Genomic DNA, 144,179 nt, shown 5'->3' with positions numbered 1-144,179 from the left:
CTACAAGATGCTACTGGGTCCAAAAAAACAATTAACAGTCCTTAATTGTCAGAGAAGGGCAGCTAGGTGTTGTTGTGGATAGAACGTTGTTCCTGGAATCAGAAAGCCTTGAGTACAAATGCTGCCTCAAATGTTGACTAGTTGTGTGACCCTGTGGGAACAGCATAAGAAGATTAGGGGCTTCCATTCCAGCAAGGCTGTGGAATGCCCAATGCACCCCAGTTTGCAAGGTCTCTGGGAAACCATAGCTTAGAAATTACCGAGCACATAGTCTGCTCCCCAGCATGAGAAAAACAAACTCCCCCCCCCTCCCCAAATACTAGATGTCCTGCCAAGAAAACTACTGAAACAGGTGTGCTGTGAGAAGAACACACAGTATTGGGTCATACATTGCTATATTGACATGTGATTTATTATCCTAGAGAAAACACTGCTTCGAGTCACTAAGGCAATCTACATCCATTGTTTCCATCTTGTAAATCATTATCAACCATTGTTCCTGCAAAAGGTTTACCTAATCCCGTAGCCTACATCATTTTCCCTATAAAATATGTACCCCAACTCAATAAACTTTGTCACCACCCAGCAAGAGGATGTCTGTGTGTCTGACCTGTCAGTCTGGTGACTGGCCCTCCTGTAATCCCCCAAATCATTTTTTCTCATCCTGGTTTGACAACCCATGAATAATTTGTCATCATCATCTTGACATGACCCTGGGCAAATCACTTAACCTTGTTGGCCTCAGTTTCTACATCTGTCAAATATACTAGAGAAGCCACTTTGGTATCTTTGCCAAGAAAATCCTAAATGGGGTTATGAAGAGTCAGACACGACTGAAATGACTGAACAATTGTCAGAGAAAGATGGTTACTAGCCTTATGGGGTGCTAACTTACTTTCTTTTTTTTTTAAACCCTTACCTTCCATCTTGGAGTCAATACTGTGTATTGGCTCCAAGGCAGAAGAGTGGTAAGGGCTAGGCAATGGGGGTCAAGTGACTTGCCCAGGGTCACACAGCTGGGAAGTGTCTGAGGCCAGATTTGAACCTAGGACCTCCCGTCTCTAGGGCTGACTCTCAATCCACTGAGCTACCCAGCTGCCCCCTGCTAACTTACTTTCTTTAAAATAAGCAATCATGTTGTTCCCCTCCCCATCTATCCTGTAACCAATCACATTATCTTCCCCATCTACCCAACTCTGTACTCCTCAAAGCTCTATTAATGCTGGCAAGCCCTACCTCAGAGTCTTTAGTCATTCAGAAAGGCCATTGACCCAATTTATTGATTACTACTAGATTAACTAATAAATTGATCATGCTCAGACCATCATCACTCAATTTACCTTAATTTTAAAATATATCAACTGGGCTGTATAATAGCATCTCAAATTTTACATGTTGAAGACCTGGTCATTTTTTCAATTATCCAGGTTCAGAACTTAGGAGTAGCCTCAACTCCTTGCTCTTCAACCCTCATGTACAATCCATTGACAAATCTCTTCCATTCTATCTTCTCAAAATCTCTCATATCCTTCTCTACCTCCTCTCTCCCATGGCCACTGTCCCATGAGGCCCTCACAGGGCTTCCTAATTCATCTTATTGTATTTGGACTTTCCCTGCTTTAAGTTATCTTCCACTTGGCTGCCAAATTGATATTCCCAAAGCTTAGCTATGACCCTATCACTACTCCAAATAAGAAGTTTTAGTAACTTCTCATTGTCTTTAGGATAAAATGTCCACTTCTCCAGCTTTTTAAGCCCCTTACAATCAAAGTCCAACTTATCTTTCCAGGACAAGCATACATTACTGTTCCTCACATGCTCAGCCTGCTTGCCATTACCCATACATGACATTACATCTTCTACCTTCCAGATTTAGTATGGGTTGTGCCCCATGTCTGAAACAATCTTCCTTCTCATCTCTACTTCTCGGAACCACTAGTACCCTTTAAGTCTCTTCTAAAATCTCACCTCCTGAACATGGAATAGAATACCTGTCAGAACTATGGAGAAGTGGAGACTTTAAGACCAAGCAAGAGATAGAGAACATTACAAGATGTAAAATGAATAATTTTAATTAAATTAAAAAGGTTTTGTACAAACAAAACCAATGCAACTAAAATTAGAAGGAAAACAACAAATTGGGGAAAATATTCATAACAAAAAACTCTGACAAAGGACTAATTACTCAAATTTATAAAGAGCTAAATCAATTATACAAAAAATCAAGCCATTTCCCAATTGATAAATGGGCAAGGGACATGAATAAGCAATTTTTCGGATACAGAAATCAAAACTATCAACAAACACATGAAAAAATGTTCTGAATCTCTTGTAATCAGAGAAATGCAAATCAAAACAACTCTGAGGTATCACCTCACACCTAGCAGATTGGCTAACATGACAGCAAAAGAAAGTAATAAATGTTGGAGGGGATGTGGCAAAATTGGTACATTAATGCATTGCTGGTGGAGTTGTGAATTGATCCATCCATTCTGGAGGGCAATTTGGAACTATACCCAAAGGGCGATAAAAGACTGTCTGCCCTTTGATCCAGTAATAGCACTGTTGGGTTTGTACCCCAAAGACATAATAAGGAAAAAGACTTGTACAACAACATTCATAGCTGTGCTCTTCGTGGTGGCAAAAAGTTGAAAAATGAGGGGATGCCCTCTGATTGGGGAATGGCTGAACAAATTGTGGTATATGTTGGTGATGGAATACTATTGTGCTCAAAGGAATAATGAACTGGAGGAATTCCATGTGCACTGGAATGACCTCCAGGAATTGATGCAGAGTGAAAGGATCAGAACCAGAACTTTGTACAGAGACTGATACACTGTGATATAATCGAACATAATGGACTTCTCTACTAGCAGCAATGCAATGATCCAGGACACTCTGAAGGACTTATAAGAAAGAATGCTATCCATATCCAGAGGAAAATCTGTGGGAGTAGAAACACAGAAGAAAAACAATTGCTTGATCATGTGTGTCAATGGGGATATGATTGGGGTTATAAACCCTAAATGATCACCCTAGTGCAAATATCAATAATATGGAAATAGGTCTTGACCAAAGACACATGTAAAACCCAGTGGAATTGTGCGTCAGATATGGGAGGGGGTTGGGGGGAAAGGAGGGAAAGAACATGATTTTTGTAATCCAGGAAAAATGCTCTAAATTAATCAATTAAATAAAATAAATAAAATGTTACCTCCTGAACATGGAATAGAATACCTGTCAGATCTATGGAGAAGGGGAGAATTTAAGACCAAGCAAGAGATAGAGAACTAGAGAACATTATAAGATCTAAAATGAATAATTTTGATTATATTAAATTAAAAAGGGTTTGTACAAACAAAACCAATGCGACTAAAATTAGAAGGAAACAACAAACTGGGGAAAATATTTTATAACAAAAATCTCTGACAAAGGTCTAATTTCTCAAATATACAAAGAACTAAGTAAAATTTACAAAAAATCAAATCATTCCCCAATTGACAAATGGTCAAGGGATATGAATAAGTAGTTCTCAGAGGAAGAAATCAAAACTATCAACAATCATATGGAAAAATGTTCTAAATACCTCCTGGTTGGAGAAATGCAAATCAAAACAACTCTGAGGTACCAATTTGCACCTAGCAGAGCAGCCAATATGATAGTAAAGGAAAATAATAAATGTTGGAGAGGGTGTGGCAAAATTGGGACACTAATGCCTTGCTGGTGGACTTGTGAATTGGTCCAACCATTCTGGAAGGCAATTTGGAATTATGCCCAAAGGACTTTAAAAGAATGCAGGCTCTTTGATCCAGCCATAGTACTAATAGGCTGAACAAATTGTGGTATATGATGGAGATGGAATACTATTATGCTATAAGGAATGATGAATTGATGGACTTCTCTAAGAACCCTCTATGAACTGATAGAGAGTGAAATAAGTAGAACCAGGAGAACATCTTATGTGGTAACTAAAACATTGTGGGAGGATCAAATGTAATTGACTTTGCTACTAATAGCAATGTAATGATCCAGGACAATCTCTAGAGATTTATGAGAAAGAATGCTAGCTACATCTAGAGAAAGAACTGTTGGAGTAAAAATCCAGAAGAAAACATATGATTTATCACTTGTTGATATGGGTACATGATTTGAGGGTCTGGTTTTAAAAGATTACTCTATTATAAAAATGAATAATATGGAAATAGGTTTTGAGTGATAATATATGTATAACCCAGTATAATTGTTTGTTAACTCTAGGAGGGGGAGGGAAGATGGAAGGAAGACAATAAGAATCATGTAATCAAGGGGAAAATGTTTTTAAAATTAAATTAAATTTAAAAAAATAATTAAAAAATAAAATATAACCTCCTCCAAGAAGCCTTTTTTGATTTCCCCACTTAGTGTTTCCATCACTATGTGTTTATTTTGTACATGTCCTATATTTATTTAATTGCCTTCCAGTATATCGTATATAGAAGATAAGCCCCTTCCTTGAAGTTAGGGGATTTTTTGTCTTTGTATCCTAACATAACTAACACAATACCTGGCACATAATATTGCTTGATTAAAGACAAGATTCAAGCTCTTTTGGGTTCTTCATCATTACAGCTAATCTACACCAATAACTAAACTTATCTTCAAAATTGTTAAAATAGTTGCTGATATCCTTTCCTCCATCAACTTCCCATTTTTTGTCATTAGCAATGTATCTGTCATGTTATTTTAATTCCTTCTTATATCTTTTTCTCATTGTTATTTCTCCTAATTTTGTATTCATTTTCATCTTTGCCTTAACAAGCCAGACTTGTTAAGATGACTAGACAACCTAATTCAGATATGACTCCATATCAGTTATGCCATTTTACATAATCATTTTAAAAAGTTTATTTGTGGCCCACCATGTTCAACACTTACTAATTCTTTTCTCAAAAGAATTTCCATGAAAATGAGGGGATGCCCTTCAATTGAGGAATGGTTGAACAAATTGTAGTATCTTTTGGTGATGGAATACTATTGTGCTCAAAGGAATAATGAACTGGAGGAATTCCATGTGAACTGGAATGACCTCCAGGAACTGATGCAGAGTGAGAGGAGCAGAACCAGGAGAACCTTATATACAGAGACGGATACACTGTGGCACAATTGAATGTCATGGACTTCTTTACTAGCAGCAATGCAATGATCCAGGACAATTCTGAGGGACTTATGAGAAAGAATGTGATCCACAACCATAGAAAGAACTGTGGGAGCAGAAATGCAGAAGAAAAATAATTGCTTGATCACATGGGTTGATGGGGATATGATTGGGGATATAGACTCTATAGGGATCAACCTACTGCAAATATCAATAATATGGAAATAGGTCTTGATCAATGACACATGTAAAACCCAGTGGAACTGCTTGTTGGCTATGGGAGGGGGGGTGCAGGGAAGGGAGGGAAAGAACATGAATCATGTAACCATGGAAAAATATCCTAAATTAATTTATTAATTAAATAAAATATTTTTAAAAAGAATTTCTATAATCTATGAGCATGAAGCATCTATCTTACATTTGGCCTCTCTCATTCCTTATATATGAATCATATTTTCCAATTAAATTTTTGCCATCTGGAATATAATATAGAATATTCATGTGCTATAAGAAACAAATAGTATGAATTCAAAGAAAAATAAGACTTATATAAAATAATGCAGGGTGAAATCAGAACCAAGAAAACAATATGCATAATGGCTATGGCTACAATAAATAAAGGTAGCTGAACTTAGATGGAGTTCAGTGAATGACCATGGTTCCAAAGAACAGAGAGTATAATAATATACACGCTTCCTCTCCACAGTGGGGTGAGAGACTAAAATAAACCATTTCAAAACTGGAAGAAAAAGATAAAAGCCAAGTTTTTAAAAAGGAAAAAAAAAGAGCCTTAGATTTGGACTGAGAAAGCACTGACTTCGAATCTTATCTCCAACACTTACAAAATTGAATAAATAACTTAACCTTTTTGATCCCCATCTGTAAAATAAGGATAATCACTATAATACCTTCCTCACTGGGTGACGAAGAGACTCAAAGGAGATAGTATAGGTTCAAACATTTGTTAGCTTTAAAATACTACATTATTATTTTCTATTTTTTTCTAATACATTGTAGACCCAGAAAAAAGTAAATAATTGCTTATATTTATGAAATATCATCTTCAAAACAATCTTATGAAAGAAGCAGGACAGGGACATTTAGCAGAAGGCTAAAACACAAATATAGTTAACTATAGTACATAATAAAGCAAAGTGCTGTATAAGTCCATGGGGAAGAGATAATAACCCTTATCCTGCCTCCCTTGGGTCTGTTATGAGGCTCCAATGAGATAATGGATTGCAAGTACACTGTAACCTATAAAGCACTCTATAGATGTGAGAGGTTTTTAAAAAAGAATTAAAAAAATTTTTATCTGCTTCCTATCACACTGGAAGAAACTTTCTGGTTTTTAATTCTTTAGTGTTTACCAGAATACTTTTATCTCTAATGATCATATATATATATATATAAAGGTCATGCTACTCATTGTTAATCTCATTTCCAGTTTCTTTTAGAGACTGGATCTGCTCATCTTGTCCATGCTGGAAGGTCAGTGGCCACTCACTGGCTGGTCCTACAGTTGATCAGAAGTGCAGAAGTTTTAGCCTGCTTTGTCTCTGCCTTGTAGCAGTTCTAACCTCTTTTGGCATCTCAGTGTCTCCCCACCTCAGGGAAGCTCATAAGATTCATTTCAGACACCTGGTTGGCTTTAGTTATACAACTCAAAACTCTGAGCTCAAGCAGTCCATCAGCATCCCTGATCCTTGGAGCAGGAATCATAATGGCTTGTCACTATGCCTCACCATTTCCGGTTTTCATGGCTGACCTCATTTTATCCCCAAAGTAGTGAGAAAGACTAAGATTCTGTGAAAGGGAATTCTTTATTCTCTTTGTCTATTTTGAGTTAACACTTACTTAACCCCTACTTAACATGTTATCATGCAAGAGAATTCACAAGTCACTTACTTGGAGAGCTCTACCCTTTTCATCCAATCAATCAGAAACGTGTGAATCCTATGATGAAAGTTGACACTTTCAGAGGCCTGTAAGAATTGATACCTTCAGAGGATGAGGTGTGGATCCCACAGACACTGCCCCCCGCCCCCGGGCAGGGCCAGGCAATTTGGAAGTTGTGATTGGCCCCTGTGAAGAGGGGAAGGGACAGGAAAGGACTATAAAAAGTCCTGAACTTCTTTGGCTGAGGTCATCTTCAACTTGAATCTTCAGCTTTGTAATAGGAAAAGGATAGAGATAGGATAAGATTTGAGAGAAGTGAAAGGCTGTCTTTAATGCACATGCTAGGAACTCAAGGGAAAGGATTTTAGCAGCCAGAAGGCAGAGGAGGAACAGTTTAGAAGTCACAACGGGTTTAGTGAGTGACTTTCTGTAGGAGGTTTGGCTCTTCCTTCCAGAAGGGGGGAGGAAAGGTGGGCTTGTCGGTGCTCATCTACCTGAGCCTGACTGTGGAGAAGGAGGTGCTCTGTTTGACTGGGAAAGATCTAGAAAATGATCTGATCATACCTGCTGTGCTTTCCAGAAAATTTTATCTAAAAAATCCCATCAGATTGGCTTTAAGGTTTTAAAATCTTAGTGGTCAGACCCCCTGGGGTGAACTTGGCCATCTGAGATCAATCATAATAGTTTTGGAGATAGCTGTTGAACTAGATCTAACCAACTACTGAGGTCATAGATAGATAGGCAGCTCAGTCAGTTTTGGGAAACACCTAGATAGAAATAGGGAGCTGGTAAGTTAGCCGGAAGACTAGAAGGCTCCCTCTTGCAAGGGATGTAGAGGATTGTGGGAAACTAGCTAGATCTCTTAGGGTTAGGGACCTCTTGTTCTGATCCTCAGTTTGTATCCCCTCTTATAATAAAAGAGATACTGTTTTTATATATCAATTGTCTCCAAGGCTTTTGTGCAACTGGCCCAGTGAGAGAAAGTGATTCTGTTTCACTCTCGCTAACTGGAGGTTAGAATATCTAGAGTTCATGACTGGATATTCAAGGGAATCCCTAAGTGGAAAGTACTCTATCCACTCTGTCCAGGTCTCCCCATAGTTTATCTTTATTTAGCTTGGAGGATCTTGGACTGGGACTGAGACTTGAAGCTATGACTGGTGACTTCCCCCTGGGTGAGTGAGTAGCTGGCCTTCCCTTCCCGGCTTCTGGAGAGATTGATTCTGGAGATTCCTGCCTTGGCTTTGGAGAAGGCTATACTGGTGAAATTTTTAGCTGAAGACACCATCAGACATGGGGAAGCCACTGTAGGCCTGAGTCTTACTTCACCTTCACCAGAGAAGGGCTAGTAGGCTGTTAATATCTGTCTCTTTAGCTACCCTTTGCATTTTCACTCTTTCTACTTCTTTGTAAATAAAGCTATTGAAAGTAATTTTTTGACTTGTTATAATATTTTTAATTGGTGACCACAAGATTAGCTTAGAATTCTCATATATTTAATTGAACCTTTAATTTCATTCCTTACAATTCAAAGAGAGAGGGTGATTTGAACCCATACATCCTGACCTTCCACCCCAGAGCCATACAGAGTGTTATGGTGAAAAAGAGCAAAGGATTTGGAATTAGTAGACTTAGATCTATATTCTGGCATTGCTGCTTACTATTTCTATGATCCTCAACAAGTGACTTTGCTGTTACTTTGCAGAATCTCTTCTTGGTTCTGCTTCATTCACTCTTCAGTTTTTCATGCAAATATTGCAGTGTTTTTCTAAAATGAATCTCCTTGTTATCGCTTATAGCCATTCTCCTTAATTCATCAAAGACCATTTACCCCTCAGGATATTGAGGGATTTAATCAGAGCACCCCTTCTTTTGAGGAGAAGCCCATAGCTGTTATCAAAAAGCTGAAAACCATATACTGATAATTTGATCCAACCTGGACCGATTTTGAGCATTTATTAAATGAATTGTTAACAAAAAGGAAAAAGGATAAGGTTATCAGGCTTACTAAAGAAGCTTGCGGAATGGGCAGAATTCATTGGCCTCTTCAGGACCCTCAGTGGGATTTTAACAATGAACAGAACTACACAAGATTGTGTCAAGCTAGGGAGGCAGTATTTAACTCATTGAGAGCATGTTCTGACAGACCGGGTATCTGGACAAAATTTGATAAATTAAAGCAAGAGATCAGAGAAAATCCTTCACAGCTCATGGACAAATTTATAGAACTAGGAGGAAGATATGTAGACCTAGATTTGACAAGAGAAAGGGATATTAGACAATTGCAGATACTGGAATAAAATATTCAATAATTTTAGAAATAATGGTGGGAACTTTAGGAATAACTATCCTAGGAAAAACAACTATTTTAGAAATAATAATAACAACAGAAACAATTTCAGAAATAATTATTATGGAAATTATGGGAATGATAGAACCAATAACCAAAATGAGACAAATCACATGTTACAATATATCCAAAATGGGGCACATCCACACAATAGCCAAATTTTAAATCCTCCTCAACAAGAGGAATCTTAAAGAGGTGCACATGGACCTTTATGAAGGGTTGAGAGGGGGAAAAAGGATGCTGGAATCAAAGACTGAAACATTTTACTTTTCTGATACTGATATGATGACACCAGTCATCCCAGTCCATTTCCCCCCAGATAGCAATGAACCACAGTTAACACTGAGAGTAGGAAATACATTATATGATTGTATTTTAGATACTGGAGCATCAAGATGTGTGCTGATTAGTACACCTGATTCTTATTGTAATTCTATTGGCTCTATTAATGTTGTTGGGGTTTCTGGACACCTTCAGAAGTCCAAAAGTTTTCACCTTGAATGGTATCTGTGTGACCTTTATCCATGGAACATTCATTCCTTCTAATGCCTAACTTCCCTATGAATTTATTGGGGAGAGATCTGTTGTGTAAATTAAGAGCCAACTCAAGATAGTGATGTTACATTAGAACTACCTGAAGAATCTCTGAATTTGTTCCCTGTACTCTTTCTAGATAGTCAGAATAATCTAACCTTTAAAATACTAATAGAAATACCCAAATCTTTTTGGGCTACATCCTCTACTGATGTAGGACTGCTTAAATCAGCTGTTCCAGTCCAAATTAGAATGAGAGGTGGCCTACCTCTGTCTATTCCACAATATCCACTATCAAAAGATGCAATCAAGGGAATTACCCCAGTGGTAAATTTTTAATTAAACAGAAAACAAGAATCCCATGCAAATCAGAATACAATACACCTATTTTGCCCATTAAAAAACCAAAATTAGATGAAAAATGGAAAACCTGTATATTGATTTGTTCAAGATTTAAGGGCTATTAATAATCACGTCATCAAAAAGACCCCCTGTTGTTCCAAGTCCACCAACTATTATTTCCTCTACTCCTAGCTCCACTAAGTATTTCACAGTAGTACATATGCATTCCACTTTTTTTTCAATACCCATCCATGAAGATTCCTGAAGTATATTTGCATTCAACTGGAAAGGGTCTCGATTATGTGGTGTCATTTACCTCAAGGTTACATAGAAAGTCCAACTTTATTTTCCCAAATTTTGACACAAGATTTGGCAAATAATGAGTTTAAGGAGAGCTGGTTAATATATTTTGTAGATGATTTTGTCTTGGCCTCGCCAAATGCCAAAGCATGCTAAGAAGATAGCAAACATCTCCTGTTAGAATTATATAAGAGAGGACACAAGATCTCAAAAACTACAGGTTCAGTGGTGTCTCCTAAAAGTGGAGTATTTTAGGATTTGCTGATTTGCTTTAGCTGAAGGTGCCTGTTTCATTTCTCCTAAGCATATTGAAGATATACAAAAATTGAGTGCCCTATCCATTAAAAGGCAACTGAGAGCAATTTTGGGAACAACAGAATTTTGCAGACAATGGATTCCTTGCTATGGGGAAATCACTAAACCCCTTATAGCACTAACAAAAGATGCAGTCACTGAACCACTTAAGTTGGATGCAGAACACCTAGCAGCACTTACTAAATTAAAACAGGCTATCCTATCTGCCCTTGTGCTAGGCATCCCAGATTACAAAAAAAAAAAATTCACTCTGCATGTACATGAATGGAGAGGAGTAGCTTCAGGTGTTTTAACATAAGCTTTAGGACATATCTAACTTCCAATTGTATATTATTCAGTTCAACTAGACCCAATAGCTTCAGGAGCACCACCATATCTTAGAGGCATAGCTGCAACAGCTTTGTTAGTAATAAAATCCATGGATTTAGTATTGGGATATTCACTAACAATAATGTGCCCTCATGAAAGAGAAGCATTACTACTAAGGCATAAAACATAGTTGTTCTCTGACCAAAGACTTACAATATATGAAATAACTTTATTAGGCAATGAAAATATCACTTTAAAATACGGCATAACACTCAACCCTTCTACCTTGCTTCCAGATTTACCAGTCACTGGAGAACCATTGCATAATTGCAAATCATTAGTGTTTATGGCAAGAAAACCTTGTGAAAATCTCCTGGACATTCCTTTAGAAAATGCAGGTCTAGTTTTGTTTATGGATGGTACTTCCTTTATGAAAGATGGTATACATTATACTGGGGCAGCTATAGTCACAGTATTTGCAACTCTGTGGTCAGCTTCAATTCCATCAAATATAAATGCACAAGGCGCAGAATTAAAACAAGTCTGTGTAATAGCAAGAGACAAGAAAGTAATAATATACACTGGTTCAAAATATGGCTTTGGAATATGTCATGCTATTGGTACATTTTGGCTTCAAAGAGATTTCTTAACATCAGCTGGCAAAATGATTGCAAATGCTAAAATTATAAATTAGGTTCTTTTAGTTCTCCAACTACCTGAAACCCTGGATGTAGTTTGCCCACACAGGTAGCACTGACCCTGTTTTAAGATGAAACCACCAAGCAGATGTTGTTGCAAAACTTGCTGCTGTAAAAGGCCCTGAATTGGTTTTAAATTTGGCAATTATCAATGAATCAGATTTATCCCTGGCATATAATGAAAAAGAGGTTTAAAAAATGTGCTGGGGGGGGGCAGCTGGGTAGCTCAGTGGATTGAGAGTCAGGCCTAGAGATGGGAGGTCCTAGGTTCAAATCTGGCCTCAGACACTTCCCAGCTGTGTGACCCTGGGCAAGTCACTTGACCCCCATTGCCTAGCCCTTACCACTCTTCTGCCTTGGAGCCAATACACAGTATTGACTCCAAGACGGAAGGTAAGGGTTTTAAAAAAAATGTGCTGGGGGCCATCAGGCCATGATGCCTTAACAGAGTCACATGTGGTAGCTGAGGAGACCACATAGTGGTCCTTGGCAAGATGTAATTACCTACCCAGTCCCCCTTTTACATGACCTCTTTCATCAATGCCCCTTACTTATGAATTGACAAGATTATTATTCCCCCTAATCTCAAAAGAGATGCAAGAGCAAAACACCTGTACCCTAATTCTCTAAAACATCACCAAAAAGATCAGTCCCTTAAACCTAATCCCAAAAAGACTATCATGGGTTAACTTTTACTTAGGTACATAATTCCCAGAAAAACCACAGTTACAAGCAAAACTCAAAACTTTCCCACTCACAGAAACCTATTCTCATGAAGCCAGCACACAAATCAATCATAGAGACCCATACAATAAGTACAAGTACATCAAGCTTCAATATGCCAAATCAGTAACTCAGGAACTCCCTAGTAAAAACCTTGAAAAATTATCAGTCCAATTTTGAATTATGTTCCCAGTACCCCTCAACCTCAATGATATGATTGTTGAATTGTCTTTTAAGAACTGTTGAGGGGGGGAGAGTGTGGCCTCGTGGTCCGACCCTTCCATTCCAGTTCCAGTGAGGCATATTCAGTTTAATCCAGGGAAAGCTCATAGAACAAACATCTGCCCAGGACTAAAGCCTCTGATCACCAGACAGAGATAAGGAAAGCTAATCCTCCACATTCAGAGATGACAAACTCCACAGAAGCACAGAAGCCCCAAAATACCAAGAAAAATAAGAAGAAAGGGGCAACTTTGGACACATTCTATGGAGCCAAAATACAAAATACAGAGCAGATAGAAGAAGATATACAAGAAAATTCTCCAAAATCTTCCAAAGGAAATAGAAACTCTCCACAAACCCATGAAGAATTTGAATCAGAAATGACCAAAAAGATGGAAGCCCTCTGGGAGGAAAAGTGGGAAATAATGCAAAAGAAATTCATGCATCTACAAAACCAGTTTGACCAAACTGTAAAAGAAAACCAGGCTTTAAAGCAAGAACTAATAAAGCAAAGCCAAAACACCAAGAAATTAGAAGAGAACATAAAATATCTCACCGACAAGGTGATAGATCTGGAAAATAGAGGGAGAACAGAAAATTTAAGAATAATTGGACTCCCAGAAAGGCCAGAAATAAACACCAAACTGGACATGGTGATACAAGATATAATCAAAGAAAATTGCCCAGAGATTCTAGAACAAAGGGGCAATACAGCCACTGACAGAGCTCACAGAACACCTTCTACACTAAACCCCCAAAAGACAACTCCCAGGAATGTAATTGCCAAATTCCAAAGCTATCAAACAAAAGAAAAAATCCTACAGGAAGCCAGAAAAAGACAATTTAGATATAAAGGAATACCAATCAGGGTCACACAAGACCTTGCAAGTTCTACTCTGAATGATCGTAAGGCATGGAACATGATCTTCAGAAAGGCAAGAGAGCTGGGTCTCCAACCAAGAATCAGCTACCCAGCAAAACTGACTATATACTTCCAAGGGAAAGTATGGGCATTCAACAAAATAGAAGACTTCCAACTTTTTGCAAAGAAAAGACCAGAGCTCTGTGGAAAGTTTGATACCGAAAATCAAAGAGCAAGGAATACCTGAAAAGGTAAATATTAAGGAAAGGGGAAAAATGTTATCTTCTTCTTTTACTCAAACTCTCTTCTATAAGAACTACATTTATATCAATCTATGTATACTAACATGTGGGGAAAATGTAATGTATAAATAGGGGGTAAAGAAAGACCAAATAGAATAATGGTTCTCACACAAAGATTCACATGGGAAGGGGAGGGGAAGAAAACTCCTATAAGAAGGAGAGGAAGAGAGGGGGGGGGTTACTTAAACCTCAATCTCAGGGAAATCAACTCTGAGAGGGAAAAACATCCAGATCCATTGGGATCTTGAATTCTATCTTACCCAACAAGGGTAAGGAGAAGGGAAAACCAAGGGGGGGAGGGGGAGAGGGAGAACAAAAAGGGAGGGAAAGAGAGGGGGGAGGGAGAGGGAAGAAAAAGGGAGGGACTAAAAAGGGAAACATCAAGGGAGGGGACAAGGGGCACTGATTCAAAGTAAATCACTGGACTAAAAGGTAGAGCCGAAGAAGAAAAGGTTAGAATTAGGGAAGGCAATCAAAATGCCAGGGAGTCCACAAATGACAATCATAACTTTGAACGTGAATGGGATGAACTCACCCATAAAACGTAGACGAATAGCAGAATGGATTAGAATCCAAAACCCTACCATATGTTGTCTTCAAGAAACACACATGAGGCGGGTTGACACCCACAAGGTCAGAATTAAAGGATGGAGTAAGACCTTCTGGGCCTCAACTGATAGAAAGAAGGCAGGAGTGGTAATCATGATATCTGATAAAGCCAATGCAAAAATAGACCTGATCAAAAGGGATAGGGAAGGTAATTATATTTTGTTAAAAGGGACTATAGACAACGAGGAAATATCATTAATCAACATGTATGCATCAAATAATATAGCACCCAAATTTCTAATGGAGAAACTAGGCGAATTGAAGGAAGAAATAGACAATAAAACCATACTAGTGGGAGACTTAAACCAACCATTATCAAATTTAGATAAATCAAATCAAAAAATAAATAAGAAAGAGGTAAAAGAAGTGAATGAAATCTTAGAAAAATTAGAATTAATAGACATATGGAGAAAAATAAATAGGGATAAAAAGGAATACACCTTCTTCTCAGCACCACATGGCACATTCACAAAAATTGACCATACATTAGGTCACAGAAACATAGCACACAAATGCAAAAAAGCAGAAATAATGAATGCAGCCTTCTCAGATCACAAGGCAATAAAAATAATGATTAGTAATGGTACATGGAAAACCAAATCTAAAACCAATTGGAAATTAAACAATATGATACTCCAAAACCGTTTAGTTAAAGAAGAAATCATAGAAACAATTAATAATTTCATCAAGGAAAATGACAATGGAGAAACATCCTTTCAAACCTTTTGGGATGCAGCCAAAGCGGTAATCAGAGGCAAATTCATATCCCTGAAAGCTTATATTAACAAACAAGGGAGAGCAGAGATCAATCAATTGGAAATGCAATTGAAAAAACTCGAAAGCGATCAAATTAAAAACCCCCAGGAGAAAACCAAATTAGAAATCCTAAAAATTAAGGGAGAAATTAATAAAATCGAAAGTGATAGAACTATTGATTTAATAAATAAGACAAGAAGCTGGTACTTTGAAAAAACAAACAAAATAGACAAAGTACTGGTCAATCTAATTAAAAAAAGGAAGGAAGAAAAGCAAATTCACAGCATTAAAGATGAAAAGGGGGACAGCACCTCCAATGAGGAGGAAATTAAGGCAATCATTAGAAATTACTTTGCCCAATTATATGGCAATAAATACACCAATTTAGGAGAAATGGATGAATATATACAAAAATACAAACTGCCTAGACTAACAGAAGAGGAAATAGAATTCTTAAATAATCCCACATCAGAAATTGAAATCCATCAAGCCATCAAAGAACTTCCTAAGAAAAAATCCCCAGGGCCTGATGGATTCACCTGTGAATTCTATCAAACATTCAGAGAACAGTTAATCCCAATACTATACAAACTATTTGACATAATAAGCAAAGAGGGAGTTCTACCAAACTCCTTTTACGACACAAACATGGTACTGATTCCAAAACCAGGCAGGTCAAAAACAGAGAAAGAAAACTATAGGCCAATCTCCCTAATGAATATAGATGCAAAAATCTTAAATAGGATACTAGCAAAAAGACTCCAGCAAGTGATCAGAAGGATCATTCACCATGATCAAGTAGGATTCATACCAGGGATGCAGGGCTGGTTCAACATTAGGAAAACTATCCACATAATTGACCACATCAACAAGCAAACTAGCAAGAACCACATGATTATCTCAATAGATGCAGAAAAAGCCTTTGATAAAATACAACACCCATTCCTATTAAAAACACTAGAAAGCATAGGAATAGAAGGGTCATTCCTAAAAATAATAAACAGTATATATCTAAAACCAACAGCTAATATCATCTGCAATGGGGATAAACTAGATGCATTCCCAATAAGATCAGGAGTGAAACAAGGATGCCCATTATCACCTCTACTATTTGACATTGTACTAGAAACACTAGCAGTAGCAATTAGAGAAGATAAAGGAATTGAAGGCATCAAAATAGGCAAGGAGGAGACCAAGTTATCACTCTTTGCGGATGACATGATGGTCTACTTAAAGAATCCTAGATATTCAACCAAAAAGCTAATTGAAATAATCAACAACTTTAGCAAAGTTGCAGGATACAAAATAAACCCACATAAATCATCAGCTTTTCTATATATCTCCAACACAGCTCAGCAGCAAGAATTAGAAAGAGAAATCCCATTCAAAATCACCTTAGACAAAATAAAATACCTAGGAATCTATCTCCCAAGACAAACACAGGAACTATATGAACACAACTACAAAACACTCGCCACACAACTAAAACTAGACCTGAACAAATGGAAAAACATTAACTGCTCATGGATAGGACGAGCCAATATAATAAAAATGACCATCCTACCCAAACTTATTTATCTATTTAGTGCCATACCCATTGAACTACCAAAATACTTCTTCACTGATTTAGAAAAAACCATAACAAAGTTCATTTGGAAGAACAAAAGATCAAGGATATCCAGGGAAATAATGAAAAAAAACACATACGATGGGGGCCTTGCAGTCCCTGACCTAAAACTATATTACAAAGCAGCAGTCATCAAAACAATTTGGTACTGGCTAAGAAACAGAAAGGAAGATCAGTGGAATAGACTGGGGGAAAGCGACCTCAGCAAGACAGTATACGATAAACCCAAAGATCCCAGCTTTTGGGACAAAAATCCACTATTCGATAAAAACTGCTGGGAAAATTGGAAGACAGTGTGGGAGAGACTAGGAATAGATCAACACCTCACACCCTACACCAAGATAAATTCAAAATGGGTGAGTGAATTAAACATAAAGAAGGAAACCATAAGTAAATTGGGTAAACACAGAATAGTATACATGTCAGACCTTTGGGAGGGGAAAGGCTTTAAAACCAAGCAAGATATAGAAAGAATCACAAAATGTAAAATAAATAATTTTGACTACATCAAACTAAAAAGCTTTTGTACAAACAAAACCAATATAACTAAAATCAGAAGGGAAACAACAAATTGGGAAAAAATCTTCATAGAAACCTCTGACAAAGGTTTAATTACTCATATTTATAATGAGCTAAATCAATTGTACAAAAAATCAAGCCATTCTCCAATTGATAAATGGGCAAGGGAAATGGATAGGCAGTTCTCAGATAAAGAAATCAAAACTATTAACAAGCACATGAAGAAGTGCTCTACATCTCTTATAATCAGAGAGATGCAAATCAAAACAACTCTGAGGTATCACCTCACACCTAGCAGATTGGCTAACATTACAGCAAAGGAAAGTAATGAATGCTGGAGGGGATGTGGCAAAGTAGGGACATTAATTCATTGCTGGTGGAGTTGTGAATTGATCCAACCATTCTGGAGGGCAATTTGGAACTATGCCCAAAGGGCGACAAAAGAATATCTACCCTTTGACCCAGCCATAGCACTGCTGGGTCTGTACCCCAAAGAGATAATGGACACAAAGACTTGTACAAAAATATTCATAGCTGCGCTCTTTGTGGTGGCCCAAAACTGGAAAACGAGGGGATGCCCATCAATTGGGGAATGGCTGAACAAACTGTGGTATATGTTGGTGATGGAGTACTATTGTGCTAAAAGGAATAATAAAGTGGAGAAGTTCCATGGAGACTGGAACAACCTCCAGGAAGTGATGCAGAGCGAGAGGAGCAGAACCAGGAGAACATTGTACACAGAGACTAATACACTGTGGTATAATCGAACGTAATGGACTTCTCCATTAGTGGCGGTGTAATGTCCCTGAACAACTTGCAGGGACCCAGGAGAAAAAAACACCATTCATAAGCAAAGGATAAACTATGGGAGTGGAAACACCGAGAAAAAGCAACTGCCTGAATACAGAGGTTGAGGGGACATGACAGAGGATAGACTCTAAATGAACACTCTAATGCAAATACTATCAACAAAGCAATGGGTTCAAATCAAGAAAACATCTAATGCCCAGTGGACTTACGCGTCGGCTATGGGGGGTGGGGGGGAGGAAAAGAAAATGATCTATGTCTTTAACGAATAATGCTTGGAAATGATCAAATAAAATATATTAATAAAAAAAAAGAACTGTTGATTAATTATTCCATTTTATTAAAAGCAATGAGTAATTTCCCTTGATTGTTTGTAAGCTCAAAACTTCTCACAGGGTAATGAGAAAATTAAGCCACCTGTGATAAAATCATCTATCTTGTGTGCAACCTTTATTTTTTCTGTAATACAATACAAAAATATAGAATGTTAATCAAGTGATTTTTTAAAAGTTAATGTATCACTTTTCCAATTATCTCTCTTTGAACATGTGTGTTAGGTAATGTATCTGTGTGCCAAGAAAATGGGTATAAAAATAAAAACCAAACCTGGGAATGGTGGAGCAGCTATCAAATGCAAAGCATTCCCATGGCCATAATGATTAAACTGTCTTACGTTTGTTATTTATTTTGACTGATCATTCATCACCTATTGGGAAACCCTGGAGTTGCAAGTGAGACTGGACCCCACCCATGGCAAAAATGGAAACAAAATTTTAAGCTAAATAGGCTAATGGTATATGGGTAGCATCTGAAGGAAAACCAATACTCCCTAGAACTTTTTATCAACAAATCTGCCAATCCATCCATTAAAATGGTCGTTTTGGAACCCAAGGCATTGTAGATTCTGTAAAAAAAAAGTATGGATAGCCCCTGGTATAATGAACATTGCCTCTAAAGTATGTGCAGCCTGTGCAACTTGCCAAGCATATAACCAGCATATCTTTCACAGAAAAGCCTTCGGAGGATGTCCTTTAGCCTATACACTGTTTGAACGTCTCCAAATTGATTTTATAACAATGCCAAAAGCTGGGCATTACAAATTTTGCTTAGTTATAGTAGACCAGTTAACAAGATGGCCAGAGGCCTTTCCAAGAAATAGAACTACAGCAGCATTTGTAGCAAAAATATTACTAAAAGAAATCATACCTTGTTTTGGTTTACTGGCAAGAATTGATCGGGAATGCATTATGCAGATTTGGTTTTTATCACAAATATACTCATGTTTAGGAATATCACCAAAATTTCATATACCATACCACCCCCAGAGCTCAGGGCAAGTAGAAAGAATGAACAGAGAGAATTGAAGACAATGATTGTGAAACTATTTACTGAGACTCATTTGAAATGGCCTGATGCTCTACCTTTAGCATTATTCTAAGCAGACCAAGGAGAGATCTACACATCTCACCATTTGAGATCCACCAATTCATGCAAAAACATTTAACCCTGTATATATATATCACTGCTGGGAGGAGATACTAATATTGCCACATATATATGAGATCTACAAATCAAGATAAAAGAACTTCAAGAATCAGGAGCCATGGTGCTAACTGGACCTATAGACTTTTCTCTACATGATTTAAATCCTGGAGATACAGTGTATGTAAAGAACTTCCAGTGCACTGGAACAACTCAGCTGGCTTAGGAAGGTCCATTCCAGGTACTTTTAACAACACATACAGAGATCAAAATAGGAGAAAAGACATTGTGGATTCATTGTTCTCATGTGAAAAGAGTACCTTCTGTCAAAAAAGGATTGACTGCATGTATCAAGGATAAGACAACACAGACAACTGGACTATTTTCAATGACATTGAACTCCTGAACTTATATTTTCCTTTTCAAGAAAATGGTTTGATTTACTTATTCTTAAAGGTTTGATTTTGAAATAGAATGAGTAATATCTAATAGGTAAGTGTATAATTTATGTTATGTTAAAGTGATTTCTATTTACAAATTAATATTAGTAATATACTTTTATAGGATTATAGAAAAAGTTATACTAAATGATAAATGATGAAGTGTTACAAACTGTTATAAGTGATCAACACCTGCCTCAGGGGGGATATTATATCCACCTCAGAGGGGGATATTATAAGTATATGATGTTCTTGTATATATTTTTATACATAGTAACTGTAAGGTGTATTTAGATTAATATCTTTAGGTTCTTATTTCTGTATAGTCAGAATTGTGTTACTCTGTAACTGTAAATATTTGTAATTGTAAAAAATTAGAAATGTTCATGTTGCAATATTTGCTTTGCTTTCTTTCTTTCTCTTCTCCCTGTTTCTAATTTAGAGTTAGATAGTTTTGTTTGTAAGATCTATTGGGGAGACTGGTCTCCCAAAGGATCTCAGGGGGATATGTTAAAGGGAGTTTCTTTTTCTCTCCCTCTGTCTCTTTAAGAGGCAGAAACACAGATTTTCTAAGTAAGAGTTAGCCAGAGCTGAAGATTCTATTACCTAGGAGATGAGGAAGAGGCATTTGAGAGTTCAGGGCTTCTGCCTTGGGATTCTATAGAGAGCAGGAGCTCTGTTAGTGTCTCTGTGACAGGCAGTTTCACCATTGACAGTTGGAATAGAGAAAAGGATTTAAGGAGGTTGTAGGTGATTAATGGTTATTGATTAGCTTAGATAGGTAGATGGTGAATATTGTTAGGTAGACAGTATAGATAAGTTAGGCTTGGGTATTGCCCAGGCAGAAGAACCTGTCTTTGAAGACAGTTAGATTGAGGGTTTTAGAAATCTTAGGTAGGATTAGGATTTTAGATATAGTCATAAAGTATTAGAATAATAATCCCACTTTCCTCCTTTCTGTTTCTATCTGAACTTCATCTAAATTAAACTCAGTGTTATTATCAAAATGCTCTCCTCACTTTTGTCAAACTCCTACCCAAAATTAACCCTTAACACAGTCTCTTTTTTAAATTGTATTTTTACTCCCAGCACAGTGCCTAGCACATAACAAGTGCTTAATAAATGTTTGTGACTATCTGTGCTATTTGAATTAAACCATACTATTCCTACTCTGACAGATTTTATTGTTGTTGAGTCATTTTCCATTCATGTCTCACCCTTCATGACCTCATTTGAGGTTTCTCTGTCAAGAGATACTTGGAATGTTTTGCCTTTTCCAGTTTTACAGATGAGGAAACTAAGGCTAACAGGGTTAAGTGGCTTGCCACACAGTTAGGAAATGTCTGAGGTCAGATTCAAACTCAGAAAGATGCAACTTCCTGACTCCTGTTCTGCCACTCTATTTACTGCACCACCCTGAAGGAGCTTAGAATTGAGTTGGAGAGAGATGACCTATGAAACAATTGAACGATGATAAGCAGTCAATGAGGGATGTCAAGCTGTGGACACTAGGAGTTGTAGGAGTTTGTAAAGAAGTGGAGTTCTGGTTATAGCATTAGGAGGGAAATGAGCTTTTGATATGGGGAGGAAGGTGGGAGTATCACCATAAGTTGAGAGAGGGACAAGGACAGGACACCTTGTTCTGGGGGGACAGTGAAGCAAAAACTGTCTTCAATAGAGGCACTGGCTAGAGACAGCATGGAACAGTGGGGGAAAACTCTGGATCAGGAAGCAGAGAACCTGGGTTCTACATAGGTTTTAAAAAATCAAATACAAAAGTATAAGGGAGACACAGCTCAACAGCAGCTCCTATGGCAAAGATCTTGGGGAAGGGGTATTGTGTCTTAGTGGATTCCAAGGTTAATGAGGGTCAAAACTGAATGCCATGGCATCCAAAACAGCTACTTCCATCTTAAGCATGAATGGAAAATTTGCATCCAGAATGAAGGAATCAATAATATATATTATTATTATGTATAATAATAGTTCTGCTCTCTGACATGGCCAGACTTCATCTGGAGAATTGAGTTCAATTCCTTAGACCATGCTGTTGAAAGAATGTTGACAAACCTGTTGATGGAGGAGCACTCAGGATGGTGAAGGTATTGGAGACAGTACCAGTCGAGGAGTGGCTTAAGGAACTGGGGATGTTTAGCCTGGCTTATTTTAGAGACATGGTAAAATAAAAAGAGCATTTGATTTGGAATAAGAGGAACTCATTTGAATTCTGTCTTCCCTAACTGTATGATCTTGTCAAAATTATTTCACCTGTTTGATCTCAGTTTTATCATCTGTAAAATGAGGAAGAACATATCATCTTCAAGGTCCCATCTATTCTAAATCATAAGACTAAGTATGTGAAAGGCTTTTATGTGAAATAAGGATTAGGTTTGTTCTACTTGGTCCCAGAGAGCCCAACTAGCACCAATGAGAGGATGCATAGTTTATCTGAAAAAAAAAAAAGATCTGGAGGTTTTCATGGACTTCAAGCTGAATATGAAGCAACTGGACAATATAGTCAGGAACATAGGGAAACCCCCATGAGGCAGTGGAGAAGGATCTTGGTGGAGGAAGTGTGAGCTATTATTATTATTACTGTTGCTGCTGCTACTCCAGCTATTCTAACTACTCTTAGAAACCCAAAGTGCCCAGCAATGCCCTTACCAGATCCTCGAATCCTGAGTTGGATGGGCCCCCAAAGGCCAGCTAATTGAACCCTTACCTGATCAAGGATCCCCTTTACAATACTCCCTCCAAGAAGTCATCCAGCCTTGGGTTAAAGACCTCCAAAGAACCCCACCCCCCACTCGCATTGGAAACTTTCCACTTTGAGACAGTTCTAATTGTTAGAAAGCTTTTCCTGACATCAAGCCTACATTTGCCCTTTTGTAACTTCTACCCAGTGCCCCTGGTTCTGCCTTCTGGGGCCAAGCAGATGAAACCCCTTTTCAGATAACAGTCCTCCAAGTATTTGAGTACAGCTAGCATATCACCCTTGAGTCTTCTCTTCTCCAGGTCAAATAGCCCCAGGATCCACATCCTCTGATCCTTGACCCTCCTGGTTCATCATCCTGTGGATGTCTTACACCTTATCAATATCCTTATTAAGACGTGGCACTCAGAAGCAGATGAATGCCAAGGCAGAGGACAGTGGAATTCTCTTGAGTCCTGGGCATGAAGTGTCTCTCAATGCTGCCTCATATCAAAGGAGCTTCCCTGACACTTCAATAAATTAGAACCTCCAACACTCACAAAACACTTTACTTTTTGCAAAACGTGTCTACATGCATTATTTCACATGAACCTCCTAACCAGCTCGGAAAGGATGCAGGACCTGGCATCAGGAAGCCTTCAGTTCAAACCCTGTTTCTTACTATCAATGAGCAAGTCATAATTTTTCTGGGGGTCAGTTTCCTCATCTATTATATAAGAAAGCTGAGAATACCCATAGTACCTCTCCCACATGGGGCTTGTGAAGACAAATGGGATGAAGTATGTATAGCTGGGCAGCTAGGTGGTTCAGTAGATAGAGGGCTAGAGGGAGAGGCAGCATCAGATTCTGCCTCAGACACTTAACTTCTTATGCCCCTCCAGCTAAGTCATTTAAACTGTTTGTGCTTCAGTTTCTTCATCTTTAAAATGGGGACAACAGCACCTATCTCCCAGGGTTGTTCTGAAGATCAAATGATATCACATATACAAAGGGCTTTTGCAAAACCTTTAAGATCTCTAGAAATACCAGCTCTTATTACCATTATAACTGAAAGGCAACATGGCATAGTAATAGAGGACCAGCCTTGAAGCCAGGAAGCTGTGGGTTCAAGCCCTGCTTCTGATATATCGTAGCTGAGTGACCATGAACAAGCCACTTGGCTTCTGGGTAAACTAGACAATTCTCCTTCATAGTAAATTAGAAATGATTTGCAGATTCTGCATCAGTGGGCAATATGGAAGTCCTCCCATACTAATGAAAGCACAGGTCCAGACATATATACATATATTTGTACATGTATACACACATACACACGTATGTATATATGTATAATATATATACCACATATGTTATGTGTATATGTATAAAAGAGAGAGACAGAGACGGAGACAGGAAGGTACCTTAAGATATTCCTCCTCATTTAACTTTTGTTATTATTCTATTTTTTCCCAATTGCATACAGAAACAATTTTTAACATTTGTTTCCTGACATTTTATGATCCTAGTTCTTTCTCTCTCTCTCTCCCTCCCTCTCCTCTTCACTCCCCAAGGCATCCAGCAATATGATATAAGTTATACACCATTTTTTTTAATGTAGGAAGGAGCTGAGCCTTGAGAATTAAGTGATTTGTCTAAGATCTCGCAGGAAACCAAGGACAGAGCCAGGACACACACCTGGGGGTCTCAGACCTAAGCGACATCTTGCACAGCTCTTCTGACCACTCTCAGAAGAAGGTTGCCAAGCTGGCACTTGGCTTTTTATGGAAGGGCTGTTATTGAAGTGCCATTCACAGCATGAGTAATCTTGGAGCCTTGGGTTCTGGACCCCTATTAGTCATTGGCTCACAGTGTGACCTTGGACAAGACATAGCCTCCCTGACTTTAATTTCTCTAAAACAAAACAAAAAAAAATGGAGGGGAACAATCCCTGCCCTGCCCTTCCTGCTATCCCAGAGTCATCATGAAGATCAAATGAGATAATAAATATGAATGTGCTTTGGAGAGTGCAAAGCAAAGCTGGTCTGCTGCAGAATGGTACTTATTAGGCTAAGGAAGCTGAGAACAGAGTCCTGGCAGGGGTTCAGAATGCTGGAAGGCAGGAAGTCTTAATAGCTAGGGAGGGAATGGGCTCTGTTCAAACAACTCAGGGTAGGATGGATCAGATCCTGAAACCTGAGTCTGCAGACAGGCTCCCGGAAAATCTTAAATCAATACAGCAGGCACAGAGCCAGCAATAAGGCAGAGCAGGAGAGAGACCAGCTCTGCCCCAAGGCGCCCCCTCCCTTCTTCAGTTCCGACAAGAGGTAGAACAGAGAGGATTCAAAGGAGCATCTTAGCATTCGCTTCAAGTTCAGAAACCCAAAGTCTTAAGAGCAATTTGGGGAGGGGAGGCTCAGTCATCCCCTGGCAGCTTCTACTATCTTTGAGGAGGACCTCATGCCAAGTCACCTGACTGCCGAGGGCACTTCTGTCCAGGAAGAAACAGCAATGGCTGATGAAAAAACACTGGGTTTGCCAACATGGAATCTAAAAACCCCAGTCTTGGAGCCTAGTAAGATCTGATGAACCCCAAGTTTTAAGACTAGCTTCTAAGTTGGAGACCCCAAAGCTTGTCCTTGTTCCTTGTTAATCCACCCTGAAGGGAATCCCAGGCTAGCAGTTTCAGACTGAATAATGGACCCAGAGATAAAAGACAATCCCAGTTAGGTGGAGCCAAGCCCAAGCCAAGTGAGTCTTTACCACAGTAGGCATCGCATCAGTCTCCTAAGCTGAAGGTCCTGAGTTCAATCCTTGAAAGGAGGGTGTGATACAGTGGGAGAGGCTTCTGGAGACAAGAGTCACTTGGCTTGGGCTTGGTCCCACCTGAAGGGGATTGTTATTTACCTTGGGGTCCGTTATTCAGTTTGAAACTGCTAGCCTGGGATTCCTTTCAGGGTGGATTCTCACAGGAATGGGGAACAAGGACAAGCTTTGAGGTCTCCAACTTAAAATATAGTCCTAAAACTTGGAGTTCATCAGATCTTACTAGGCCACAAGTTTGGGTTTCTAGATTCCATGTTGACAGGTTGAAAATCAGAGAGGAGATTTGGTTTTGAATCCTGACTGCTACTAACTCACTGGATGACCTTTGGCAAATCTCTTGTTTGGGCCTCAGTTTCCTCATCATTAAACTAGGGGAACCTATCAATACCACTACTAAGTTTGTATCCCAGAGAGATCAATCAAAGATAGGAGGAAAAGACCGACTTGTACAGAAATATTTAGAGCAGCTCTTCTTTTGTGGTGGCAAAGAGTCGGAAACTGAAGGGATGTCTATCAATTGGGGAATGGCTGAATGAACAAGTTGTGCTATACGATTATAATGGAATACTGCTGTGTCATGAGAAATGATGAACAGGTGATTTCAGAAAAAACTGAAAAGACTCATATGAAGTGATACAAAGTGAATTGAGCAGAACCAGGAGAACATTGAATACAGTAACAGAAATAGTGTACAATGCTCAACTGTGAAGGACTTACGTGTTATCAACAATGAGAGGATCCAAGATAACCCCAAGAGACTCATGATGAAAAGGCTATCCATGGTCATAAAGGAACTGATGGAGTCAGAATGCAAATCAAAGAATACCACTCTTCGCTTTATTTCCTTTGTGAATTTTTTCTTGAATCGTGATATGTTTTTTTTTACAACATGAGAAATATGGAAATATGTATTACATGATAGCACACATAACTTTATATGGATTGCCACTTTGGGGAGGGGGAAGGAGAGAAAGGAAGAGAGAGAATTTGGATTGCAAAATTTCAGAAAATGAATGTTAAAAATTGTTTTGATATGCAATTGGGAAAAATGGAATTAAAACAAAAAAATGGTGGAGAATTGTACCTACCTTACCTCAAAGGACTATTTTGAGAGACAAAGAGCAAAGCCATGTTCTCAATCTCCTTAGACTAATAAGCAAAATCCAACTGTATGCTTGCCTAGCTTTGTACTTTTCAAAGCAGGCGGTTTTTGAACTGGGCTTTTGAGAATGAATAGGAACCCAGTAAGATGATAGGGGGAGGGCATCTCTGGGATAGGGAGCAAAGTGATCAAAGGCTCAGAATTTGGTTGCTCTGGCATAGTGGATGATAAGTAGGCCAATTGGACTGAAACCCAGAATGAGAAGCATGGCACTGGGAAAGGGAAACCAGGCAAGAAAGGTTAGAGTCAGATAGTGGAGGGCTATGAATACTAAACAAAAGAATTTGTCTTTGATTCAGGAAGTAATACAAACTTACAGAAGGGCATTAGGAAGGTTCATCTGGGAGCATTCCTGCACAAACTGGATTGGACCCATAGATTCCCACAGATGAAAATGTGTTCTTGAGTTATGTCTTTGGGGCACAGGAACCCAAGAACTGAACTAAGCTGGTAAAGGATTGGGGAGAAGGGAGATTGGGTCATTTGGTAGAGAGGAGAGTAAGGAGACAAGTCAGAATCTCTGTTGGGACACACGGTCTCATGACCTTGGGCAGCCCACTTGCCTTCCCTGAAGTTCAGCTTCTTGGTCTGTAAAATCAGAATAATTATTATATGAGCTCAGTTATGAGAAAAGCTCTTTAATGCTTAGAAAGCCCAGGGGAGTCTCTGGCTGGCTTTCTTCAAGATTCAGCTAAAATCCCACCTTTTGCAAGAAGCCATTTCCAGTATCCTTAGTCTTAGTGCATTTCCTCTGGAATAATCTCCAATTTATCCTTTTCCATATATTGTTTGTACAAAGTTGTTGGTGTGGTGGTTCCCCTAATAGAATGTGATCCCCCTGAGGGCAGGGACCAGTTTTTAAGTTTTATTTGGGGGGGGGTGCCTTTCTTTACATCCTTAGCACTTGACATTGAGAAATATTTAATATAAATTTGTTGACAATAGAAACACGAGTTTTTCCTATTATTAAGTCCTTTAACTGGCAACAGTCCTGGGCGAACCACCAAAAATCCGAGGGGTAGCCGCCTTCAAGGAGCCTTGGGAAATGGGGTACACCTCTGGGCCAGTGTCAGACCTAGAATTTGGTTGGGGCTAGCGACAGGTGGGGAGGAGGTCGAGCCTTGAATGGTTTCAAGGTCTACAATTCCTGTACTGTCCACCTGGGGGCAGCAAAGGGCAAGGCCAGAAACACCTGCCAGTTCCCCCTACCCGCGAGGTGCCAGCCCCGCTTCTGAACTAAAAGGGCCCCGGGGCCTCTGGGGGACACCCCCAACTAGTAGCCTAAAAAAGAAGGCGACGGTGTTTCCCACCAGACATTTATTTGCCCGGGGCCAAGGGGAGAGTGCATCCAAGGATGCCAAAGCTGAGCTGTTTAATGATCCCATACTGGAGGGATACAGCCTGTGGGAGGATTAAAACATCCTCGTGGAGACAGAGCCCTAGAAGAAGCACAAGAGCAAACCAGAGGGGCAAAGCCGGAGCTCGGACTCAGGTCTGGTTCCAAGGCCTCGATCTCTCCAGTGGTAAAATTAGGGGCGGAGAGAGGGGATTGTGGGCCAGCAAGTCTCTGAAGGTCGGAGGAGCTGTTTCTTTCTCTGCCGACGCAGGACCCTGGCTACGTTTCCCAGAGGTTTTTGTCCTAGGATGGGAGAATGGAGGACGGAGGGAAAGAGACATTTCAGAAAAACCAGAACTAGGAGATGGCCCCCATGGTTGCGAGAAGGACCCAGGGCGGCTCTGACGGGAGGGAAGCTCTTCAGGGAGGGGAGGAGTAGAGAAGACTATGCCAGGTGGCTGGGACTCCTGCCCAGAGATGCTCAGATCGTTCTCTCCCGAGATCGCACTTCTGCCCCTGGTTCTGTTCTGGCTTTATTTAGTTCGGGACACTCCGAGGTAATGACTGTAATTAGCCCCACCCCTCCCGTTGCACCCTCCCGTCTCCTCCCCCAACCCTGGGAGGGATGGCCGACTATGGGGACACAGGGATAGAGGAAATCTGGCTCTGGCTTCAGCCCCCTAGAAGACAACATCTCCAGTCCCAAGGGCTGCCTCGCCGGTCTTGCCCCGCCCAGCCCGGGAAGTGGCTGTGGCCTGGACTGGGCGGGCCACAGGTGGCTGAAAGTGGGGCCGGGGCTAGGGCTAGGGGAGTGCGTCCTAGAAGCGTCGCCAGCTCTGGTGAGTGATATGGGAAAGGGGTGGGGGGAGACGGGGGACATGGCGCCTCCTTGGGATATCTGGGAGTCTCCCTCCAGTACTATCCCCAGATTCCCAGGAGACAAGCCCTGAGCCCTAGTGGAAACTAGCAAGGAACTGTTTTGTTTATAAAACTCTTCGAGATCTTCCCTGGGAAATGAGGGGACTCGCGAAATCAGCTACTTTCTTCTTAAAGTACTGAGAGATCTCTCTGTCTCCAATTTGTGCCTGGAATGGTCCTCCCTCTTTCTCTCTTCTCATCATCTTCACCCTCTCCCAACCGGAGCAGAAGAGGAAGATGGCGAGAGTAGAAGGGGAAGAAAGGAGGTTGACCTATATACAAAACTAAGGATCCTAGGTTTTCAGGGGCTGCTCTAGCTTCTGGGAGAAGCCTGTTGACTCTGAGAGCTACCAGGCAAAGCTGAGAAATAGGAGCCTTGGTGTGGGTGGTGGCCCAGCTCAGCTTTCATGCCTAATTTAGATAGCTTCCCCCCCAGAGAAGGTACCCACTCACACCAGCAGGGGAGGGGATTGTGTGACCATTGGCTGTCTTCCTTCCCCAAGCTCCTGGGGCATTAGGGAAAGGAGGAAGCGTGGATTCATTTTCTAGGGGGATGCCTTTTAGCAAGGGCATCTGGAAGGTGAGGTAGGTTTAAGGGGTCCAAGCCCTGGTGGATGTCAGTTCTCAGGAGGCCAAAGGATAGGAGAGGGGACGAGCTGGCTGGTGTTATGTTAGGGAGAAGGTGACTCATTGAGAGCTGGTTTGGAATGAGTCCAATGGAGGAAGGGAGGGGCAAGAGATGGCACCATGACAGGATAGAAATGACCAAATCTATTTCTCCTCTGCACCTCCCCCCCCAATCAGGCTCCAGGTTTTTTCTAAACCCTGACCTTCCATCTTAGAATCAAGACTGTATTGGTTCCAAGGCAGAAGATCAATAAGGCTAGGCAATGGGAGTTAAGTGACTTGCCCAGGGTCACACAACATTGAACCCAGGACCTCCTGATTCCAGGCCTGGTGCTCTATCCACTGAACCCCCTAGCTGCCCCTTATAAATTCTATATTGATGTTGTTAGACTGTCAATTCTTGGAGAGCAAGCTTCTTGTCTTCTATGCCCTTTGGGTCTTTCTCAAGACAAGGACAAGTTCAAAGTGGGTATACTTAATAAATGATTGTTGAAATGAATTTGTTGATCCTAAAATTTTTTAACAGCTTGTACTAACCAGGTTTTAATTCCATCCATTGCTGACATGAGCTCCCATTTCTATCTGTAGCACTTCATTAACATATGGCGAGCACCCCATTTCCAGCAGTATTCAGGCTGGATGAACCCCTGTCAGATGCTCAGATGGTCCTCAGAACAACTCCAGGAGGCAGCCAGTATACACATCATTAATCCCATTTTGCACTCTGGGAAACCAAACAAGTGACTTGCCCGCCATCACAGAGCTGACCATTGGATCCAGCCAATAGAGCACTGCCTTTCAAATAACGCTTTCTTAAGCACCTGCTCTCTGCAAATTGCTGGGTGTGTTTGGAGGCTCTGTGAGCTTAGTTTGAGGGCAGGTTGGGAAGACTGCCACCATTAAGGTCTCCTCTGGCCACCCTGGGTTTGTGGGCTCAGCAGTAGATCTATTACCAGATCTGTTTTATCCTGTCCAGAGTAGATGACCCTCCCCTGTAATCTTCAGGTCCCCAATAATCCATCTTAGATGCAGGGTGCTGGCCCAGATAGCATCACTGGTTATCAGCTATTGGGAGAACTGATCATTCCCAGGAAAGCAAGCAGATCAGAGAGTTTCCCTTAAATTATAGGCCCTCCCTAGCATGGGTGAGGGCCACTACCACTGCCTTCTCCTCCATAAAAGCCTAAAGACTCCTCTTCTATCCCCCTGGGTCCAGTCACAAGCAGGTTAAACTCCCCCTCCCAACCCTGCTGTTACCTCTGCCAGCAGCCAATTAAGCTGTGATAATAAGGCCTGAGCTTCCTGGGGGAATGGACATGTGTAGCCAGAGAAAGCTCCAAGGGAGAGAGATGCTGGGGCCAGTGGGAGAGGAGAGTCCCCAGCCTGGGTACCCTGGGTCCAAAGGCCTTGGATTACTGGTCCAGATGTGGAGCTAGATTTTTCTGGCTCTGAAGAGGCCCAATCCTTGAAGGCTACTTCTCATCTCTCCCTCTCCTTCTACTTCTCAGCATTATAGACCAATTTCAGAAGTCAGCCTCATCCATCTGCTTTCACATCTTCAGCTAATTCTAGTTCTGCTACTGACTTACTGTAAGGCCTGGGGTAAGTCACTTCACTTGGCCTAAGATTCCTTATCTGCAACACCAGGAGGTTGGATTCATTTATTTCTAAGACTCTAATCAGCTTAGAAATCCTCTGTTTTAAGGACTCTTCCAGCTCTGATAGTATATTAAGGTTCCTTCCAACTCAAGTCTCTGTTCAAAGACCCCTCCCAGATCTGTGCTAGACTCTCTCCTCCATTCCATGTTCTGTATACCTAGAGACTCTTCCAGATCTAACATCCTGGATGAGTGGAGTTCTAAGGTCCTTCCCAGTTGAGTTTCTTAAATGGAAAAAAGTCTCTAGATCAGAGATGTACAGAAGGAAGAGGAAAGAATGGAAAGGGAGAAAGGAGCCTTTACCCAAACAAAGGGTCAAGGGAACTGGACCTACTTGCTATTGTCCCTATATGGCATTCCAACTCTTGCCTCCATTGGTTTTCTTTTTTTTTAACCCTTACTTTCTGCCTTAGTTACAACTCTGAGACAAAAGGGCAAGGGTTGGCAAATGGGGTTAAGTGACTTGTCCAGGGTCACACAGGTAGGAAATTTCTGAGATCAAATTTAAACCCAGGTCCTCCCAACTCCAGGCCTGGTGCTCTATCCACTGTGCCACCTCCTTTTCACAGTCTGTCTCCATTGTCTGTTGTGTCCTTTCTCCTCACCTCTGCCTCTTGGAACCCTCTAGCTACCTTTAAGTGTTCTCTCCTGAAATCTCCCTCTATTCTTTTGCTGGTGCTGACTTCCCTGGTCCATGGACTCCAGATTCAGGTTCACAGGGGGAAAATCAGAGCTGGCTCTGACTAGTACTTGGGATACCAGGGCAGACTAGAGGCTTCTGGAGGGATCCTGGATGTGGAGACAGCCTTCTCTGGACCCTCCAAGTATCCTCTAAGAGGGAGAAGGTGGTCACTCTGGTAGCATCATAGAATCTAGAATTTGGAAGGAACCTCCCAAAACACCACTAGTCCAACCCATACCTGAACAAGAAACTTCTCTGATAATAATAACTCCAATTTATGTAGAGCTTTAAGGTTTGCAAAATGATTTCTTCAGAACAGCCCTAGAGGTGGGTATGGCAAGTGATCATTAGACAAGCAAAAAAAATTTTTGAATAAGTGCCTACTATATGCCAGGCACTGTGCTAAGACACACAATTGGGGTGTAAAAACAAGCCAAAAGAAAGATAGCTGTGGGTAGTTAGGTGGCTCAGTGAATTGAGAGCTAGGCTTGGAGTTAGGATGGCCTGGGTTCAAATTTGACCTCAGAAATTCTAGCTGTGTGACCTTGAGTAAATCACTTAATCCCTATCACCTAGCCCTTACCTATTCTTCTGCCTTGGAACCAATACATAGTATTGATTCTAAGATGGAAGGTAGAGTTGTTGTTATTGTTTTTTTAATAAAAGAAAGATGGTCTCTTCCCTCTAAGAGTTTACATTTTAAAATAGGAAGACAATACACAAGAGGGAGCAGGAAGGGGAATGGGGAAGGGTAAAGCTGCTTGCAAGGGGGCATGGCAGCAAAGTCCTTAGAATCAAAAGCCTAGCCAGAAGAGGAATCAGCCAAGCTTTCTGCCTGAAGACTTCTAGGGACTGGCATTTCATTGTTCCTTGAGGCAGCCCATTCCACTGCTCATTAGCCCTGATTATTGGATGCTTTTCATTATAGTGAGCCAAAATCTTTCTCCTTGCAACTTCCATTTTTTGCTCCTGTAGGGCCATATTTAATCTCTTCCGAAGACTGGCCATGAGAACTCTTGGTTGTCCAGACCAAAGAGTTGAGGGCTCAGGCAGTCAGACCCTTGTTTTTCTCATTCCCTAGAAAAGCTCACTCCATCAGGACACCCAGTAGGGGCTTCAGGCTGGGCTTTCATCACTGGCTACACCCAAACCATTAAAGTTGGGTTGGTCAAAGGAGATGGATGTCTAGGAACTATTCAGTAGCATTGAGAACTACTAGCATCCTGCTGGAGCAAGAGTTCTTAGCATTTTTATGTCCTGAACCCCTTGGGTAATCTGGTGAAGACTATGGACTCCTCAGAATAATATTCTGTATTTAATTTTATCCCCTCCAAATTACATAAAAACAGTTTCCAACACTTAAAAATTTTTTTGAGTCTCGAATTCTCTCCCTCTCTCTACCCTACCCCCCAACTCTCCTGAGAAGGTAAGCAATCTGATATAGACTTTATAGTGCAATCAGAATAATATTCTTAAATAATTGGAGGAAACCCTGAATTTCACTTCATAAAATTTAATGAAAATAAGAGGAAATAGTGAAAATGAAGATAAATTTGTTCTAACTTGAGGGACCCCCTGAAATTTATCAGTGGGCTCCAGGATGTGTACCCCCAAGCTAGAGGAGGAATCTCTAATCTTGGAGGGTTCAGACTTGAGTCCTGCCCTAAGAATCATTGGGGACACCAAAGCCCAAGGGAATGGCAAAATAGGGACATAAAGGCCACCTTTCATAAAATAATAGTAATAGAGATCATTTACATTTATATAGGATTTTAAGGTTTACAAAGAAAGTCAGAACATGGAAGGACTATGGTAGAACATAGAATATCAGAGCTAGGAAAAAGACTCCAGACCTGGGCACTGGCTATCACACTATGGGGTGAGAGGGAAGCTCCCTTCCATCTGGCCTGGGAAAGCAGGAGTATGTGTGGATGGGGGGGGGGTGCAGTGGGGAGAAGATGGATAATAAGGATATCACTGCTAAAGGCTGTGGGCCCTTTAAGGAGGGAGACAAAAACAATTAGCTAGCCTGAGCATTGCATCAGCTGGAGCCAAGAGGGTCCCATGGGAAGGGTGGGGTTGGGAGGGGTGGGGAACTGGTGGTTTTATTTCATTAGCACCATGTGAGTGCTCTCACCTCAGCCTGGCCTGATTGTCCCATTCCTGCCCCTCCCCATCCTCTTTTTCCCCCTTTGCCAAGACTGGAGGGTCTCCCATCCCCCCTGGTCTGGCCTCAGTTTCCCCACCTATCAAAGGGGGGCTAACAAGCTCATTCTCTCTCTCTCTCTCTCTCTCTCTCTCTCTCTCTCTCTCTCTCTCTCTCTCTCTCTCTGTTGTAAGGAGTGAACAAAAGACTAAATGAGAAAAGGATTTGATGCACTCAGCTTTCAGGGTAGTGGCCAAAGCCATATACCAAGAATCAGAAAATCTGAGTTGGTATCCCTATTCTGCCATGGAATCTCTGTGTGAATTGGGGCCAGTCTCTTCCTCTCAACGAACCTCAGTTTCCTCATCTTTAAAATAAATGGATTGGATTCATTGATTTCTAAAGCCTTCTAGCTTTAAAGGTGTTCTATAGTTCCTTACTTCTGTGACATTCTATGTTGTGTTCCAGTGGAACACAAGCTCCTTGAGGACAGGGATGGTTTATTTTTGCCTTCATGCATCCAACACTTAGCACCATTCACCTAGGAGGTACTGAATGTTTGTAAAATAGAACTGAACTCTAAGATTCTTCCTAACTCCAACTCTGATTCTGTGAGCCTGCCTATAAAGTTTGGGTCACACACATGCTACGGCAGGGTTTATGATGGTGATTTAAGACGCAAAGGCAAGTCCTCTGTTCTTCCCTATGGATCTATGTATGGTCTCTGGTATTCCCAGCCTCCAACCCCTGGTCTCCCCTCCCTTCAAAGCTCTCCTAGGACAAAGGTAGAAAGCAACTGGTGCCCCTGGGAACAGCCTTGTTTACACACTGGTCTTACACAAGGGGCCCATTCCCAGAGGCCTCCTTCCTTCTCCAGCTTCTCTTCTAGGACAAGCTCCACCATTGCCTTGTTGACAAAGAGGGGGTCCTGGGAAAGAAAAGGCTAATTAAACCCCAGAGGGGTCTTATTGTTCTGAATCCCAGGCTAGTTCAGGAATGTTTGTCAAAATGTTCTCCATAACTCCCCACCATCAGATTTACAGGCTTGCCATTTTATTCCCTAGTGTTTTCATTGAAGGGATTTTTCAACCAGCTTCACCAGTGCCCTACCCCAGATTCTCCCACTTCCAGATAGCAAAGACTCCATAGAATTTAGCCCTGAAGAAAGCAATGTGGGGTGCCTCTCAAGACCTGAAGAGATAATTCCGAGAATATCTGGGCTGAAGGATTTCCCCATTGTTCTTGTTGCCTAATAATAATAATGATAATGATAATAATAGCCAGCATTTATATAATGTTCACTATATGCCAGGAACAGTTTTAAGCATTTTTAATTATTGTCTCATTTAATCTTTATAATAACTGGGAAGGAAGTACTATTATTTACCTCATTTTACAGATGAAGAAACTGAGGCAAGTCAGGTCAAGTGACTTGCCCAAGGTAACACAATGGTAAGTGTCTGAGATGGGGTTTGTTCTTAGTTCTTCTTGACTCTAGACCTAGTGCTGTAACTGCTACACTGCCAAGCCACTGGACTAGCCACTTGCAACTAAGACAGCTAAATGGGAAGGGAATAGAATTCTGGACCTGGAGTCAAGAAGACCCATCTTATTGAGTTCAAATTCAGGTTCAGACACTTACTGTATGACCCCAGGCAAGTCTCTTAACCCTGTTTGCCTCCGTTTCCTCATATGTAAAGTGAACTAGAGAAGGAAACATCAAACCACTTCAGTATCTTTGCCAAGAAAATGGCAAATGGGGTCATGAGGAGTCAGTTATGACTAAAAAGACTAACCAACTTCCTGGTTCACTTGGTCTTTAAAAAAAATACCGTCACCTTCTGTTCTAGGATTGATACCAAATATTGGTTTTAATGCAGAAGAGTGGTAAGGGCTAGGCAGTGGGGGTTAAGTGACTTGCCCAGAGTCACACAGCTAGGAAGTATCTGAGGTCAGATTTGAACCCACAACCTGGCACTCTATTCACTGAGCCACCAGCTGCCTTAACTTACTAAGTCTTTAATCAGTCTACTTTGGCTAGGTTCCAGACTAGTTTTCCTTTGTCTATCATTTACTGAGATCTCCTCTGGTCCATAGACAAGATGGCAAAGACCCAGACCCTTCCTTTAGGGAGCATATATTCCAGTAGGAAAGATAATAAGACAAAGTATCCCAAGAACTTACATGTAGAAGCTTATGCGTTATATATGTGTGAGTTATTGTAATTATCATAGTGGTGGTAGATGGAGTGAGAGTTCACTATGTACTGTTGTAGAAGTCAAGGTAGGCTTCCTGGAGGAAGAGAAGGAAGAGGAGTTCTAATTGGGCCTTAAAAAGGTTTGGACAGGAGGAGAAAGAAAGATAAATGACAGGAGCAACACTGGAGAAGAAACTCTGCTCTTCCCTCTGCCCTTCTGGCCTGTGATATTCTCAGCCTCCTACGCCAGGTCTCCTCCTCCCAGCTCCTTGGGAGGAAGGAGACAAAAGGACCACAGTACAGAACAACACAGGCACAGAACCCTTGATGAGGAGTCAGGACATGGGTTGTAGTCCTAGATTTGCCATCCAGAGATCCATTGTGTGACTTTGGGCAAGTCACTTACATCTCTGAGAGCCTCAGTAGCTGATACTTACAGGCTAGTCTTGCATCTGGTGATTTTTTTGCACATGTACCATTTGCAGCCGGTTGGCTTTGTTGTATTGGAGAAGACTTTGCATATGTTTAAATTAAAACAGTTCCATTCTCTTCTCTATATTTAAAATGAATGGTGTCTGAGGATGCAGAATTCTAGGATCTCAAAACACCTATCCCCACCATATCCTTGGGGATGAAAATGAACCTAATCTGGACCCTCTTTCCCTCAGCTCAGTCTCCAAACTTCACAATTGCTATCTCTGGGATGTAGTAGCTTAGCTAGTGGCAAGAGCACCAGGCTTGGAGTCAGAGGGTCTGGGTTCTGAAATGAGCAGGGTGACTTTGGGCAAGCTGATCCTTAAACCGGGGCCTCGATTTCCCTCTGTAAAGAGAAGGAATTGGACTAGATAACCTCTAAGAGCCCTTCCAGCTCAGACGTTCAGTGACTATCTCCCTATAGGATCTAGAGTGGGGAGAGGACCGATTCCCTCCCTGCTTCCTGCAGAGAAGCTGCCTGGGTGGTGGGGGAAGGGGAAAAAAGGTTGTAACAGGCTCTGCCCCTGAAGGAAGTTTCTTTTTGAAATATTGATGAGGCTGCAAGCTGTGATCACTTGCCTTGTGGGTGAGGGGAGGGGGGCAGGGCTTGGGGCCTGCTGGGAAGCCCCTTGGACCCCCTACCGGCTCCTCTTCCTCCTGCCTGCCAGCCTGCCTGGCGACCGCTGTCCATGGTGCTGCCCGGATTCCCAGTCCCTAGAGCCACATCCCTGTAACTGTCTTTCCTCTGACAATCCCTGGAGACCCTCTGAATCTTGCAGTTCCTGACCCCCCCCCCCTTGGATCCAACCCGTGGACCCATTAAGGGAGAGGGCTCCTCCACATTCAGCTCTTCCTTGATCCTTGGGCCCTAAAGAGCACTCTTCCACCTTCATTGGTCCCCCTTAAGCAGAGGGGGAAATCACAGTGTGTTAGAACACAGAATAGAGAATGCCAGAGCTGGGAGAAACCTTAGACAACATTTAACCTAAGCCCTCCCCCATTTTAGAGCTGAAGATACTAATACAGAAAAAAAGATCTACTTACCCAAGGTCAAACAGAGCCAGGACTAGAACCTGTTTTCTGGACTTAGGACTTAGGCTTAGGACTCTGAAACCTTATACTGCCCCTTGCCCTGGCTTGAGTCATGTGGAATTCTACACTAGCCTAAACCCTCGGGCACTTCGCCTGCTAGTTTACCCCACTGCTCCTCCTCCAAACCTCACCTCAGGGCCCAACTCAAAGGACTGTTTGAGTCAGAAGTCTCCTACACTCATTGTCAATTCCTTTGATTCCAACCAAGGTCTTTTTGTCATGGGGCAAAGAACAATGGTTCTAAGGAGGAGAAGATCTCCCCTTGTTCTCCTCCATCTCTGACCAATCTTTCCCTGTCTCTGCTGACCCCTTTTCACTCCCACATCTAAAACTCAAGTAGTCCACAAGGTTCTTTGCTCTATATATAATCTCTCACTTGGCAGTCTCATTCACTTCCATGGCATCATGCAAATAAACCCCCAAATCTTGATTATATAAAAATAAAGAACTCTTACACAATCAAATATCCAGTTTCAGCTCTGAACTCATCCACAACTCTAGTTACTTTCAGGACATATGCACCTGATTGTCTTTCTTCATATCTCAATCTCAATCTATTTAGACTAAGTTTATTTTTTATGTCTAAATCTGCTTCTCCTTCTGGCATTGCCATTTTCTGGCTATGGTTCTACCATTTACCTAGGCTCTCTTGTTTCTAACCTTGAGGTTATTTTTTACTCTTTCTCTTCTCTCACCTCTTATGTCCAATCAATTACCAGATCCTGGAAGTTTTTTCTTCCCTAAGAGTGCTTGAAGCTCTTCTCTCCTCTTGAGTCCTAGTTTAGGTCAATCCCTCATTACCACCTTTCTGCACTACTCAGTAATTTCCCAGCCAGTTTTGTCACTTCCTCTCTGGTCCTTATCTAATACATCCTTCACAGGCTGCCAGACTATCTTCCTGATGATTAGAATCAAAGAATTTCAGAGTTGGAATGAACTTTAGGAATCCTCCTCATGGGACCTGAGCTTGACAAAAAAAAAAATTTTAAGAACTAGAAGAGAGAGTAGAAATCATCTATTCTACCTTCTTTATTTTATAATATGGGAAAGTGAAGGCTTCAGGAGATTAAGTGATTTTGTCATCGATGACCTTCAAAATGCTACAAGCGCTCTGTGCCTCAGTTTCCTAATCTGTAAGATGTAGATGATGATAGCACCTACTTCACAGGGTTGTTGTGAAGATCATGTAAGTTAGTATATATAAAATATTTTATATATCTTAGGGTGCTACAGAAATCCTAGCTACTAATATTCAGAGGCAGAATTCAAATCCAAGACTTGATTCTCAAATACAGTCCTCTGTACACCATGGACTACTACTTTCCCTATAAATCCCTCTATAGCATTCCCAATAAGGAGTCATCATATCACCTTTTATACATTTTTCTTTTTGGCTAACAGGATTAAGTGATTAATGCCCAGGGTCACATAGCTAATTAAGTGTCTGAGGCCAGATTAACTCAGGAAGAAGATTCCTGATTCCAAGACTGATACTCTATCACTCTGATGCCCAGCTACTCCCACTTTCTTTTTTAAAATCTTCTACCTATTGCCAATAGATTAAAGTTCAAGCTTTGTTCCTTGTCATTTGAGTCCTTCCACAGCCTCATGCCACCCTGTGTTCAAGTTTGTGCTTGTACTTTTTTCTTTCTGCCTTAAATGCCTACTTCTCTTGGGTGAATTCATTCATTCTTTAAAACTTAATTCAGAGATCACTTCTTCCAGGAAGCCTTATCCTGACTTGCATAATGACCATCTTCCTCAGATGTCATATAGTACTTCATTTTGTAACACTCTGATGCACTTAGGTAATACCTTTGTGTTATTGTTATCTGTCCATGTCTTATCTTTCTGTTAGACTCATCTGCTTCATAGGGGGAGGGAGGGAGGAAGATAACTTGTGTTATCTAAAATGTGCTAATTCCCCAGCACCAGTCCACATTAGCTGAACTGAATAGAATAAATGCATCCCTAGCCCTAGCCCCTCCATCTAGGCATGTGCTACTTCCTATCCTGGAAACACCCCAAAGGAGAGGGCCTGAGATCTGGGAACTTGAGGGAAACAGAGGTGGGAAGAGAGAATCTATTGGCATTAGGAAGGGGAGATGCCAGCACTGTGACTTGGATACAGGATGGACTGGATGGATGCTATGCCCCACCTTTCCTGTCCAGCTCTTCAAGAAAGTTTTGTGGTCCTTTCTGTCCCTGGGCTCTACCAACCTGACTCCTGATTGAGTCACAATCAAGTCCCTTCATCCCAATGGGCCTTAGTTTACTCTTCTGTAAAACTGGAGTTGGAAAGAATTGTACTCTATCCATAACAAACTTCTTTGGGGCAGGGTTTGTTTCATTTGTGTATAGCAAAGTGTTTTGCACATAGCAGGTGTTTAATATATGTTTGTTGAATCAAATGTCTAAGAGCCCTTTCTACTGCATAGACCTAAAAAAGTCTATGATCTTAATCAAATCACCCTCCCTCTCTGAGGCCTCAGTTTTCTCTTTTGTAAAAAGATGAGAGGGTATATGGTGGTGAATGATCTCTGACGACCTTTTCAGCTCTCAGGGTTTGAGTCGCTATACCACCTTGTGGCCCAAGAAGAGAGAATGAGATCTCAAGGAACCCCAATCCAACTTGGGCCAAACCCCTCTCAGCACCCTCCCTCCCCACCTCTTCCCGGGTCGGCCTGGAGAATTGGGTCAGCATGGTTGCCATGGAGATGAGATCTGCTCCCGCCCCCACCCCCTCCCTCCGGAAACCTGCCTATGCTCCTCCTTTGTCGTCTCCCCTCCTGCCGCCAGGCTAGGCTCTCTGTGAGAGTGTGTGCTCGTGTGTGTGTGCTTGTGCGCTTACGTGTATGTCTGTGTGTGGAAGAGAGGGAGGGAGAGAGAGACACACACACACACACACACAGAGAGAGAGAGAGAGAGAGAGAGAGAGAGAGAGAGAGAGAGAGAGAGAGAGAGAGAGAGAGAGAGAGAGAGAGAGAGAGAGAGAGAGAGAGAGAGAGAGAGAGAGAGGGAGAGGGAGGGGGAGAGGGAGGGAGAGAGAGAGAGAGAGCAAGAGAGGAGAGAGAGCGAGAGAGCGAGAGCGGGTGGAGCAAGCTACCGGCTGGGAGCGCTGCTTGAACCTCACCCTCTGATTCTGCAGTTGCCGGTAAGACACCCCAGTGCTAGCAGCCATGTGTATGTATGTGTGTGTGTGTTTGCGCGCGCGCGCCCGTGTGTCTCTGGGCTTGTGCGTGTCTCTGTGGTTGTCTTCCTGTGTGTTTGCATGCATGCCTTTATGGCCACCTCTCTGTGAGCGATAGGAGCCCTGCGTGTGGTGTATGTGTGCATGCGTGTGTCCCGCTGTGTGTGCTTCTGGTTGGGGAGCTGTTGGCCTGGACTCTGGGGAGATGAGCCCCTCCAAGCCAGGGCAGACACGTGCTCCCGGCGCCTTGCTCTGTTCCTTGGCCATCTCTAGGTTTCTTAGGGCGTGTACACAGAGTGCATCCGCTTAGATTGTGTATCTGTGTGTGTGTGTGTGTACCTATCTTCTCTGTGTATGTGTTTCATGCTGTGTCTGCCTGTGTGCCTGTCACTGTGTGTTTGTGTCCCTTGATGACTTGCCTGCTTCCTAGACACACCTGTGAGGCTCTAGTCACCCTGTCCTGAGCCCCAGCCTTGGGAGGAGCCCAGGCAATGGGAAGGAGTTGATGCTAGTGGTAACCTGGGGTCATAGAGGGGAGTATACTGGGGGGAGCCCATCAGGCATGGGACCCTTGTCTCCTCATGTCAGCAATGCTGCCAGGCCTGAAGGCCTGAAGCCAGGCGGAGGAACCCAGAATTTCAGCCTCTTAAAGTGGTCCTTGAAATCCCAACTAGGAGGATAATGCCTCTTCTCCAGGCCCTGGGGAAGGAGTGCTGGGTCCTCTGGGCCCCTGGATTAGACATAGATGGGATGAGGCTGTGGGCAAGAGGCAGCCCTGGGGACCCCTTCTCAATCTAAACCTTTCTCTATTGACATCTTCCTCAGGGAACCCATCCTGCTTACTTTGGGGTAACTGTGTGAGTGGACTTGGTTGGTAAATCAAAGGCTCGGTTCCAATGCTCCAAGAGAACAAGCTACTCAGAGGGGCCCCCCGGCAACAGCGGTGGCAGCGTTGATTCCATTGGTGATGCCAAGAACCGCACCCACATTTTTCAGTTTGGTGAGTTTAAGTTTTTTGTTTGTTTGTTTGTTTGTAATGGGAAGGAGATGGGTCCCTGTTATAATTGCAGAAGAGGGTTGTCAAGCCAAGCAGAACCTTGGTAGGTATGGGACCAGGGCCCATACTTAGCCAGTGGTCCTTGGATAATTGGAGGGAAAGGGCACATCAGTGACAAACATTTATCGTACACCTAGTAAGTGCAAAGGTCCTTGTTCTTAGCTCTTGGGATTCAAAGATAAAATCCACAGAAGCTCAGGATGTGCATGTTAAGTTGACATTCCGGATCCTATGGTGGCAGAAGAGGAGATGCTGCTGTACTAGAAATGGCCTCTTACTTACCATATGCCTTTAGGTAATTCCCTTGTCCTCTCTGGAAATCTTCTTGGTCCATCTGTGAAATGGGACTAAGAATGCAAAGCCAGCCTCCCTTGGGTTCTTGTAGCTCAGTCAGGTCTCTGTTACAACTAATTCACTCTGTGACCTCATACAGTTCCTTCCTACCTTTGTTTTCTTCATCTGTAAGATGGGGTGTAAGATCTGCTTCCAGCTTTGACATTCCGTTCCCAGGCCCTTCAGGCTTGTATGAATACGAGTTCAGCCCAGGGGACCGGCAGCCCTGCTGGCTTGTTGGCAGGGCTGGTTGACCAGTCAGGATGGACAGATGGATGTACTAGACAAGTCTGGGCCTTGTAGAGCATTACCACCCCCAGGCTGGGGCTGGGGCTGGGGCCAAGGCTTAGGGGAGCTGTCCCACTGGGCAGTGATGAGGGATGAGTAGGCAGAGGGCAAATGGGTTTGTGCCAGGTCTTTGAACACACATCCAAGTCTCTCAGCATTAAGTCCTTGGGTAGGCAATAGATCTGCCAGAGCCAAAAATGGGACAGTGGGACTGAACAGTGGGTGGGAAAGATCCTTTGGGGCTTGGCTTTTGGGGACAGGACATGAAGAACCAATCCTTCCTACTCTACTGGTCTAAGGGCTTTCTCTGAGGCAGCAGTAGAAGTGGATACAAGATAAAGCAGGTAAGACTTATGAAGTGAAACACTTGAAGCCTTTTTTCTTGAGGAGGCAGGGGGAATATGTAGGGGAAATTCCCTCCCTGGAAGAGGTGGATTGCCATGGGGCTGAGAAAGAAAGGATGAGAGAAATGAAGAAATTCAACCAATGCTAAGTGTACTTGTTTTGGTTCTAGGTTGCCACATCTCTATCTGAGCCTCAACTTCCTGATTTATAAAATATGGGAGTTAGAGAAGATAGTCTAAAGTGACTTCCAACTCTGATAGTCATCTGTTCTCAGGCCCCTTTAGTTTATATTCTATATTCTGTTTTAATGTCTTGTATTCTAACACCCTCTTTCTGCTTTGTTATTGTGTTATGTTCTAAATTCATTCTTGCTGTGATGTTCTGTGTTCTAAGGTTCTTTCCATATCTGATGTTCTGTGTTCTAAGTTCAAAGATTACTTTCTGCAGTGTAGTTTATGTTCATATCCTTTTCAGCTCTAATATTGTATATTCTAATGTGCAGTCCAACTGACATTCTAAGACCCATGTTCTAAAGTTCCTTCCAGCTTTATATTCTATCTTCCATTTTTAAACATTCTAAGTTCAAGAATCCCTTCCAGCCCTAATATTCTATGTTCTAAGTTCTACAATTCTCTCCTGCTATGACAATATATGCTCCTTCAAATATGATCCTTTGTGGTTCTGCTGTATTGTGTTCTGTCCTCTATCTTCAGCTCTACTCCTCTAGTCTATCCCTTTCCTATAATTCAGGAGATGAGTGTGATGGGGTGGATGTAGACAGGAACCAGGATTTTGGAAGTCCTGGAAAGAGTGCCGAGGGAGTAGGGGATGGTGTCTCTTGGGGAAGAGAAGCTACCTTGTGAGCCCTTTTCCTGGGAGCATAAGCCCCTGAAACCCATGTTCCTATGAATACCAAGTAAAGGAGAAGAAATGAAGGCAGCATGATAGGAATCAATTGAAGTATTTATAAGGTGCCTACTATGTTCCAGGCATTGTGATAAGCACTACTATAGTGTAAGTAACCCCAAATTTGTAATTAAGAGGCCTTGTTCTAGTCCCCATGATTTTGTGATCTTGGACAAGTCCCTATCCTTTTCTGAGCTTGTTTCCTCATCTGTACAATGGTATAGTAAGTAGAAAGAGCCCTGGTTTGGAGTCAGAAGACTAAGATTCAAATCCCCCTCTTCCACTCACTACCACTATGATGTAAGGCAAGGAACAACTTATCTCAGCCTCAGTTTCCCCATCTGTAGAACAGGTGGGGTTGGTTTAATAGTCAATAGCTAGAGTCTCTTCTGGCTCTAAACCAAGTATCTCTAATCATCCTTCGTGTTCTCATCTACATGAGATTCCTGTGGACTAAATATATTGGGTCTTGGGCTACTGGGACCCCACGGTTCTCATCTCCCCAAACTCCCCAGATAGATCAGGTCACTCAGGCACATGTTGATGTTGTTTGATCCCTAGGATTGCTGGGCAAACTTGACAGTTTACCTTTCCTGGAAGTCAGAGGATCTGCCCAATGAGAAGAGGAAGGGTATCAATTATTCACAAGGGGGAAGAAAAATGAGCCACCAAGCTGACTGAGTGGGATTCCGTCCCCTTACCTGTTCTTGGCACTTCCTAGAGGTGGCAGCCGCTAACCAGCCTGCCTCTGGCCTTTGCTCTGTCTAGCTTGACTTCAGGATGGGAAGGGGGACTTGCAAAGGTGCCTTTTAATCCTGCAGCCCAAAGGACATACACCCTTACCTTTAGGCATCCCTAGCCCAGGGCAAGGAGATATGGTATTACCTTAAAGATGCCCCTGTTCTGAAGGGGAAAACATGATCCTATACTCAGGGAGGCCCTGAGCTAAGAGAGATATAGTCTTGCCCTAAAGGAGTCCCCAGTCTAAGGAGGAGATGGATTTTCTGGTTCTGTTTTGCTTTTATCCCCAGTGTGTATTAGTTGGAGCCACTGCCAGGTCCCAGGATAGCAAAAGCATATTACCCCTGCCCTGGGCCCAGTTCCTCTGCTTCTATCACAGCTGAAGGCTCAGGGTAAGGCTAAAATTGGGCATGGGGAGGGGGACTTTGGTGACAAGTGGCCCCTTTCCTTCCTGTCCCTAGTGCTGCCTGTGGGCCCAACACCTTCAGGACCATGTTTGATGGGGAACCAGGCACAGGCCCAGCAGCATCCTCACGGAATGTGGTACGCAGCTCCAGCATCAGCGGCGAGGTGTTTGGGGGCGGAGGGGAGCAGGCTGGAGGCACAGCTGGCGCCAGCACTGCCAAGAAGCGCCGAAGCAGTCTGGGGGCCAAGATGGCAGCCATTGTGGGCTTGACCCAGAGAAGTCGGAGCTCCCTACAACTACCCCAGCCAGGTAAGGCCTTGAGTGAGCAGTGGGTAGGGCTCTAGGAACAGCTGAGGGTTAATAGTGGCTAAGCAAAACTAGAAAATTGTGTGTGTGTGTGTGTGTGAGAGAGAGAGAGAGAGAGAGAGAGAGAGAGAGAGAGAGAGAGAGAGAGAGTGTGTGTGTACAGCATCTTTGACCTACCAACAAACTTTTTGATGGGAAACTCACTCTGTACTCAGTACTGTGCCCTAAAACACAAAGTGTCTCCCAGTCATACAACATACACCTCACAGAGAAAAACATAATATTGTCTAAGAGGTCACCCAAAGACAGTCATACACAGTCACACATTTCATTGCATATAGGTGTACTAGTCAGAGATACAACCATGTCTAGACAGTCTCATACATAGGTCATCAATCAACTGACCAATCAGCAAACCAATTTTATCAGGTGCCAACTATATGCCAGGTACTATGTCAAGTATTAGGTATAGAAAGACAAAAGCAAAAGAGCCCCTGCCCTCAAGGAGGTTATATTCTTTTGTGGGGAATAGCATGTCCATACATTTTGATAGACAGAAAGATGGAGAGAGAGAGAGGGGGAGAGAGGGAGGAAGGGAGGGAGGGAGGAAGACAGACGGAGGGAAAGAGAGAGAGAGAAAGAGAGATGTATATATATATATATGTGTTTGTGTAAAGGAGATTTTGGAAGGGAGGACATTGGCAGCCGGAGGGATTAGGAAAAGTCTCATGTGGAAAATGGAGCTGGAACTGATCCTTGCAGGAAACTAAGGAGTCTAAGAAGAAGAGAGGAAGAGGGAGTGAATTTCAGGCATGGGAGACAATTAGCTCAAGGGCTCAGAAATAGGAAATGAAACACAATGAACACAAATTAACAGGAAGAAGCCCAATCTGACTAAAGAGTGAAGTATACAAAAAGGCTATGTAGACAAGGCTGGAAAGGTAATTTGGGACTTGGTCATGAAGGCTTTGAATATCAAGCAGAGAAGTTTGTATTTGCTTCTGGAAGTCCTAGGGAGCCAATGAAGTTTATTGAGAGGGAGAATGGTGATGACTTGATCAGATTTGTGCTTTAGGAAAACCATTTTGGCAGCTGTGTGAACAAACAATGTATATAAGTGAAGTAGACTTGAGGTAGAGAGACCTATTAACTGAAATCACTCATACATGACTTTTTCTACCAAAGAAAATTATTTTTAGCCTAAACAGAAAGGGGAGAGGGACTTAGAATTAAAATTCAGGGTAAGTGAACAAATAGTCAGACAACTCCAGATGTTTTCAATATCAATAGTCCTAGAAGAACTATGTCTTACTGTACTAAAAGGACAGTGAAAGACTGTGTGACCGAGAATCACTGTTGGGGTTTCTTGAAACTATGGAGAATGGGAGTGGGGTCTCTTAGGATGAACATAAATAAATGTTCTGACTGAAAAGAGGAAAAAAGATAGAACCTGCTAATAAAACTTTTATTACCTTTCTCATAGGCTCATTGTGAAGATCAAAGGAGACAGAGTACATAAAATGATTTGTAACCTTAAAACGCAATATGAACAATAGCTATTAATAGTAAGAGTACTCAAACAGCAGAAACTGCATTGTTAGAGGGATGGTTTGTATGCATTTAGAAAGGAAAGCCATCATCACAAAGAGTCATCATGGATTCATCCAGAACAAGTCTTGCCAGACTAAGTTCATATCCTTTTTTTGAAAGGGTATCTAGATGGTAGATCAGGGGAAAGATATAAATATAACACCCTTGAACTTAAGTGCTTAGTACAATGCCTGGCTCACATTAGGTACTTAATACTTGCTGGTTGAGCAATTGATTAAACAAACCACTTGATAAGTTTCTTGTGATATATGGACTTCTGAGTAAGATGTAAATCTTAAGGCTACAATTTGAAACTGAACTCAGAAATTGGTAGTTAACAGATAAATGCCATCCTAGAGGGAGCCTTAGCAGTATGCCCCAGGGTCCCATTCTTGGCCTTATTATATTCAATATTTCTGTAACTATCTTAGATGAAGAAATAGGTGACATGCTTGTCAAACTGGCAGATGACATGAAGCTTGGTGGGAAAGGAAACACACTAACAGAACAAGAATCACAAATGCTCTACAAGGATAGAATGATGGGTCATATTTAATAAAATGCATTTTAATACATATAAATTCCAAGCCATTCACTTTGGATAGAAAAGCCTGAGTATGGAATAGGGAAGATGTGGTTAGGCAGCCATTTGTATGATAAAAGGTTTAAAGGTCTTACTGGACTGTAAGCTCAATATGAGCCAACAAAGAGTCATGACAGTCTAAAAAATTAACATCATCTTAGGCTCCATGAAAAAGGGATCAGTGGCCAGAGGGAGGAAGGTGATAGCTCCACTGTCTTCTGACCTGGCAGGACAGCATCTGGAGTATTGTATTCAAGCCTGGGTGCCACATTTAAAGACGACATTGATAAGCTAGAGAGAGTACAGGGGGAAAAATGCCCTGGATGGGGAGAAGATTGGAGTCTAGATGATAGGTGAAAAAGTTTAAGGAACCAGGTATGTTTAGCCTGGAGAAGATAAATAAGGCATAGAAGGGGACATAGTTCCCTCTGAGAGGCTATCATGGAAGAGGAATTTTATTTGTTTTGCTTCTTTCTTAGGCAGATACATAAATCATAGACATAGACACAGAGACAGATTGGCCCTAGATCATTAGAGTTTGCAGAGTCCTTAGACATCTACTAATCCAGCCCCTTCATATGACAGAGGAGGAAACTGAGATCCAGAGATGAGGAATGGATCTTCTACAAGGCTACACAGTGAGTGAGTAGAGGAGCTGGGATTCGTACATTGGTTTTCTGCCTCTATGTCCAGAAGATGCTATCTCCTACTTCACTCACACATTCATTAGTCACATGTAACAACACAAAGCTATAGTCATACAATCACTGAGGACACATGCTCAAGCACATCATAAACACCCTCACATCAATTCTCTCTCTCTCTCTCTCTCTCTCTCTCTCTCTCTCTCTCTCTCTCTCTCTTTCTCCCCTTCCCCCTCTTCTTTCTCTTACACACATACACACACCCATCACACTCAGAATCCCTGCCACCCCCTGTTTGCTACAGGTTTGTGACACCCCAGACGCCAGCTGGTTTTGTTTTAAAACCTCTTATTGCTTATTTTTTCTCAGAACAGCAACAACTCCCCCAGCCAACCTCAAAATAGGCTGCCAGGAGCTGGGTGGGGGGAAGGGGGAAGATAAGAGGGAGGGAATCTAGAGACTCCGAGGAAATGCTCCTCAAAGCTCCAGGTGGCCTCTGGAAAAGTCCTTCCCACCTCGCTTAAAATACATCCTGTGAAGGAAGGAGGGGAGCCAGCCTCACTGGGATTTCATCTTCCCATCTGTGGGGCAGGGGCTTTAGAGGGATTGGTTAGCGTGGCTTCTTAGAGAGAGTGGTTTGTTTGTCTTTTCATGTTTTCTCTGAGCTATTGTGGTCATAAGAACAAAGGATCTGGGCTGTGGTTAGGCTAGGGAATGTTGTCTGGGGATTCAGGATGTAAGAGTCTAGGCTGTGTGTATGGGAGGAGGGCCTGAGGAGTAAGGGAACATAATGGTGAATCAAGGAGCTGAAGTGTAAAGAGGAGTTGAGGGTTGAGAAAATAGAGGTTTGGGAGATTTGGGGCTGGGTCAAGATAGGGGGAATAATAGAGTTTGTTAGGGGTTAGAGAGGTTGTGAAGTTGGAGTTTGAGGAGTTCATGAGGAAGGGAGAAGGGATCACAGAAGAAGTCCCAGACCCACACAGTAGAGATCCATCAGTCAGTTAACAAATATATATTAAGTGTCTACTATGTGCCAAGCACTATCCTCAGTGCTAGGGAGATTAAGACATTCCTTATCCTCAAGAATCCTGCATTCTGGGGAGGAAATGCTTGTACATGTGAACAAAATAAATATAAGTAATTTGTTGAGGGAAGGCACCACAAACTGGGGGAAGATAGGAAACCCTCACGTAAAAAGTGTTGCTTGAGTTGAACTTTAAAGAAAGTTGGGTACTCTGAGAGGTGGAGGTGAAGCCAGAAAGCATTCTCAGCTGGGGAGAGAGCCTATTCAAAGATGCAGAGTCAAGAAATAGAATGTCAGCAAGAAGGCCAGAGAGGGAGTTGACATTCCTGTTCTCTGGTCTGAAGGCTTCTTCTAGATTATACAAGGTTCAATTCTAGGCACCACAATGTTTTTAAATCTTTACCTTCTGTCTTAGAATCAGTACTGTGTATTGGTTCCAAGGCAGAAGAGTGATAAGGGATAGGAAATGGAGGTTAAGTGACATGCCCAGGACCTCCTATCTCTAGGCCTGGCTCTCAGTCTACTGAACTGCCCAGCTGTCCCCTAGGCACCACATTTTAAGGAGGAATTTAGGGGTTCTGGGCTTGGAGGCCCTGGGCTTTGGAAGTTTGGGGGTTTAAGTCAGGCAGAATCATTGGGGGTAGGAGTGGGGGTGGTCAGAATTTCCAGTCAATTCTTGGTCTAAAGAGAGCAATATCCAAATCATTATTTAATGACACCTCCACTTTTAGTGCCAGAGCAGGTAGAGTGGACCCATAAGGTCCACTGCTGGGAGCAGGCCCATAATACCTCCAAAAGGCAGGAGGACTGTGATCAGACTCTCACTCTAAAGTCTATGATGCCAAGTATCCAGGTCTCTGGAGCTCAGCTTCTGAGGGAGGAAGGGAAAAGCTTCAGTCCCATGGATATCCCTGGAGGTAGAGGGGCTATTCTCCTCCCCCTTTCCCAGATCTGAGGAATATGGTTAATATGAAGGAAAGGACAGAGCCAAAGAGAGGGTGGGAGTGGTCCAGCTAGCCTATGCCTCAGTCAGTACATATTTGAAAAATAGTGATCAGTTCTGGGGATACATTTTAAGAAGCATGTAGATGAGTTATAAAGAATCCAAAGCAGAACCAAGGTAAGAAAGGGACTGGAGACCATGTCAAACCCTGAAGGAACTGAGGATGTTTAGTCAAAAGAAGGGGCAAGGCATAATAATTGTCTGCAAGTATTTGAAGGGCATTTTTGTAGAAAAAGTATTAGATTGGTTCTACTTGGCTCTGCAGGGCAGGACTAGGAACAATAAGTGGAAATTGTAGAGTGAGAAAGATTTATCCCAATTTTTGGAAGAACCTTCCTAACAATTAGAGTTCTCCAAAAGTGGAATAAATTGCCTTTAAATATAGTAAGCTCCCTGTCACTGGATAAGGATGCAAGATGACCACTTGCTTGGGGCATTAGAGAAGGGATTCCAATTCAGATAGGACTAGATGATCCCTAAGGTCTTTCTAGCTCTGCCATTATATGATCCTTTGAAAAGAGTCATTGAGGTTTCTTACTTCAGCACCTGGGACAGCGCAGCCTTCCTTCCTCTGCCTCTGATCCTGTTCTGATAGGAAAATTGGGATCTGGGCAGTCAGTCTGATTCTAGCACAACCTGGCACTGTTCCCTGACTTAAAATATGGTAAATTATATTAAAACCAGACTATAGAAAGTAGCTCTGTCCTGGACAGGGGGTTGTTTACATGGGACTGTGGATCCCAAAATGGGAAATAGCCTTATGCAAGGGAAAGAGTGCTGTCCTTGTAGCCTTACAATCCTATGTAACAAAAGTGAGATATAACAGTAATTTTGCCTTTTCTGAGCCTCAGTTTCCCCATCTGTAAAATAAGATTGTTGGACTCCATAATCTCTTCCAGCTCTGACATTTTATGATTCCAACACACTCACACACACACACACACATACACACACACACACACACACACACACACACACACACATATCTCAAGTTCAGTTAGGGAGATTACTGGACAGTGCTCTCCAATTAGAAATATATTGAAGAATGGAGATTGAGTGAAGAAAAGAAATGGGAGAAGCAAGAAAACCTCCCAAAGTACCTAAAGCACCCCAAGTTGAAGTCTTTCCTGAGCCAGGGAAGTATCCACCCAACTCTTTTGCTTTATACTCCCTTGCTTGAGATGAAGGCACAGGGACATTCTTCCTTATGTCTATCCATTTCTGCCTGCTGCGTTTACAGTCTCAGCTGGAGACCTGATGAATGGGCAATGCTGACTAAATCACCCTTTTCCTTCACCCTTAGGCTCCATCCTCATAATTTTAAGCAAGTTTTATTCTCTGCCCAGAGCCCTTTCCCCAGTTTCTGACTCCAATCCTGATGACTTTCCCTTTGTTAAGGGAGAGCTTATGCATAAAATTATGCAATCCTGAAGGACTTGGTAATTACTGTGGATGATTTTGTGCTTGTGTCACCCTATGACTGTACATGACAGTTTGAGTGACTGAATTTAGAGTCAGAAGACCTGGGTTCAAACCTTGGCTCTTATGAACTACGTGTCCTTGGGCAAGTCACTTCCTTTTGGTTTTCCCATCTGTAAAATTATATGGTAAGCCTAAATTCTGTCTGAAGTCCTTCTAGCTCTAAATTCTGTTATATTTGTGTCTTTAATATTTATAAATGACTCTGCATAACCTTTAGTTTTATGGACTGTAACTGTTACTGTATATCCATATGTGACCATGGGCATTTGTACTGCTATTGTGCAACTGTGTCTATGAAACTACCTGTAAGATGATGTGTGCCTCCTGAGTGTGTGTGTGTGTGTGTGTGTGTGTGTGTGTGAGAGAGAGAGAGAGAGAGAGAGAGAGAGAGAGAGAGAGAGAGAGAGAGAGAGAGAGAGCGAGAGCGAGAAGAGGGAGAGATTACTGCACTGCTATAGTGTGATAGGGTGTCACTCTGTGCTGCTGTCACACATCATTAGTGTGAGCTGTGATTGTGCATGCTCCTGTGAGCCTGGCTGATTTTGGAGGGTGTGTGTGACTCTCTCTGGGTGCTGCCCATAGAGTAGAGGGTCCCCACAGCCCAGACCCAGACTACTTTGAGGAAAGATGCTGTGTCTTAACGGATTCAGCCATGGATAAGGGCAGGATAAGGTGGGGAGAGTTCTCTGGTCAGAAAGGGTGTGACCGTGGTGGCCAGCACTTATACCTCAGGCGAATTAGCTTTCCCCACCCCCACCTCCGCCCCAAGTCCTGAGCTGTCACCCCCACCCTACGGTGTTGGAACCCCTCCACACACCAGCGGCGAATCTTGCCTCTGTCAGCACTTGGGACCCTCCCCCGGTGGACCACGCCCCCAGGTAAACGCCCTCCCTCTGGGTCCTCATCTCTCTCTCCTGATTTGCGGACGTGCAGTTAATTTTCCTCCATTCCTACACTCCCCTCCCAGCAACAGCCAATGGATTCAACCAAGTCCATTCTCTTCCCCACAACACCCTCCCCCCGCCCCCACCTCCAGGCCTGGGGGATTGTGGAGGAGCGGGGGCGTCTCTGCAATGCGGAGGAGGTTACCATAGCAACCGAAGGAGGCTGCGGGAGAAGGAAGGGAGTTGCAGTCTTAAGGGGAGCCAGCCCTCTCCCTTTTCCCTTCCATAACCTGTCACCTGAGACCACCTCCCCACTCCCACTTCCAGTCCCGCTAGTCCCAGAGGAGGGGGCTAAGAACCCCTGCTCCTCCCCCCCACACCACCTTTCTGGGCTGTGTGGTATAACAGGCAGTGAGCGGGATTGGTCCCGGGATGACTGGTTGTGGCCGGGTTACTAGTTTGGTAGTTGAGAGGGAGACTGGAAAATAGAATTTACTTGCTTGTAAGATTCAGTTTCTTTGTATTTTAGGACGGGATGATGGAAAGATGTGGACTGGACAGTAGTCCGGTTAGACTGATTCAAAGTGCTTGAACGGCCGGACCCAAAGAGAACTCATGAAGATGGCATGTCAGCCATCACAGTTTTAATAAATCAAGTGTTTATTAAGTACCTAGTATGTGTCTGGCCTTTTGCTAGGTAGTGGGGATCCCAAAAAGAAAAGAAACATTCCAAGTGTTTATATTTGACTGGGAGGAAAATGTATATACCTAGAAGGAATTTTGAGACACTCTAGGGGTCTCTGGGGAAGAGGAAAGATCAGGATGAGGGTCATGTAAGAGGCGATTGGAAGAACCCTCAAGGCACTGGGGATTCCATTAAAGGAGATAGAGTCGTGTATATGAGGAATATAAGCATGGTTTGACTGGAACTGTAGAATGGGTGAAAGAAAATAGTATATCAAAGCCTGGGAAGTTAGGCTGGAGACCTGTTGTGAAGGGCTTCAAATGCTAAACAGAAGAAAGTGTGTTTATCCTAGAAGCAATAGGGAGCCACTGGAGTTTCTTAAGCAAGGGAGTGACATGGTTAGACTCATGAGTTAGAGTCTCATTTCGGTAGCTCCCATGGAGGAGAGCCTGGAGAGGTACACTGGGTCTCCAGTAGAGTGGCCAAGGGATCTGAATCTTGCCCTGGGCTATTTAACATTTTTATCAATGACTTGGATAAAAGTTTTGTAGGTAGCCCAAAGCTAGGAAGGCTGGATAACATACTGGACCACAGTCAGGTCTACAGGTCCAGACTACAACACTGGACCAAATCCAATTCAATTCAACAGCCATAAATATACAAACCACACTTCAGTTCAAAAAAATAAACTTTATAAGTATAAGATGGAGAACAGGCTTGGCTAGGCAATAGATCTGGGGATTTTGGTAAACTGCAATCTTAATTTAAATTGTGTGCTGTGACAGCTAAAAAGAAAATGCAATCAAAGACTGCATTAAGAGCCCTAGCATTCAGAACAAGTAAGTCAGTCATCTTACCATTCTCTACTCTTGTCAGGAGACATCTATATTGTTGTTCAGTCTTGGACAATATATTTTAAGAAGGATGTTGATGGACTGGACAGCCTCCAAAGAAAAGCAACTATGATAGTAAAAGGCCTTTAAATATATATATATATATATATATATATATATATATATATATACACATATATACATATATATTTCCCCTAATTACATGTAAAAACAATTTTAACATGATTTTTTTAAGTTTTGAGTTCCAAATTCTTTCCCTTTCCCTTTCCCTTCTTTCCACCTTCCCTCTTTCATTCCCTCCTACCCTTACTCTCTCCTCCCTGAAATGGTAAGCAATCTAATATAGACTTTACATGAGAAAGCATGTAAAGCATTTTTTCCATATTGGTCATTTTGTGGAAGAGATCTCAAATTTTAAAAAAATAAGTAAGGGGTAAGTAAGAGGCTCAGTGGATTGAGGGCCAGGCCCAGAGAGACTAGAGGTCCTGTGTTTACATCTGGCCACACAATTTGGAACTATGCCCAAAGGGTGCTAAAAGACTGCCTGTCCTTTGACCCAGTCATAGCACTGCTGGGTTTGTACCCCAAAGAGATAATAAGGAAAAAGACTTGTACAAGAATGTTCATAGCTGTGCTTTGTGGTGGCAAAAAAATTGGAAAATGAGGGGATGCCCTTCAATTGGGAAATGGCTAAACAAATTATGGTATATGTTGGTGATGGAATACTATTGTGCTCAAAGGAATAATAAAGTGGAGGAATTCCATGGGGACTGGAATGACCTCCCGGAACTGATGCAGAATGAAAGTAGCAGAACCAGGAAAACATTGTACACAGAGACTGATACACTGTGGCACAATCAAATATAATGGCTTCTCTACTAGTAGCAATGTGTAAGGGGGAAAAGGGGTTTATTTATAAAAAAGGATGAACTGGATTATTTAAGAATAGGGTGGCCAGGAATTTATATTAATTCCAAAGAGACTTATTTACAATTTATTTACAAAATATAGAAAGAGTGAAGTTAGAAAATCAGAGAGAGGATAGGATAAGATATGTAGCTTAAGCACTAAGTATTTTTCTCCAACCCCTGGCTCAACCCGGGCAGGGGAGTTTAGTTCTTAACCTGAGAGGCCTCTGCCCTTGTAGCTGAGGACCTGGGAAAGTCTCTCTCCAGAGGTAGGTCTCTCCAGACGCTAGTTTCAGAAAATCCAGGAAAGGAGTCAGCTTTTTCACTCACCATGTGTCAGTCCAAAAGGAAGAAATTTAAGAACAATCTCACCAGTAACAGGGTCTCAGTTCCAGTCAGCAGATTCTTCTCTAGTCTCAACTTCAAAGAAATGAAGAACTGTGTCTCACAGGAAGTTGTAATTCCTTTTAAAGACACTTTCTTTTGCATCACTTCCTGTGCCTTCCTCCACTTTTTACATGGACAAATCATAGTCTAAAACCTTGCTTAGGACTGCCCAGGAGGCAGTCAGTCGATTCTGAACATGTGAGTCAGGGACCTCTCAGACTAAATGATTAAGTATGATGTTTATACATTTGGTGATTAAATCTAAAACTGGGCAGGGGAGTTAATTTAATTTTCACAATCAGGAGAGAGTTAGTTCATTTAATTTTCACAATCAGGGGAGAGTTAAATTTAATCTTCACAAATACAGTGATCCAGAACAATTTGGAGGGACTTATTAGAAAGAATGTTATTCACATTCAGAGGAAGAACTGTGGGAGTAGAAACACAGAAGAAAAACAACTGCTTGATCACATGGATCTATGGGGATATTACTGGGAATGTAGACTCTAAATGATCACCCTAGTGCAAATACCAATAATATGGAAATAGGTCTTGATCAATGACACATGTAAAACCCAGTGGAATTGCACGTCAACTACAGGAAGGGATTGGTGGGAGGGGAAGGAAAGAACATGAATCTTGTAAACATGGAAAAATATTATAAATCAACAAATAAAATAAATCTGGCCACAGACACTGCCTAGCTGTGTGAATCTGGGCAAGCCATTTAACTCCCCAGTGTCCAGCCCTTACCTCTCTTCTGCCTTGGAATCAATACACAGTATTGATTCTAATATGGAAGATAAAAGAGTTTGAAAAAATATGTTTGTCTTCATTCAGATTCCAGCAGTTCTTTCTCAGAGGGCAGAATGCATTTTTCATCATGAGTGTCTGGGATTAGAATAATTAAGTCATTCACAGTTGTTCATCAAAAAATATTGCTGTCACTACGTACAATGTTCTTTTGGTTCTGCTCACTTCACTTGCATCAGTTCATGTAAGTCCAGATTTTTCAGAAATCATCCTGTTTGTCATTTCTTATAGCCCAATAGTATTCCATCACATTCATACAACACAACTTGTTCAGCCATTCTCCTAATGATGGACAACTCCTCGGTTTCCAGTTCTTTGCTACTACAAAAAATAGCCATCAATATTTTTATACAAATAGATCATGAAGGGCTTTTTGAGACTATGATATGAAAGAAGTAGGTATGGTTAAGCTGGAAAACAGAAGTCAAGAGGAGATAGGAATTATATGAGAGCTATTTTCAAGTATTTAAGAGGTGTCATGGGGGGAAGGGATTGAGCAGAACTAGAAGCTAGTAGGAATTGGGGGGGATGGGTGATGATAGGAATAGAGATAGGGATAAGGATAGAGATGGGATGGAGAGAGGGATAGGGATGTGGGTAGAGAAATCAACCAGGAAGGCAGATTTAAAGTCAATGGAGGGAAGACCTTCCTAGAAATCTGGACTGTCCAAAAGTAGAGTGGGAAGGATGCCTTAGAAAGTAGCACATTCTCCGTCCCTACAGTGGAAGATCACTTGATCTAGTTGGAATCTTGTAAAGAGTAGAAGGTAGATTAAATGGCCTCCAAGGTCCTTTCTAAGGGGTCTCAAATGTGACCTAGTAGATAGAAGGCTGGACAGAGAGTTAAGAACCCATTTTCAATCCTACCTTTCACTTGTGAGAGTTGGGTGACCATGAGCAATCACTTTTCTGTCCTGAGTCTCAGTTTTCTCGTCTGCAAAAAGGGGTATTCATATCTCTCTCATAGGTTTCCATTTGTGATGTGATGGCCACAGGTGAAAGACTATAGCATTTTTAAAGCTGAAAGAGACCTTGGAGATCACGTAGTTAAGTCTTCTCCTCTTTGCATTTTTACCAATGGGCAGCTAGGTGGCACAGAGAATAGAGTGCTGGGCCTGGAGAGGAAGACATGGGTTCAAATGCAACCTTAGACACTTATTAGCTGTGTGACCATGGGCAAGTCACTTAACCCTGTTGACCTCAGTTTCCTCATCTGTAAAATGAGCTGGAGAAGGAAGTGGTAAACCATTCCAGTATCTTTGCCAAGAAAGTCCCAAATGGGGTAGCAGAGTCAGACATGACAACAACAACACACATTTTTACAAAATGAGAAAATAGAAATCAGAAAAGCCAGTGACTTTCCCCCAAATTACCCAGCTAGGGGTCTGAGATAGTGTCAGGAAGGAAAAAGGAATGCTGTAGAGGGGAAAGTAACAGTTTTTGTTATAGAGTCAGATTGAGAGGGAATATAGATCTGAGGTTATAGGCTTGGAATAATGTCAGGCAGAGGAGGAGTGTGATCTCAGGGTGATGGCTTTTATTGTGTTGTCACCCAGGGAGAAGGGTGTTGGTCCTGTAGTGATGAGTTCTGAGATGATGTCGGAGAGAGCTGTAGATCTCAAATGATGAGTATATTACAGTAACAGGCAAACAGTCATAGGCTACTGGGCTTTGCCATGACATCAGATGGCAGCGTGGTATCAGTCCGGTGCTGAAGGGTTCCCAGATAGTATTAGGTGGAGAGAGGATAAATCTGAGCTGGGGTTAGTTATACTTTTTTGTCTTTCAGAGGCCATGAATTCTAGAAACTCATATTAGGCAGTTTGGGGCAAAGGAACAGAAGCTGAGTAGGGCAGGGGGATAAGAATGAATGTGTGCAAATTCTAGGGTATGTGAAGTTTCTTTCTTTTTTTTTTAAACCCTCACCTTCCATCTTGGAGTCAGTACTGTGTATTGGTTCCAAGGCAGAAGAGTGGTAAGGGTTAGGCAATGGGGGTGAAGTGACTTGCCCAGGGTCACACAGCTAGAAAGTTTCTGAGCACAGATTTGAACCCAGGACCTCCCTTCTCTAGACCTGGTTCTCAATCCACTGAGCTATCTAGCTGCCCCCTATGTGAAGTTTCTTGATCTTTACTAGGAGAGGGCTGCTATTCTGTAGTCCTAGATATGGTAAATCTGTTTGTGTGTATAGGGGACTGTCATGCTGTACCCCATCTCCCCACAAATGAAAGCTGAGGCCCTTCTCTCTCCTAACATCCTCCTTACTCGCTCTCAAAAAGGGCCAAAAGGGAAGGTTAGGGAAGCCTTGAAGGCTTCTTTCTCTCTCCCCCCAGTCTGCCTAGGTCCTGAGCTCCTAAGCTAAGGGGGCAACCAGGAATCACTGGGACCACTGAAAGAATGTGACTCACATCTCTCTCCAAGGAAATACATGCCAAAACTTTCTTCCCTCCACTCCTGTGTGGCTAATGTTTGGGTTCCCTTTCCATGTATCAGAAGGTGGACCTAAGAAACTACCAAGCAACATCAGGCGGAGCACAGAGACCGGCATTGCTGTGGAGATGAGAAGCAGGGTCACCCGTCAAGGGAGCCGAGAATCCACCGATGGCAGCACCAATAGCAACAGCTCCGATGGCACGTGCGTCCTACCTACCTGTTCCCCCATATCACTGGGGCATGGGGTGGGCCTGGGACCTCTCCTTTGTAAGAGTCTCAATTATCACCTTAAAAGTCACAGAATTTCAGGCTCAAAGAAAAATTGGATATTTTCCCCTTTAACCTTGGTTGCTCCATCTATAAAATGGGGAAGTGAAGTTAATAGATATTTACTGAGCTCTGGCATTCAATGGTTCTCTTGATTCTTCTTCCCTCCCTTGACTTCCACACAATCCAGAGAGGAAGAGATGCCGATCTCTAGAAGGCACCAAGTCTAGAATAATAGTGAGAACCAAGAATTGAAGGCCCAAACTCTGGGATTTCAGGCAGAACCCAAAGATGCCAAGGCTCTGAGATAGTCCTTGCCTGGAAGCCTAGAGACTTGTGTTCTAGTCCTGACACTCATTCACTGTGGGGCCTTTGGGAAGCCCCTTCTCCTCACCAAGCCAGAGTTCCTTATTCTGTAGGGGAATGAACTAGAAGATCTTTGAGACCCTTCCAGCTCTGACGGCTTAGGATTCAACAGCAATGTGGTACATTGAGGAAAGCATTGGCTCTGAAAAAAATTCTCTCTCTCATGTTTACTTTCCCTTTGACTCTGGTCAATTCACTAATCAACCAATCAATTAAACATTTATTAAGCACCTACTATGTCCCAGGCCCTGTGCTAAGTGTTGGAGATGCTAAAAGAAGCAAAAGTCAGTCCTTGCCCCCAAGGAGCTTACGATCCAATGGGGAAACTCCCTGGCCTGTTTGCTCATCTGCAAAATAAGAGGGTTGTTCAATATGACCTCTAAGATCCCTTCCAACTCTAGGTCATTGCGCCTATCATTCACTCAGTATTATCTATCCATCATGACACTGCTTGGTATGATCAATGTTCTTATCATGGGTCTGTCTTCCAGTGATCTCAAAGCACTTCTCAGAACTGATTTCCTTTTGTCCCCTGGAGGGGTGAGATTTTTTTTTTTAATTTTGGGGCTTTGTTTAATATCTTTTCTTTTAAAGATGCTACACGGTCCAACAGGATTGGCCGTCTACAGCATAGAACTAATTTATAGTCAGCTCTCAATTACCTGCTTTGTGGATTAGTTGGCCCAAGGTTTCCCTTCCCAATCACCAGCCCTTCAACTGGGATAGTTCTCCCCTCTCCTGCCTTCCAGGTGGCTCCAGGGCTATCTCCCCTAACGACTTCTAGAATACCGTCCCCTCCACACTACTGAGATAATTAGGGGCCGAATTGGGAAGAGGGGAGGAGTACAGCGAGGAAAGGTGAAATAGGATGAATTCAAGAGTGACATTAAAAGGACATTTTATTTTATTTTGTTTTTATTCTCATGCAAAACTGCTTCCATATTGGTCACTGTTGAAAGAGCATGTTCATACAAAACCCCAATCCCAAAAGAAAACCATAAATCCTCTGATGTGAAAGATAGCAGGCTTTGATCCATTTCCATCCGACTCCAACAGTTCTTTCTCTGGAGTTGGATAGCCTCCCCCCAAATGACATTTTTTCAAAAGGTGATCCGCCATGGTCACCCTTTCCAACAGTAAGGTAACCAAGAGTTGGCTGTTATGACTACCAGCATGATTTCCCCCCCTTCCCAAGGGAGATGTTATTTCTTTACATAGAACAACATTTCTGGACTATTCATTTCCAATGTTCAAATAAATCAAAAGTCCCCCACACAGCAGGAGACAAGGAGCCCACAGTCATCCAGCAGCCATGACGAGTCAACCACCATCCTTAAAGCAGTGACTTCTGGGCCACAGCATTAGTCACAACCTTGTGCCAATAAGGAAGTATGAGATGAAATACATCAAATGAGTTAAATAGGCATTCAACGTCTCTGAATAACAGTTTAATTCAATTAAACAAATCATAGTAGTTTAGCTTGGTCCCTTTAAGAGAACAAGGCAATGACCTTTCTCCTAAAATGTTATCTACCATTAATATCAGCCTCATATTGGTGACTAGCACATGCAATGCTGTCACTGAATTTTATTCAGCTTCCTCCTCCTTCTCCTTTTTCTCCTCCTCCTTCTATTGCATCTGCCACCTCATATTTCCACAGTACTTTATTATGTGCCAAGGGTCTTCCTGTGGCCCATTGGTAAACTGAGTCACTAAGGTTCCTTCCTCCCATGGCTATGGCCCAGATCCTCTTGTTAGACTGTAAAGTTCATGAAAAAAATAGACTGTGTTATCTAAATGTGTCTCTCCCAGTCCTGGGTACAGGGCTCTCTGCACACAAAGATTGACAGTCATTCCTTGCATCAATCCTGAGAGATAGGTATTACAAATAGCATTATTATTCTCATTTTACAGAGGAAGAAACTGAGGCTTGGGGTAGGAGAATTGACCAGCCCAAGTTCAAACAGAAAGTAACTAGCAGTTGGTATTTGAATCCAAGTCTTCTGACTCAAAGTTTCCACTACCCCTTTCCCATTCTGCAGAGGGGGAAACCAAGGTCCAGGGACGGGAGGAACTAGTGTCTCTACACCCCCAGGATATCCTAACCTTGTGTCTTGTATTTTTCCTTTTTATCTTGTTGCCCACAGGTTCATCTTCCCCACTGCCAGGCTGGGGGCTGAGAGCCAATTCAGTGACTTCCTGGATGGCCTGGGGCCAGCCCAGATTGTGGGGAGACAGACATTGGGGACACCACCAATGGGTAAGTCTCCTAAGGAGACTAGGATGGCACAAGGGCAGTATCCTTTCTCAGTTCTCTTCTTGGGTGGGTGAGAGGACCACTGCCCTGTCTGGAATCAGCAGGTAGACCTTATTTCGCTATTAGATGGTGTGGGAAGAGCTGGAATATTCCATTTTCCCTAACTCCTCTTCCTAATTAGCAGATGGATAGAAATATAGTCACTATATAGAAAGAGCTGCTTAATAGAGTCACTAGATGGATGGGTGGACAGGTGGATGGATAGATGGATGGATGGATGGATGGATGGATGGATGGATGGATGGATGGATGGACAGGTGGGTGGGTGGCTGGGTAGGTGAATGGATGGATAGGTGGGTAGGTGAGTTGATGGATGGATGGGTGGATGGGTGGGTGGATGGATGGATGGGTGGATGGATGGATATACTTAGTATACACTTACTTTGTGCCAGGCCCTGTGCTAATCTCTTGGGATGCAAATACAAGCAAGCAAGAGAGTCCCTGCCTTTCAGGTTCATATCCTAAAAGAAGAGAACTCTATGCCAAGGACAACTGGAAAGAGGGGTGAGGGGCATAGGGAGGCTGCATAGTATAGAAAGGGCCCAGAGGCCTGCTTCCTGGCAAGATGAGCTGAAAGCTCACCTACCAATATCATGGAGGGGAGGGGAGAGGAGGCAGGGGTGCAGAAGATAAGAGTGATATCTGTCGTTTAGGTAGCCTGGTGTTGAAATCATTGGGAAGTGCTTTCCAAAGTCTAACTTTGGTTCCCTCTGCTGCAGCTCATCTTCCTAAGCCATCAGATACCCAACAGTCAAGATTCTTCCTGGTGTCAGTGGAACAAGTTACAGGGTCATCACTTCTGTAATCACGGGCTGGCTCTGAACATTTAAGAATGATGCCCTCCAAAGACCAAGACAGTGAAGTACTGGGCTAGTTTTCCCTGGAGCCTTATTGCCTGGTTAGGGGAGAAATAGGATGCTCCCCCCCCAGAACTTCTAAGTTGCTTTGAACAATTAGACAATCAAATGAAATTTAAATTTTCCAGGTCCCAATAACTGCCTGTCCTCCCCCACCCAGACTCCCTCAGTCTAGCCCTCTCTCAACAAACTTGGCAAATTTTGTTATGATCTAGAGGATTAAAAAACTATGGATAATCCCCACAACAGTTGCTCATTCCCATGTCTTTTCTGTTTGGGGTTGGAGGTAATTTCTCTAGATCCCATTTTCCTTCCTTATTTTCTTTTTCTTGTACTGTTGTGGAAACTAGTCTGGGTTGCCTGAGTGAATATTGGATGGTAGCTGGGGAAGAGGCCTTGACCCAGTGGGGTCATTGTGGGAGAGAGAAAAGCAAGTCAGGGATCCCCAGAGACCAGGTGTCTGAGAGTCAGCCCCCATCCCCACCAGGATTCTCTGTTATCTTTGAGGGGGAAGGAGGTCTCTCTCTTTTCTGCCATTGCCCCCAGCAACTGTGCCCCTCTAATCTTAGGAGTCCAAACACTCCAGCCCCATTTAAGTCTTGTCTGTAGTTGGACTGACCATGGTCCAATCAACTTTTACAAAGAAATACTTCAAAGATACAGCAAGAATAAGCCTACGTCCCCCAACACTTGAGGCACATGATCCCCTCTCTACCATTTCTGAGGAAGGAAGGAATTTTAGGTGCAAAGCTTAATTTAGTTCCTACATAGCGTTAGTCCCACCACATCCAAGTTCAGATTCTCTGCCCCACTCCCTCTACTAGCACTTAACACAGGGCCTGGCACATGGTAGATGCTTAATAGATGTTGACTGCCTGACTGCTGGACTGGCTGCAACGTTCAGCCTGTAATCCTGGGCTCCAGAACCCCCTTACCTTGAGCATCCAGGCTGGGAGCTCATTCCCTACACCCAGAACAAATGAAACGGATAAAAGGTGTCGAGTAAATGCTTCAAGGAAATGAGTCCTTCCCCTCCAGTCTCGAGGGAAGAAGAGAGCAACTGCCCCAGTTCAGGTAGTTTTAAGGATTCAGCTAGTTCCCACCTGATGTCCCAGCATTCCAGCTCTTCTGTCTGCCAGGGGCAGCTCCCAAGCATCCTCCATGTGGGGAATGCCCTTTCACATTGCCTAGGCATGTGCCCAACCAGTCCACCAGCTGGATAATTTAACTTACTGTCACTCAGGAAATTTCCCAGCCTCTACCCTTTGGATTATGCATTATGTGGGGTTTTCTGTTATTGGAAGGGGGAGTGTAAGGATCAAGCTCCCTTAATATAGAAAATTGAGAGCTGAGGCTGTGACTGGCATAAAGTACCCCCCTTTTCTCTTTCTTGGTGCCCAGGGGATGTGCATATTGCAATGATGGACCGCAGTGGTCAGCTAGAGGTGGAAGTGATCGAGGCCCGAGGCCTTACCCCCAAACTGGGCTCGAAGTCCCTCCCAGGTACGGCTAACATGCTGGAGGGGGGATGGAGTCCTTGGGCTGGGTTGGATGGTGGACAGGAATTAGAACCCCTGCAATTCTTCCATTTCTGATCTGCTTTCTCAGACCACTGAGATGGTCTAGGCATGAGTTATGCATCACACCCCAACTTGAAAGACTCGGAATTAGGATGCCTGGGTCCAAAGCCTGGTCCTGCTCTTTGCTAGCTGTGTGATCTTGGGCAAGTCCCTTAACTTTTCTGCCCGTCGGTGTCCTTCTCTGTGAAATGAGAAAGTTTGGCGCGTCCTATGATCTCTGTGGTCCCTTGTGACTCTAGGGACTCTAGTAGCCCAAGATCAATGGAGAATGGAAACTGGCATCGTAAGAAGACAAGGAATTGTTGGCTTTCCTCCCACTTGAAGTCTAATGCCCGTCATTCGACTTCACATGGTGTAAATCGGTCCACTTCTCCACTACCAGTTGTGGAGGCTGCATTTTAGGGAAGATGGGAGAGCTGGAGGCATTGAGAGGCAGCCCAGGATGGGCAAAGCTGTGCCCTCAGAGGACCAGTTGAAGGGATGAGACTATTTAGAAAAAGATCGTGCAATTACAGAGTTGTTAAGGAAGAGTCATGCCTGAATCACTTTCTGTTCTTTCTGACATAATGAGGGGTTAATGTAATTTATCTGAATTTATTATTATGGATGAGACATGGGGAAGTAGCATGTGGCTAGACCATGGAATATACAGTTAAGTAGATTCACAACTGGTTGACCAGACTATAGAAGAGTAGCCATTGATGACTGAATGCTAACTTGGAGTTCTAATGAAATAAAATTTAATAAAGATCAAGGTAAAATCTTATACTTGGGTTTGAAACAATCAACTTCCCTAGTCCCTGACTAATTTCAGCTATCTTTTTCCTTTTAACCCTTAATTTCCTTCTTGGAACTAATAATGTGTGTTGGTTCCAAGGCACAAGAGAGGTAAGGGCTAGGCAATGGGGGTCAGGTGACTTGCCCAGGGTCACCCAGCTGGGAAGTGCGTGAGGTCAGATTTGAACCCAGGACCTCCTGTCTCTAAACCTGGCTCTTAATCCACTGAGCCCCCCAGCTGCCCTTACAACCATCTTTTAAAAACTTATTTTTGACTGAAAAAAGATCTGAGTGTCTCAGTGGAGTACAAGGTCATTATGAGTCAGGCAAAAGTAAGGATGCAGTCTTGGGCTGAATTAAGAGAGTTCTGGTGTTTGGGCTCTGGGTAAGAATAATTCTGCTACACTCTATTCTGATTAGACCATATCTAGAGGAGTGTGTTCAATAATGGGTGCCATCTTTTTTTTTAAAGAACTTATTTAAAACCTTTACTTTCCATCTTGGAATTAATACTGTGTTTTGGTTCCAAGGTAGAAAAAGTGGTAAGAGCTAGGCAATGGGGGTTAGGTGACTTGCCCAGGGTCACACAGCTAGGAAGTATCTGAGGTCAGATTTGAACCAAGGACCTCCCCTCTGTAGGCCTGGCTCTCAATCCACTGAGCCACTGTCGTTGCCTTCTGGGTGCCATCTTTTAAGAATATTGATAAGATGGAGAAGGCGCAAAGTAAAGCAACCTGGATAGCAAAGCCCTTGATATTTCATCACTGCTTGGATAAACTGAGGGAGTTTAGCCTTGAGGAGAGAAGGGAACATGACATCTGACAGTAAGTTTTTAGAGGGCTCAATGGAAGAAAGATTAGGCTTGTCCTACTTTGCCCTACAAGGCAAAGAGTGGAAGTTTCAGGGAGGCAGATTTCAGATTGATGGAAGGAAATCCCCGATGGGGGTGTCTCAAAGCAGAAGGGGCTGCCTTTCGGGGAGGGGCTTCCTTGTGACCGGTGGCCTTCAAGCAGAGGCTGGATAATCATCTGTCAGATACGGGCTCTTCAAAGATGGCTGGGACGGCATTTCTGTGAATCTACACCATCTGGGCTGCCCTTTCCCATGCCCTCCATTCCTGACGTGCCCCTCTCACCTTCTTTCAGCCACCTACATCAAGGTTTACCTGCTAGAGAATGGAGCCTGTTTGGCCAAGAAGAAGACAAGAGTGGCCAAGAAGACATGTGATCCCCTGTATCATCAGGCCCTGCTGTTTGATGAAGGTCCCCAGGGAAAGGTGTTGCAGGTGAGCTTCCTTGGGGCACAGGATTCTGGGTAAAGCCCAGGCTCCAGTGGGGGGAAGGGGTGCTAAGCTGCTGAATGGCTGGAACTTTGCTCCATGATGGAAGGTACCCAAAGGGGGCCAAGTCTTCTTCTGGGAGGACCCAGGGAAGAGAAGTGGGTGGTGGTTATATGGCAGACCCTGGGAGACTGGATGGGACCAGGGAGTGTGGGATGGAAGGTGAAGAACCGACTCTCAGACTGGAAATGGCAACCCTCATTTGAACAATTCCAGCCAGTCCAAAATGGAGTGGGCTGCCCTGGGAAGTAATGGAGGTCTTCAAACAGAGTCCGGAATGGTCGTTAGTTGCAAAGGAAGATCTCACCCTGATACATACTGGATGAGCTGGCTTCTGTGGTCCCATCCAGCATCAAGGTTCTAGGCTCCCATGAGTTATAGAGCCATAGATCCCGCAGTGAGTCGAATTCATGGAATTCTAGGATTTTTTTAAACCCTTACCTTCCATCTTGGAGTCAATACTATGCATTGGCTCCAAGGCAGAAGAGTGGTAAGGGCTAGGCGATGGGGGTCAAGTGACTTGTCCAGGGTCACACAACTGGGAAGTGTCTGAGGCCAGATCTGAACCTAGGACCTCCCATCTCTAGGCCTGACTCTCAATCCACTGAGCCACCCAGCTGCCCCCTGACTTCTAGGATTTTGAACTGGACAGCACCTTAAAGATCATCTCGTTTGACTTTTACTTTTTAGCCCATCGACTTGCCCAAGATCACATAGGTAGCTAGTGGGTAGCAGGACTCGATTTCAAAACTAGCTCCCCATCTGAAGTTCTTACCTTAGAGATTGTGGCTCTCTTGGAGGATAGATTTGGAGGGGTGTTTAAGTTGGATGGGAGAAAATCATATCTTTATTTTCATTCACTTCTACCTGAATTTAGCATTTCCTTCAGCTATTTATTTTGCACCCTTACCTTCTGTCTTAGAATCAATACTGTGTTGATTGAAGAGTGGTAAGGGCTAGACATTGGGGGGTCAAGTGACTTGCCCAGGGTCACCCAGCTGGGAAGTGTCTGAGGCCAGATTTGAACCCAGGACCTCCCATCTCTAGGCCTGGCTCTCAATCCACTGAGCCACCCAGCTGCCCCCTCCTTCAGTTTTATTTTAAAACACTTGATTCTGAGAATGAGTTCAGAGACTTCTCCAGACTGCCAGGGGGCATCTTTGATCTAGGCCAATCCCCAAGTTTGACAGGTGGAGAAACTGAGGTTTAGCCAAAGGAATGGGTTTTATCCAAAGGCACACAGCAAGCAAATGGCAGAATCCTGACTCGAATTCAGCTCTCCTGAGTTCCAGGCTAACAACCTTTCCACTCGAGCCCATGTTTCTGAATAGCTTACGTGCTGTATCCTGGGGAAATCCACTGAAGGTCACAGGATTTATGGTTGAAATGGACTTTGATGTTATCACTGATCCATTTCAGTCACGGCTGACACTTCATGACCCTATTGGGGGGTTTCCTGGCTACTTCCTTCTCCAGCTCATTTTACACATGAGGAAAATGAGGCCAACAGAGGACCATGCCTTGCCCAGGGTTACATAGCTAGTAAGTGTCCGAAGCCAGATTCGAACTCAAAAAGAGGAGTCTTTCTGACTCTAGACTTAGCACTCCATTCACTGAGCCATCCAGTCATCCCGAGAGGGAACTGGGGGAACTTTCCATTCAGCAGCCAGTGTGAAGGGTCTACTATGGACAGAATGAAAACAGGTCTTCCCCTAAAGGAGCTTCCTTCTCCAGGGGGATCCAAGATTACAGAGAGAAGCAAAAAGAAGATGGGATGATGGGAGGGGGGGAATTAGCGACTGGGGAGGCAGGTTGTGGTAGAGAGCATTTCAGCGACCAGAGATTTCCAGAATTCATTCATCCATGGGATTTTCATCATTTCAATTTTATTTTTCAATCAACAAACACATATTTTTCTGCCTCCTCCCCCCACCATTTAAAATATTTTAATGTGTTATTTTCCCCAATTTACATGTAAAATAAATTGTTCTTTTTTTGATAAAAGTCATTTTTAAGATTCATTTTTAAAATTGAGTTCCAAATTCTCCCTCCCATTCCTCCCCCCTCCCCGAGACAACGGCAAGCAAGTTTGATATAGGTTAAACAAGTGTAGTCATGCAAAAGGTATTTCCATATTAGTCATTTTGGGAAAGAAAACAGAGACCAAAAAAGCCCCAAACAAGAAAAAAGAAAGTTCAGAAAAGTATGCTTCCCACCCGCAGTGGCAAATAGAAACCCAAGTTCTTTCAACAAACATATTTAGTCAAGCAAAATAAACTCCCACATTAGCTATGCCCCAAAATGGTCTGTCTGCATTTACGTCTGATACTCCGGAGGTTTTCAATCAATCAACAAACATTTAAATGTTTTACTGAATGCCAGCCACTGTACTAGGAACTTGGGATACCAAGGCAGAAATTAAATAGCCCTCAAGGAGCTTCCATTCTCTTGGTGAGAATTAAACTTCAAGGGCTGCTAGGTAGAGCAGTAAGGGGTCTGAGATCAGAAAGATCTGAGTTCAAATCTAGCCTTGGGCACTTGGTAGGTACCTGAATAGATGTATGACCCTGGGTGAGTCATGTAACCTCTGTTTGATTCTGCTTCCTCATTTGTGTAATGGAGATAATAATAGTACCTATTTCCCAGAATTGTGACGTCACAAAAATGTGCCCTGTGGTACCCGGCACAGTGAGTGCCATATAAATATGTAAAGTTGTAGCTACAAAATTTAGTAACCATGTAAGGCAGAAGGATCAGCTCTAAAGAGAGAAATGGGCCAGTGGATGAGGGTCAGGGGCCCTCAGTCCGGGCTGTAGGGACCTTGCTGCAGGGCAGCCCAGAGGGCCGGAAGCCAAGTGCAGGGTTCTGTGGAACCAAACGGGGAAAAAACATGCTTCAAATTATTTCCAGATAGGAAAAAAATTCCGGGGCCCCAGAGGCAGGGGAAAGAGGAAAGGCAAAGAGGCAGGCTCTGAAAGGGACGGGAATCCTGGGCCATTTCGCCTGAGTGCTGCTGCTGGGATTGTTTTGTCCCTGGCCCTCTCTGGAGTGGCCAGGATTTCCCTGGCTGGAGGATGGGGACTCTGCAGCCTGGGACAGAGCCTGGAAGCTTCTCAGGAGTCCCAGCCAGGCAAACGAAGGTGCTCCGACCAGAGTGCCCATCCCAAGTTAGCTGAGGTGCGAAGAAATAATATTGATGAATAATAATAATGGACATTCTTAGAACATTTTCTTAAAACGCCCTTTAAACTCTAAAACTGCTAAGTATCAGTTCCAAGGCAGAAGAGCGGTAAGGGCTAGGCAATAGGGGTTCAGTGACTTGCCCAGGGTCACATGGCTAGAAGTGTCTGAGGTCAAATTTGAACCCAGACCTGGTTCTCAATCCACTGGGCTACCCAGCTGCCCCTCTATAGATAGCACTTTTAAGATTTGCAAAGCATTTACAAACATTATTTCATGGTATTTTCACAATCACCCAGTAATCAATCCTATGAGCTAAGAAAATCAACACCAATAAAATGCAATAAACATTTGTTAAGCATCTACTATGTGCCCAGCACTAGGCTAGAAAAGAAAGACAGTCCCTGCCCTCAGGGAGCTTCCCATCTAGTGAGCACCAGGGGATCCTCCCCCAGCACTGGAATGCACCACCGTAGGAACCAGCTAGACCAGTGCCTGTATTTTACAGATGAGATCTCTGAGGCCAGAGATGGGAAATATATAAATCATCTAAGGGCAGACAGAAGGCAAGTGGCAGAGCCCAGGAGCCACAGTGGGAATGGTCACATTTTATAGATGTGGAAACTGAGGCTCAGAGAAATAAAGTACCTTGCCCAGGGGCGGGATTTGAGTGTTGTGCTTATACTGCTTAGAGTGAGCATTCCAACTCCAAAGCCTCCAAAGAGGCTGTCTCCCTTCCAGTCTGCTCTCTGTTTTCTCTCCCAAACTACAGATTATGTTTTCCCTTCAACAGAAATCCTAGTTATGTACTTTGATGATCTAGAGAGGAGTGAGGAGGAGATAGATGGAGAAAGGAATAGAAAGAAGTGGCAAAGGACAAAATCAGGCATCCAGTTGCAGTAACAGCAGAAGGGAGAAGGAGGAGGAGGGAGGAAAAGGGGAGGGAGACAGAGAGGGGGGGGAAGAGACAGAGGGAGAGAGAGAGGGAGGGAGAGAGAGAAAGAGAGGGAGAGAGACAGATTTGGGGAGAGACAGACAGACAGACAGAGAAAGGGAGGAGAGGAGGAAGAGAAGGAGGAGGGGAGTAAAGGATGAGGATTGGCAGATTTCTGAGCCAAGCAGGTCAAAGATCAGGGAAGTTTAGGAATTAGTCAAGAAAGTCCTGGGGCTGAAGACAAAGGTTCCCCTGAGTCAGATTCAAGAAGGACTTGAGGCCCTGGGAAGCTGACCGGGTTCAGTAAGGCCCAAAGCCCAGGGCTAGATCCTAAAATGGCCCAGTGGGACTCTGTGACAGGCAGGAGGCTAAGGAGAGGGGGAGACAGAGCCTGGGGACAGATTCGGGGATAAGTTTCAGGAGAGTCCTGGTGATGGGCTGTCTCACACAGTGGGTGATGAGTTTCTCCATCCTACATTCGACCTGTCAGAAATGTGAGGCAACATGGTGGTGTGGAAAGGGTACCAGTTTGGGACCCCAAGTCTCCTACTTACACCCCGTGGGTGGCTTCAGTTTTCTTTTCTGCAGACTAAGAGGGTTGGGGTTCCTAGCTTTTTATATACTGCTGGACCTCTTGGGCAGTTTGAGGAAGCCTGTGCACCCCTTCTTCAAATCAAATATGTAAAGTAAAATCCATCAGTTAGAAGCCAGATAAAGAAGGTTTAAATGAGAAATGTAGACACAAGTATGGATGGCCTTTTCTAGGAGGAGGAAAAGAGATAAGACTTGAGAGTACAGTTCGATCTATCTGGTGAAGAGTTTTTTGCTTTGTTTTGTTTTGGTTTTTACCTCTGACCTTCCTTCTTGATAACAACACTAAGTATCGCTTCCAAGACCAAAGAGTGGTCAGGGCTAGGTAACTGGAGTTAAGTGACTTGCCCAGGGTCACACAGGGAGGAAGTATCTGAGGCCAGATTTGAATTTATAATCTCCCATCTCCAAGCCTGGTGTTCTATCTACTGAGCCACCCAGCTGTCCCCCATTCTGCCTTAGAACTGACTGTCTTAGAAATGATACTCTGTACTGATTTTAAGACAAAGGACAAAGAAATTTTTTAAAATATTTAAAAAAAAAGAAAAAGAAAATGTTTAAAAATTAAAGAACGGGGAAGACCTGGGTGTGTTTGTCAGCATCAGGAAAGGAACCGGACTATTTCCGGTGAAAGAAGATGGAGCCGCTCAACTCTCAGCTCCTTCCTCCTCCCGTCTCCTAGGTGATCGTCTGGGGAGACTACGGGCGCATGGACCACAAGTGCTTCATGGGAATGGCCCAGATTGTGCTGGAGGAGTTGGACTTGAGCAACGTGGTCACTGGCTGGTACAAACTCTTCCCCACCTCGTCCGTAGCTGACTCCACTCTGGGGCCACTCACTCGGCGTCTGTCCCAGTCCTCCCTGGAGAGCTCCACCAGCCCCTCCTGCCCCTAGGGAGCCGGGGACCTGGACCTCAAGAAGGCGAGGTCGGCGGTGGTGGTGGTGGTGGTGGTGGTGGTGGCGGGCCGGAACGCATGTGCGTGTGTGTGTGTGTGTGTGTGTGTGCGCGCGCGCACGCGCGTGTGCGAGCGTGAGAGAGGAGGGCCGTGGCTCAGCCTCCTTGCCCTCCCCAGGCATCTCACTGTACATAGCATCTCGCCGTCTCTCCTCGGGCCTCCTTGGCCCACAGATCTTGCCGTCTGGGCCATGTCAGCAGGCAGGAGAAGCCTCTGGCTCTATGTGTGTGTGTGTACACCACCCGGGTACGTGTATATATGTGTACGTGTACATGTTTCAGTATACCTGTATGTATATGTGTGTCTGTTTTTATGTGTCTGCGTATGTGCATCTGTGTGATCCGTGACGGGTGTCCAGAGTTAACGCCCTGGGGCCATCTCACAGGTGCCCCGCCAGGCTCCTGTCCCCCATCCTGGCGTCTAGGTCGGGGCCCACCTAGTGTTTGTGTCTTCTCTCTCAAGGGTCTCTTTGGAGGGCGAGTCTCTCCCGTCTACCCATAGGCCTGACTCTTGCTGTGACATGAGCTTCCTCAGTTTCCCTACAGTGTGCTCTGTCTTCCCATCCGTCTTTCCTTCTAGGAAAAGGTCTGAGCAGACCAATCGTGTTGAACCCTGTTGGCCCCCCCCTCGCTCTGGGGGTACGTAGCGCCCGATGTAGCCTGCCGTGGGCAGCCCCCCCCCCCCAGCTGCAGCCCCGGAGCCTCTCTTAGCCTCCCGCCTCCTCCGATGTCTTGTAGCATGTGGCCCAGAGGGGCCGGAGCCCCTCTTGTGCCTCCCAGGATGGTCCTGGCTTCATCGTCCCCCTCCTCGCATGTGAAACAGCTTCCGCTCCCAAGTTGTGGCCAGGAGACACCGAGGGTCCTCCCGAGGCCACAGACGGCCCCCTGCCCCTCTCTGGACTGGCACGAGGCCGCTGGGCCAGCAGTCGGAGTTGAGCTGCTCCGAGTTCGAGGACGGCTTTGAGCACACCAGAAGAGGGATGGACCTTGGAAGGATGCTGCCGCCCTCCAGAAGGAAACCCTTTACCTCACCGAGGCTCTGCTGGGGCTCAGGCCACGGCTGACGCCAGACTGGCTTCCGAGGCACCTCCGCCAAAGATTGAGCCAAGGCAAGGGGGCCCCCTCTCCTCGGTTCCCCGGCACGGAGGCCCTCCACTTTTGTGCCTGAGCATCCAGCCCCGGGGCCTCCTGGGACTCCCAAGACCCATCGGTGGTCTACCAAGCAATATGTGCCGACCCCAAGTCCTTCCTCTCTCGGCCCTCTGCCACTCCCTGATGGATCCCGGCTAGAGTCTGCCCAGGAGGATCTGTACCTCCGGACTGGAGGGGGGCGGGGGGGGGGGGGGAGGGAATCGGGCTGGCTCCCAGAAAGCCCCGGGACACAGGTACCTTGCCCGCTCCCTTCCCCCGTCTGGATCAAGCGACTTACTGGAAAGCTGCATCTGTGTGCCCTGCCTGGGGCCGCGGGGTCTTACGGGATCACCCTGGGGGAGGGACGTCCCGCTGCCTCCTGGGGCTCTCTCAAGAGAAGGCCTTTCGAGGCTTTTGGCCTGGGCTCGAGGCTGCGCATCTCTCCCACCGATCGCACAGAAGGCAGACCCAGGGGAGCGTTCTCCCCCAGAATCGGGCTCCAGAGGCGGCCGGAGGGGGCGCCTTCCTTCTAGTCTAAGTATCACTTGGACGCTTTGTTCCCAGAAGCCCCTCTTTCTCGCCTCAGGAACACAAGGCGGGTCTTTCTTGGTCACGTGCAAAGAAAGGGGAGAACGTTCCTGAGGCAAATGGAGGTCAGGACGGCGTCTGAGGAACTGAGAGCAGCCAGAGCAGGGTGGGGGCTCCCGAGGGGACCCCGGCCACTCGGTGTGTGGGTGTGTTGTGTGTGTGTGGGGGTGGCACATGTGTGTGTGGGGGGTGGCACACGTGTGTGGGGAGGGGAGAGGGAATACGGATAGCACTGGGCCGGAAACACGGAAGCCGCCCCTCTTCCGTCCGAGTGGGGAAGGCTCTGCCCCTCTCGGCTCTTCTCCCACGTCAGATGGTCCAGGGGTCCGCTGGCCAGTCACGGACGGCAGTTTGGGATGATGGTCGCCCAAGGCCTGTCGGGTGGCCATACCAGCTAGTGAGCTGGGGAGGTGCCGCCCGGGGTTAGGGGCGAGAGGGCAAGAGGGAGAGGCCTCTGTTGGAGGAAGGACGTTGGCCAGCCCGAAGGAGCTGGAGTCGTTTTACTTGGAGAAGGCTCGGAAGGCGGAATTAGACCTTCATCCTGCCGGATCCCAGAAGGGGAGGCTGGAAGCAGGAAGAGCAAGTGATAGGGAAGGACGGAGACGGCGCCTGTGATTTCTCAGGCAAGGGGAGTCCCTCTGCCAGGGTAGCCAGGGCCAGTCCTTCTCTGTCTAGAGCAGAGAAACTAAGCGACATGCTGGGGTTGCCCAGCCCATATGGGTCAGAGGGAGGATTTGGAGACCAGATTTCTTAGCTTTCCAGTCACCTCCTCTGACCATCACACCATGCTGCCTCTTGGCTGCTCAGAAGGCTTTAAATCGACAATGAAATGGTCTTCCCTAGGAGGTGGCGGGGCCCTCCAGGGTCCCTCACCTGTCCGAGAGGCCCTGTGGAGGAAGAGGAGCAGGGAGCGAGGGGGTACAAGCCCCAGCACTCCCCTCGGAGAGGGGGCCGCCCCAAGGGAGGCTTCACCAGGACGCCAGGGTTTTGCTCCGCTGCCAGCTGAAGGGTCGTGCTGGCTCTCCACTCAGTGCCTGGATCAGAGGCCTCCTGGGAGGTGGTTTCCCACCTCCCAGCCCTTCTCTGAGGGGGGCAACCACCCTTTTGTCTTGGGCACCCCTTCACGTCAGCCATTGCACAGTGTAGCTCCTTCTCCCCAGCGTGCCTGAGGACATGGTCATGGCTCACTTTGGGCACCTGTCCTACCTTCCTGAAGTGTATATGGTATCTAGAAAGGCACACGTTACTCATGGGTGTTTGTAGCATCAATGTGGGGCTTCTAAGTAGCCATCCGGGAGGCGTCCTTGGCCTTCCCTCCTGGGAGGGGCACAGAGTCACCCCAGACCACTGTCCAGGGGGTCAGACTTTAGACTGTTCAGCTCCAGCCTGGGACAGACCTACAGGTCCTCCCCTTGTACCCATTTGATGGAAAGTAGGCAGAGTCGCCTCATTGCCTCGACACCCTTCTTCCAGGAAGTTGTCTGTGTCTCAGTGCTGGGCGGACATCTAGAATGGGCCAGGCACAGGTAAGAGGAGGGAGATGGTTCCAGGGTCCGTGCGTCCATTGTCTGACTAGATGGAGGCAGGAACACCTTTGCAAGGCCTAGGGATGGCCAAGTGCCTCGGAGGTACTGACTTTAGCTGCAAGGTGGCAGGTGGTATTGGATAGCTGAGATCCAGTGTGGTTCTGAGCAGCAGTGGGTCTCTTGCAAGGGTGGCCAACAGAAGCTTGACTGGTTAGCTAAGGCATTTGAGCTCACGTTTCTTCTCTTTTGAGGCAGCATCCCCCCACAAAGACTCAAGACCCCTGCCTGGGCCTCCAGGCCCATATGGGTGCTTGTTGGGGTAGCCACAGAAAGGTCAGGTGGCTATCTGATGGCAGAGGGAGAAGAAAACCCCCTTCTGAGAGAGAGCAAGCTTCCCTTGGAGCCAGTGCACAAAAGAACCGTAGCTGGAAAGGCCTGGAGGGTGATCCCCCTTGTTCAAGCCCCTCCTTCCTCCCCAGCCTCCCCACCCTGACCTCAACTTGGAGAATGTCATGGAGTAATCATCTCTTGGCATCTGGCCCACATCCTGGGGAATGCTGGCATTTCTTGGGAACGAGGCCTCAGAACTGGGTCCTCCGTGGAATGGAAACGCACTTGGCTCGTTCATCCCGGACTCACGTGGGCTGATTCACAAGGGTGAACGTGAGCGCGGCACTGCTCCAGAGAAATTCCAGCGAGCCACCCTGAGCTTCTGATGCGGCAGGAGCAGATGCAACATCCCGAGGCCCGGCATCCTTCCGAGCCGATTCCTGTGGAAATGAGATGTAGCACAACCCTGGGAGCCCTGCTCAAAACCGGGCTCCTCTCCGCCTCGCCACTCGCTCTTCCAGTGACTGGCAGGACCCCCTGGCCCTCTCCCACCAAGGCTCTGGCTATCAGGATACCTCACATTTTTATAAGATGGCGGCGTGGCCTAAGCCATGCTGTGTCCTTGTGTCTGTCATCTTGTCTGTGTCTAGCATCAAGGAAGGGAAAGAGAGGCCACCATTGCCTGAACATTGGCATGGATTCCTGGTGGCTGTGGATGGACCAGTTTTAGGCAGAGAGCTCTGCAGGCATCTCAGGCTTTTGAGGAAGGTGACAAAGCAGATGTGGGAGCCTTTGGCCGTGTTGTCTAAAGCCTGGAACCAGAAGGCAATGGCCCTGGCTCTCTCTTGCCACCCCCCTGGCACATATGGAAGGAGGTTATTGCTGTGTGCCTCAGCAACGTTCTCCAGTCTGAAAGAAGATGGGAGCATCCATTAATGTTGTCCTCTCTGGTACCCTCTGCAGCATCCCTCCCCTTTCATTCCTGTTTGTTTCCATTTCACAGAGAATGGAAAAAGCAAAAAAAAAAGAAAGAAAAGAAAAGGTGTGTTTTTTCTTTCTTTCTGCAAAGAAGAATCACGTGTTGCATCTGAAAATCTGTCTGTGATGTTCTGTAATGACTCCTCCAATCCCTGCAGGGGGGTCTTTCTGAGGCCTCGATGCTGACTGAAAGGCCCAAGTCCTGCTGGGAAAGTCTCAGAGCGATGTTTGCGATGCCAAAGAGAGCACAGTGGCTCCCTCTGGCGAGAGCTGCTCTTGTCAAATTGCCCCGATGCCTCGCGAACGTGAGCACTTTTGATGCTGGTGGCCTTGTTTTCTTTTAAAGGGCTCAATCTTTCTGTTTAGCAAAGAAAAGTCTGTCCCCTCCCCGTCACGTTCCCCCCTCCTCGCCCAACTCCTCCCTTCATACTGCCACAGACAGAGAGCAGGGAGACCCAGGAGTGTGGCCCACTCCCCCCAGAAGGCCTCCAGGGTGTTGGCGCAAGGTGGCACCCCCCAAAAAACCTCTGAGGGTTGGCTTAGTTGGGATTGTAAGTGATGCCAATGGCAGTTTAGGGTAAAACGCCGAGGCAAGGAGAGCTCATTGAAAATGGCAGCCTGTCCAGGCAGGGGTCCTGAGAAGTCACTCAGTCAGAGAAGGGGAGTCAGGGGGGCACCCAAAGAACCCTGTTGTGTGGATCAGAGACACCTTGGTTCTACCACTAACCAGCCCTGCATGTGTGTGTGTGTGAGAGACACTAGAGGTCTGTTGTTACCCTTCTCCAGGTAATGGATGATGATTGAGGGCTCTTCCATGAAAGACTAGAAGCTCTTGAAGGTCCCTTCCAGCTCTATGATACAATCAGAATAACAATAGGGTGTTAGGATGATATCCCCCCACCTTCTGAGATGAGGGGCCATCCGGCCTGTCTCCAGCTTGCCATCTCCCACAACAGTGCCCAGATGCTTTTGGAACACCCCACTGAATTTCACAGCCTCCTCTGAGGAACCTGCCTTCTCTCTCCTTCCCCGGCTTTTTCTACCAGGACAGCACATAAAGGGTGTCTTCAAAGACCATCCTTCGTCCTGCTGAAAAGTCAAAGGTGCTAATGTGTCCTGGTCTGTCTCCTCCCACTGGCTTAAACCCTGTCCAGGGTCCAGTGCTGGTCTCCCCTCTGATGCTCGCTTCAAGAAGATGCTAAAATTACAGACATGTGCCGGGGAAGTGTGTGTTTGTGGGGGGGGGGGCGTTGGGGGGGATCAGCCCTTGCCAATCACTTCAACAAAGTTGGGTTCTTGTTTTGGGGTCTCCTCTGCGAAGATGCTCTTTCCCAGCCCCACCAAATGAGCACTAGAACCCTGGCATTCCATGGGGTGTGAAAGGGGCTTCCCTGGAGAAGATGCTCAGACTAACCCTAATTCCCACGTTAAAATCTCTCTCATTTCACCAGTGAGTAAATGGGGATCCCTCTCCACTGAAGCCTGTGGCAGCTCCTCTGTGATTTAGGGGATTTCGTTAGATTGGGGGGTGGGGGTGGGGGTGGTTTTGGCTACAGCATCACCTTGTGGCCTTCAGATGAGCCTCTAGAATATGTCCAGACCTGTGATCCCACCAGGGTTGGGTAACTGGGTGTGAAGGCAAATCTGCAGCACCTTTGAATCTTAGAGGACTGTAGGGACCCTCAAGGAGTGCCAGTCACCTAGGTTCACATGCTAGTATGTCAGAGGAGGATTTGAATCCAGGTTTTCCTGGCCCTGAAGCAGCCTCTAATCACTAAGCTACCCGGCTCCAATATATTCTGACTACTCAGATTCTTTGAGGATCTTCATGGAACGTGCCCCCTTCTGCTAAGGCATTCCATGACTTAGAATGAGTGGCCGAAAAAAAAAATCCTGACCTGCAATTAACCTGGTGACAAAGCTTGGATGGTCTTCAGATGACCAAGGCGCCAAGTTCAATAGATGTAGGAAAATGACATTGCATATAGCAATGTTTTGATGTGAATACAGGCTCCAATTGTCTCTATTTTCTTCCCAAATTTTCCCAAGTCAGTTTTAGGCTGAGGGTATCCCGGATGCTCAGCCTGGTACTCCTCAGCTTCCTCAACTCTTTTTCAAGGCCTCGTGGTGTCTGTGGCAGAAAACAGTTGGGAAGGAACTGCTCTCAAAGAATGGAATCCAACTAACTTATTTTTCAAAAATCCCAATTGAAACAACCAATTCTGGAAAATTAGTATGAAGGAGGAATTCAATTTTTAAAAATCCTCAAAAGCTGAGGAGGGACTTATGGGGACTAAATGTACTAATATGATAAAAAAAAAAAGTGTTTGAGCCGTGGTCTGTAATGTGTCCTCTGTATGCGTGTGTGTGTGTGTGGTAGGAGGCAGGGCAGGGGTCCTTGGGAACACTTGGCGTGCTTTTGTGGTTCTGTGCAGCAGGCTGAGGGCCGGGAAGGGGTGCATGCTCTTTTGTATAATACTCTTGCCAATTTCCCCAAGGAGAAAATTCTTTTTACGGCTTCTCCCTGCATGTACAGTATTTGGGCAGTCAGTATGGATGATTAAAGTCGAGTCTGAAAACTGGTTCGTGGATACCTCCTTTCAATGATCTTGACTTTGAGAGCACTAAGGGGTCTGCTGTCCCGTTCACTGGACAGGTGTCATTGTCCCTCTCTGAGCCTAGTTTCCCCTTTTGTGAAAGAATGCTGGAGCTGGGCAGCAAGATAGCACAGTAGATATGGGGAAGACCTGGGTTCAAGTGTGACCACAGACACTTCCTAGCGGCATGACCCTGGCCAAGTCACCTAACCCCAATTGCTTAGCCCTTGCCATTCTTCTGTCTTATAGCTGATACTTCAGACAGACAGTAAGGGATGAAAAAAACTTTATATACATTTTCTGGACTAGATGATTTCTAAGGTCCTTTCCAGCTTGGACGTCCAGTGCTTTTAGGCTCAAGAGTTGGGAGGGGCCTTGGAGGTCAAGACCAATACCCTCACTTCCTAGATGAGCAAATGGGGCCCCATGGCCTTATCTGCCTGACACTGTTACATGTATTAATAGGAGTTGGGATTCAAATCAAGGTCCTATGACAACCCACTTCTCTTTCTACTGTACTTACTGTGCAGCTTCTCCCTGTGGCAGGAAGGAGTACTCTGAGCTAGGAGTCAGAAAGACCCGTTTGAAAGCTGCTTCGGATGCTTATTCTCTGTGACCCTGGACAAGTCACATGATCCCCAAGTGTATTTCCTCATCTGTAAAATGAGTGGCCTCAATTTTCTTTTCTAGCTTGAAATCTATGAACTTAGGAGCCTTTCCTGGAGCTGTTTTAACTCATCTCTGTGGAATGATGGAGCCCAAGTGTTCTCTGGAAGACCTTGTAGCTCCTGGGACAGAGCAATGCCTTTTGGTCAGAGGTTCTTTATGCATGCACCATCTTGTCTCTCTGCTGCTGGTCCTTCATATTTTCCACATGCAGATTCTCCCCAGATGGCTCCCATTTCTGTGGCACTTGCCAATTTACAAAGCACTTTCTTCACCACCCTCCAGTAAGATGGTGTGCAGGTAGTGCAGATAAAGTAACTGAGGCTCAGAGGGGAAGCAATTAAGTCACACAACTGCTAAGTGGATTTTCTGAGTCCCTGTCTTGTCCTCGGAAAGCACCTCCTGAAAGTAGAAGAGAGCAAAGACTGCGACTGATGGATATGTATTCTTTTAGGTCCATCCATCCCAACTTCACAGCTGATCTAAGGCCTGAAAAATCCCAGCTACTATGTGGGTGCTCCCTCTCAGTGATCAGCTAATAGTCATGGTGTCCTCTAGTGGCAAAATGGTTCGTCTCAGCATGGGCCAACTGATGGCTGGGCTAACACTTTAGTCATCCACATTTCTTTGGGTTAGGTAGACTGAAGCCCCATCTGTTCCCAGATATGGTTCCTGTCTCTTGGATTTATGTGCCTGCTGTGTGTCAGGCCCACCTTCTTGGGACAACAGCTCTGGGCATGGTTGACTCCTAATTCCGGCCTGTATTCCAATTCTTTTATTTTATTATTATTATTTTTAATAAAATCCTTACCTTCCATCTTGGAATCAATACTGTGTATTGGTTCTAAGGCAGAAGAGTGGTAAGGGCTAGGCAATGGGGGTCAAGTGACTTGCCTAGGGTCACACAGCTAGGAAGTGTCTGATGTCAGATTTGAACCTAGGACCTCCAGTCTCTAGGCCTGACTCTCAATCCACTGAGCCACCCAGCTGCCCCCTCCAATTCTTTCTAAGGCCAGTGGCAACTAGAATGTAGAAAAGGTGCAAATTTGACTTTCGATGTGCAAACTCTGGGGCATCCTTTTAACCCCAAACCTTCTCTCTCAAGATAAGACTTTCCAGCACCCCGTCTATGTCCTGGCCCTCGGTAATTGAGCTAAGCCAAGTATCTAAAGGTACTGGACAGAAAGGAATATTGGCTTCCAGGGATCCCTTGGAATAATCTCAAAATTTCTCCTCCAATAGCCCAAGGGTGATCACTAGCCCACACAACTCAGGCACTGCCAAAGTAGTCCGGAGTGCTCTCTGCTCTGAGTCTCTCTTTCTCTCCCTCCTTCCCTCTCTCTCTCTCACTCTCTCTCTCATACACACACACACACACACACATATGATCAAACACACAGCATCTCACTGCAATATTTATTAAGGAATTTACATATACACAGGAGAAAGTCAACCGAAAATTTTGGTTCACGCAAATGAAATTGTTTAAGCGAAAACTTTTTTTCTTTTGATTTTCTAGTGAGGTGAATGGTGATTGACAGGAAAGCTGCCTGGGGTCTCTGCCTCATGCACAGTGTAAAATATGCAAGAAACAGAGGTGCGGGCTACCCCAGAATAAACAGGACTGCAGGGGGGGAGGAAGGAAGGGAAGCATTAATTAGGATGGCAGATAACACATTCTTAAAACTGTAAGAAAAAAAAAAGTGGCAATAGCTCTTAGCTGCCGATAAATTAACTCTTTTGTTAGTTTGTTAATCTAAAACTTTTTATTTTATTTTTTAACCACCACCACCCCAGATTGGATGGGAAAATAAACAATAAAAAGCCACTCATAAGAAGGGCAAACTTCCCATTCTCAGCATGTGTGCATAAGGCCCATCTCCAGGCAGCAGAGCCTCACAGTGACTTGGGTTCCAATGACTGACAAGGACTAAAGCCACAAAGGACCGCTCAGAACAAAGCAGAATAACCCTGGCTCTCCCTCCCTTGGAGAGGCTCTGGCTCAGCCTGAATCTGGTGAGCCCCGTTCAAAAAGACCCATGATTGGAGTTTGATTAAATTCTTTTCTCTACCCAGCCCGCCTCATCCCTCCCCCCCAAAAGCAACCTTTAAAAAAATGACATGTGGGTGATACATATAGGCCTCTAACCCTCTCCCATGGAGCCTGACTAGTGCCCACAGACCTCTCTCAAGAGGCTGGGGGAGCAGATACTGCCTCATCTCCCATAAGGAAAAGAAATCTGGGTATGTGCATTCCAGTGGTGCTAGAGGGCTCTCTGCTGCCCCCTGGAGAAGGGCTTGGACACCAAAGCTCTGGGGTCAAGTGTGGGCATGGACAGCAGAAAGCGGGTCTCAAGTATGAGGGTTGGGGGGGGGGGTGATCAGGCTGGATGGAGGGTCAAAGTCTGTATGTCTCCTAGGGCAGTTTCCAAACAAAACAGGAAGAGGTAGAGAGGGAGGAGGAAGCAGGGAGAAGAGAGGAAGGAGTTTGGGGAAAATAAGTGGTAACAATGCAGGTGCTCCGCTTTTATTTCCACATCTGAGTACTGAGCGTCTGATTGGCTGTCTGGCCATTCCCACTGCCCATGGACTGTCCATAGCTCATCATGCCATTGGTGCCATAGAAGTTCATTCCGGCCATCTGTTGGGTCATCTGGAAAAGAGAGAGGATATTTTTAAGCCCTGATGGCAAGAACCAAGTGTGAGCCAATTCATGACTGATTTTGTGCTAAGGGAATTTGCTGCCTGTGGAAGGTCTAAGGGAAAACGTTTAAAATACAGCATGAAGTTGGGAGACCAACTCAAGACCTTATGGACAAGGATTTCTCAGACACCAGGTGCATGGCCATGGTTAGTTAAGCTTGCTTAAGTTCTCTGAGATTCCTATTCCTCATTGGTAAAAAGAGGACCAAAAAACCTCATAGGGTTATGTGGAAAACACTTTGTAAACCTTAAAACAATAAAGAAATTAGGATGATCATATGCTCATGGTAGTGGGGAGTTCTCAAAGATAATGCAATGAAGAACCCACTCTGACAGCGCCTATACCCAGGTAGAAGATTGTATGCACTGAATCAGTGACAGATGTGTCTGTCATCAGAGAACCAACTTAGTTGAATGAGGAGGCTCAAGTCACTAATTTGTCTGCAGTGTTGAAATCATAGCAATCTCTGATAACAGTTGATTAATTTGTAGAGCAATTTGGGGAGCATATGGAATGTCCGCATGTATGAAATATATTATAGAGATCCTGGAATACAGAATATTATGTTAATACCACCCATTTTTAGAGTACTTTAGAGTTAGCAAAGCGATTTCCTCATAAAAATCCTACAAATTAGGTAAAGGAGATACTCTAGATAACAGTAAAATAAAAATACCCATTTCTAATGATTTAGAGATAAACAATAAGAAACTAGAAACATTCTCAAATATTAGGAAATCTTTGGCAAGAAATGGAAGATCTTGGGACTGAAGTGGTATTTTCATTACTTCTGCCCAAAGCTAAAAGGTAATAGATTCAGAAGAGAAAGACAATCTTGGAGAGCAAAGAACTGGTTGAGAAAAATGAAGTATGAAAAGGGAACTTAGATTTCTATGCCATGGCTTAAAATATGAGAATGACAGACTCCTGGTCAGGAATGGAGTGGACCTAACAAGGGTTGGTAAAAATCTAAGTGCTTAGAGGCTTACAAAACTAATAAAAAGAGCATTAAACTTTAAAAATAAAAAAGAAAGAGAAAAAAGGCATGGAGAGAACTGCCTATGTATATCTACTAAGCAAATAGGAACAATCACAACAGAGAAAACCAGAAGCTCATAGAAGACAACATCCAAGAAAGGAGTTAATAATAATCCTCTTGGCCTCCAGTAGGTAACAAGCAAGAAGTAAAAACATTAATACAGAGGCAAATTTGATTTCATGAGTATCAACTGACACTAGCACTGGGCTCATGATGGCTAAATTCAAAAGGGCCAGGCAGAAAATAGGGGAAGAGGAGCATTACATGTTAAAGAAATCCAGGGAAGAAATGGTGGGAAACCTGGTAGAAATCAAGGCAGACAAAAACAAACATAATATGGTCACAGGATTATACTAGAAACCATTTAGGTAGAATGGAAATACATGCAGAGTTGGGAAAAACCACAAACCTAGCACAAAGGCCTGATTATAGCAATGATGGGAACTTCAGCTATCCAGACATCGGCTTGAATTCTCTCTTACAAAAGCAGACTAAGTCATGATATGCTGTATTACTTCAATGATACGTACCTCCTCCAAAAAAGGTTTAAGAAACCAACAGAGAAATGCTATTCTAGATTTGATTCTTACCAACAAGGTCCTAAGATGAAAAAGATGAAAAAATTTGGGAAATGAACAGGTCAATTTAGACCTTGTAAATAGAAAGGAAATCCAGGAAGAATCTAAAATGCATTCTAGATTTTGGGAGAGCAAATTTGTTTGCCTCTATTTTCAAATGGCTAATAGGAAGTTAATATCCAAGATAATTAAGGAGATATTTATTATGAAAGCAACTTGCTGCTCTTCATAAATCCAAGAAATTTGGCCTAAACAAACTATACTATGAGGTACTAATGTGATTGCTGAGCTATCTGGAATAGTCTGAAGAACTAAAGAAGGGTATAGTTCCAATTTTCAAAAAGAGGGGAAACATTGAAACTTGCAGATTATATGGCTAATAAGTTTTGCTTTGATTCTTGGCAAAATTCTAAGACATGTTATTAAAAATGGTTAATGAACATTTAGAAAAGGAACCAGTGATCACAAGAAGCCAGCATAGCCTTATCAAAAATGGGTCAGGGAAACCTGAGAAAACTCATAAAGACTGATGCGGAATGAGACTGATGCAGAATGAAGTAAGCAAAACCAAAAGAACAATTTATACAGACAACAACACTGTAAAGACAAACAACTTGGGAAGACTTTAAGAACTCTCATCAATGATTCTAGAAGACCAATGACATTATCCCAACCTGATGGTGAAGTTGTAAACTAAAGATACAGAAAAAATTCTTGGACTTGGCCAATGGGGGAATTTGTTTTTCTTGACTATGCATATTTGTTACAAAGATTTTGCTTTTCTTCCTTTTTTTAGGGAGAATGAAAATTAGAGGGAAAATTAAATGTTTATTAATTTTCAAAATAACAGTTAAAAAAAAAACTGGATCATATCAGATTAACTTTATTTCCCTTTTTTGACAGTAAATTAAATTAGAGGAAAGCTGGAGGTATCATTTACCTAAATTTTGTTAAAGCATTTGACACCAAGTCTTCTGTGAAAAAGAAGGAAAAATGCAGGCTAAAGGCCAGTTCGATGAGATGGAAATGGTTTAATGGTCCAGAGAATCATTGTTAATACCATATGATGTCTCCAAAGGAGTACCCAAATGATCTGTTTTTTACTTTGTGTTATGCAACATTTTTCTCAATGACTAGGATAAAGTCAGAGTTAGCACACACATCTGCAAGTCTGATAATACAAAACTGGGGGTAATAGCTAACAGATGGGTGACCCTGTCAGGATTCAAAAAGATTTCAACAGGTTTGAACACTGGACTAACTATATTAAGATAAAACGTCTTAATAAATGTCTTACACTTACATTTAATAAATGTCTTACACTTAGGCTGAAAAAAATCGACTTCCTAAATACAAGATGGAAGAGGTATGGCCAGGCAGCAGTATGAAAAAATTTGAAGGGCTTTGGAGGACAGTAAGACAACAGTATGATATGCCAGGCAAAAACCAGAAAACAACTCGGGCTGCATTAAAAGGGGGCATTATACCTAGTACAAAGGAGGTGACAGTCCTGCTATCCTCTGCACTGGTCAGATGACATCTGGAGTAATGTGTTTTGTCCTGGCCACAATATTTTATTTAGCAAGGAAACTGACACACTGGAGAAAATCCAGAGGAGAGCAAACAAGAAAACGAAAAAGCCTGGATTTCTATACCACATGAGGTGGAGCTGAAGAAACTGGGAAATGCCCAGTCTGGGGAAAAGATGACTTGGGAGGAGTATGTGATAGATATATTCAAGTACTTAATGAGCTGGTCTGTGGAAGCTAGAATAGATCTGTTCTGCTCAATTCCAGAGGACAACTTAGGCTTGATGTAAAAAAAAAAATCCCAACAATGAGTTATCCTACAGAAGAATTTGCCTCAACAATGTGGGTTCCCTGCTCACTGGAGGTCTTCAAGCAAAACCTGGGTAACCATTTGTTGGCTTTATAGTAGAGAGGAATCTCATTCAGTTATAGGTTGGACTTGCCAGCCTCTGAGATCAACTCCTGTTCTGAGACTATACAGATGAAGAATCTGAGACTCAGAAAGGCTAAGAGATGGCCTAGGGACCCCCAGCAAATGAGATGAGCTCAGACCTCCCAAATCCAGCCCAAGCTGGCTTAGACTGAGTTCTTTCAGTGCTTTAGGTATCTTTCAGAAAAGGCAGCCACCAATCTCATCACATCCCAAGATGATAAATTTTATTGGGATCTGATTTCCAGAATCTTCAAGGCTGAGAAAGTCAAAGATTCTTGGCTATCATCAGCATGTAAGCAACTGAAGGCACTTCCTTCCTTCAGTTCCTTCCCTGAAGCCCTTATCCAATCTCTAAGTATGGTCTTAAATTTAAAGAGTTTCTGGTACATCCTTGTGGGGGGAACATGTCCAGCCAGACTGTGTCTCTTCCACCAACCTGTGCTGCTGCAGGCCAGATACCTACTCAAAGTATGCATCAGTCCATTTAGATCAAAGGGAAAAGAAGAAACAAGAATGCTTCAAGGGCACTGATTAAAAAGCAGGGAGGTATAGCATGACCCCAATGTCCTTCAAAAATGAGCATACAAGAGAAAATTAACAAGGCAGCAAGAAGTGAATCTGAGTGAATCCTGGAGAAGTTGGGGCTAGGGTACTGGTGCTTAAGACAGTAAGAAAACTGCTCAGGGGCCCAATCCTATCTGACCCACTTGGGGAAAGGAGAGGAGCCCAAAAGAGAAACTGTTGCTTTGAATGCCCAAAGTAGGCTCCTGAAGTGGCTTTCACCAAAAAACAGAAAACATGGAGGGAAAAAAGCACAGAAAAACCAGAGAAAGAAAAGGCTGAATTCAGATGATTAGATAAAAAGCTTATAGTATCACAGAATACAATAACCAAAGGGGACCTTCTAGCCCAATCCCCTAATTTTAGAGAAGAAAATCCAAGTTCAAAAAAAAAAAAAGCCAATAATAGAGTCTAGATAAAATCCAAGTCCAAGTATTCTGTCTCCAAATCCAATGCTCCTTCTACCAGATCTTTTGCTGTCCAGTCTTTATCCTCTGGCAGAAAGGGAATCCAAGACACTGATTCTTGGTAGGAAAAAAAAAACATTTGTGCCCTTCACTAATTAGGAAGATTTGCTATTGGCAGCAAAAATCGAAGGGAAATTATAAAAGAAAGACATTCAATGTTTCCTGAGTCTAATTCATCTTGCTGGATGATAGTAGCCTTTGCTATATTTTAAGGACAGTATTAAAAAGACCTATCTATAAAAAATATGCAGTATTTATAGCAAAATTAGAAATGACTGATATGTGCAATGTTTAGGAAATGGCCGATCCAATTGTGATACAGCAAAGTAACATCATTGCTATAAAAAATAATGAAAGAAATATGGAAACACTCGTGAAGTGATGCAAAGTGTGGAAAGCAGAGTCAGACCACCCACATAAAATGATATAAAACAAAGTTCTGTTGCTTTAAGAGAAGAAAGCAGATTCATCATGCTAGAAGACCAACTTGAGCAGGGGAAGGGCAGGAAGGACAGGGAATTCTGGTGAAAGAACTAAGGAGCTGAGAGAATCCAAGCAGTTAACTCACTTCTCTTTGGGGAGCCCTCCAGAGAGGTCGGTCTAAGAAAACCTCTGAATCTTGATCATCCTTCTGTGAAGCCAGACCCCTGAATCCAGTAGACGACAACAGGAGTGGATAGGACTTTGATATAAAGCTATCCATTCCAGGAAGATTTCCTCTCTCCTTCTAAAGCAATCCTTGAACTTCATATCATAATTAGGACAGTTAGAAGTCAGGACAGCTATCACAATTGACCCCAGAGGATCAGGCAGGAAAAGATTGACTGCAGGATTTGGGGAGAAGGGGTTCAATTGTTAATCCTTAGGGACTTCCTATTTCCCACTTTCCCATTACCTTATCCCACAATCTCACTTACCCTACTTTTGTGTGTTCCTCAGGAATAAATAGCTATTTCTATAGATCAAGTGCCTGTTCATAATATTTAGGGAGAGGGATCTGAAGCTTTGTGAAGAAGAACTACATTTCCTCCTCAAGGAAGAAGAAGCAGTTCAGTCCTGGATTTTTACTTCAACCTCTCAAGAAATTATAGTCTGTGAATCTGAAGACAGCCTATGTGGGTTTTCTAGGGAAAGAGAGGGGAGAAACAATCTGTCCCCTCTCTCCACCCTTTAGCTACATTCCATCTCTACCACATTTTAGTCCTAAATTAAGTAGTGGGGGACTTCATTTCTCCTCCTTCATTACACTACCTTTATTGGTTTTGAGTCTAGAAACAGACGTGATTGAGAGGTAACTGGGAAACACAATGGATAAAGCATCAGACCTGGAGTTGGGAGGGCCTGAGTTCAAATCTGCCTGCAGATACTTTCCAACTGTGTGACCCTGGGCAAGTCAATTAACGCCAAATACCTAGCCCTTGTTACTCTTCTAAATTGTTACTAAGACATAAAAGCATGGGTTATTTAAAAAGTTTTTTTAAGTGACTGAAAGGGGGAACAGGAAATAAATTATTTCATGTTTATATTGTATAATTGATAAAAATAGAAAGCTTAGGTTTTGTGTTACAGGGTTTAATTTCATACTATAATTGAAATTAAGGTAAACTGAGGCACAAAATTCTGAGCCTGTTCAATTTATTCATAAGGCTAGCAATTACCAATAAAATGGTCTCTCAGTTCCTCAGTAAGTCCAAAGGCCCACAAGATAAGACTTATTAGCTTTCACATAGTTTGGGGAAGTACAAGAGAACAAAAAACAGGAAGCATCACAAATGGAAAACAGTATGATTGGTTACAAAGTCTGAAGTGTTCTAGATGATGGAAAACAATGATTGGACGGAAGTCTGGAATGCAGGGCTCCACAGGAAAGAGGAAACCCTCCTTCCATCTTGTTGCTATGGCAAGCTCACTGATGGTATCCACCTGAATGGCTAGTTAGTGTCACAGTGATGACAAGAGATCAGACTTTCCTGAAAGGTTAGGTACTCAATGGTGCAGAGGTAACAGACTTCCTGGTGCCCACCTGTATCTTGAAAAGCTTGTTAGTGAGATAAATTTTTTAAACAACTCAGAAGAAAACTGAACTTCTGGACTCATGAACTTCTGAACTGTACTCAGAGACAAAGAAACATGGCTCAGGCATTTACGTAATAGAATCACTTACAGAATGGAATCAAATATAAAATGCTAAATCAATATTTGATTTTCTCAATATTCTATTGACATTTCTTGAATGCTATTATGCTTATAATGAAAAATTAAAATATCCATAGGGCTTTTTCTTAAAAGATCACAAACTTTTAAGAGTCAGAACAAACTGAGCTCAAAAGGTCTCTAGTCCAAAGTATACCTAAAGAGAAATTGCCTCTAAATCACCTAACAAGTAGCCACTTAGCTTCTACTTGAAGACCTCCACTACTGAAGGGCTACCTGGCTTCCAAGCCAGCCTGGGCAGCTCTAGACAGCTCTTATTGTTTAAAAGGTTTTCTCTTGAAAAAGAGCTGAAATGTACAACTTCCCCACATTGCTCGTCATCTTGTCCTCTGAAGCCAAGTGGAAAAAATCTTATTCCTTTTCCCCAGGACGGCCTTTGAAATACTTGAAGATAGTTATCTGATCCTGCCTCTCCTCAAGCCTTGCCTTCCTCAGGATCCTAGATTTAGAGCAGGAAGGGACCTAAGAACTTACCTTATGAGACTACAAACCTTCTAGGAAAAGAGCATATAAAGTATTCTTCTGATCGGGGAAGAGAATAGGAAAAGAAGGTGGCATCATAGAGTATGATGCAGAAGGTGAACCCTCACCTGAGCCAAGTTCCACTGCAGCTGCTGTGCTGGTGGGATGCCATACATTGTCTGAGGAACAGCTGCCATGCCTGCAACGTAACCAGCCTGCTGGGCAGCCATCATGCCATTGGGGACACCCATCACTGCAGCTTGCATGCCACCTACATAACCTGGTGGAATGGCTACAGGGGCCACCATTCCAGCAGCTGCAGGTTGGGTCAACATGCCCACTGGTGGGGGCATCATCCCCCCCATCATGGTGCCAGTAGGGGGGACACCAGGAAAGCTGGGGTAGGCTGTGGGATAGGCCATCTGAGCCGGAGCCATGAACATTGCTGCAAGAGAACATATGCACATTGATTAGGGAGTTGGGGAAGTGCCGAGAAGCAAACCAGGGCTACTAGCTAACCCTCTCCAGGCTTCTCAGCAGTGTCCTCATGACAGCCTGACATGGACTTTCTTCCCTAAGACCATTTCTGTGCCACTGCTGCAGCCACAACAACCCTGTGAGATTGGAGATGTGATACCTGGCCCCATGACATCACATGGGAATTGGGCCTCAGGTTCAGGTTTCCAGATGCCCATGACAGTCCTGCTTCTCCTGCCTTACCACCTTACCCTGGGCATTGTTAACACCAACATTCCATTCTTAAGATACTTTGAAATGTAGCATTTTCCTCACAGTGACTATGGGAAGTCAACTGCAACAATTACTACCTCCATTTTACAAGTAAAGAAACGGATGCTTGGGAAGGGGATATCATTTTGCCAGACTTCAAAAAGTTAAGTGACTGGCTGTCTCCTTTTGGGCCTTTTTTCCTCCTTGGCTGCTTCACAAGTCTGCTCTCATCTCCCCTCCTTTAAGAAATCTTTCATCCTCATGGAACATGATCTTCCCCTGCACTATGCCTAGGGCTTGCATCCTAAGCTGCAAACCTGGAAATTTATACGCTCTTTGCTCAGTGTTCTTAAAAATTTTAAGAACAGAAAATGTCCAGGGGGCAGCTGAGTGGCTCTGTGGATTGAGAGCCAGGCCCAGAGACAGGAGATCCTGGGTTCAAATCTACCCACAGACATTCCTAGCTGTGTGACCCTGGGCAAGTCACTTGACCCCCTATGCCTAGCCCTTACCACTCCTCTGCCTTAGAACCAATACATAGTATTGATTCTAAGACAGAAGGTAAGGGCTTAAAAAAAAAAAAGAAAAGAAAAAGAAAATATCCAAATTGGAAGAGACCTAAGAGATCAACCAGTTCTATACCTTCTTTTTATGGATAAGGAAGCAGAGGCCCTGAGAGGGGAAGGCCTTTGTTAATGGGAACATAGATGGTAAATCGTGGAAAGAAGATTTGATCCCAGGTCCTCTCAACTCTGGAATCAGAAGGAGGAGGATTCAAGTTCTATCTCTGACACATACTGGATCTTAGAACTTGGACAACTTCTCAGGGTCCAGCTGACTCCCTAAGATTCTAAGTTGCTAATTGACACCAGTGGGAAACATTTCCACATTGAGAGTTTTTCTACTCTGATGAAATCATTAGTCTGCATAAAACAAAGTGCAGCAGTGACTGTAAGGTGGATACAGAAATGAAAAATGACAGGATGTGTTTTAAGAAGCTACAAGCCTAAGGGAATGGAGGGAGGGTATGGAAGGAATGAGAGGGCAGTGACAAGAGAACTGTGTGCATGTATGCTTGGGAGAAGATCTGAAAGAGACTAACAAGGTTCTCAAGGAGGCCGACTGCAGAATGGACGCAGGAACAAAGCCACACCTAAATCTACAGGACTTTTTGATAGGTCTTGTGGCCATGGATAGGCAGAGAGAGCCTGGCTACAGAACTCCTAGTTTGCTTTGATATATATACCTCCCAGTGCAACAGGCTTACTATAAGTCTATCCACACAGACTTTAATGCCCAGGTTGGTCTGAGCAGTCCAGACTAATTTTGCAGCCTGACTCTGGAAACCCTAGCCAAAGGCCTTGTTTCTTAATAGCCCTTCCAGGCTTATGCTAATTAGGGGCCAATCTATGGCTGCCTCCTTTTTAAGGCCAAGCCTAGTTCCTCAGCCCCCTTCTTCTCCATTGACCAACTCTGGCCCATGACTGATCCCTATGTCTTACTGCTCTAAATTGGAAGTTATGTCCACTGTTAAATTGGCATCACCTGCGGATACTTTGCAGCTTTTCCGGAAGGGTCAAATAGGCCCATGTAAGGTAGAATGCTCAAAAGTACCTAAGGCGATCCACCTCCAAAGAACTGTTGGAGTAAAAAGGCAGATGGAAGCATATGATTTGTCACTTGTTTATTTGGGTATATGTTTTAGGGTTTGGTTTTATAAAATTGAATAATACGGAAACATGTTTTAAATGATAATGCATGTAAAACCCATATTGAATTGACTGCCAGTTTAGGGAATGGTGAAGGAAGAAGGGAGGAAGATCATTTGGATTATATAACTTTGGAAAACTCATGTGGAAATTTATTAAAATTAAAAAAAAATTTTTAAGTACTTAAGACTGCACCAGCAGCAACTACCCTTCCAACTCCTAAATTTTTCTCTCATCAGCCCCATATAGCTGTCCTTAATTAAACATTGCAAATGCCCAATGTGGAAGCTCCCTTCCCTATGAAACTTACCTTGAGCAGGCATCTGAGGAGTTTGTGATCCATAAAGTGAGAGGATGGAGTCTTTAGAGAGCTGTTTCTTGCCTGATTCTTCTGCTTTGCTTCCTGGTTCAGGAAACAGGTTCAGATTTTCAGGAACAGAACTAGCATTCCCTGCAGTTGGCATGGACCCTATAACCTTGGGAACAAAGAGGGAAAGGAAAGTTTAAAGGAGCCTCATGGGTAAAGAGATACAAAACTCAATCTATCTTCCTATCTCAAGTGTCAATGATGACATTTGCTATAATATCACATAGCTTAAGGTTCAAGTTTCCTGACATGAGTTCATATTTTCACCATTCATAAACTGGACATAAACCAGCTGTCTGCTTGATGGACTCTTTAGGATGGCTTTTTCTTCTCCACTCCCCAGAAGATGATCACAGCCAACCTTTAGAGATGTGCACAAATTTAATGAGATCTTCATTTGAGGACCTTCCTTTTCCAGGCAAGAGGCAAATAAAACCAAGAAGCCATTGGTGGATGAGACAGACATAGAAGAGATATTTGACAGGCAGTGCCAATTAAAGAATAAGGCAACAAGTCCTATGCAAAAATTTGATTTTTTTTTAAAAACCCTTACCTTCCATCTTAGAATCAATACCATGTATTGGTTCCAAGGCAAGTGACTTGCCCAGGGTCACACAGCTAAAAAGTATCTGGGGTTAGATTTGAACCTAGGACCTCCCATCTCTAGGCTTAGCTCTCAACCCACTGAAGCCACCCCAGCTGCCCCACAAAATTTGCTGTTTTAAAATTCTAAATGGTCTCCCCTTACTATACTGGCTCCAAGCCTGAACAGATTCACAAGTCTCACCTTTCTGGAGTCTGAGAGAGAAGATGATGGAACTGAGGCCAAGAGATCTAGATCCTTTTCTAGGGTGTTACTGGTCTTGCTATTTGAGATACTGTAGGAGGCCAAGGGAGCATCTAGAAAGACAGGACCAAAGTCACAAAAACATGCTTAATACTGACCATTTGTTTAGGTTGGAGGCAGTACTCCCAAGGATACCTTCCTGTGATACTTCATCACTGTTAGATAAATTTGAATTCTTGAAACTGAACAAAAGATCTTCTAGGTCACCCAACCTGGAAAGGCTCAGCAAAGAACTATACATTCACAACTTAAAGGTCAGTGTGACAAAGTATGCACAGGCTCATTAGAGTTGGCCTCCAGTGATTCATTTTTCCCCCAAAATCATGAAACTGATTTCTAAGAGGCAGAAGAAGGCTTATGATCCACATGTGTGTGGGACGTAACCAGGTCAAAGCCATCACCATACTGGTCCATAAAGCATGATGAGATTAAAACTACCACTCATAGCCCAGAGGTGGCAAGGGAATTAACTGTTGTTAGTGAAGTTTTGAATCCTAAGAAGGGAGTGGATATGGCATAGATAGCATTCATACTTCCTAAAGGGGATGGTTCTTTGCCACCTATGTCTCTGTAACACAGTCTCCACCCCATATTCTCCTTTCCTTTCTCTTGCTGCTCCAACCTTAGGGCCTACAGACCTAAGAGGGTACAAGTAGAACTGAATTATAGGGCAAAGATGTGTGTGGATGGATATTTCCCCCAAAAGGGATAATGCATCAATACATGTATGGAGCTTGTCAAAGATCTAACATCCATTTTCAAGAGCTCCATGGTCCATGAAGCCTCCCTCTACTCTGTCAGCTACACAGTGGAGGCTCCCCTCCTCAAATTCCTAAAAGCCCTTTTCACAAAGTTTATCTCTGCATTTATTATTTTCCCTGGCATCATACCTGTGTGCATGGTATTCCCTCTGATTTTGCATGCTCCTTGAGAAAAGGATCTGTGCTGTCTCAATATTTGTACCCCCAGTACATGGTCTATAGGCACCAAATATACCTGAAGTGAGTTACAGTGTGGCAATAAACCCCAGGAAAGGAAAGCAGAGGGTACCAGACTGCTTGCTCTCCAAAGAAGCCATAAATACAGCCCTTTTTAGACCAGGAGAGAAAGGGAAGATATAAGCCTTACCAAGGCCCAACAAGTCCATTACAGGCTCAATTGCTTTGGGGGAGCTTTTTCGAGGTAGCTGCAGATCTTCCTTCTTCTGAGGCTAAATTGAAAAACAATATTATTGAAGAAATGAAACAACTGCTTTTTCAAAGAATTCTTTTCATAAGGTTACTATTATTCAAAGCTAGTGGCAGGAAATAATATTAAGTAGCATTTAACATTGACAGGAAGAAAGAGACAAGTAACCAGTCTGGTGCCCACAAAAGTAAACCTAATCAGGGAGTATTGTCTTTACGTGCTTGGTCACAACTAAGGAAAATGGAAGGACTCTCTAGTACCACGGGTAGCATGTTGAAAACCAAGACAATTAATCTCCAAGCCCAGAAAAGCCAAGAGAGGAAGAGGTAATGTGGGCCCATGAAAGAACACAGTTAGGCAAGGCTGATGGAGGGTGGAGGGACTGGCCAAGTGTCTGAGGACTAGAAAGCATTTTCCCCCACACTGAGGAGTACGCTCCAGCATTTGTGGACCTCATCTATGGAGCATCCCAAGAAAAACCCTGTTGAGCAGAGTCCCCTGAGACTGAACAGAAAAGGTAAATGAAGGGTACCGGTGGAAGCTCTTACCATTTTGACTTTCTCAAAAATCACAGGCTCCACTTTCTTTTCTTGAACTGGCTCACTGCTTTTTTTCCATTTGTCATCTTTTTCTTTCTGGGAAGGATGTAACAAAGCAGAAGAACACATAAGGACTTATAGTGATTTGAAACATTTTATTTGGTGACAATTTTGAGCATTAAAAATTCAACAAATGGAAAATTGCTTTGAGGCCCCACAATTCTATGCAGTGCATTCTAGACTAGGCATTTTGTCTTAGTCACTAACATATAGTTCATATGAGGGATGCCCACAGTAAACTAAAATTAGAGGCAGCAGTGTCAAAAAAGGACTCAATTTAGAGTCCAGAGACTTGAGTTCAAATCCTGGATCTGATGCTTAACCAGCTCTATGCCCTCAGATGCATCATTTTACTCATATGTAAAATAGAAATAGAAAGATTTATACTACCAGTCTATGAGCATCACTATAGGGAAATGGACCATGGAAATTGCAAGGAGACATAAAAATGTGAGTTATCATAATGGATGTCATCTATGATTTTTTTAAAATCTGTTTTCACTTTTACCATCTCTTGGGGGTAACAAGCTTACTACTTAGTATATATAAAGTAGGACTTTGATGTCCTAAATTCATCTCTTCCATGCTTTCTCCTTACTCATTTTAATATTCTTGGATTGAGTGAATAAAGATGACTCATGACTTTACAGACTTGCTCAGACATAGGTTGGACTAGTCAGACTCTGAAAGTTGTGCCACTTCTGACAAGCTATCTCGATGTTTCACCTGAACCTGATATCATCTTTTCAAACTAAAAATCATTAAGCTTTTTATGCTAACCTTATACAATGGTCCCCTTTCCCTCTTAAAGATTTAGGATTCATTTTAGAGCTGGAAAGAATGTATAAGATCATCTAATATAACCGTATTTTAGAGTTGAAAAAACTGAGCCCCAGAGAAGGGAAGTGATTTGCTTTAGTTACAGAGGCAGCGAGCCAAGAGCTCCATGTATTCAAACCTAGTTCTTTAGATTCCAAAAGCCAGTGATCTTTTAGTTCCATGGCACTGTTGTACAGTGACTAGAAAAAAAGGACATATTTCTAGATGTAGTCACATGTAGTTTGGTAAAAATGTAAACCAAAAGGTTCCACTTAAGTGTTTTTCTTTTCCAAATTCATTTAGCATCTATCTAATTGCATTTTGATTCACTATGAGTACAATCATCTGTTTGACCTCCCAATACCCTTCTTAGCAATGGCTTTCTTGTAATGGATGAAGAATGGTTAGACATCTTCAGGGAACCATGTCTAATAACTGCCAGCACCACTACTGATAGCTCTGAGCACACTAACTTAGGGAAAAAACTTTTGATTTTTTCCCCAAAAACATTACCTATCCCAAAACTCATCTAATACTATTCTTCCCATTTAACAGAGGCTAAGCAAGATCTTCTCAAAACCTGACAGGATTCAGTGTCATTAATAACCTGAATTAACTGTCTATTCCCTCTTCCAGGTCATTTAGGAAGACAATTAAAGTTCAATGTTAGAAGCAGCATGGCACAGTAGATTAAAAAACTGACTTTGAAGCCAGGAAGAAATGGATCCAAATCCCACCTTAAAAACATAATGGGCCAGTCACTAAAGCCTTCAAATGCCCCAGACTTTCAATTTAATGCACTTCAAGAAACCACAAAGAACAACTGTTTGCATGTTGTCTCTCCCATTAAATTTAAGGGCAGGGACTGTTTATTGCTTTTCTTTGTATTCCCAGCACTTAGCACGGTTCTCAACACAGAGTAGGTGCTTAATGTTGCCTTCCCTTGTTAACTCTAAGAATAAAATATTTATGTCTTTACCATTCTTAGATTTAGTAAAAATGTAGCTGCCAGATTCCAAAGGTCCAAAATGAGAATGGGAATTCTCTTTATCATAATTCTTGGTACAGATCAAGCCAAAGCATTCAAATTCTGTTTTCAGTTTCTTTCTAGTTCCTGAACATGCTCCTGTACTCAAATGACTGAGTGGCCCCACTGCTTCTCTACTTAACTTCCTTCCTCTTGACATATTTATAAAGGGGCTCCTTACTGGTGGTTTTTTTTTTGCAGTCTTTTGCAAGGTGCTTTCCAAATTCTTTTTTTGATTGACCTTGTTAAAGCTTGTTAAAATAATCTGAAAAACATAAAACTAACCCTAAATGCAGTGATGTCCAGGCTTCGGTCCATGTACTTCTTCTTTTCATATTTATCTCTGATAAATCCTTCTACAGCTCTGCAAGTAGCTGATTAAGGATGAAGTACACAAAGATGGCGAACACCAATTATAAAGGATTACTAGGTCTGGGAAATGTAGTAGGAGATGTAAAAATGAAAGATACCAATGTGCTCTTTCTCACTTTTCCCAACAAGTTCTCATTCCTCCCTATTCCTTTTTTTTTATTTTTATTTAGAATCATTCCTCCCTATTCCTAAAGAAGACTTTCCTTCTACAAGGTATCTCCTCATTTCCTTATGGCATCTCACATCCAGTTTCTGGGAACAAATCTCCCACCTAATCTTTAACCACACAACTCATTCAAATTTTCTAGCGTCTCATTTCTCATGCTCATTTTGAAGAGCTAAAGTGAAGTATTTAGTATACATTTTTTTTTCCTTAAACTCTTGTCTTCCATCTAAGAATCAATACTGTGTATTAGTTCCCATTCAGAAGAGTGATAAAGTCTAGACAATTGGGGGAGGGAGGGTTTAAGTGACTTTCCCAGGGTCACACAGCTAAGAAGTGTCGAGGCCATATTTGAACGGAAGCTATCAACTGAGCTAGCTACCTATCCCATAGATAGCATTTTAAACCTCCATTAAGGTCCTGTTCTGATGCTTTATCATGTGAAACTTCTCAAAGGTAATGCCACTAGAACATAACCTCTGGCAAGCCATGATGATACCAAAAAAGCTTTGAGTGCAGGGGCCCTCATGAACTCTGTGCTTATATACTGAAGAGCAGACCAGCCAGATACAGAGCCATTGCCCAAGGGGTAGACAACAGGAATTGATTTTCTCAGTTGCAGCAACTTACAAAACCAAGGCATAAATAGAGGTGGGATCCAAGTTAGTGGAGGTTTCTCCCACACAAAGAAAAGGACAATTTTCCAAAGCATTGAGGGAGAAGTACAATTTTTTTAAAGGCAGGTAGTAAACCTATTTTACATTATTATAAATAAGTAAACTCATTTACATTTTATAATATTCAATGTTCTCTGTTTTCCCTACTCCCAAAAAGTAAAGTAGTCCACAGTTCTACTTCTCTCACAAAAAAGGTGGAAGATATGAATTGAAATGACTGCAAATGAAACCACTTTGGACTATATGGGCAGAAAGAGAAAAAAGAAACTGATTTCTCTTTCCATAGTTTCAGAGATCAATGAATGGCCAGAGATGGTGCCATGTAAGAGAACTCATAATGGACCTACCACAGTTCTTAATCTATTATCATTTAGCTTAGAGGTGAACTTCTGGGCTGTTATTTCCTTAGTAACATGACAAGCAAAGCTCCTGATGACATGGAAGGAAGTCTATAGGAAGACCAATTATCCAAATAGCCCCCAGAAAGCTGCCCCAAGTTCAAATTCTATTCTCAAGCACTATCTAGCTCTACTGAATCACCAGCATCCATGGTGCCCAGAGTCATAGGTCAAAAAGGATACGGATCTGTCTGAGGTCGCCGGAAATTTTCAGGTAGGTAGGCCTCATACAGTCGGTTGGCTTTCCCATTTCCCATCTCTTGCATGCACTGCAATTCAAAGAGAACACTGAAATCAAACGTTCCTTGGAAGGGATGATATTTAATAGGTTCCACTGAAGATCTGCCTCCTCCCTTTAGGTTTCTATCTCATTGATGAGGCCATTTAAAAGAGCAGCTATCTCCATGACTTTAGAGTGTCCCTAGGAAAAGGTGAGCCTGTTATCCTATATCTGTAACAGTCTACAGGAACGCTTAGCCTGAAGAAACCATCTCTTTGGTGCCAAGGTACTGATACTTCAGCCAGACCAAAAGTAGATGGAAAAGAATATCACATACCTCTGGGGAAATAGGGTTTGAGGGAAGTGTGTAGTTAAAAATCCCAGCTCTGTGGCTGGAATGTAGCATGAGCCCAACCAAGCAAGACAAATTGTCATCCTAGGGCTCTGGATCACTTCCCAAGAGGCCCCAGCAGGCCATCTGCAGGGGAAAATGGGCACATTCATAACTAAATAGGTCTTTATTAATGTATGAAGCTTTACATAAGTGTGTAAGAATCACAAAAACACAGTGTTTCATCTACAATTTTGTAGAGATCCAGATAAAATATAAAGTGTAGCCTCTAGCTCTGGTGTCAATTTGGTTGCCCAATTTTTCCTGAAGAGACTAGGGAAAAACTTCAGGAGTCAAAGGACTTTACAGCTAGAAGAGACCTTGGAGACAACCTAGTTAAAGTTCCTCATTTTATAGAAGAGAAAACTGACTCCCAGAGAGGAGAAAAAGGCCTCCCCAACATCACACTAGTGGCAGGGCCTGGGTATATATCTCCTAATCTTAAATCCATTCTCTAAATGACAACATTCTTCCATTTAGTTAGACTGCTTGTTGAAGATAAAAAACCAAGTTTTGATTGTCATCAGGTCACTATATCAATGATCTGTGTTTTTATCCTGTGTGAATATGTGAATATTTCCTCCATCCACCAAGATCACTAGCCTTTGTTAAACAATACAATATTGTTTTGGCCCACAGGCAGCTTAAAAAATACTCTAGCTCCTTTACTTTCTCCACTCAAGCACTATTCCAATGCCTCACTGAGGTATGGAAGAAGCCTTGAGCTCTTGAAAATAAAGTGCAATCTCTGCTCCCAAACTGAAAAGGCTTTAAGTATGGGTCCAGCAACAGATTATCTCTTGTCTGAAGATCAATCTGGCTAAATTTGGAAAGTCTCATCACCAGGATGACATATTTTTGGCCCCAGTAATTCCTGACACTCATCTATTATGATAGCACAATAATTGCAACTTGGTTTGTTTCAACAAGGAGTGTCACTAAATGAAAGGCTGCTCTCTGGCCTTTGGACTCACTTGACATCTTTTGTAACCCACCCTTCAAGGGAAAGAATGCTCACTAGCCCTTCATGTTTGTGGCACCTGTATTAACTGGGTTGTGTCCATTACCTGAATCTGCTCTTGTGTCCACTGATCTAAGTTGACTGACTTCACCCTGGAAATGTGCACACCAAGGTTCCTGTGAATTCCTGCACAGCGGATGCAGATGAATACGCCAATGTTCCAGGAAGCCCATCGTGGTCCTGTGAGGAAGGTCAGGGGAAAAGGCTGGTTATTATGCTGGGTAATGTTCAGTCCATAAAGTGGGTTTCCATATGAGAAAAAAAAAATTATGAAACTTCCAGGTTCCCACTAGAATAGTGACCAGAGAAGATTCGACAACATTAGAATCCAAACACATAGTCTATGTGGTAATTGTATCCCTTTAATTAAATGAGAAAGGAAAATCTAAGAGAGAGGAACAGCAAAGTAAATGTAACCTTCCACTCAACCTCCTGTCTTTCTGAATGTAGTAGCTGCTTCCTGGTTACCAAGCTCCTATATTAAGGGGCTTTACAATTGCTAAAGGGTCTAGATCTGTTTTCCTACCAGTAAGAGACATGTTGTGGCTGGTAAGTGGCAAAATGGATAAAGTGCTGGCCTGAAGTCAGGAAGATTCATCTTGCCAAGTTCAAATCTGGCCTCAGGCACTTATTGGCATGTAAAATTTGACTGAACAGGTCACTTCACCCTGTTTGCCTCAGTTTCCTCATCCATAAAATGAAATAGCAAACCACTCCAGTATCTGCCAAGAAAATCCTAAATTGGGTCACAAGAGAATTGTACATGACTGAAATAACTGAACAGCAAATGTCTCCACAAGTTATACGGTTGTGGATGAAATGGAATATATGTTTATATCAGACAACTAAGTGATGTAGTAGATAGAGTGCTGGGCCTGGAGTTGGGAAGATTCATCTTCATGAGTTCAAATCTGGCCTCTGACACTTGCTAACTGTATGACCCTAATAGTTATTTACCTCAGTTACCTCATCTGTTAAATGAGATGGAGAAGGAAATGGCAAATCAGCCCAAAATTTTTGCTAATAAAACCCTAAATGGGGACACAAAGACAGAACCAAAAAGACAAGGCATCAACAAGAGACATATAGAGGTAAAGTCCAAGGCCCAAGTTGAAACTCGAGTTTTTGTTTACAATCTTTTCCACCCTCCCCCAACAAAGTCTATAAAACATGTAACAGTGCTACACTTAATAGGTTGCTTTCCACTTGGGTTGGTGTCCCTGCTTGGCTAAGCCACAGGAACAAATTAGAATGGAAGCTGCCAAATAATTCAGAATCCTACTCAAACACAATGATTCTCAGACATGTATTACACACTAAAGCCTGCTAGAGAATCATTCCCCTCCTCCCCTTGTGATATCTCTTATATGATCTGAATTATTAGCCATCTCCTCTTTGGGAAACAAGTGTTTTAAGATTGTAGACATCAGCACAGAACCTAGAGGAAATGCACATATCCATTTCCCACTTCACCACATTCCACAAATGTAATACAGGGAACAGAACTATAATGTTATGTTGAAGAGTAGACAAGAGGAAGAGACACCAAGTTATTTTCCACAGTCCAATGTCTAACACTATCTTCCCAAAGCAAATAGGTCTTGTGCTTGAAACAGCAAGAATGAACACTTTGCAGGTTTTAGATGCTAGTTTATCAAAAAGCAGCATTTAATAGCAATTTTAAAGGAAGCAAGTAATGCTGGGAAAGGTGGGCATTAGATCTCAGTATTCAGTAATACATGAGAATCTCTTTTGTAGAAATAGTACTTGAGTGCAAAGCACAATTCTCAAGTCCTCCTTATAAGATGGCACTCATTTTAATTTTACCTGCAGTCCCAACCCAATACAGAACCATAGGATGTCAGAGATGAAAAATGATTTAAAGATCATGCAGGACAACTCTTTTCCCTATGATCCTTAAATCCCAGATAGGGGATTGTAAAACAAGAGAAAAGTTCAAAGCTAGGCTCTGCTACTTATGACTGGTGTTTGACTTTGGGCAAGGTTCTTTACTTCCAAGGGATTCAACTTCTCTGTAAAAGAGGAGGTGACCTCCATGATCCTATACAGTTCTTCCAAAGTCACATAGCTAGTAAGTGGCAGAATGGGGCACAAAGTCCCATTTCATTCCAGGATCGGCCTCTACTATACTACAAAGCCTCCCATACCTTCATGTCATCAAATGAGAGTCGTACTCAATGTGTATATGGACCCATAATATGGCTCTTCCTAAATGCCCAACCACTTGGGATTGAGAGTCTATAAAAACTTCCTCAATGGTTCTCAAGTTCCAAATTGCAAGAGTCTGGTATGGGAATATGGAGGTCATGAACAAGCCAAGACCTAGGTTTGCATACAAGAGGATTCCTAGAGAACTGGTGATGTTCACACTGCTATTCTCACTTGGGAGCTGTAAACTCCCACGGTTTCAGAAACAGTAAAAAGACTATATTTCATACAGAAAGACAGTGGCCTTGACTCCTCAAGTCCACCTGGCTAGCTAATTCCTACCACCATGCTAAGAGCAAAACTAGATGCAAAAACATGAATTGCAGGTTAGTTCTAGTGTCCTTCCTGCTGAATTCCCAGACTATCCAGAGAAGGAGGCTCTTTATCCATCATTTAGCCCACTGTTCAAATCCTATCAATTCTCTACATAATATTCCAGGTAATCATGGTCCTATTGTACCCTTTAAGAAACACAGGGGCCTGGCCATAGCACTCGGGTATCATAGCACAAGGCTTCAGTCCAGAAATATCAATGATAACTCCATTCATCTATACAACATTATACTATTTAAAACAGTGGAAGAATATAGCTAGTGAATATCCTTTAGGGTAATACTACATACAAGATTTGTTATTCATTCATTCAACAAATGTTAGTAAAGTTCAGGGCCTTCCAGGAAAATCTTCCTCTCCTCAAGCATTTTTAGTTATAGTCGGCTACTATCATCCAAGGCAGCTCATTCCACTTGGGACTGCTATAATTTTGGGTAAGTTCAACATCTAGAGTTATACCAAATGAGTTCCTTCAATTGTTTAAAGACAGACATCATATACGCCACCCCAAGTCTTTCCTCCAGTTCTTTATTTGTTCCTAATGTGTTTTCAACCCCCTATTGGCCTGAATGAACATGTTTAAAAAATTTCTCCCAAACATACTTTGGAAGTATTAGGTTAGCCATATTTTAAAGATGAGGAAATTAAAGTGATTTGCTTAGGGCAACACAGCTAACAAATGTGTGAGGCTGAATTTGAACTCTGATCTTCCTCCCTCTAGACCTGGCACTATTTACTAGACCATCAAGCAAGGTTACTGGTAGCAAGAAAACAGTAAATTAAAATTCATATAATGACAGGAGTTAATAGAGAGGGCTTATACATCATAAATGATATCAATCAGCATTATTCAATAAGAGACAGAAGAGGATTTCAGTAATTCACGGATGTGGCTAACCAGGATTAGCACAAGAATCCAACTATGTGCAAGTTAGGGAACAGGAAGTCCTATGATTTGGCCCCACATTTACTCTGCTTGACTGTAAATCTTCAGTAATCTAATGGCGGTGTGCCTTGGGTTACTCCATTTTACAAGAAGAGAAAACTTTTTTAAAATTCTTCTTAGATCTTGATATCAATTCTAAGATAAAAAAAAGTGGCAAGGGCAATGACCTGACCAAAGTCACACAGCTAGGAAGTGTATGAGGTCACATTTGAATTCAGATCCTCCCAACTCCAGGCCTGGTGCTCTATCCATTGTATTATCCAGCTGCCTGGAGAAAAGTTTTCTTTTTTTTAAATACTGTGTTAAACAATCCACAGAAATGGTTTTTGTGATAGTCTCTCTTACTGCTGCCATTAGCATTCTCAGTGGTACCATGAGAGCAACCAGATTTAGAGAGTCTCAGTAAAGTTCAGTGGATCCTGGATCCACTTTCATTTAGTCATAGTCTAGACAACAGAATCACATGATGACAGAATTTGGAAGGAACCTTCAAGCTCACTGAGTTCAACTTCTTTATTAGGTGTATGGGGGTGCTAAGGCCCAAAGAAGGAATAGGACTCTTCAAAAGTAACAGTTGAATATACTTCTGTACCACTCCCATTTTAGATCTATTCTGTACTTTTGTGTCACAAATTGAGTATGTAACAAAATAACACTCCAATCACTTGAAGTTGTAGTGTGACCATACAGCCAAGGCCTATCTATCTCTCTATAAAGGTTATAAATGCATAAGAAATAGATACAGAAAGACAACTTTTGCTCCTTTTCTCCTCTCTATAAATGTGATAACAGTGGTAAGAGTACTGAATTTGGCACCCGAGGAGATAGGTTTGAATAACACCTCTGCTACTTACCACTTATGAGACCCTAGGCAACTCACGTCTCCTTTCTGGGCCTCTGTTTCCTCCTCTATAAAATGGGAATATTGACATTCCTGAACTTTCATGCACATTGTGAGGATCAAATGATGCCTGCAAAACACACTGTATATATTCCCAAAGTCATCCTAAGGAAAGCAATTTGCAAACACACAAGTGTTCTAAAAACTGGTGAAGAGTAGGAGCCTATCATTTATGAAGTTGTCTCTATGGGGAAAGTCTCTTGAGCTACCAAGTTATCAACAGGAAATGGTTTCTATCTCCTCTTATTTTCCCCAGATCTGTTGAGATGAACAACATTTAGAGAAATAAACTAACTGGCTTTGGGGAAGAAAAGTGTTACAGTAAACCTCAATTAACACAACTGCTTGGGGCTGCTTTGGTTAACACAGAAGTAACCAAAAAGTTCTTAAGTTTCAACATAAATTGTTGAAAATCTTTCTTAGATGCACTCATCCAGTTTCTTGCCTTGGTAAAAACAAGGTAATATATATATCTTTACTGATGACTGAGGTTTTGGCAAGACTCTGAAATCACTGTTTTGAATATCATGGGATCAATAGATCATAAGGATTAGAGAACAACTGGCTGTCCCATTCTCCCATGTTAGAGATGAGGGTACAGAGGCACAGACAAGGAAAGTGATTTGTTCAAGGTCACACATGTGGTAATAACTGGCAAAGCTAGGGTTTGGAGGCCCCACCTAACCCATCTGTTACCATTAAGCCAAAATTTTTTTTCATAACATTAATCCTTTTCATTAGTCCTCACTGCCTAAAATCACAAGTAGAGATGGTTAATAACTTGGCAAAATGCACGATTTACTGGGGGCATGGAGGAAGCACTGAAATTATATTAAAATAAAAACATGAGACCATCCATTTAGAGCTTTAAGGGTTAGCTTAGAAGTCATCTAATCCAATTCTTTCACTTACATTTTTCTTTCTTTTTTTAAAACCCTTACCTTCTTAGAATCAATACTGTGTACTCATTAGTTCCAAGGCAGAAGAGGGTAAGGGCTAATAGGCAAAATAAGTTAAGTGACTTGCTCAGGGTGCACAGCTTTTAAGTATCTGAGGCCACATTTGAACCCAGGACCTCATCTCTATACCTGGTTCTCAATCCACTGAGCTACCTAATTGCCCCTCCATTTATATTTGAAATGGAGGTCCGAAGAAGTTAAGCAACCTGCAAGGGGCAAAGCTACAATCTGAACCCAAGTCTTCTAATACCATGTATTTGGCACACCTACTATGTGCTAGGGGCTTTGCCAAGAATTAATCTATTAAATCAAGGATGGGTTGCTGTTTATTTATGATAATATTCTTACTCTAGAAGCAGAGTCTAAGGAAGAATATTCTAATAAATTCTGATCAGTTGAATGAAATGTTACTCATCTCAGAAGAGTAACAAGGAAGCCTTAGAAATATCCACTTCCCTAACTTTACAAATGAGGAAACTGAGGCCCAGAGAAGGTAAAGAGTCTTGCTCAAAGTCATCTAGCTACTTAGTAGCAGAACTCCGCTAAAAACTAGTTTTAGATTAGATTTTTAGTTTTTTCTTAGTTATAAATTCACGGCAAATTTTTATTGGTCCATAATACTTTTATAATAAAGTCCCCATGTTTTTAATTTAAAAAATACGTTTTAATAAATTTGTATTAATTACCCTTTTATTTTACTTCACCCACATTTTCCAACATATATCTCCAACCTCCTCTTCCAAAAAAAAATCCCTTAAAACAAAGAATAAAAAAGAGAGAGAAACCCAGCCCAGATACATAAAAAAAGCTGGACATTTTGTGCAGTGTTCCACATCCAGAGAAGAGGGAGGAGTGAATACCTTCTTATCTCTTGTGGCCCACTTCTTAAGACTCATATACTTAAAAGAACTTCCTCCCTCCCCTCAGTCTTGCTTCTACTTCTGGCTCCCTCCTCTGAGTCTTTACATTCCCTGGCCCTAAAACTGCCCTGTTGAGGCTTGTAGGCATAGTGATACACATAATAATTGAGCTTTTACTGTTCTGAACCAAAGTTTGGATTGTGAAAAACTAATGTATCCAATCTCTAAGGACTCTTCAGATGTTCAGACCCTATGCCCTATCATCTTGGATGATATATGCACTATAAACCTTAGTTAGTTAATCAATATGCAACTGAAATGATTTCCTTCAGCTTTTGCTCCCCCTATCTCCTCAGCATCACTTTTTTTAGAAGGCAGAAGATGAGAAAATAAGCTAATTTGGGGAATTTGATAGATGTTCATTTAGAATCCATGATTCAACAAAATGAAGAAATGGGATAATAACTGATTTACACTAAGCCAGAAGGGGCTGACCAACACTGAAAGCACACTGAAAATAAGACCAACCCCATAAGGAAGTAGTTAATTCAGGTGCCTAAAGCAGGAAGATAAGCTCAGTCTAGCATTAGTCATCATGTGGAACATAAAAGCCAATGCAAGGACAGCTAGAATATGATGGATAGTGTGTACTTTAAAGTCTTCAAACCCATACTTTCAACATCCCTGGGGGCACTGGTTTGCATAACTATATCAGGGACTTCTGGGAAAAGCGGATGTGTGCCTTTGGTGAGACTGTGTGTGTGTGGAAGGGTTGGTTCACTCAGTTCTCCCATTCCAAAATAATGATAAACAAGAATCTTGAACTTCTGTAAACATTTTAAGGAACTGTGTGGTCAAAAGACAAGCTTGCTCAATTGTCCATCAGCTCAGAGAGAACTCTGCAAGAAAATCATTTCCGTTTAGTTCCACCCTGCAAGACTTTCATTTCCTTCTGTCACTAAAATGAGAGTGGGCCCAAGTCTGTTCAATAGACAAATAAAGCACCATCTAAGATTCTAAAATCCTTGGGAAAATAAAGCAAACTACGACAAGTCTGAAATGATGAAGAACATTCAAATGCCATAAGTAGTTTAGTCTCAAAGAATCTAAATTGTCTTCAAGTATTTAAGAGTCCATCCAGGGATTTAAAGACTTATTCTGCTCTGACCCAGATGGTAGACCTGGAAGAAACTGTGGGGAAGGGCAAGAGAATAGCAGAGAGAAAATAATAAATATTAAAATTTGCCTAATTAAAGAAGTAAAACAAGCATTTCCATGAACAATCCAAGACCAAGAAAAAAAAATGTGAAAAGAAGGAACTATGAATCTATTATATACAGCTTGCTTTTCTTCTTAAGCATATAATAAATACAAATATAATTCTATAACACAATGTCATATTGTGTGATTACCATTATAACAACATAGATATCAAATCAATATATTCATAAATATAATAAATTTAAAATATAATATATATAACATAACTTTCTTTTTTGAAAACCCTTACCTTCTATCTACTATTGATAGTAAGGCAGAAGAAGGCAACGGGGTTTAAGGGATTTGCCCAGTCACACAGTTAGGAAGTATCTGAGGCCACACTTGAATCTAGGTCCTTCCAACTCCAGGCCTGGCACTCTATCCACTGTGGCACTTAACTGCCCCTATAATGTAATTTTCAAAGGTGTCTTGCTTCTTGGTGTTTCTTTTTGGCAAGGGGAGACCCTTCTGACATTTAGAGGTGTCCAAATAAAATAATAGGCTGCTTCTGGGAGCTAGTGAATTTCTCATTAGTCTCAGAAGTTTCAAAGGAAGGCCAAACAATCAACTCATTGGGTTTATTTATCTTCTAGAGATTCCTTCTTGGGAAACATGTTCCAAAGTCCCTTCCAATTCTGAGATTCTGTCAATTTACAGGATTCCCTGTGAAATCCCATGAATATAGAAATTATCTCTACAGCAGTTCTAACACTGCTTGAACACTTTAATGATACACTCACTACCTCACAAGGCAGCTTATGCAGGACTAATTATTAGAAAGTTCTTTTTGATCTAAAATCCACTGCCCTGTAATGTCTACCCAATGGTCCTACTTCTGGAGAACCTCATTGAATAACATTTCTCCTTTAATTCTTATATTAAATATTAATTATATAAGGTAGCAATAGAGAACTACAGAGAAGACATTATTCTTCTATCAAGTGTATATTCTAGAAAAAGATAGTTCTTGATTCATCAGGACTTGACTTTGGAAGTTCTGGGATAGTGTCCAGACATAAGCTCAGGTACTATAAGACATTTCTAAATTAAGTTTCACAGGTACCATGGAGAGATTTCTCTCATAGTATTTGTGAAATTTAATTTAGAAACTGTGAAACCTAATTCAGCAATGTTTTCAAGAAATAAAATGTACGAGGCAAGCAAGTCATACTGAACAATGAAGTAGAATGCAGTCTATGAAGAAAAAAAGAGAATAAAGAGATTTCAATTCTTACTATTCTGCAGAGTATAGTAATTTTAAGGACTGACCAATGAACAGACTTGACAATGATCAAAAAGACTGAGGTAGGATTGGAAATAGATTGAAGAATTGGGGGGGGGGGACTGGAAAAAACTTCTAGAGGACAAGCTAGGAAAAGAAAAAATATGAGGGATGTAATGTTCATGATGTGCTCAGGCTAGATAAATTTTCTAATCTAAGTTTAGTGCAGTCACAAGCCATAGGGGTAGGAATTAAAGTTGTACATAATTCCTTCCCCAGCTTGAAATGATTGTTTTCCTGAGAACCATCAAATACTCAAGAGCCATCTCATTTCCAGTATATCTGATCAACATTCAATAGATACCAAGCCACTCAATTCTAAATGTCTAATGTCATCTACTTGTTTCTGCCCTTCATAGTACCAAATTAATTAGAATGTGTTTTTTTTTTAAATAAAACCCTTACCTTCCGTCTTGGAGTCAATACTGTATATTGGCTACAAGGCAGAAGAGTGGTAAGGGCTAGGCAATGGGGGTCAAGTGACTTGCCCAGGGTCACACAGCTGGGAAGTGGCTGAGGCCAGATTTGAACCTAGGACCTCCCATCTCTAGGCTTGGCTCTCAATCCACTGAGCTACCCAGCTGCCCCCTAGAATGTGTTTTTAAAAGACAAAAACAAAAAATATTCAACCCACTACAAAATTCATTGAGCCAGCCTAGAAAGTTTGCGATGGGGCATTTTTAACTTTTTAACTTTTATTTTATTTTATTTTTTTAGAATAAACCCTTACCTTCCATCTAGGAATCAATACTCTGTATTGGTTCTAAGGCAGAAGAGTGGTAAGGGGTAGGCAATGGGGGTTAAGTGATTTGCCCAGGGTCACACAGCTGGGAAGTGTCTGAGGCCACATTTGAACCCAGGACGTCCCATCTCTGGGCCTGGCTCTCAATCCACTGAGCCACCCAGTTGCCCCAACTTTTTTACTTTTAAATAAACTCAGCTCAATACAAATGTTGTTTCCCTTGTATATATATAAGGTCCAAAGGGAGCTACTAGTAGATGAGACAGTAGAACTTGGGTATTTCCCTCCTCTGTCTGCCAAAAGACAAAGCTAATTAGTATCCCCTTAGGTGGCATTTCTGGTAACAAGGCCACGTGTACTATTACAAAGTCAACCAATAAGCATTTAATTGAGTGCCTTTTATATACCTTGAACTATTTTAACATATTACTCTCCTTTACAGTCTTAGGAGGGGGGAAAAGTTACATTTGGGAGGAGGAAACCTTCCAGAAGGTGAAAAGGTGAAAATATCAGGTCCTACAGTTCATTGGAACAATCAAGATGAAAACTCTGAGACCCAAACTCTTTTTTTTGCTTCTTACTCTTCCTAAACCATAAAGAATCACAGTTAGATGACTCAGTGGATAGAATACCAAGCTCAGAGACAGAGGTCCTGGGTTCAAATCTGACCTCAGACATTTCTTAGCTGAGTGACCCTCGTAAAGTCACTTAATCCCAACTATCTAGTCCACTTTTTTCTGCCTTGGAACGAATAAATAGTATTAAGTCTAAGATCAAAGGTAAGGGTTTTAAAAAGAACCACACAATCTTAAGATATGGAAAGGGACCTTGGAGACTACCCAGTCTAACCAAGGTATATGCAAGAATGCCCTCTACAATATTCCTGACAAGGTAATCCTCTACCTCAATACCTTAGGCAAATTATATCCCCTTGTTGGGCCTTGAGTTCCCCATCTGTAAAACGAGAAGGCTGACAAAATTATCTAGAAATGCCTTCCCAGCTCCATGATTACCCTCCAGTACCAGGACCAAATGCCTTTTGCAGCCCCTTCTAGTCAAACAGCACTTAATAAGTACCTACTATGTGCTAGACCCAATGCCTTTCCCTTCCAGATGGCCAAAAGTCTGAAAGGAAACTGAAATATTTCTTTCTGGCAACTTCTTTCCATTCAAACAACTAGCATTTAAGTGCCTACTATGTGCCAAACACCAGACAACGCACTAGAGATAAATATAAAGAATGAAATAATCTCTTCTCAAAAGAAGTTTACATTTTAAGGGAAAGTGGTGGAGAAATAAGTATATATACAGTAGGGTCCTTTATCCATGATATTACTTTCCAGAGTTTCAGTTATCCAAGGTCAACCCAAAGCACTGGAGGTCCACTCAGAAAGTTTCTTAAGTCTGCTCAGGAAATACTGAAGTCTACCTTTAATCTGCCCCCAGAATTAATCTCTCTGCTTCTACTTTCACTTTTTTTTGGGGGGGGGGGTGGATGGGAAGAGGCTATGGAGTGCCAGGAGCAAGAAAGAAAATACATATATATGAGGCTGAGCACATAACATATCCCCCATGGATCTGGGGCCCTACTATAAAAGTATATGCCAAGTAATATGTGTATTATGTATAAATATACTACTTCAAGTTCTGCTTTCTGAGTCCAAAGAGAACAAAGCTAATAAATATGACAGCTGCCTAAGTATCTGAAAGGTGATGCCTTGCCCTCTATCACCCCTGCCTCCCAAATCTCCTTTCTGTAAAGTTTAAACATCCCAGTTCTTTCAATGAACCTTTATATGGAATGATCTCCAGGGCCTGCTCTATCTTCATTAGCCTCCCTTGGACATTTTTAATGACTTTTCTAAAGTATGGCACACAGAATTAAACACAAAACTCCAGATGGGGCTTGATGGGTCACTTTTTGTGGAATAGTGTTCTCTTTCAAATGTATCTGTTTTCATAAGAGTGCTAACAAGTAAGTCAGATTATGCCCTAACAACTTCAGGTAAATTAGAAAAACTTAAGTGTCATTTAGTCTGAGAAGCAAAAAATGCATTTCTAATGATATTATAAAGTACTATTTCTGAAATCTATATGATTTTCTTTACCCTTCTAGGAAACTGGTAGGGGCAGGGGGGGAAGGATATCAGGTAATTAGAACAGAGTACAGCAGAGCTCTGAAGCCAAGTAGTCAACCTTAACCATACAGAGAAGATTTAGAGAGATGAAAGCCATGTAAAAGTCTTCTGATTTGCTTTCAAAAGGAGGAGTTAGCATCTCAACGGAGCCAAGAGACCTCAAGTTCAGGGCTGGCTTTTTCCAGAACAAAATTGTTCATTAGGATTTCCAGTACCCTCTAAAGAAGGAAACCTACTGAGACCATGATCAAGTCACTTCCTTCAAACGTCTTTAATGGCTCTTTTGCCTACCAGACAAAAGTTTGGTTTGGCATTCCAGATTCTCCATAATTCCATATTCCAATTCTCCATAATTAGAGAATCTCCAGATTCTCTAATAGCCTTCCCTCCCTTTCAGTAACCCATTCAACTATACTACTTGCATTTCCCTAATATGTTTCATGTTTCTCTGCTTCAGTACAGCTGTCCCTATCACCTGGAATGCACTACTCCTGCCATAACTACCGCCTACTGAAAGCCTATCTATTATTCAAAGTCTATTTCAAATGCTACCACCTACAGGGAGCCTTCCCTGGATTCCTCCAGTCAAAAATCAATCTTTACGTCCACCCAGATTAGAATCACTAAGCAGCATGCACACTTGTAGCTCTTAAAGCACTTACCACATCCTATTCTCTCCCATTAGACTGGGAACTTAATCTTTATATCTTTCCCAGTGCCTAGCAGAGGAGTTGTTTTTTGTTGCTTGCTGAATTGAACAAGAAAAAAAAACAAACTAGGTACTGAGAATACAAAGATGAAACATTACAATCCCTGCCTTCAAGAAACTTATTGTTGAATGAGGTGGAGGTGGGAATACATACATAATTATAAAATGAGGAAGAGAACACATACAAAGTTTTTTAAAATGAGGAAGAATGTGATAGGGGCAAAGGAGAGTCAGGAAAAGTGCCAAAAGAAATCTAAGAGGGACTGATTACTTTCTCCTATATGGAAAAGAGGGTCAGGGAAGGCTGTGATGGAAAAGGTGGAAACAGAGTTAAGCCTTGAAGAAAGAGACTTCACTAACTGGAAATAGGTAGAACGGCATAGATAGAGCCTGGGAAATCATTAGCCTTTAAAGGTACAGAACAAGGAAGGACAGGAGAAGAACCTAGGATATAAAGTCCAGTTTGCCTTGAATGGAAACTCTCTAAAATGAGGCATACAATAAGCCTAGACAGCCAGTTCTCAATAGCAGGCTAAGAAATTTCAGTTTGTCAGGAAGCAAAAGAGAGCCACTGAGAGGTTAAATAAATGTTGAATAGTGATTAAGTCTCCAGGAGAGTATATCTGCTAAAAAACAAAACAAAAAACCAGCTTAGTTGTTTTTCTCTTGTGGATTTTAGATTGTATCACTTACCAGCTAGGAAGTCATAGACTGGGAGTTTCCATATTTAATAAATATCATGCATGGGGGAGGGAAGGAATGTACCCCTAACTCCTTATCCCTGGGTCAGCCTGTGGTATGTTGGCTCCAGCCAACTTCCTCTACAAAGATTCTGCTTAAGGCATTTATGAATAAGCAGAAAATTGGCTGATGAGACATGGTCTTTCTCAAAAGGGGTGAGAGGAAACAAAAATGGCTGCTTTCATGGGGGCAGGAAGGAGATTATTTCATTAGGGGCTGAATAGTGAAGCTCTCTCATGGCAAACAATTGTTGAGATTGAAGGCTCCCCACAGGCAATTACTCCAGCAAAGGCCCAGCTGGAATAGGGAGTCTGTGCCTGCCAGGACTAACTGTTAACACTGTTAACACTGTCAGTGTTAACACTGACCCGAGTGTCTGAATGGAGATAGGCCTCCACCAAGCATCATACTATGGAAGAGTGAGCAACAGTGGCAAGGCTCCAGGCCAGCTTCTCCCAAAGCACAATCTCTCCACTCCTGACTCCCTGTGACATAGCTCCTAATCCTACACCTGACAACACAAGAACTGTGGATTTAGGAGTTGGGGAAGAGGGTAGCACTGACACAAACACCAATGCTCTTAACAGGGAGACAGTATATTTAGAGGTGAAAGAAACCTTAAAGATCACCTAATCTAACTCCCTCATTTCACAAAGAAGGAAACCGGGGTGGCTAGGTGGCTCAATGGATAGAGATCCAGGCCTAGAGACAGGAAGTCTTGGGTTCAAATGTGACCTTCACATATGTCCTAGCTGTGTGACCCTGAGCAAGTCACTTAACCCCAACTGCCTAGCCTTTACCACTCTTCTGCCTTGGAACCAGTACATAGTATTGATTCTAAGATGGAAATTTAAGGATGTTAAAAAAAAAAGGAAGGAAATTAATGACTAGGAAAAAGATGTGGTTTTGACCAAAGTAATAAAAGCAGCCAGGACCTCTTACTCCAAAATCTAGTGCTTTTAACCACACTGTCCCTGGATGATTTTAGTTAATTATACAAAGCATAAAATTAGATTCCACCATGCTTTTCTATAACACATGCTCTATTTGGGGTAACTAGTGAGGATGGAGTATTGGGATTAATAATAATGGTAATTCATTACAGCCTGCATTTATATAGCCTCTACTGTGTGCCATGTACCATGCTATCCTCACAACAATGTTGAAAGACAGATGCAATTATTATCCCCATTTTATGACTGAAGAAACTGAAGCAGGCAGAGGTTAAGTAGCTTAGACAAGTAAACAAGGTCACATACCTAGCAAGTTTGAGGCTGAATCTGAACTCAGATATTCCTGACTACTTGAGGAGTAGCCCTTTTTCTAATATGTCTCTATAGAATTTAGTCCCTTGATCCCCCAGGGAAGTTGACTCAACTGTTGCTTTGAACTGACCCTGTGTACTTCCAAAGCAGAGGTACCTTTGTCCTACCCCACGGTGGTCTTGTGAGTATTCAGTTTTCTACACCACCTTCTACTCTATCTTAGACTATTTAGAGCTTTGTATCCCTGTGCCTAAAACACTACCCTAGCACTTAGTAGGTGCTTACTGCTTGATGACTGATTTTTACCTTCCTTCTAGTTGTCTTTCCTCTGAAATTACCTTCCATTTACTCTGCCTATATCTTGTGTCCACCTTGTTTTATGAAACCCCAAATGCATCCCTGTCCCATGGGAATTTGCCTGCAAGAAACTCCCAGATTGACCCCTGTCCCAAGGTGAACAAGAGGCCATCAAGCAGCCATAGAGTACCTTAGATAGGAGAGGTGGATATAGTCAGCTGTAAATACCCTTTTGTCTTCTAGGTTTCTCTCATGGTATCTAGGCTGCTCCCAGGCATTGGACCCATGTAAGCCAATCAATGTCCTTCCTTTCCTATACTCCCTAAACTATATATAAGAGGTCTTCAATTCGATGGAAAATTCCCATTCTTGTGTTTTTCCCAGGGACAATGTTCCCAGAGAACCAGAGCTCAGGACTCTGGGTGGTAGCTTAAGAACATCATCTCTCTGGTCCAGATTAAAGACCTGTTCTTTTGTAACTGCTTTGGTGTGGTTGGGTGATTTTTTGGGTTGACCCCTGTACATACAATTATGTGCATGCTGCCTACCCCCACACCTCCTTAAAGGCAGGGACTAACTTTTTGCATTTCTTTGTATTTCTAGGCTTAGTACAATGCCTGGAAAATATTAAACCAGGAATAGTAATCAATCAGTCAACAAACATCTGTTTAGCTTATGTGCTAGGCACAATACTATAGAAAAAGAGGCAAAAGACAGGCTCCGCCTTCAAGGGACTTACAATCCAATGGGAGAGACAATATGAAAACAAATATACACAAAACAAGCTACATACAGAACAAGGAAAGCACTGGAGAAAATAGGGATTGCAGAAGGCTTCCTATAGAAAGTGGGATTTTAATTGAGACTTAAAGGAAGCCAGAAAGGTTCGTGCACAGGGCTGAAGAGGAACAGAATGCCAAGCTTGGGGCAGCCAGAGAAAATGCCCAGGAGAGAGGCTGAGTGTTTTATTCATGGAACAGCCCTTAATAAATGCTTGTTGACTAAGTGATAGCAAAAAATCATCAGCCCTCTAGCTTCTAAGACATTCTCTACCATTGGTTCCTTTCTTTTCAGTGCATGAGTTTTTGGTCAATAACTCCATTCTAACTAGAATAATAAGTCTTTCTGAAACTGGTGTGCTAAGGGGGAAGGGGATAGCCATGAAGCAGAAAGAATGATTTTAAAGTCTGGCAGGTGGGCCTGGGGAAAACCTTTCCTGTGAGGCAGCTAAATTTCCTTCACACGCAGGAGCATATTTAGTAGGTGCAATGAAGATTTACTGATAAAAATGTCGATCAGCAAGGAGTGGGAAATGAGAGTGAACTAAAAGGAGGAAAATGTAAAAATGGGGATTAAAAAAAGGACAAAAATAGAATCACCTTGAGCTAGTTTTGCTCTCCTTCCTACTAGAGGAAACACTAAAAAAATTTTAGCTGGGTTGCTCTATTGCTTTGGATATAATGAAGGCCAATCTAGGCAGGTCTTGTCCCCAAGTCTGTAAACTCCAAGAAGGCAGGAGATCAGACCTGGGTCTTGTATTTATCTCTCCTCAGGGCATTTAATAAAGATCTCCAAAACTGAACTCCAAAGTAGAAGAGATGGTGACTCAAGCATAGCTCTCTATGAAATGCCTCTTCTCTTACTCACCACACAGATTACAGTTTAAGCATAATAAATGTAGGACCAGAAGGAAGAGAGACCTGAGCAACTATCTTGCCCTATCCCTCCAATTAACAGATCAGTCAACTTTGCCTCTCTGTGCCTCAGTTTCTTTATTTGTAAAACAGGCATAATAATGCACATACATGCTTCTCCCCAGGGTTATTTTAAGAGTTAAATGAGCTCATCTGTGTAAAGTACTTTTTTATAAAACATGAAACACTACATAAATGTGAAATGGGATCAACTTTTAGTCATTAGCTACTCCTGCTCAAGGAAAACGCCTACCTTAATGTATATATTTAAAGCCCAAGACTCTGGTACAGTACATATCTGGTTCAGAGGTAGGAATACTAAGGTGCCAGTAGCAGACGGGGTTTGGAACTAGGGAGAGGGTCTGAGATGGCAGCCACACAGAAGCCAGTCAAGGCACAGGGAAGTCCGCATTACATGCCTCCAAGAAAAAAAAAAATATGGCCCAAGTCAGGTTTCCTCAAATGCCTTCAACACCCTGTGCTATCCTCCCCCTAGGGAGAATTTGGATTCAGGAAACCCTTGCCACCAGGGGTAGTAATCTGTAGAGAAAAACTTCAGCAAAGCCTAGGCTAGTTCTCCTACCTCCCCAATCACTCCATCTGAGGCTCCTTTGCAAGTTCTTTGACTCCAGAAAATAGGGGTTACTTCAAATTCTTTCCATAATAGTCCTCTCCTCTCTCTTATTTGGCAATCTTGGTCACTATCCTGACTTTTAACTACCTCCTCACCTCAATGCACATGCTTCCAGAATCTCTTAACACCTTAACATCTTTTAACATCTCTCTGGTGCTCTAAAATACTAGTTCCCAATGCCTACAAGCATCTCCACCTTGATGTCTTGTGGGCATCCAAACTCAACCTTTTCTTTTCTCTCAGTACTCTGCCTTCAACCTTCAAGATTCCTCAAAGAGGCATCATTTCCCTAGGTCTCCACATTAGAAACTTTGGAAGGTTTTTTTGTTTGTTTGTTTGTTTGTTTAATAATTTTACTTATAGAACACATTATCCACATTCATAGGAAGAACTGGGAAAAGAAACAGAAGAAAAACAACTGCTTGATCACAAGGGTCGGTGGGGCTATGACTGGGAAAGTAGACTCTAAAAGATCACCCTAGTGCAAATATTAATAATAAGGAAATGGGTCTTGATCGATGGCACATGTTAAACCCAGTGGAGTTGTGTGTCAGATATGTGTGTCAGGGAGGAGTTGGGGAGAGGAGAGGCAAGGAAAATGAGTCTTGTAACCATGGAAAATTATTCTAAATCATCCAATTAAATAAAATTTAAAAATAATTTTATTTTTAGTTCTCTTCTAGATTTTGAGCTGGAACACCAGAAATTAATTCACTCATTTGTAGACATCATGACCACTCATTCACCTTATAAACTCTGGTGATTTAGTGATTTATTTACTTATCTTTTTTTAAATCCTCATTTCTCACTATCAATTTTAAGACAGAAGAACAGCAAGGGCTAGGGATTAAGTGACTTGCCCAGGGTTACATAGTAGGAAATGTCTGAGGCCAGATTTGAAACGAAGTCCTCCCAACTCCAGGCCCAGCTCTCTATCCACTGTTCTACCCAGGCACCCTGGCCATTTATTTTTTACCTATAATAAAACCAGAGCCCAAAAAGGAGAAATGATTTGCTACTGATCAGATGAGTAAAATAGCAAAATGAGGTTCTAAACCCAGATCCACTATCTCCAAACCCAGGGCTCTTTCCATCATATCAGTAACCTTTATACCATATTGTTACCACCCTAGCAGAGGCAATGTGGCACAATGGAAAAAAAGATAAGCACTTAAATTTATTTTTAGTTTTTTACAACTACAAAATTAATGTCATAAATATTTGGGTGATTATAGGACCTTCCTATCTTTGATTTCTCAAGTATCTGTCTAGCAGTGGGATCTCTAGGTCAAAGGATATGAATATTTTACTTTCTTATCATAATTCCAAATAAGCACTCATTCAATTTAAGTACTTAAGAATGGTTTCAATGGGGAAGGTTAGTAGAGACTTTATTGGTCACTGGAAAACATTAATGTAGTCATGTATTTGTTTTTTCTGGTGCTGATAAGCATGGGAATAACAAGTAGAAAGGCCAAGAATAGCTCTACAGAATGGATCAGTAAAGTAACATTTTTTTCCCTTGGCATTTCTGTGTATATCTGCATCTAGTACCTGGACTAGGAATACCCTGAGTTATAGACAGAAATGAAGAGCCTTGGAAAAATCCCTCCCAAACTACCATCTTGTGGGCTCTAATTACTTCTAACAAGTTATTGAGGCTGGGAAGAACAACTCATTTACAATTATTTCACCAGGATGGTCTCTTTCTACACAGGAACCAAATGCACACTACATGTAACCCCTTAGCACTTCTGGAACACTATTCACTGGAAACTAAAGTCATTTCCCCTACTCCTTTAAATATAGACCAAGAAACATGAAACAATCTATCCAAGGCTACACAACAAAGCAATGGAAAAGTCAAGGGCCAACTTTGGAGATGTTTTCAATATTCTCCGTTAGTAAGAGCTTGATAGGAAACCTATTCAAACAGATTCCTAGAGAAATAGAAGTGAAGGATGATTATAAGAAACAAATTTAATGGGGTAGATAGGAAGCACAGTGAGAGTGCCAGGCCAGTCAGAAGGATCTGAGTTCAAATCCAACTACTTTCTAGCTGTGTTACCTTGGGGCAAGTCACATACTTCCAACTGTCTAGCCTTTACCACTATTTCACCTCAGAAGGTAGAATCAAAGCTTAGGATTGACTGATTATAAGACAGGAGGGTAAGAGTTTTTTTTTTAATTTCTTTTTTTTTTAAATCCACATTATTGGCTAACCATGGACACAAAAAGTTAAATTGAAAGATCACAGAATTTGGAATAAATAGGCTGGAGCCTTGGTTTTGCTCCTTGCTACTTGTCTATGGGCAAAGTCCTCCTGGCTGGTTTTCCATCTCTTTGTCTACAAAATAAGTGAACTAAATTTCAATCATAGTGACTTGAGTATACCTCCCTCCTCTTTGTAAAACAGCAAGATACTATAGGTGTGAAAGATGATATACACTATTGGACACAGTTGCTTAAATAATTTTCTTTGTTACAAGGGAAAATCAAATTGAGATGAGGGAAGCAGAGGAGCCAATAGCCCGAACAAAAACAAAATGAACTATATCAAATAGCTCTGATAAGTTGGCTCTGGTATCCAAAATATATAAGGAATCAAAATAAACAAGTAAAACTTTTGAGCCACTTGCCCTAATAAATAACTGGTCAATGGATATGAACCAATAGTTCTTAAAAGATCTGAACACTATTAATAACCATATGAAAAACCGCATCAAGTAATTAATCAGAGAAATGAGAACTGAAGCCACCCAGATTTTCTTCATACCAGCAAACTAGCCAGAATAACAAAAAATGGAAACAATGCTAGAGAAGGACTACAGAAAGACAGGTATATTAATATGCTATTTTGGAGCTACAAACTGATCTAAGCATTTGGGAAAACAATTTAGAGCTAAGATTTTTAAATGACTAAAATGTCCATGTGCTCTGACCCAGAGATTCTCCTGCTAGTCATATATCCAGAGAAGGTCAAGGGTAAAAAGAAAGGTCTCCTGTACCCAAATATTCATTGTAGCACTTTTTGGGGAAATGTCAGGCTTAACAGTCTCAGGCTTTGCTTCCTATAGGATAATAAAGAACTAGAAACAAAATGAGTACTACCAGGGAGTGGCTAAACAAATTATGGAATATGAATATAATGGAATATTACTGCACCATACTTGATGGATGAGGAATTTGGAGAAACCTGAAAAGACTTGTATGAATTGTTACAAAGCAAAGTAAGAAGTCAGAAAAACAATACAGATAATGACAATATAAATTAAAATAACAACAAAACAAAAATGAGCAATGTAATTTTAACAACAAAGTATGGAAGAAATTCAATTCCTTCCTTTCTTTGAAGAGATTGCCCACATTGTCATTTGCAGTGGTTTTGCTTAACTCTTCTTTTAAAGAGAAGGTTCACTGGTAAAGGGTTGTAGAAGAGGTATCTTTTGAAATGATATATAGTGCTTGCTTCGGCAGCACATGTACTAAAATTGGAACGATACAGAGAAGATTAGCATGGCCCCTGCACAAGGATGACACACAAATTCGTGAAGTGAAATGACATATAAAAACAAAAGAAATCAAGAAAAAACTTTAGATGGGGCTGGCCTAGATGATCTCTAAGGTCCTATCCAATCCTAAATCCTACAATCAAATATACAGGAATATCTTGATGATTGATCTTTATTTATTGTTGAACTTCTGTGACCAAATGTTGTTCCTTGACCTTGTTGTTATACTAAACTTCACTGGTTTGAAGTTAAATTTAATACAAGACTCCCAATAATAAAGGCCTAAGACTTATGCAAGGCTCTCCCCTATCTTTATAGGACTGAGGTTCAATGGAGATTTCCCTTTGAATCTGATAAGAATGTTTCCTATGAGAGCTCATGATTATTTACCCAAATTTGAACATTTGGGGAGTTCTTTGCAACCACAGAAACAACTAAGAGGTTAAAAAGTAACAAAGTTTATAGTTATTTAGAAAATCAAGTGATGTGAGACTTTTCAGAGTTCCAAATCATATAAGCATGCACTGAGGGTAGTGTAAATGATGACAACTACCTATCACTTTTTCTTTAACTGCATCAACAAGTACACTAAATTTTTATATTAGAGTTACAGTTATCTTGATTCGAGATGGTTGTTCTGTTCAGAGGCTTACATCAGAACTCTGAACATGAGACCTGATTAATCAGACTCCTCTTATTTCCACAGCGACTCAAGTAACTTTCACCTCTACAATCTCGCTGGCATCTGGTCTCCTCTCTCCACTCCCTTCACCCTATCTCCCTCTTTCAGGCTCTCATTACTCAGTCATCTAGACTACTGCAAAGTCTCATGGATCTTCCAGATTTTATCATCTAATTTGGTTTTCATATACTTACTGAGATCCTCTTCTAATGGTTAAAGTCTTCAGTGCTTCACCATTGCCAATGGGTTAGAATTTAAGCCCCTGTACAATGTCTCCCTCCTGTCTTTTCAACTTTTCCCCACACTTCTTTATGAAGTTTACATTCCTGACCTCCTATTCTATATCAACAATCTCCTCCTACAATTTCCAGATTCTTGGAATTCACACAAGCAATCTTCCACCCATGGACCTGCACTCTCTCTTCCCACTTGCTGAAATCCTTTTCCTTCAAGGCTCTGCTCAGGTGTTAACTTTTCCACAAAACCTTCTCTGATTTCTACCCCTCCCCTCCCCACCACTAACCCCCAAATATAAGCAATCACTTTTTAATGAAATTTACCTGGATCTCTCTGGCTCCATCATTGCTTTTCTTATGCCATTACTCATTTGTATACATGTCATATCTCTCTGATTAGAACATAGGCAAGGACTAGATTACTTTTCCTCTTTATATTCCTCAGATCCAGAGTACACAGTCACCACATAAGTTTGAGCAGGATCCTTACTATGAGCTAAGACCTTTATCCAACACACCACTGCATGTCATCTTCTTTTTACTATTTCCACCAGACCTCTGTGAGTTCCTAGTATCTTATTCCCATCTTCAGAGGGAGAAAACTATACTCTAGTCCCCAAACAAGTGCCCTGAGATGTTTTTCAACATCAAGGAGGAGACATGTGGTCTTTTACCTGATAGCTCTTGCTTTCTCAAATCAGTTGTCATCCACCTATGATGTCTGCCATTAGGTCTTATTCTAAAGGTTTCTGGTGGCTTTGAAGAGAGTTAAAAAGGTACACATGGAGAAATCACATTCATAGTACAGAATAAGATTTAATTATGTCACATACAACATTATCTTATTTGTTATTATTATGCTTTTTTTTAAGATTAGAAATAAATACATACATCTGCCCTTGGGTCAAGTTTTCTTTTGCCTTTCAATTTAAGAGACTCTAAAATGAGTTTCCAAGTACAGAACATCAGAAGGATTTCCAAATGAGGGAGGGGGAAGGAAGGATGAAGTGAAAATCCCATAGCAAGCAAAGAAAATAATTGCCCTTGCACTTCAGCTCTGGGTTAAGTAAGGTTGCTGACAAAACATATAAGCCAGCATATGTGGTGGGTTTTAACATGCAAACACCTGCTTAAGAAGGAGATGCAAGCTTTGGGCTAAGAGACTTTTAATTCTCTCTACCAAGGACAACACAACCACGTAGCTCCATTTACTCAGATGTTCTTGGCAAGAAGGATTCACTGACTACAGTTATGAGGTCTAGCTTAACAACTAGCCTTTCAGGATTCTCTCCATTCTGCCTTGGCAAGGCTCCTCAGCTTCTAACATGTACAGCATTAAATGAAAGATACACTTTTGGCCTCTTAGCTACCTGATGTTCTTCTTTCTGACACTGGGCTTTCAGGAAAGATCTTTCTTTGAAACTAAGTTTCCTTTTAAAACTTTGATTCTAATATAACTAGAAATTCAGGGAAAAGTGCTTTCAAAGTAAGCTTGTGAAATTGAGCCTGCTCAATTTAGTTACCTTGTATAACTAAAACCCAACTGCAACACCAGGGAGGAAATACACAAGTGGGTGGTAGGTGGGGAAGAAACATGACTTTAGACAAAAAAGGCCTTCAGCTTTTGTTCTGACTCAGGCTTGCTTAAAAGTTAATTTTCAAGGCAAGACAATAGAATAACTAAGCAACAATACATGAAAAGGAACTGGGATTCTATCAGAAACTTAGGGCAAATTTCAGCTATACACAAAGGGGTATTTGAACAATAGAGAGACAACCACCAGGACAACCTTACGATGATGAGTGGCCCCAGCCGAGGGTGGACTTGGCTCATCACTGGGTGCTCCACTGTGGAGGAATCGGCAGTACAGCCACCAATGGATGGACATCCACAATGCCTGTGGGGAAATACAGGGTCCAGAAGAGTAGGGGAGGGAGGGAGAAAGTTTGGGAAAGGGAAGAAAGTCAAACATGGTAGCTGTACATTACAAGTGTAAAACACCATGCTTCACATATGCAGAGCTCTTCTGGTAAGCTGAAATGGAGCAACTACCAATAACCAGCTATAATAGGGAAATGCCTCAGATGCAAGGTTTCTCTGCTCTAAAATAAAACATAATAAAAATGACTCCTTGGTTGGCTTCTGAACTTCCTTAATTACCACCTACCAAGGATAAGCTGAATTTGGAAAAAAGACACTAAAAATAAAATTCTCCCTCATGCCCATAGTCTGTGCCTTTACTCAGACAAATAAAGGTTCAATTTCTTATGGCTAATAAGGAAGAATCAGCCTGGAGCCAGGAAAATTCCCAAGCCTTTTCCTAACTCCTGTTGACTAGGTATCACCAATTTACCAAGTGCATCAAGAATACAGGTGGTCTGGTTGCCAGAAAACACATTCTGAAAAGAAGGTAGTCTTAAGCACTAAATGTACACAACATAATTTTCTGAAGAAAAAAAAAAAGAAGTGACAGGAAGCTAATACTAGTCCCATCCCCAGAATCGGTCTCACCTAGTCCCACTCCACAGAATCAGGTCTTGTTGGTAGTGCAATTTCATGTTTTTATTTTTTGTAAATAAAGCATAACAACTTTCATCTGTATTTTCTTACATTGATCTACCTGGAGTCAGAGGAGAAGAGAACAAGAGCTACACTGGTTGTTGGGATAGAGTAGAAAGTACCACCAGAGAAATGAAAAACCTGAAGACAAATCCTAGCTCTGCTAGTGAGTCATCACATGACCTTTGGGGCAAAGTCTTTCCCATTTCTAAAATAAAGAGGTTGGACTAGATGCTCAAAGATCCTTCCAGCTCTAAGATTCTAGGACATTTTGGTTGTATTTCCATGTTGTTTATGATCTCAATTAACAGGTTCTTCTTTCAAAAACAAAAACAAAAAACCACTTAATGTCTGTCTTAGCATAGCTATTAAGTAACAATTCTAAGACAGAAGCATGGTAAGGGCTAGGCAATTGGGGTTAAGTGATTGCCTAGGATCACATAGTTAGAAAGTATCTGAAGTATCTGAATCCACATTTGAATCCAGTTCCTCCAGACTCAGGGCCTGAGGTTCTATCCATTGTGCTACCTAGCTGCCTCTCACTGACAAAGTCCTGTACTCCTCTTCTAATACCAGGCACTCAACATGTACCTCTTTTCATGTCTTCTAGAAGATATAAGTGGGATGAGGTCTATTTATGTCCTACTCATAGGATTCTCAGAATTGACAGTGGGGTTTAGCTTTCTAAGTAACTGCATGATAAATAGTTCCCAGGTATTCTGATAAATGACTCCCAAGTACCATGATATGATGCAGACATGAATCTATCTGGTCAGAAATCATGATCTACAGTCCCTGACACAAAAATAATTTTGCTTTCCAGGGCAATTGCCTCAACATCAGATAAAGTTTTTTAGAAGCATGGAAAGCAGTACCCATTGCAATGAGCCAATGAGACCTTCTCTCTTGTCCATAGTAACACAACCCTTTATTTATTGTTGGATGGAGGGAGTTGGGGGAATGGAAAGGGAAAATAGGAGAGAAAGTGAACACTAAAGTATACTTTACTTCCTAAGGTTTTGAAGAAGTCTTAAAGTCTACACAGGGAGCTCTGATGATGAAGAATGGAGCCTGATCCAATTCCATGAGTCATTAGATCTTGTGTCCACATCTTTGTTACAGGAAGATGCCAGCAATAAACATTTATGCACTTACTATGAACCAGGCACTGTGCTAAGTGCTGAGGATACAAAAAGCGGCAAAAGATAATCCCTGCCCTCAAAGAGCTCACAATCTAATGGAATACATAAAGTACAATATATTAAATGAACAGACACCAGTTAGTAAGGTAATATAATTTCTAATTACATGAAACTATTTAGTTCAGATTGGATCTGCAGACAGAAGAATAGAAACAGATGATAATGACTCATGTAGCAAAACAAAGTATGGGCAACCAAGCCCAAGAATGCCAACACCTACATATCAGAATGCCAATAGCTGAGAAATGCAGGGAGATGGTGACCTAGATGATAGTGGAATGTTAGACTTGCTGAAGACCTAGTCAGAAATGGCTCATCTCTAACCCTATTCTTTAGAAGGTTAAAAGAGTAAACTTTATGATTTAGGGAAACTGTTATGGTATCCAAGAGATTAGTTAATATTACTTACAATCCCGAACGAGCAAATGGAACATTAAATGTTTTCTATATCTTTTTTTTTTTAAACCCTTACCTTCCATCTTGGAATCAATACTGTATATTGGTTCCAAGGCAGAAGAGTGGTAAGGGCTAGGTTATGGGGGTTAAGTGACTTGCCCAGGATCACACAGCTAGGAAATGTCTGAAGCCAGATTTGAACCTAGAACCTCCCATCTCTAGACCTGGCTCTCAATCCACTGAGCCACCCAGCTATCCCCATCACAGCACATAGTCATAGTAGTTAACCAGCTGGTCTTTTGCTAAAAATAAAATAAAATAAAGGTCATTTAATTTTTTTCTTTCATGCATCTACAATGATTATCTCCACAGAGATCTTACTGGTGCCCAACTTTAGGTGTGTAAATGTGTGTGTGCATGTGTGTATGCGTGTGTGTGTGTGTGTGTGTGTGTGTGTGTGTGTGTACCATTATATACAGGATAAATGGGAAATAATGAACAAAAGGAAAGTACTGGAATTAAATGAGAGGTTGAGAAAGGCTTCCTATAGAAGATGGAAGGTTGGAAAATTAAGGTAGTCAGAGCAGTCAGTAGCCAGAACAGAGGAGGGAGAATATTCCAGGAATGGGGGCAGCCAGAGAGAATGCCCAGAGGAGAGAGATGAAGTGTCTTGTTATAGAAAAACAGGAGGCCAAATGTCACCACATTGAAGAGTATGAATCTGGGAGTTAGGTGTAAGAAAAATGGAAAAGTAGAAGGGAGCTAGGTTATGAAGGGCTGTGAATACCAAATAGAACATTTTGTATTTGCTCCTGGAGGAATAGGAAGCCACTGGATTGAGGGAAAGGGGACAGGGTGATAAGATGGGACCTGTGTTTTAGGAAAGTCATTTAGGAGGATGAATTGGAGTAGGAAAAGAATTGAAGCAAGCACACTCACCAGTAGATTATTGCAGGAATCCAAGGCATGAGATGATGAGGAGCTGCAATAGTATGGTGGCAGTGGAAGAGGAAAGAAGAAAGGGGCATACTAGAGATGTTGCAAAGGTGAAAACAAAAGGCCTTGGCAACAGTTCAGATATGGGGATAATTGAGAGATAATTGAGAAATTCAAGATGGCTCCCAGATTGTGAATTTGAGGGACTGGGATGATAGTGTTGACTTCCACAGTAAGAGAGAAAATAGATGAGATAGGGCGAGTTTAAGGGAAAAAATAATGAATTCTATTTTGAATATGTAGAGTTTAAGATATTTACCGGGCATCCAGTTTCAGATGTCTGAAATGTGTCACATTCTTATAACCAAGAAGCCAGAAAGAAGCACAGACCACCTGAGTAACTACACCTCAATACCATGGATTAAGCCCATTGTCCACTGGAGGGATTTCATTCATATGGTATCAATTCTCGGTCTTACAATGTGTGCTCTAAGACAAGGGGTCCTAGACCTAGGGTCTATTGACTTAGTTTTTGATAACTGGTTTCCTCTGCAATCCTATATATTCTATTTGATGTATTTAAAAATTTTATCTGAGAAGAGATCCATAGGCTTCTCTGGACCAAAGGAATTTATGACACACACACAAAGGATAAAAACCCCTGCTCTAAGGGATGGCATTACTCCAAATTGTACTATCTACTATGACACACAATAATGTTAGAAACTGAAAGGAGGAAAAAGTTAAAATCTCCCAGGGAATATAGGTTTAGTTCTGTGACAGTGGGAAGGTGATCTAATGGGAATCCTGATAAAATTACTTTCAGTAAAATTGTATCATCTTCAACCACAATTGTTATGGTGAAGAAGTAGCAATTGCAAAACCTCACAAAGTTACTTTAAGCACAGCAAAAGGTTGGGCAACTAAAAAATTGCCTAGTGCTTAGCACAGTACCTGGCACATAGTAGGTGCTTTAATAAATGCCTGTTGACTAGCTGAAAGCAAGGAAGTAAAGCTGTGGGAAGTAACTGGCTTTGAAAAATTATTTTTATCACTTCTAGACACAGCTACAATATTCAAGGCTTGGGGTAGACTCCAAAGTTAATGTTTAACAGGAACCCATCACCTGATCTCTGGAGAAAAACAACAATCTAACAGTTTACATTTACATGATGCTTCACATAACAGAGAGAATCCTTCATAGTTACTAAATATTTTCACAAGCATTTTTTGTTTGATATAGAATTTGTCCAGTTGTATGATGTCCAAAAGATAAGTTTAGTGTAATTACAATTCATGACTATTTGCTACCTAATGAGGCAATGTGGTATACTGGAAATAGTGTTGATTCGGCTAGCTCAAATTTAACTTCTGTAAGACTTAGGGTAAATCCTTTTTCTCTGGGGCTCAATTTCCTCATCTGTAAAATGAGGTTAAACAAGATGACCTCTAAGGATCTCTTTTCAACTCTCAATACTCAATCCTAAGAAAGTGTATGTTGGGGGTGGCTAGGTAGCTCAGTGATTTGAGAACCAGGCCTAGAGACAGGCAGTCCTGGGTTCAAATATTACCTCAGACACTTCCTAGCTGTGTAATCCTAGGAAAGTCACTTTTAACCCCCTACTGCCTAGCCCTTACTGTTCTTCTGTCTTAAAACCAATATAAAGTATGGATAAGGGGAGGGGAGGGCATGGGAGGGAGAAAGGGAGGGAGGGAGGGAGAAAGGAGATTACTTGCACATGATCAAAACAGAGACCTGCCAGGGATGATAATGTTCATCTCTCTTACAACCTGAACATCATAGACCCCACGATGGACACACACTGTACCAGTTGCTGATCCTTCTTTAGAAACAGAGCTTTAAAGACAACTTAATTTTTACTGAAAATGTTTTGGTTTAATGAGCAATATATGACCTGCCATTAAGGTGACAAAATATTTTTCATTAGCATTTTTCAATTAGCTTTGATGAGAAACATCTAGAAACCAGCCACATGGGTTAATAGTGAGCACATTTACAGAAATGTTAGAATCACCATGCACAGGAAATGGTTTTAGCTACAAAGCCTAAGGATTTATGGGGTGAGTCATGGTAGCCCAAGCTCCCTGTAACCACATACAGTACTTTAATTTTGAAAGGGGGGAGGGGGAGAATGCATTTTCAAAACTAAGCTGAATGAAACAACTTGGGGATTTGATTCGTAGCCAAAAAAGTTTGGTCAACATTGCACATATCTCTTTTGTTTTTACCAGTCCATGCTAAGAAGAACAATATTACTAAACTAGTTATAAGCATCTCTCTTCTTTCTTAGGAATGGGGCCTGGATAACCAGTTGGTCTTCCCTCACCTTAGAGCATTCTGACATTACAGCTATAGAGTTCTCTATCACCTACCAGAGGCTTAGGAAAGGAAAGAAAAATGCAATGGCTGGGACGAATTTTATATTTCCTTCAGATTAATAGGATCAGGAATTTAGAGCAGGAAAGGACCTCAAGGATCATTTAATGCAACCTCACCCTTCACAGATTAGGAAAGTTAGGCCCCATAGGTAATATACATAGAAGAGCTGGAAGAATTTAGAACCCAGGGCCTCTGACTCAAGTTCAGTATTCCTTCCACCATACCAAGTTGCCATCACACACCATCACAGATCCTCTGTCCCTAACTATCTCTCCTGTAATTAACTCCCATGATGGACCATTTATCTAAGGGTCTAGAGGAAAATATCTTTAGTCTTTGCAAGGGCTTAAATGACTAGATCCATTCTCACAGAAGAATAATTATAGTAGTTTAGAGAGTAGCAGGAAATCTAATGGACCTTGTGGTAAAATATCCCAAGCCCAAAACAGCTAACTATGGAGGAACAGATCATTCCATTCCACATGATTCTGTATTTGTATATTTCAGGTCAAATTTCTAAAAGGCCATATAAATAAAGAGACATCATCCCAGGACAAAAGTATAAAAATGAAAATGGAACTGGCCTATCTATGATGAAAAAACATCTACCCATTTATGTTTCAGGGATACTTAATTTTCCCTCCAGTCCTAATGCCCTCATTTCCAATCTCCCATCAAATGCTGTAAAATTCTTAATTATCTGTGGTCACAAAGGAAATCATATAAAATATCTTTATTTCCGCTAATGGTTATAAAACTTCACCTCTACTAAACATTTTACCAGACCTAACAAGTAACCAAACTGCTAAAAAATGGTGTCGTCTTCTTTTCACGCCCCTGTTCTATTACATGTTAGTGAAACACAAAAATGGCCAAGGGGAAGATTATGGAGAGATCATAGGCTAGATAATCTGAGAGCTCAATAAATTTTTATTAATTGATCAAAGCTGGCAGTAAATTACAACAGCAACTACCTCCCCTCAAAAGCACATGTCAGCTAAATCCTGCACTGCCAAATTATAAAAACTGTCCTTTCTAGGAACCACAGGTTATAAGGACAACAATATTAAGTGAATTCTTTTAGCCAGGAAGGTTACTAGTTTTCATTTATTATTAAGTAACTAAAGTTTCAGTACTCGATCTTTAGCTATATTCTAACAGGCACCTGTCAGTTTTGTTTATTTTTTTTGAGGGGAGATAAATAAGAAATAAAACTTTTGCATAAAGGTCTGTAGATAGATGTCAAGGCATCCATGGAAATGGATGAGGAAAAAAATGCATCTTCTTTTAACTTAACCTCTAACTAAAATTTAGCACACCCTTCAATTATTTAAAACCATTATTCTGAAAAGAGATATATAAGCTTCACTAAACTTCCAAAGGACTCCATGGCAGAAAAAAGCATAAGATCCCTTGTTCTTGGAAGATAAGAGACATGAGGGGGTGAGGGTTTGGGAAAGAATGATTACTGTTTTCCTGTATTTGAAAGACTGACCTGTAGAAGAGAAATTAGATATATTCTCTTCTCTACTCAGCAACTGCTAGAGTAGTGTGGGAAGGAGTCACAAGGAGGTGGAGGTCAGCTCAACCTAGCAATTAAAGGGGTGCAAAAGTAGAATGGCTATAGAGGTAGGGATCTCCTTGTCTTCAAAGAGGTCTTAAAGTGAGGCAGTCCAGTGGAGAGAACACAGCATCTGGAGTCAGGAAGACCCAAGTTCAAATCTACCCTTAAATCTACCCATAACTAGCTGTATGGCCCTAGGCAATTCACTTAATTTCTGTTTGCCTCAGTTTCCTCAACTGTAACATGGGGATCATAATAGCACTCACAGGGTTGTTGAGGATCAAATGAGATAATATTTGTAAAGTGCTCAACACAGAGCCTGGCACATAGTAAGTGCTATATAAATACTACATATTATTATTTATTATTTTTTCAAGTTGAATGACTACTTGTGAGAGATAACAATTATTAAGCAACTATGTCTACTCTACTAGGCACTCCAGAAACAATTACAAAAATGAAACAGTTCCTGCCATTAAGGAGCTTATATTCTCTAAGAGGAATCCAGTATGTTCACAGGTAAGTAAATGAAGACAATATGCCAAAACAACAACAACAAATATACACACACAGACACACAATGATGGGGAATGGAGCCCTAATAACATGGGGGAAATTCAAAAGCCCCTTGAAGAAGGTGGCATTTGAATTGAGTTCTGAAGAGAGCTAGCAGCACCAAGAAATGGAAAGAAGGAGGCAGAGCATCTGAGGCCTGGGAAACAGCTAGTAGAAAAGGTAGGTATGGCTGCAGGAAATGGATTATCCTGTACAGGGAGTATCAAGGACACTGCTCTGGCTAAACCAAAGCTCATTAGGGAAAAACTTGGTAAGTCTCTTCACAACCTAGCTTCAGTTTAAGAGAGAATCAAAATGGTTAGACTTTAGAGAGCATCCAGTCCAGGCCCTCAATTTTAGAGGAAACAGGTCAAGATGATAAGCAAGTAGTCACTAGCTTTGAAAGAGCTAGGATATTAATCCAGGAGGCAGTGGTAAGAACAACAGCTTTGGAGTCAGAGGGCCTGGGTTCAAAATCTCCCTCTGATGAGACCTTGAACTACTTATCTAGCCTCCCTTGGCCTTGGTAGTTCCTCCTCTAAAATGAAGGGATCATATTACATGGCCTTTGGTGTCCCTTCCAGCTCTGGTTATGTGATCTTATGAGAAACAGGTCTTATGAAAATGGCATCCAACTCCTCCATCTGAGCAATGGTCCTTCCTGTGGGTGGCCCCACTATGATTCAGAATGGGGAACTGAGAAAAACTAAGGCTCACCCCTCCCCCCTTGCTGCAGGGAAATTCTAACATTGAGAAGAAACTCTCCGAAAACAAGAATCTACTTTAACAAATTAGCCCCAAGCAGTTTTTCAAATAAACTCTAATTTATGGCTACCCACCTTCCAACTGAGCCAGAGTTTGGCAAGACATACTCATTCTTTCTCTTTATATAAGTGGTCAAGAAAAGACATAACATCTGCCTCCCCACTCCATTCACATGAAACAAAAAGCAAACAAACATAAGTCTACTTCCCCTTGACATTCACAGAGCCCTAAGAACAAATACATTTAGGTCCTTGGATTATCCTCGTGTTGAAAAGTAAACCTAAGCAACCACTGTATCTACTGGCAAAGAGGATCCATAAATACAGAACATCCTGAGAAATTGAAGGGGCCACTGGGCCCAATTTCAGGGAGATGCATTAAAAACAACAGAACCACCCACCATCCCCAACCAAGCATTCCCATAACTCCTGTGTTTATCAAGTATTCAGCAAAAAGAGGAAATGAAAACTAACCACCCCAAGACCTTGCACATAATGATGTATCAACAGCCAAGCAAGTTGTTGCGTATTTTTTAAGCCAAACATTCTTATTTATAATTCAACCAAAAGCTCAAGCTAAATCTTTGAGGGTTGTTGTCAAATGGATGCTTTATGCTGGCACTGCTGAGACATTTTACAATAACAGCATTTCACAGAGCTTGGTCCTTCAAATAACAGGAAGCAAACCCAATGTTACTTCTTTCTCTCCATCCATCAAATGGATCCTGCACTACAGCCTGAACCTGTTTATTACTGCCACCACCCACCCACACCAGGCTCTCACACACTCCACCATCCTTATGGAGGTGAAGTACCAGTACCAAGAAATCTGCAGTGTGTCACTGCATAAAGATATTGCCCAACCGCACAGGGCAAACAGGAGGAAAAGTCATCCAACCTTGGTCACTCCGGTCAGGGTCCAGCTCAGTTACAATAATTGCTCTATGTCCTTTCAAGCTCCCTATCTATGCTCCTATGATCTAATCTTTGAAGACAAACACACAGCTCCCCCACACTCTCCATCCATCTGTACCATGTTGCTGGGCTGCCGAGAGCCTGCTTATACTACTCTCTCTGGTGAGGGGTCAGAAGAGATGGGAAGGTTGCTTCATTCATTCACTCGACTAATATTTATTTAGCAATCACTGTGTACAGAACCCCATCCCCGGGCTCCAGAGAGGAGAGTCGAAGTCCGGCTAAGTCACGGTCCCTGCCCTTTGGAAGCTCGCCCTCTCAGAAGAACCAGCGAAGCTGGCGGCCCACTCTGGGCAGGGCCTCGGAGGGATTCAGCACGGGTGTTACCTTTGGCCTGGCAGTCCGCACAGAACTTGTTCTCCTCCTCCAGCAGCAGGCTGGCCAAGACAGCTTGGTAGCGATCCACGTCCCTCACCGACTTGCCCGTCATGGCCACGCGCCCCCGCGATCCTTGCCCGGAAGGTGGGGAGGAAGGAGGAGACCCGCTCCCCGCGCCCACCTGCGAACCCCGAGGCCGGGGGAGGGGGGTCGCAGGTGCCCCGGACACCGCCCCCGCCGGGGCAAGCCCGGCCCAGCCCCGGCCCCGGCCCCCGAGAGCCGGGGGGAAGGTTTCCCCCGAGCCCCTGTGGCGGGCGCCCCCTGGCGACGCCGGCAAGGAAGGCCGCGCGCGCTCGGCTCCTCACGGCCCGTAGGGCGGTTAGACTGGTAGCCCCCCGGCGGCTGAGGGGGCTGAGAGGACGGAGAGGCGAATGGTGTTATCCCCGGGCCGGCTCCCGCTGCTTCCCGCCCCTGCCTGCCCGGCCGCCTCAGCGCCCATCCACCAGCCCAACCCAGCCGCTGCTGCCGCCGCCGTTCAGCTCCTCGGTTTCCCTGGCAGCTGCAACCCCCGCCGCCCACTTCCGGCTCTTCTTCCTCCCTCCTTCCTTCCCACCCCCTCCCTTGGCCTCACCTCGGGCCCCGCCCTCTGCTCCACATCACGCCTGCGCGTCTACCGCCCAGACGCGGGGCCGAGTTCCCCGGCCCCACCCCGCCGGGTAGAAAGCTCCACCTACTCTTCGCCACCACCGCCGCACGGCGCTTTGCGTCACACAAGGTGGGAGTAAAGAGGCCTCTCAGGAACCAATCCCCGGAGAGTGATAACGAGATGAAGGCGGGGTTTAATTTAGCCACACCCCTCGGGGGGACCTTTGGAAAAGAATGAATGAAGTTGGGCGGGAAAAGGAGGGGTTTGGGAGAATGAGGAAGCAAGGAAGTGACTTGTCCAAGGTCTTACAGAGCTAGATTACGAACCCAAGATTTTTGGTTGATGCTAGTGTCTCTATATTGATTATTTCCAATTTATCTTGTATGCATCTTATTTATACATAGCTATTTGCATGTTGTCTCCCCCTTAGATTTCTTGACATCAGGGGCAGTTTAACGTCTTTGCATCCTCAGCACATAGTGCAGTGCCTGGAGCAGAGCAGGTAGATGCTTAGTAAATGTTTATTGACTGATTTAAAATCCACTGTCTCCTTGAGATGGAGACATGCTTCTGCCCGAGAGGATGGAGACAGGGAGGCATGTAGACTCCAGATGAAGGGAGAAAATATGGCTCCTGCTTTTGGAAAGTCTCCAGGTTAAAGAGGATGGCATGCCTTGCCATCACACAACCCTGGTCTGAGGGAGAATGCAGCCTGGGTTGTAAACTTCTTGAGAACAAAATCTGTCATATCTATTTTTGCCTATTTTTAGAGGGAGATATATAAGTGAGGAAAACAGGGGAAAGAGGGCATAGAACCAAAGTTTTAAAGCTCAAAAGAGCCTGTATGAATCTCTTGAGCTTCAGTTTCTCCATCCATAAAACAAGTAGAGTTGGACTGGATGAGCTCTAAAGTCCCTTCTTATTCTAAACTCCTATGACAGCCAGACCTGGCATGCTATGGTTCATGGGATCCTGACAGCTGGTCACTCAGCCTAGAGATGAAAGATGGTTTGGACCCAAGGGATCTAGGATAAAATCTTAGCTTTGATGCTTCAGACCTCTGTGACCTCCATCCAGCATGTCACTTAAACTTCTCTGGCCTCAGTTTCCTTACCTGTAAAATAAAGGGATTATCCTGGATGATCACCAAAGGTTCTTCCAGCTCTGAAACTCTGACTGTGACTCTGCTAGAACACTTCTGGCGATGAGGAGTTCACCTTTCAAAAGGTAGCCTAGGCCATTATTAGAAGAAACTGAAGACAATTCCACAAACACTTTTATTAAAGGATGACTTTGTGGCAGTCACTGTGCTAAGCACTGAGTCAGCATTGGCGAAGATATAGCACATGCAGAGTGGGCAACTGGGGAGCTGCTCCGTTCCCCCTCTTCCCAGCTTCGAAGGATACTTTTTGCATGCCCCACCCCTCTGTCCAGGGTTCCAAAGCAAGCACTTTCTCCCTCAACTCTGGTAATCTGGAGCTCATAGACAGTTTGAATTTGCCCTCAGGGCACTCAAACTGGAAAAGGTTAGGTAATGAGGCCCTGAGTACACAAATATAAGCAGAGAGACAGTTCAGGGAACTTACATTCTGATGGGGAAAGACAACATATAAAAGGAAGAGAGTCATAAAGCTATGTATGGGGTTAAGATTTGAGAGTCTCTTGAATACCAAGGAGATCAAACCAATCAATACTTAAAGAAAATAATTCAGACTGATCACTAGGTCAGATTTTGAGACAAACTTAAATACTTTGGCCATATGAGAAGACAGGATGGAAAAGACTCTGACACTTGGGAAAGATTGAAGGCAAAAAGAACCAGCAATTGCAGAAGTTAAGATGGATGGATAGTGTTGTGGAAACAATGAACATGAACTTGGACAGCTTTCTTTTTTTTAAAGTTTAGTTAATTATTTAATTTCGAATATTTTTCCTTGGTTACATGATTCATGTTCTTTCCTTCCCCTCCACCCCCCCCCCATAGCCAATGAGCAATTTCACTGGGTTTAACCTGTGTCATTGATCAAGACCTATTTCCATATTATTGATATTTGCACATCCCCAATTACATCCCCATCAATCCATGTGATCAAGCAGTTGTTTTTCTTCTGTGTTTCTACTCCTACAATTCTTCATCTGAATGTGGATTATTGCATTGCTGCTAGTAGAGAAGTCCATTACATTCAATTGTGCCACCGTGTATCCATCTCTGTGTATAAGGTTCTTCTGGTTCTGCTCACTCTGCTTCAGTTCCTGGAGGTTGTTCCAGTCTCCATGGAATTCCTCCACTTTATTATTCCTTTGAGCACAATAGTATTCCATCACTAACATATACCACAATTTGTTCAGCCATTCCCCAATTGAAGGGCATCCCCTCAGTTTCCAATTTTTTTGCCACCACAAAGAGCTCAACTATGAATATTCTTGTACATGTCTTTTTCCTTATTATCTCTTTGGTGTACAAGCCCAGCAGTGCTCTGGCTGGATCAAAGGGCAGACAGTCTTTTAATGCCCTTTGAGTATAGTTTAGACAGCTTTCAAGAGATAGCATACTGTGGTCCATGGGATCATAAAGAGTTGGACATGTCTGAACAGCAACAAAAATCAGAGAAGCAGGGGAAGTTACCTGGAACAATGATAAGAAATCTACAACCAGGAAAGCATTTCTGTATATGGAACCCCAAACCTTTCTTACTGGTAACTTTCTGCTTTAATCATAACCCTAGTTCTAAACAGAACAATCTATTAACATTTATTAAGTACCTATCAAGAGTCAGATACTAAGCAAAGCCCTGGGGATACAAAAAGCAGAGACAGTCCCTAGAGGCAGCTAGGTGGAACAGTGGACAGAGTGCCAGGCCTGGAGTTGGGAAAACCTAGATTCAAATCCAGCCTCAAATGCTTCCTAAGTGTGTAAGATAAAAAGGAGCACAAGTGCCCTACTCACTTAAATTAAAAAAACAAAACAAAAACAAAAAAACCTGGAGTCAGAAAATGAGAGTAAAGAAAAGCAGTTGAGTATTTTTTTTCTTTATGAGGAAGGCAAATTGCAAATTACCCTTCTCTGGCATTCCCAAGAAGGCGTCATTGTATGCTCTGCTCAATGACCCTCTAAGGAAGGAGATGTCCAGGCAATCCATTTTATTTTTGCACAGCTTTCGTTGTTGTGACATTTTTTCTCCCTTCAGGCCTTGTCAATCAAAATGCACATACCCTCAAGCTTAATAAATGTTTATTTATTAAGTTATTAAGTAGAAGGCTTAATAAATATTTAACTGTTCAAAGGCCTGCTCTGTGTCAGGCACAGGGTATATACAAAGACATAAATTGAAAAATCCCTGCCCTTAAGGAAGATGCTGTAGGAGAGAACAACTTGTGTATATGTGTGTGTGTGTATAATACATACATATATAAAATGTATAATATAATACAAGTGTTTTATAATACATATAAAAGAGATAACAAAGTGATTTGAGAGGAAGATACTAGCAGGTAAGGGAAGTAATGCAGGCTTCCTATAAGAAAGTGGAGCTTGAGCAGAGTTTTATCATTCTAAGAGATGGATGTGAAAAAGGAATGAATTCTAGGTATGGAGACCAAAACAGAAAGATGGAATGAGATAGATGAGGAATTGCAATGAGCAGGGACAGCTAAGTGGCTCAGTGGATAAAGAACCAGTTCTATAGAAGGGAGGTCCTGGATTCAAATTTAGCCTCAAATACTTCCTTGCTGTGTAATTCTAATCAAGTCCTTTGATTCCAGTTGCCTAGCCCTCACTGCTCTTCTGTCTTGGAAATGATACTTAGTAGCCAATTGGTAAGGTAAGGTCTTAAATATAAGTATATCAGTGAGATCTATTTAGCCAGACTACAATGGACTCAGAGCAGAAAGTGTACAATAAAGCTAGAAAGGCAGATTGGGGCCAGCTGGAGGAGGGCTTTGAATATCAAAAAGTGATGTTCGTGCTGGATCCTAGAAGTAACAGGGAACCACTGGAGTTTACTGAGTAGTTAAACTGACATTCTAAGAATATCACTTTGATTTGAGAATTTTTTGTTGTGCCATGGAATTATGTCTGGCAGAGTTGCATTTTCCTGGAGTAGGTCCCCTGTCAGTGAATAATGTGAATCATGATTCCATGAAGTAGTTGTGTTGTATTTGAATTTATACTATTTGAGATTATAATTACATAAAATATAATTGGTGCCAGCACAATGGAAATAAACAGTATAAATTTGCATAATTTGATCACTTTTCAGGACTCAGTATTTGAATTAATCAGGACCTCCCTTTGTTCATTTTTTCTGAGTTTCTGTCTTTAGCATCCTTAGATCCAGAATATTTCTTTATCATTGTGTGCTTTTGTTTACTAATTTTTTCAGCCTTCTTTCCTAAAATTTGTATCAATGCCAAATTCTATACATTTCTGGAGGGAATTGTGGCCCTTTGTTTGATCCTGATCTGGGATATTACAGAGGATACTGTCATTGGTTCCTCTGGGTTTCTACCATGTTCTTCAGGAGCAGCTAATATTAGCAAGCTGCAGATTTTCATCACAGTAAGCTACCTGGTCTAGTATGCACAGGCTCCTAACCCCAATTTGGGGTCTTGGAAACAAAACATCACACTTGCCCCTAGTCAGAACTCCAAAATATAGCTTCACCTGGCCCTAGTCAAGTTACAGAGAATTCCAAGACCCCTGGGTCAAAGCAATTCAGTTGCCCCTTTCCTGTTGTTAATTTGGGAAAAACACAGAACTAATAAAGTAGTCAGAAAAACCAAGTCTTTAATCAGGAAAGAGCTAGTGTTCAGTATTTCAACAGCCACACAGAGTCAAATGCCTAAAAACCACAGAGAGCCAAAGGCTCTGGCACTCTGGCAACAGTATCTCTGAGAGGATTACCCACTAGATGATTCTCCAAAGAACAATAGAATTTGGAGAATTTATATATCATATGGGGAACTAAGGATAGGAAAGTATGATTGATTGGCATTACCATGGCTACAAGGAAATGAGAGGTCCAACCTACACTGACAGGATGCAAATAGGCTTGGGAAAGAAACCATATCCAAAGGCTGGGATATCCGGAAGTGTGAAAGAGAATTCTTTACTCTATTGTCTATCCTGAGTTAACACTAACTTAAGGACCTCACTACATTGTGAAGACAGGATTAACTCTCCTTTGTCTACCTTTTGATTGAACTAGGTGGAGGAGCTCCACAAACCACTTAGTGAATTCACACCCTACTTAGTGCTAGGTGAGAAACCAGCAAGATACTAACCCTTTTTTGTTAACTCAATCAGTCAGAAACCTGTAAGAATTCATACCCTCAGAAACTGTTCAATCAGGAAACTGTGAACCCCCTGGACAGTGCTAGACAATTTTGGAAACTGTAATTGACCCTTATGAAAGGGGGAATGAAAAAGGAGCCACTAAAAAAGTCCCTGAATTGCTGAGGCTGGGGGAGTCAACTCCAAGAAAGAAGTCAGCTTCAAGAAGAAGGTCCACCCAAGGAAGAAAGTTGGCCTCAGAAGTTACCTTCATCTTGAGTCATCATCTTAACCGGCCTCTTGAAGGGAACTTGGGTGAGTGGATAGCTGGCTTCCCCTTCCTGTCTTCTGGAGAGAGTTTAATTCTGGTTGAAGGTTAACAAGTCCTGGCTGAGTAGATTAATGTCTTCTTTACCCTTTTGTATTTCTCTACTTTCACTCTTTCCACCTCTTTTGTAAATAAAAGCTATTAAAGGTCACTTTGACTTTGAGCAATAATACTTTGAATTATATATTTTAGTCAAACCCTTAATTTTAACCCTTACAGGAGTGACCTACTTACAATAGATACTGAAAGGGTGATTCCTGCACAGATATTGGTCTTGGGAAGAGGTCTGATACAATAGGAGAAACTTCCAAGACTAAAAGAGTATTTAGCATTTGCTTAAATCTGCTATCCCTACCTAAACTGGGATTATCAAATACTTCAAGGTCTATTGTTCTGAAACATCCCTTAGGGTGAGTTCTGGGACTGGGGGCAGACTTGGGGTCTCCAGATTTCAAGTTGACACAGCCTAAGTATCTTTCCATGTACACAGCCTCTGTCTCCTAGAACCTTCTACAATTCCAGGCCTAAACCAGAACAGCACAGCTGCTTGCTCCAGGTCTTGTCAGAGTTCAAGAAGGTTCCTTGGTTCTAGGGTGATAGAACTTCAGGCTTGCTCCTACTCACTTCTTCTTATTCCAAGTATAAAGCCAAGGGCCCCAGCTCTAGCCTATATTAGAAGGCTTCTGCATGAGCCATCTTGGCACCTATTATAGTTTTTCCTTAGATTTCATGATCACAATTCAGTCCCATGCTCATCCTTGACTTTTGCTAGAGTAATTGTGTGAAAGGGCTGGACTATGTTGCTTTCCCTTATACTTCTTCCATTTTTGCTCAGGAATATCACTGGCAACTGTGTGGAAGATGAATTGGGGAAGGGAGAAATTTAAGACAGGGAGAACAAACAATATGGAGGCTATTGCAATAGTCTAAATGAAAGATAATGAGGGCCTGAAGTAGGATGATGGCCATGGGAGTAGGGAGAAAAGGACATATGTGAAAGATTGTATTGTATTGTAGAAGTACAATTGACCAGACTTGTACAGTGACTGAAGACATGGGATTTAGGAAAGTGGAGGAGCCAAGAATGACTCTGCATTTGCAAAACTGAGTGACTTGAAGATTAAATGTGCCTCTGATAGTAATGGGGAAATGGGAGGAAATGAGTTCTCTTTTGGGCAAGTTGAGATCAAAATGCCTAAATTAACCTCCTTATAATTTCCACCCATCACGTCTAGTTCCACCCTTTTTGTCAATTCAGAATAAATCGTCCCATCATCAGACCATATAGATTTAAAACTGGAAGAGAGCTTAGATTTTCAGTGCTCCTCCCTAATTTGATTGATGAGATAAACTTATAGAAGTTAAGTGAATAGAGCAGAAAAGGCATAATTGACCACTGATTGAGAAAGTGAGAAACCTGTGGTGGGGGGCTTGAAGTGAACTCCCAGGGTTCAGGAAGAATGCAAGACTGAAACTTAGCTTAAAAATAAAAAAGGGAAATGTATTAATTTAGAAGGTAATGTTAAATCTGACCAGGAGGACAGCATAGGTAGAAGACTGCCTCCTAGGGGGAACAGCATAGATGGAAAGCTGTTCCCAAATGATATCAATTCTGGGGGTTTTATACTCTTTACAAGAGTTAAGAAATGCCTCTGTGCCATAGTGAAGATGTGACTTTAGAGTGGTATGCACTGAGGCATGGGCAGGGGGTTTGGTCATCTGACTGGGGTTTGCATGAAGGCATAGGGGGTGACCCTCATAGTTTAGGGGACATGACAGGTCTTAGATACAACCCGATGGTATCATGACATAGCCTGGAGGTATATCTCTCTGTCCATCTCAATCTAAAGGATGATTCAAGGAGGATAATCCTCTCAGAATCTTATAGGAGTTATCAGATATTTTGGGTTAGGAGTCACAAGAAAGTAAGGGAGTAAAGGAATTTCCCAGCTTATAGTTTACCTGAAACACTTCTATAGTTTTGGGGGTACAATGTCCATGCCAAACCTGAGTTCAAATCTAGCCTTGGATACTAGCTATGTGATGCTGGGCAAATAATTTCTCTCCTGTCTGCCTCAGTTTTTTCAAATGTAAAATAGAGTTCATAATAGCATCTACTTCTCAGGATTGTTGTGAGGATCAAATCAAACCTGAATATAATGTAGTACTCCATAAGAAACAATGAAGATGATGAATCCAGAGAGAATCATGAGAAGACTTCTTGAACTGATACTAAGTGAAGAGAGTAGAACCAGGAAAATAACAGATGCAATAACCCAATAAAGCCAAGAACAACTACAAACAAAATGGAAACTTTGTTCTGTATCATTCCAAGGACCAGGCTTAGCTCATTCACAAGAAGAATACCTTTGGCTCCTTTCTTTGAAAAGGCAAAGGACTATGGGAGTAGAATATTGAGCATGCTGTTAGATTGGGTTTATATATAGGTCGATTTTGCGGAATTCTTTTTTTTCATTCTAAGTGATGAATATTTGAGAGGGAGAGGGGGTAGATTGGGAAATGAAAAACATGTAAAAATAAACACTATCAATAATGTTTTTAAAGTGACAGAGCCAGAAGCATGGGGGCTTGTTGGTTACAAGGTTTGTGTTTTTCCTTGTTTTTGTTGAAGACCCACAAGGACTAACTAAACAATAAGTCTGCCCATCCCTCCCCCATGGAAAAGAAAAAAAAAGGATATAGAAGATCATCATAGGATGTACAAAAACGCACAGGCAGCAACCAAAAAAATTGAGAGGGTAATAAAGCTGGGAATGCTGAATTTATTACATACTTTTAAAAATTAAATGTAGAAAGAATTTTTTACAGTTGTTTTCTGACATTTTGTGATTCAGATTTTCTCCTTCCTTCCCTCTCTCCCACACCTCCCATGGCAGCAAATGGTGTGTTATAACAGTACTTTTAGGCAATTCATATTTTCATGTTCCCCATGCCATGACAAAAGACACATATCACACATATAATAAAAAGCTCATGAAGGAATTAAGGTGAAAGATGATATTATTACATACATTAAAAAAAAAAGTCGTACATAAAAGAGATGAGCAGTTTCACAGATAATTCTCATTTTTGCTTTATTTCCTATATGAAAATGTTCTCCTTTTTGGGGTGTTCACTGAATTCAAAATTCAGAAAAATAATAAATTAAACTTTTTTTCCAACAAAGTAATAAAACCAGGGTTTGAATCCAGACCCTGCAGTTCCAAATTTAGCAACGTTCCCACTGGCCATTGCTTTTCTATGCCACAACCCTTCAAATACTTTAGGGAGCTATCAGGTCTTGAGGGATACATCATGATACAGTAGAAAGAGTGTTGGATTTGGAATCACCTTGCTTGAGTTGTAAATTCCAGCTCTGCTTCTCAGTATGTGACCTTGGGCAAGCCATTCAACTGTGAATCTCAGTTCCCTATCTATCAAATAAGGAGGCTGAGCTACATGACCTCTAAGTTTCCTTGAAACTCCAGATCTATGATCCTATGCCTTCCCCTAAGACTCACCCAAACTAAACATTCGCAGTCCCTACAAGTGAGCCTTATATGACTCTCAAGGCTCCATCTTGGTTCAACTACTTTGGATGTTCTTTAGTTTTTCAGTTGCTTTTCTAAAGCATGGCATCCAGAGATCATTGATGGGGAGGAGAACTAGGAGGCAATAGGTAAAATCTTCTCTAGTCTGTAATCTCAAGGAGGAGTCTGCAAACCCTTGGGTGATGGTGACTTGGAAAATCCAATTTTGGACTTCAAGGTGGTTCAGTAGATAGCCTGGAGTCAGGAAACTCAAGTTCAAATGAGGCCTCAGATACTAGCTGTGTGATGATGAGCAAGTCATTTCACCTCTGTCTGCCTCAATTTTCTCTACCATAAAATGGGGATCATAATAGTATCTACTTCCAAAGGTTGTTGTAAGAATCAAATGAGATATTAGCACTGTGCCTGGCACATAGTAGGTGCTTAATGAGTGCTTATTTCCTTCTCTTCTCTTTCCCCTTTCTGGGGCCCCAAAGAGAGAACACTTCTTAAGAAATTTCAGGATGTAGCATTCTCTGTTCCCTGTCTCTCATTAATTTTATCCTCACCCACACCTTCAAATCTCATCTTAATAAAAAGACACCCACATCTATTTCTTCAACCGTGACCTTTCTCCCTGAATTCTAGACTCATTTTTCTACTACCCTGTTGGACATCCTCCCATATACATTCACTAGCACCTCAATGTCAGCATGTCTGACATGTGATGGGAGCACTATACCCTTTCCCTCTCCATTAAGGAGCCGCTCTCAGCTCAAGACTCATATATGTAGACCAGGTTCCAACCTGGAGAAACCCGACTTCCCAAAAGAGAGTCAAGTTCTTTTGTCTTATTACACTTTGGAGCTCTTTGAACCCTCATTCACTCTGGAGCCCCCCAAGGAAAATTACTTCAAG

The 144,179-nt window shown here is 42.3% G+C and overlaps 2 protein-coding genes, 1 long non-coding RNA gene and 1 other non-coding gene across 9 annotated transcripts; 3 read left to right on the top strand and 1 right to left on the bottom strand.

Moving 5' to 3' along the window:
- The first annotated feature begins 28,845 nt into the window (after positions 1-28,845).
- On the top strand, positions 28,846-79,199 carry RIMS3 (regulating synaptic membrane exocytosis 3). 4 transcript variants are annotated; one of them, XM_007492857.3, is made up of 8 exons: positions 28,846-29,082; positions 42,053-42,227; positions 45,359-45,612; positions 58,960-59,101; positions 61,681-61,793; positions 64,109-64,210; positions 66,210-66,349; positions 71,791-79,199. In XM_007492857.3, exons 3-8 carry the CDS (start codon positions 45,390-45,392, stop codon positions 72,001-72,003), a joined length of 933 nt encoding a protein of 310 aa, XP_007492919.1. In that variant the 5' UTR covers positions 28,846-29,082; positions 42,053-42,227; positions 45,359-45,389; the 3' UTR covers positions 72,004-79,199. The 4 variants fall into 4 exon arrangements, with proteins under 4 accessions (XP_007492919.1, XP_007492917.1, XP_007492918.1 ...); XM_007492855.2 differs by lacking the exon at positions 28,846-29,082 and adding an exon at positions 40,829-41,191; XM_007492856.3 differs by lacking the exon at positions 28,846-29,082 and adding an exon at positions 41,184-41,220.
- A 2,085-nt stretch (positions 79,200-81,284) lies between these two features.
- On the bottom strand, positions 81,285-134,135 carry SMAP2 (small ArfGAP2). Of its 3 annotated transcripts, none has more exons than XM_056795223.1 (12): positions 133,495-134,078; positions 123,610-123,712; positions 122,489-122,570; positions 100,441-100,574; positions 98,946-99,031; positions 97,438-97,516; positions 95,256-95,342; positions 94,648-94,729; positions 93,460-93,572; positions 92,616-92,781; positions 89,996-90,312; positions 81,285-82,533 (listed from the first exon to the last, which is right to left on the bottom strand). In XM_056795223.1, the coding sequence occupies exons 2-12, from the start codon at positions 123,646-123,648 to the stop codon at positions 82,408-82,410; spliced, it is 1,311 nt and encodes a 436-aa protein (XP_056651201.1). In that variant the 5' UTR covers positions 123,649-123,712; positions 133,495-134,078; the 3' UTR covers positions 81,285-82,407. The 3 variants fall into 3 exon arrangements, with proteins under 3 accessions (XP_056651201.1, XP_056651200.1, XP_001365672.1); XM_056795222.1 differs by having other exon boundaries at positions 123,605-123,712; positions 133,495-133,572; XM_001365635.4 differs by lacking the exons at positions 122,489-122,570; positions 123,610-123,712 and having other exon boundaries at positions 133,495-134,135.
- On the top strand, positions 100,449-125,535 carry LOC107649113 (uncharacterized). Its single transcript, XR_001622539.2, has 2 exons — positions 100,449-100,585; positions 125,391-125,535. It is a non-coding gene; the product is annotated as an uncharacterized LOC107649113 (long non-coding RNA).
- LOC130454092 (U6 spliceosomal RNA) lies at positions 120,846-120,952 on the top strand. Its single transcript, XR_008911776.1, has one exon. It is a non-coding gene; the product is annotated as a U6 spliceosomal RNA (small nuclear RNA).
- Positions 134,136-144,179: the final 10,044 nt, after the last annotated feature.

This window comes from Monodelphis domestica, chromosome 4, assembly GCF_027887165.1.
Source record: "Monodelphis domestica isolate mMonDom1 chromosome 4, mMonDom1.pri, whole genome shotgun sequence".
NCBI classification, from domain to species: Eukaryota; Metazoa; Chordata; class Mammalia; order Didelphimorphia; family Didelphidae; genus Monodelphis; species Monodelphis domestica.
Note: the sequence above shows the minus strand (reverse complement) of the source record. Positions and strands in the feature narration are given on the sequence as shown.

What these genes read in the sequence shown, in the direction of transcription:
- SMAP2 (XM_056795222.1), bottom strand. Translation starts at nt 123,703, where the DNA reads ATGTCCATCCATTGGTGGCTGTACTGCCGATTCCTCCACAGTGGAGCA. An exon ending in CGGCGACCTCAGACAGATCC is followed by an intron (nt 97,517 to 98,945) that starts GTATCCTTTTTG and finishes AGCTACTTGCAG; the next exon opens with AGCTGTAGAAGGATTTATCA. An exon ending in TGGACATCACTGCATTTAGG is followed by an intron (nt 95,343 to 97,437) that starts GTTAGTTTTATG and finishes CATCCTTCCCAG; the next exon opens with AAAGAAAAAGATGACAAATG.
- RIMS3 (XM_007492857.3), top strand. Translation starts at nt 45,390, where the DNA reads ATGTTTGATGGGGAACCAGGCACAGGCCCAGCAGCATCCTCACGGAAT. An exon ending in AGCAACAGCTCCGATGGCAC is followed by an intron (nt 59,102 to 61,680) that starts GTGCGTCCTACC and finishes TGTTGCCCACAG; the next exon opens with GTTCATCTTCCCCACTGCCA. An exon ending in ATTGGGGACACCACCAATGG is followed by an intron (nt 61,794 to 64,108) that starts GTAAGTCTCCTA and finishes CTTGGTGCCCAG; the next exon opens with GGGATGTGCATATTGCAATG.